The following is a 137,196-nucleotide window of genomic DNA, read 5'->3' on the forward strand; positions in this document are numbered from 1 at the left end:
AGAGGCGCTCTCTCAGTTTATAAATCGCCCCCCCCTCCCTCCTTGCTCCATTACCCCAACCCTAACCCCCCCTTGCAGAGATCTTGGCAGAGGCCATCTGACAGGCGAATCAAACTGAAGTGAGTGATGGGGAGGAGAGGGAGGAGAGGGAGGAGAGGGAGGAGAGGGAGGAGAGGGAGGCTCGGAGGGGTGGTGGAGGGAGTGAAGGATAACAATCAAAGGAATGAGGGAATACAAGTGTTTGGGTTTATGAGACAACCACAGTTGCCTGGGCCTTTGACAGCTGTTGATGTTATCAGTGACGCTTGGCTTTTATTGGCTGCAGGTTTTAGAAGGGGTGAGAGGGGGGATGGGGAGGAGAAACATCCCCGTGGTTGATAACATTTGGCTGAACTTTCAGATGTGAACCTCCCTCCTGACTCTTTTACAGTCAAGCCGATCACACAGAGAGAGACGAGTGTATGGGAAGACAAGTACAATATTATTGACTGGAGTGTTTCACATCTATTAGGAAGAGGACTGGGAGGGTGGTGGGGGGGGGATAGCTGTAGAAAGATGACAGGCCTCAAGATAATCAGGGGAAAATGAAGGCAGCAGAGTAACCCTTCACCAGAGGAAAAGCCAGCTCTGTGCGAGAGGTTGCCGTGCAAAATGGAAAACAAATACAAACCAACCGCCAAACAAGCGAGTGGCGGCCATTAGCTATGAACCCTCCAGCATGTGCTTTGAACTTTACTTTTGTTGCTAAGTCCTTAGAGTTAAGAATAACTGTCAGAATAACCGTCACATAATATATTCAAACAGCTGAAGTTTAAATATAACACATCATACCACTGTGCGATTACCCTGCTGTTTTAATTGGGGAGTTCTCTGTCTGCCGCTGAGGAGAATGTCATGACATTCTTTACTCAATACTCATAGACACATGGCCAATATGACAGCAGTAGCTCTATCTGTTGTGCTGAGACGTTTACTAGCAGTGAAACTACGCCAAGATGCAACAACTGATGAGACAACCCCTACAGTCTACCCCCTGTGGATCTATCCCTCGTTTGCAGTGTCCATCTGTGGACGGAACCATCCGGGCGCTCTGCACATTCCAGGTGTGTATGACTACATATGCCTATTCACCCCTGTTGTGTTTTGTGGTCTAATATGAATGAATCCCATTGTAATCCCCACACCTTTCACCAGCACAGAGATTACCATCCAAACACAGTAGCTGCATGGAGACAAAGCCACAAAACCAACGAATACTGTACGGTGATATGATACCACAGGATCCCTGAGAAAGGAAATCAATTATGATAAAACACGTTGACCCCGATGAAGATTAGTAAAAATAGGAGGGAAGTATAATACACATAATCCCTTTTTATTCCGTTTCCTTTACATTTTATTCATTGAATGCTAATTCTCCCTACGGTGCGGTAATGCTCACCATGGATAAGCTGTATGGTAATAGATTCGCTTCATACCAACTTCACACGCATAAATGTGTCAAAACTCCTCAGACACAGAACCCCCCCCCCCAACCCCCCCACCACCCTCCTCAGTCAGAGAAATGGCTCACTGGTCTTTACCCTCTGCAAGTTCTCTTTTAGCAGCATTAATTTCAACTTCAAATTTGAATTTGAGGTATTCAGGAATGAGAGCTAACAGCTGGAATTATGTTTGGTAATAATTGATGTGGTGTGGACTCCCTCAGTTCTCTGTAGAGGCTCTGGTCTAATTCATCTGGATGAATCCCATCAGAATTCTACCATCTTCATGTTCAAACCAGCTTCTAGCTTGTTGAACATTTCTGAAGGGAATATTTTCAAATTCATAGTTTCATTATCCAAAAACAAATTCTAACTCTGCTTCAAAGTTTCAAAGTTCCCACTCAAATTGGTTTCGAAAGGGATGTGCAGAGCTTCTGCCCACAAATCACACACTTCATCACGCGCTTGTTTATTTGTTGCCAGCTTGTTTCCAACAACAATATTTATCCCTTTGCTAATGCTTTTTTAAACGCCATACGTTCTCAGCCTAGACCATTTTCTCTCATTATTAAAGGAGGTAGATATCAAAGTTTTAGTAATCAGGGGAGGGGAGGGGAGGATGGGCGGTCATTAAATAGAAGAGCAATACATGTTGTTCCCCACTCTACTCTCCTTTTTAATGTGCCGGATGACAAATTACATCCCTGAGGTTTCTCTTGTTATTCTACAATTATGGTCCCAGTATTTCTGCACTACTTTTCATGAGGAGGGAGAGGGTTCAGAACGATCTGTTCTTCATTGTACATCTCTACATGGTGGCTAGCTCTCATCATTCTCTTACATGAGGGTTAATGAAGCTGTACAATGGGTCATATGGTCCTATGGCTCCTAGACCTAGAAATGATGTCAGGGGTCCAGATATCACCTAAACAACAATAGCATAATATCCACATCTCCATCTTGCTTGGAGTTATTCAAATGTCTTTTGTTTTCACGAAATGCCTTGAGGAACAATTGTTTTGTACAGTGAGGAGAGTTGCAGTGTTGCAAATGAGTTGTACCAGAGGGGAACAGGTGAAGCGAGAGGATTCACTCCGCCCAAAATCTGTCCGTGTGAGATAAGTCAATTTTTTGTATGGTCTATGAGAGAGTGTCGAATTACGTGAGGTTTATTTGATCAAATATACGTTTTGTAATGTTTAGACTGTTACAAATGTACTGACATAAGTACATTTAGTTGTGCCTGTTATTCACACGCATATCTTCCCTTCTCATTGGCTAGAATGGTCCCACCTGATCTCGCCTGCCTTCAAATCAGTGAGGATATGTATTTCCATTGATCGAGCGGTAACTCGGCTATCTTGTCGATATAATAGATCACCTTGGTTTGTACATGGATAAGGCCACGCATGTCGCCTTTAGATTCGCTCACGTAGACCTACCTCCAAGTCTCCTGCTCCCTCCCCTGTCTCAGCCTGTCATCGCACTGCAACACGTTACATCAAAACTGACAACTTTTCAAAACTCCTTCTCACGTCGCTACTATAACTCCAATAAAACAAATAAGCTATGCACGGAGGAATCTGTTTCTGTAATCGCTGGCCTGGACAATGGATGTCCCTGTGGATTTGCGTATGAGACAGAGATGAATTTCAACCTCTCAGACAGAAGAGCTGTGTTGAACAATACGGTGGAACGGAGAGGAGAAGAGACGAGGGCTCGTAGGGGGAGAAGGGGTCTGTTCGGGGTGATGTTAACTTATTGAGTGCCATGTGAAATTCCAAGAGCTCTCAAATAAGCAGCGATATGCAACCTGTTCCCAGTAATCCGTTCTGTCACAGGAGACATATGGAAGTCGGGAGAAAGAGAAGAGGGAGGAGGGTGCTGATGGGAAAATCCCATCGACAGACCATAAAAAGTCCATCTCTACTTTAGACTTTTACTCACAGGGCTATGCAGGTACGCTTAGGTATGGAATCATTTGCCCTCTTTCCCCCTGTAAACTCCAGTATCATGCAAAGGCTCTGATTAAAGTGGTATTAGGGACTAGTTTCCTCTGATTTGAGGGATTAGTATGCTGTACTACCAATCATGATTGTACAGGCCCTTTAGGCTACATGAGAGAAGGTACGATCTCAGGTTACAGTACGGGAATTATCAACGGTAACATTCAACATATGCAAATACAGAACTGTGCAAGTGCTTGTGGGTGTACATGTACAGTATGTGCTTCTATTCATCTGGGTTCAAATGTTTGATGATGTTATGTCACCACAAGAAATAGCAATTCATTCCTGTAATATTAGTTTTAGCCACAGCTTTAACATATTTGCCTCTCTTTTCTCTATCTGGCTTTCATAAAAATGTTCCCATTTGTAAGGCGCATGGATTCTACCTGACTATGTTACCACAGAAATACAGAGCAGCCCATTTACAGAATGAGAATCAAATATACTGAATCTGCAGAAATGTATTATGCACTTTATGATTTTGATAATATGTAACGCTTAAAAATGGCTAGCTTTTTTCCTAGCCTCTTCCAAATATAGAAGTGCTGTGTGTGTAAACATCCCCTTTGCTTTGAGGTTAGGAGGCTCTTTAACTTGGGAAGAGGGAAGGCGAGAGGGGAAAAAAAGAGGCACAAGCCCCCCCACCGCTCATTTTTGTAATTAGCTTCAGCCATGTCAGCCTTTTTTAATGAAACATTAAAAACGGGAGATCTCTTCAGTGAGTGAAGAGGGACAACAAGCACACCACAGCCGTGCATTCACGGTGTATGGGTTAGTGTCTGTGTGTGTGCGTGCGTGCGTGCGAGCGTCTTCGAGGGATTGCGTGCATGCTGAGTGAGTGTGTGAGTGTGTGTGGGTGGGTGGGTGTGTGTATGTGTGTTCCATCTTAAACAGCCCGCTAATCACACAAATTATTGCATCTAATTACTGCTTGGGCTCTAATTAATTCCTTCAGTATCACATCATTTAGTGCGCAGTCACACCACAGCACCTGTTTTCGGGAAATCTGGGCTGTTAATTTGTTTATAAAACAAACATAATTTGCATAAAAGGTCTTAATGAATGGTGTCGCCATTTGCCATGATGCTCGTAGTGTGTGCTGATGGTTGTGTTGACGGTCAGAGACTGGAGACCACCAAGTGATCCTATAGAAACGGTATCGTCTCTTCTGCCTCTCCCTAGTAGCGATTAATAAAATGATAACACTCAGGGCTAATTAACATGAGCATGCTGTGCTAATTACTGCGCTGTACAACAAGCGAGTTGTTGAACCCTTTAAAACAAAATCATGTCAGTTTGGGCTGCGACGCCGCCTTGCTCCATGTACAGATTGTTAAATGGGGAAGGAAGAGTTTCAAACTGGAGGCCTGAATAAGATCAATTAAAACAGTCCGATTTCACGAGACCATCATTAAAACGGTGGCATTGCGGTGTCTGAGTGTGTGTGTGTCTGTGTGTGTGCGTGTGTCTGGTTTTGTGTGTGTGTGTGTGTGTGTGTGTGTGTGTCTATATTTGTGTGTGCACGAGCATGATGTACGAGCGTGATGTACGCGTTTCTGTGTGGCGTGTTGCACAGGTGTGTGAGATGATCACAGGCACTACTCAAAGTAATGATTAGACGATGTGAATTGTTTGTTTGAACATTACGACTACAATACTGCTGCAACCACACAGACGCAGTTGGACACACAATACAGTATGTCTGGTTATATACTCTGCTGTAATGACCAAAGGATGTGGTGAACAGCGGGAGGGTTTATTCTGAGATCAATGTTTTCATCTTCCTGATTTCCTGGCCTTAATTCACACAATCCAAGTTTACTTGAAACAACCCAAAAAATGGACTTGCTCATCAGAATGATACATGCTTATCTGTAATGTACATTTGGGCTGTTTGAGAAGAAGCCTAACACTTTTTGATTTGTTATTGTACTGACTGTTGTTTCTTTGGACACTCTTCCCCCTACTGGTGTGGAACCATAATCAGCACACCGCCGTGATGTTCTATATGTTCTCAACTATATGCGCCACTGTGTTAATCTATAACTCATGTAAACATGCTTTGAAATGAATATTCTCACCAAGATACAACATATTCTGCTGGGCTGTATCTTCGGCCAGATTGCATTATGCACAAAACATAAATACTACTTTTGAATGTTGCTATATTCATGTTTCCCCTATTATCACATGCTAAACACACAGTATGTATGTGAGAACAATCACATTCCTCGACTATTTGTGAAATACTGTATAACAAATCAGGAATACTATTGTTTTTGGATCAGATTTAACCTCAAAACAATGCCATGCCACACCTTCAATTGAGGTGCTGTATGTATGTAGATAATGTAGTTTGTAGATATTGATCAATGTAGAGGCTCTCAGAGGGCTAAAAGTGTTTGATAAATCGGACCTAATCTTATCTTAACAGATACAGTATGAACATCCTTCAGAACAGTGACTGAACGCTACGAACGTCAGTTCGTCTGAAAGAAAGGTACTGATACCCCTCATATTTCACCTTGAACAAGCAAGAATGAACAAGCTCGATCCCTTCTCTTCAAACGTCTGCGAAGTCAAGCAAACGCGCTGCGAAAAAAAGGGCCATTGTGAAGGCTGAAGACGCGTACACTAAAGTGGTTTGATGAGAATTAGCCGTACGCGAGATGGAGATTTCTTGACATCGGTTATTAAGAATTAACGAGCCTTAATAATGTATGGGGCTTCCAAAGTTCTCCATTTTTTATATCCTCTCCATCCCAGTTCATTATTTGCAAGAAATCAAATGAAATTCTAAATAACGCCTTGGTGACGTCAGGTGCTGGGGCTGGTAGCGGTGTAATGGTGTAGAGGATGGGCTCAGTCCTCCACCATTCATCACTGTGTGTGTGTGTCTGACACTGTTCTATTGTCCTCCTGGAGGTCCTCAGCTGTGACCCACATAGAGAGAGGAGGACAAGGGAACAGACGCACTCTCTCTTCCTCTCTATTACACACACCCACATACACACCCACGCACCAAAAAAAAAAGACACACATACACATGCACACAAGCACTTCCAAGCACACACACACACACACAATATAGCCCGCTAGGCTACAAACACAAATCACATGAAGCCAATCAGCAGCAATTTCTCTCTCTCTCCCCTCTCTCACACACGTTCCTATTTTGTGTATTTATATATATACTGCGCTGGCTGCACACGTTTACATACAAACACATTGATAAACAGTTAGAAACATTCACACGTTTACCTTGAGTAAAGCTGCATGCTCCCGTGGATGCGTACAGAAACACACAGACAATCCCCTGTCTTTCTTTAAATAATTACCCCACTTGCAAACGTGATCCTTCATTCGGAGCCGAATACTATAGGTCTCCCCCTCGCTCTCATTAGAACACTCGGGTCCACAACAGAGCCGGGCTCTTCGAGAAATTATCAATTAAAAAGGAGAATCATTTGCATATGAGGAAGAGGAGATTTATGAGTGGAGCAGTGCATGCCGCTGTGTCTGCCTTAGCAATCCGGCGCCGCTCAGATTGTTTGTGACCCATCTTAAATCGTGGAGCCCAACGAAGACGAAGTGCTGTGTTGCTGTTAACGTCAGGAGTCTGAGGCCTGTGCAGGATTTATTAGGAATATTATCACAAGTTTTTGCTTTTAATATGTGCCAAGCTCCTCCGAGGAATGTTTGCTCACAGCAATTATGCTCCTCAATACATGCATTCCTATGCCTGGCGTATAATATATTAATAAATATAGGTGAGGAGAGGGGGAGAATTTGCGCCAGCGGTCGTGCCTATAAATCACCCTTTTTTTTATAAACACTGTCCCAGCACTCAAAGTAAAATAGGCCAACTGATCACAGCTGTCTTTTGTCAAAAACATAACTAATGCCCTTGATTTGGTGAAACAACAGTTTCATCATTAAATGTGTACCCTACAGTCAGGGTTTTAGCCTATGCTAATGTACTGCTGCCCTGGAAAATTGAATCGACCTCTCAAGGGCTCTGTGGAAAGAGAGAGAGAGAGAGAACCTTGTTCCTACACTGTTCTGGACTGCTATTTTACCGACAACACATAGCCACACACACTGACTGGACTGATTGTCCTTACCCAGCTCACACAGTTTCACATAAAGCAACAAAATAGAGTAGAATTCAATTGCCCTCCCTTAGTTCATCTTAGGAGTCTTTAAAACAAAGAGTTCTATATTTATGTCAGAAAAGAAAAAGAAAAGTTAATACGCTGTAATAATAAGCATGACTACATATCTTCCAATTTATCAATAACAGTATCATAAATAACATTTCTGAAGCCGAAAAGTAATTTATTGTTTAGAATAAAAAAAACGAACAAAAAATCCCAAACGATAGAAGGTTAACCATGTCAAAACCGTCATACTACTGTGCCACTACTGTACATACTGTAAGTGAGGAGAGGCCTTCACATGTCCACTGTTGATATTTCTTCAAAGAGGGTTCCCATGAGACTGACATGCTGAGCATCCAGTCATGCGGTAACACTGTCTCTCAACAACAAACATCTCGCACATTTGCTTTAGGATTGTGCATTAATAATGGAATGTTGAATGAATCAAAACACTTGACATTATGCCTCTTTAGTGGATGCCTTGAACCAACATGAATAACACATATATATATATATATATATATATGTATATGTGTGTGTTTTTTGTCCGTGTGTGTGTGCATGCTGTGTGTGTCCACAGTATCAGCGGGTGTGGGGGAGTGTGTGCTATGTGTGTCTGATGTGTGAGGTTGAGTAAGCCTTGACGTTGTGAATATGAGGAGCAGTGAAAATGGATCACCCTCCCAAAGGCTAAGTGGGATGGCTTGTTTAATATCCCCCAATTAGAGTACGATTTGAGAGATCAGCCGATGACTAGCCAGGCTCACACCACCTCCACAGAGGGCCTGTCACAGGGCGTCACAGTGCAAATGTATGCGCTCAATTACTGTTCTCAGGCCAAGCCACGGGGCCTAAATATAAAATGGCAGCTCTGAGGGCCTGGAAGATCCTGGAAGCCCATGGAAGCGGTCGAGGGAAAGGCGGATGGGTGAATGGGAATACCAAGAGACCCCCGGGTTGAAATATAACTGTGATCTCCATCTATTATATTTATCCAGGTTTACAGCTCGGTATAAAGCCATCCCTCTCTCCTCCCCTCTCCCTCTGTGCTGTGCCGCTCTGTGCCGTGTGCGGACTGGGGAGAGGGATCTTCTGTGACCTGTGGTGGTGTTGCGTTGCAGCGTGGGGCTGAGTGTAGCTCTCTCTCAGATTCAGGGGTGATAATAGGGGGATATGGAGCCTTAGATGCGACGCATAGTGCCTCTGTTCTAGCCACCGCCGGCTCCTCCTAATTGCTCTCAGAGGGGGAGAGAGGACCAGCCGCTCCTGTAAAAACTGCACAGATGTGCTTCCTCTGTCTCTCTTTCCCTCTCTCTCCCCTCTCTACCACCAGCCAGACATCAGTAGAGAGAGAGAGGGAGAGAGAGAGGGAGAGAGGGAGAGAGGGAGAGAGGGAGAGAGGGAGAGAGAGAGAGAGAGAGAGAGAGAGAGAGGGAGGCCCTTTATTAAAGCTAGTGCTAATTGAGATAGGAGCAAAATAATGGGGAATGACACTTTAATGAAGACATGCTACGTGCAGCCACTTCCTTTTGCCTCCCCTCTCTGCCAAAGAAAGAACACTTCTCCTGCTATATTGCAAAAGCAGAAATGATACGGAGGTACAGTATCCTCCGCTCGTAATGTGTTTTTGGTGGCGTGTCAAAAATGGAGAGGGAAGCGTTATTGTTCTCTGGTGTTAAAACGCAATTACACTTTCTCAGTTTGATTGCACACACTACAATTGGGTGTTTTCTGACACTCACTGTGGTCTTGTATTGGCTGTGTAACTTTTGTGTCTGTTTTCTTTGTAAGACCAGAGGGGAATTGAGAGTATGATCACGGGGTCCCTACATGGTTCAAATCTCACTTGGCAATGTTGGTATTGTTTTCTTGACAAAACGGTTTAAATCGAAAGTAGCGTCCTTATAGCTCCATGTAAATACATTCGCTATCTTACAAAGATGTGTGAAATAATAACGCATCCCTAAAATATGAGTATATAATACATGTACAACATCATCTAAAACCTCTGTAAACTGGATACAGTGCAGTATGTTACAAGCAGTATGCTGATTTCTAGTCTAAAAGGAATAGCGATGCTGTACTGGCCTGTGGTTCTCCCCATATAAATGTAATGTCCTGCAGATATTGAGGCTGTGAACTTACGAGCTGTACGATGAGGCCCTATCGACAGCAGCTCGCTACTGCCTCCCCTCCAACAGATGAATATGAAATAAAAGAGGGTATAAATATTTATGAAATGCATTATTCTTTGGCTGATATGAAGATGATTTCCCCCTGCCTGTCCCCGTTTCCCACACTTTTCAAAAGATATGTGATAAAAAAAAGACATGCCCAATCCTCCCTCTCTCTCACCTAGCAGTCCAGAACAGTGTAGGAACAAGTCTCTCTCTCTCTCTCTCTCTCTCTCTCTCTCTCTCTCTCTCTCTCTCTCTCTCTCTCTCTCTCTCTCTCTCAAGCATGGACAAGAGTGATCTTGGAATAGGTACTGTACATGTGTTTGCATTTGTACGTAGGTAGGTAGTGTCGTGAGGCTGTGTAGCTGTAGTCTCTGACCTGTCTCTATGGTGGGGTTCTGCAGATGCACCGTACCTGGTGAGTGGTACGAGAGCAAGATAGGGAAAGCCCATTAGCAGATTATATATACAGCACAATGAAGGACTCCTCCAACCTCTCTCACACGATCTGCTTTACAAACCAAAGCCAACCCAATGTCCACTCATCTAGGCTTTTAAAACACTTTAGCAGGAGGGGTAGCCATCGGGTATGTGGGTTGGATGAACGTATGCACTGTATAATATCGCTTTTCAAATGCATTTCATTATATCCTATCACAATGATCTTATATCAAAAATGCCATCAACGTGTTCTCTCATTGCGAGGATGGGTGTCTCATTTTAAAACATGTTTGGTCAGTACTGTCAGAATGCTTTTGAAATGTAGCATATCAATGTAGCCTGTCATGTCCGTCAGCAGAAATTGTAATATAACACAAACAATGTTGAAAGGGGGATGATGTTAGCTTACTTCGCTAGATAGGCATACATTGGTTGGAGAAAAAAGTACATTAGGTCTACTTACCACTAAGTTTAGCCAACTCTACAAAGTTTCTACTTGCAAAGTAACGTCATCAGTTAACGAGACATCGGTAAATGCGGCTTTCAGCTGCTTGACAGGCAGAGCCCACAAAGGATGGGAGATTTACTTAAACCACTCGTACCTGTCAGGTATAGTTCACTTTTCTTTTATATCACTCACAGGCTACCCTCACATATCTGAAATGACCTGATCAGTTGATGTTTACTGATCATGATAAGCATGCGGTATAACTCTGATGATACAGCTAAATGTGTGCAATTGCTTTGCATGTAATAATTGGACATTTGTAGTTCTGGTTATATTAAAATAATATAGGTATTATATATCAAGAGGTTATGATATTACAACTAAATAATTAACATTTATTTAACAATCACTTGAAAAATGGCACACAGTTGTCAATGGTTTTAGCTGAGCTGGGGGTCCCTTTGCCTCCCAGCAGGCAAGTTGAATGCTCTGCACCTTATTGTGATGTTTTATTGACAACGACCGATATCGTTAGCCGCTGATTTCTGAAGAGCTAAGTATAACATATTGGATACTGATACTGTAGCCGCCGTAATATAAAGGCAATGGCGGCCCAATGTTTATTAACCATTAAATTGATAAAACACTGACCACAAGTTCACACTACCATTAAGCCACTGGTTTCCCATTACACCATATATGAGCCATTGCACTGGGTGACTTTCAGCTTCTTAGAGGCTGTATTCACTATAGCCCAGAGTTTTGTGGGGTATAGTAGCTGGGACCCTAGGCTGATAGACTGGCCCAGCACTTATTGTAGAGGCCTGTGTTTCCTTGAAGAAAGGTCCTGTGTTCATTAGAGTTGGAGGTATAGCAGGGACTCTGGGGACGGCAGACAGCCCTCCTGCATTGATCAGTCAATTTGCCTCTGTGTGACCCCCAAGCATCACCCTCCTCCGCTTCAGGGACCAGCTCACTCAGACTAACCCCCTCTCTCTCTCCACGTGCATCCCCCTCTCCATCCCATCTCTCTATCCCTCCATCTGCTAACATTGTAACGTTCACATGGCTGCTCAGCAACTCCTCCTAGAGGCAGACCCTTAAACAAACATCTCCATATCTTTCTGTCTCTCTCTCATATGCTCTCTCTCTCTCTCTCTCTCTCTCTCTCTCTCTTTCTCTCTCTCTATTCCTGCAATACACTGTATGATGCCAGCCCACCTGCATACAATTGATGATAATGCCGTTGAAATAATTTATTACAACTTCACTAAGATGAGTATGAGCTGTGTTTTCTCAACATGCCTGGATGATACGGCCTGCTTCTCTGGAGATGACGACAGGCACAACTCTACTGTGTTTTTCTCTACTTCCTGAAATAGATACTTCCTCTCTCTAGGATGATTCTATACCCGATTTATTAAACCACACTGTGTGACTCCAATGTAAGGGAAGAAACTAGTGGAGGGCACTCATGGTGATCTTCACCTGTATTACACTGGTGGTTGTGTTGTGTCCTACCCCCCAAAAAACGCACCATGAACCCTAATGTTACAAGTGGCATACTAAATGTTTTTATCTGTGTTGTTTTTGGTGTGTCCACTCTAAGAAGCATTTTCTTACAGCCTTGTCCTGGACCTATAGTGCCTTTCCCTTCTGTTCCATGGTCCAGCAGCCCACCCCCACCACAGGGCCCTCCCCCTGGGAGAGGGACTGATGGACAGGAGGGTCTCAGATGACGGTGAGGACCCAGGGTCAGTATCAGTGCGGCTGGCGCCAATAGAGACAGACAGGCGCTGGGGCTGGGGCTGGAGCAGGCTGGGGCTGGAGCAGGCTGGGGCTGGAGCAGGGCTGCTTTGGCCCGTTGCCACACACACAGCCCAGTACGATTGATCGACAGCCATCATCAGCGTCTGTCTCCACTATCGATTAGCCAGCAGGATTATATACGCTCTCTTCTCTACCTGTATCTTTCTCTAATACTACCTCATTCTCCCTGTTCCCCCTCCAGGCCACAAACTGCACTCTGGGTTACCCTGTAATCCACACTAATGCCACATCTGTCTAATACTGCTACACAAAATGTCACCTGTCAGCCAGGTCTGGACCACAGGCTGTTATGGGTTTAGGGAGCATGTGTTCGTGCATGTACAGGCACACGCTCTAATGGACACACACACACACACACACACACTATGGCCATCAAGTGGCTGGTCAACTATCCCCTTCAGTGTGTGATGTGAACAGAATTGACTTCATACTGGTTGAGACTATGTGCAGAGAGAGAGCTACTCAGCTCCTCTCATTGGTCTGAGTGTGTTAGCCAGGAAACAAATGAATCTGATTGCAAATGTGGTGCAGAAAAATCATTAGGGCAGGAGTGTGGAACAATACAGATTAGGATGAAACAAGGCACATTAAAAAAACACCTTGGAACGAGAGTCTATCTAAAAACGTTAACGTGTAATAGTGAAGAACGTGTCAAAGTTTATAGACTGTAAGTAATTACCAAGGAGAGAAGAGAAGAAGAGATACGTCAAATTACTGAGCGGGTCATTAAACAAACAGCCATTCTGAAGTTTTTGATCTCAAGTTTACTGAAGGCAAAGTTTTGACTCAAATTCGCACACTAAAAGTCACCAGAGACACTCCGTCTTGATTACTTCTAAAATTGTCATACGCGTCGTTCTCGAGTAACGTTATAGAAAATAATGGGGTTGTATGCTTCAGAGAGATGGGGATGTTGACTTGTCCTCAGATGTGTTGGAAAGTGGCATCATGAGTAGAGATTACTCTGTGCCTATCCACTTCTCTACTGCCATGCAGAGCCATGCAGAGCCATGCAGAGCCATGCAGAGCCATGCAGAGCCATGCAGAGCCATGCAGAGCCATGCAGAGCCATGCAGAGCCATGCAGAGCCATGCAGAGCCATGCAGAGCAGCAAACCAATCTGAGTGAAAGAGGAAGAGGCCCAGTGAGGAATAGCTGAGCGGGTGTAATCTATAACAGTCCTGGGACTCAATGCTTTTAATCAGGGAGCAAATCGGCCTCATCTCTGGGCAGAATATTGAGAATGTTCATAGAGGCGCTCCTCCGTGCTTATACTTTGGGTGACAGTGCTGATCGACCTTAAAGCCCCTCTCAAAATGAGCCAGAGGCCCCATCCCTTTAAATAACCCTGGGCAAATACTAAATCCTTATGGTGTTCTCTCCTTCCTGATTTTACCTGCATTTTTGGAATTGCAAATCGACTTTGTAGTTGCATCGTTCAGCAGTTCTGGTATCCTTAGTGATGGATCATATTTATTCCCTTCCTTGAAGAACACAGTATATTCAAATGCAGAGTTCACATTCAGAGTGTAATGTCTTAGTTGTGTGTCTCGTGGGGTCGGTATAAATATGTACTGTATATATGGGTATGGTGATGGGTAAGCCTAATATTCCCACCCAGGTATTTGTGTGGTGTGGTGAGGGATTAGGAGGTAGTGGGAGTGAATGTGTGGCGAGACGGGAGACTCCTGGACGGGGAGCGTCCTCTGCTTTCTCCTCCGGGCGGCATGTGGCTTTGTGCTCCGACTAATCTGCCAGATTGTTGTCTCTCCCATAAAGCCACAGATAAGACATAGCTGCTGGGATTAGATTGCCGAGCCCCGGTTCTTGACACCAGCAAAACCAAAAACTGCCTCTGTTACACCCCTACTACCCCCCCACTACAACCCCCACCCTCAACCTGACCTCATCCCACTCGCCCCCAAGATACTGTATTTCATTTACCAGCAGCAGGGAATGTGGGCTTTTTCTTCTACTTCTTCTTTCTCCATTTCTTTTTTTCTTCTTCATCTTCTCATCAGGATTATAAAAGGGTCTTAAAAGTGTCTGTACATGCTACTCTTTCATATGCTTCTGGTTATTGCATTGGAAATTCAGGGCCCTCCGGAGCAATGTAAATCGTTCAGCAAATGTCTTTGAAAAAGTGTGTCTGGTGGAGGAAAGGGGGAGCGGGGGAAGAGATGGAGTAAAAAGAAAGGGCAGGGAAAATGACTTCTCTCTCTCTCTCTCTCTCTCTCTCTCTCTCTCTCTCTCTCTCTCTCTCTCTCTCTCTCTCTCTCTCTCTCTCTCTCTCTCTCTCTCTCTCTCTCTCTCTCTCTCTCTCTCTCTCTCTCTCTCTCTCTCTCTCTCTCTCTCTCTCTCTCTCTCTCTCTCTCTCTCTCTCTCTCTCTCTCTCTCTCTCTCTCTCTCTCTCTCTCTCTCTCTCTCTCTCTCTCTCTCTCTCTCTCTCTCTCTCTCTCTCTCTCTCTCTCTCAGATCATTAGAGAGTTTTAATTAAAGCTGCAGGATTAGTCCAGTTAGTGGCCTGAGTCACTCATCCTCACTCTCTTCCTCTCTCTCTCTCTCTCTCTCTCTACAGGTTGTGTAAAGAGTAGGGGAACGAGGATATGAACGGTTTCCTGTGTGTGTGTGTGTGTGTATGTACGAGTGTGTGCGTGTGTGTGTGTACGCAAGTACATGCGGGTGTGAGTGCGTGTATGACTCAGGTGAGGGTTCCTTGACGAGTGCTACATTAAAGCTTTCATTGAGGAGCAGTGAGATCAAAAGCCGTACACCCCCGTTGCCACTGATCTAAAGAAGCACGCTCCCTCTCCCTCTCCCTCTCCCCATCGACAGGGTCGAGCCCCTTACAAGGGAGGAAGAGACCAGTGGCTCCTACTCACACACCCTTCACACCCAGGCAGTGTTCATTTTGTCACCTATTTAAGATTTTGTTTTAAGTCTTTATGACGAAAATAGCTTTTAGTCTTTGTCCCATTTTAGTAATTACATCAGTCTTAGTTATCAGTCGACTAAAATCTCACAGTCATTTAAGTATTTTCTTTTGTTTTAATAAATAGTTCATACAAACGTTGAACTTAACTTCCATTCTGCACATAATAACTTCCACTCCCTTAACCTCTCTGGGCTTGGTGGCACCAAATCGTCCCACCTACGTAACAGCCAGTTGAATCCTGTGGCGCGATTTTCAAAACCTTTGAAATGCTATTACTTCAATTTCTCAAACATATGACTATTTTACAGCTATTTAAAGACAAGACTCTCGTTAATCTAACCACACTGTCCGATTTCAAAAAGGCTTTACAACGAAAGCAAAACATTAGATTATGTCAGCAGAGTACCCAGCCAGAAATAATCAGACACCCATTTTTCAAGCTAGCATATAATGTCACAAAAACCCAGAAGACAGCTAAATGCAGCACTAACCTTTGATGATCTTCATCAGATGACACACCTAGGACATTATGTTATACAATACATGCATGTCTGTTCAATCAAGTTCATATTTATATCAAAAAACAGCTTTTTACATTAGCATGTGACGTTCAGAAAAAGCATACCCCCCGCAAACTTCCGGGGAATTTACTAACAATTTACTAAATTACTCACGATAAACGTTCACAAAAAGCATAACAATTATTTTAAGAATTATAGATACAGAACTCCTCTATGCACTCGATATGTCCGATTTTAAAATAGCTTTTCGGATGAAGCACATTTTGCAATATTCTAAGTACATAGCCCAGCCATCACGGGCTAGCTATTTAGACACCCGGCAAGTTTAGCCTTCACCAAAATCACATTTACTATAAGAAAAATGGTCTTACCTTTCCTGTTCTTCGTCAGAATGCACTCCCAGGACTTCTACTTCAATAACAAATGTTGGTTTGGTCCCAAATAATCCATCGTTATGTTCCATCAGCGACGTTTTGTTCGTGCGTTCTAGACACTATCAGAAGGGTAAATCACGGTCGTGCGCATGGCGCATAACGTAACAAAAATATTCCATTACCGTACTTCGAAGCATGTCAACCGCTGTTTAAAATCAATTTTTATGCAATTTATCTCGTAGAAAAGCGATAATATTCCGACCGGGAATCTGCGTGTCTGTAAATAGAGGGAAAAACAGAAAGGCGGGGGCGGGCAGTGCTCGAGCCTAAGCCCTTTGTCCTCTGATAGACCACTTAGCAAAAGCTCTCGTGTGTTTCAGCCAGGGCTTTGAATTACGTCATTCAGGTTTTTCCCGGGCTCTGAGAGCCCATTGGAGACGTGGGAAGTGTCACGTAACAGCAGAGATCCTTAGATTTTGGAAGAGATGTCAAAGAAAGCAAATAAATGGTCAGACAGGCCACTTCCTGTAAAGGAATCTCTCAGGTTTTTGCCAGCCAAATGAGTTCTGTTATACTCACAGACACCATTCAAACAGTTTTAGAAACTTTAGGGTGTTTTCTATCCATATATAATAAGTATATGCATATTCTAGTTACTGGGTAGGATTAGTAACCAGATTAAATCGGGTACGTTTTTTATCCGGCCGTGTAAATACTGCCCCCTAGCCCCAACAGGTTTTAAAGCCAATTTATGCTTGATCTGAAAATGTAGTCCGGAGGCTCCATACGGAGGGTGTGAGGCAATTGCGGAGCCAAATCGTGCTCCGTACCGCATCGCCGTGCGCCTTCAAAATTGTTTTAACAATGTGGAGGACTCCGTATAGCTCCGTATAGCTTCGCAATGACATGATTGGTTAACGGTAGGTGGGGGCAGTACATGTGGTATTAACACAAACTCACTTCCATGACAACAAACATTAAGAACTTTGACGAAAGGCTATTAGAACAAGTTCACAAATAAACATCTTCATGATACCTCCTGTAGGGATTTGAAAGACACGCGAACGAGTTTGAACTCCTGGAAAGAGATCAGGAAGGTAACGGGGATAGATGCGGTAAAGAGGTAAATGGAATGCAGACCGTGGGGTACAGAAGGATGCTGGATTCAACAAATCCAAACTAACAAAGTGGATATTTGTCAAATCCGTCATGATTGATGTATTGTAACAAGCCCACAATGTGGTTACAAAAAAATCTGTTTTTGCTGCATTACATTTATAAGTTGTCCCTTTCCAGGATTATAAAAAGTGACTGCTAACTCCCATTCGTATAAGCTGGTAGCTTAGCTAGCATACAGAAATCGGTGGTGGTAGTCAAGGTAGTTAACTGTAATGCAGTTGATTGATGATGATAACATGAACATGTATTGGGGATGACAACCATACAGTCATTATACTCAGAATTTTAACCTCAACATAGTGCGAAATACACATTTAAACAAGCCATTTTAGTCACGTAATAGTTCATTCATTATTTCATCCCCCCCAAAAAAAGCACTTTTATGCTACCTCTAACTTCCATCACGTGCACATTCAGATAGCCTTGTCTAACTAGGCCTACTATTCCCTCGCATACCTTAGCTGGCAGCATTGATATTGTGGCAGATTGTAACCAATGCCATAAATAACGATATGCTATAAAGCCTTGGCTACAGGTTAAAGAATTTACAGCTCTGATTTTTCATTCATCGGGTAAATAACAGTGGTTTCCTTGAAACCAGGAGAATTTGAGTTTTCCCAGAAATGCCAGAAGTATTATTGTCCTCCTAATATTCAACAAATAGCATTAGGCTTTCTCATTGGAAAAAAGCAAGCGCAACGCGAATTTGCAGACACAGATGAATGTATAACACAGATGAATATATAACACAGATGAATGTATAACACAGATGAATATATAACAGTGCACATGGGAAAATAGAGCTTCTGATGAAATCAAAGCAAAAATAGCCTACATGAAAGTAAGAGAGAGAGTAAACATTATTGTTTCTAGTTTAGGTTAGTTACAAGTGAAGAGTCCTGGCTTCGCATCAGTTCAAAAGATTGACGAGTCACTGAAGAGTCCGTCTGGGAGCTGTGTAGGAAAGCCGCACAGACCAGCTCAATCAGATCGTGCAACTGGAAGATGTAAATTCTGCCAAAGAGAGGATTGCATTAATTGCAATTGCATTAACAGATGAAAAGGAGCTTCATGTCAAATTAAATGTCCATTAGTCTCACGTGGAATTCTCGTATCCTCAAATTTTTTGGGGGGACTCAAATGAAAAGTAATTTGTCATAGTTATGTATTTTTCAAGGGCATCTCGCCTCATTAATGTCATAGTTTTAGTCAGGAAAAATTATTTGTTGACAAGTATTTTTTTGTCATAGCTATTGTTGACGAAATGAACACTGCTCCCAGGCCATGTCGGTGTAGCCTGGGGTACAACCAGGAAGTGAGAAAAGGAGGACCACTAGTGTGATCTTTTGTTTGGACTTGTCAAATCGAATTATCATTACCAGTTTGTTCGTTGCATCCTGTATGTACAGGCAGTTGATGTTAGCTGTCCTGGTTGACTATCCTTAGTCCTAGTAAGGGGGAAGAGTTGGAAAAGCGGTAATCTCTAGTTATGCTGTTTAGCATTTAGGCCCTAGTTTTAGCTGCAGGAGAAACCCTATTGAGGGGATGAGCTTCCTTTTTATATATTTTTGTATCCTGAATTTTGCTGCTGTGGACAACTGTTTTTCAAGCCACGTCATGTTTGCTGAAATCCTGCATCTACAATAAATCAAGTACTATGTTTCTACAACCGTGGGTCCTCCTCATTCCCACCTATCACCTCCCTTGCCTACTCTGGGTCTGCTATTCTCCACATGGTGGTCACCAAACAGATAACTTCAAAGTCAGGAAAAAACTTCACTTGGCGCCTCATTCCGGAGTACATCTCCGATGGGATCTTATAATTCTATTTAATTAAACGTTTGTCCTGCTGTTTATATCCCAGCATCTAAAAGCAGGCTTCTAATAAGAGTACAATAGAATCACAAGGTGTGGCAGACAGACAGGCAAACCCAGATTGAAGTTTGGGGGCTATTGAGAAACTGTGCTTCTGTCTCTCTGTCTGTGTGTGGAGGCTGTCTAGAGGCAGCGGGAGTGTGGGTCTGACAGGACAGTGTGGCAGCGTTTGACGTGGCTGACAGGGCTGTCATAGCCCCATCACTGCCACGATGCCCGTCTTACTGCTCACAGTCCTGACCTCTGTGGATGGTCCCGGGGCCCCATCGGTCACGCCGTCCCTGTCTTTCCATAGACGCTCCTGACAGGAGACATGAGCTCTCAGCCGCTTGCACAGGCACCTGGGACACACCAGGGACCCGCCAGGTAGGGCCCGGGCTCTCTCCTCTCTCCCCCTCCACTGTCTCCTGGCTAGCAGCGCGGTAGAGAGGGAGGCGGGAGGAATAGAAAAGAGGGAAAAACAACATGACATTTAAAACACCACATCCCCAGTTTGAACAGAAGATAGGCAGATGGACCCTCTGGATGTTCCTGTTGTTGCCTAGTTTGGAGAGGGGATGTTGTGGAATGTATGATAAAAGTTTGGACAGGATGTGAACTATGTACATTTATGATACAGATGACGGAGCAGACGTTTGCTGTGAGAGTGATTGGATTAGTTGTGTGTGTGTTGTATGTATCTGCATGAGTGTGTTTTTAAATCGCACATTTGCACCGAGGATTTGAGAGTATTTAGTCTGCTTACGTGTCCACTCCCTGCAGAGTAGGGTGTACTGTATCTATGTCACTGGAATGAAAGCACAGAGCAAGTGCTCTATATACCTTAAAAATCTCTATGAGATCGGAGTCCCCCCGCAGGACAGTTTAGCTAATGTAGGCTAATGTGATTAGCATGAGGTTGTAATTAACAACAACAAAAAATCCCAGGGCATAGACATATCTGATATGGGCTGAAAGCTTAAATTCTTGTTAATCTAACTGCACTGTCCAACTTACAGTAGCTATTACAGTGAAATAATACCATGCTATTGTTTGAGGAGAGTCCACAATTATGAACTTGAAAATGTATTAATAAACCAACTAGGCACATTTGGCCAGTCTTGATACAACATTTTGAACAGATATGCAATGGTTCATTGGATCAGTCTAAAACGTTGCACATATACTGCTGCCCTCTAGTGGCCAAAATCTAAATTGCGCCTTGGCTGGAAAAATACATTATGGCCTTTCTCTTGCATTTCAAATATGATGGTAAAAAAAGTATAATATATATATATATATATATATAAATAATTACCAGATATAATGTGTTATATTCTCCAACATTAATTTCACATTTCCACAAACTTCCAAATGTTGCCTTTCAAATGGTATCAAGAATATGCATATCCTTGCTTCAGGTCCTGAGCTACAGGAAGTTAGATTTGGGTATGTCATTTTAGGCGAAAACTGGAAAAAAAAGGTCAGATCCTTAAGAGGTTTTAAACATGCTTTGAAACACTTAAAATTAAAAATAATCTCCACAAATACTAGTCACGCAGGTCAAGTGTGCTTCTATTGATCCGGGATAGAGAGATTTAACTAACACCCACTAATACTGACAAGCATATACAGTGTGCATTACAGAACAGACATTAAGTGGAGAAGGCAGCATTGTAGAAGACTAGAGGAGGTAATGAAGTCGACAGGATCATTAGCGAGCAATAACTGCCTTCCTCTCATGTGATGGGAATCAGGTAAGTCAAAGGCCTGCAGGCCCTGGTTTGGTTCAGCCAAACACACTACAGGACAAGCGTCGGCAGGACAGAACATTCCAGAGCAGATGACATGAGTGAATTATTCAGATTGTTATGGAACCTCAATCTCTTTCTCTATAAATCCCCTATCTGTCGGTCTGTCTCTGTCTGTCTGGTCCAGACCAAATCAGATGGAGAGATCAGAGGAGAGAGACACTGAATGACACCTGTTCGACCCGCTAGTAGAATCAATAGTAACATCACAGTAACATAGCACTGGCTTTATGTGGGCTACAGTGTGTGTAAGGTAGTTAGGTGGCAGTGAGGGGGTTAAGAGTCTGCCTTACACACACACCATGGCCAGGAGCTGTGTGTTTCTCTTTAAAATGGGCGACGCGCCATATGTGGGGTCATTAGTCTCTCCACTGTCCTTCACTTATAAAGGACAACGTGTCAATGAGCAAATTAACTAGTGTTTTCCCTGCTTTGTAAAAGGACCTTGCATTTTATGAAGTCTTTACTTTGTTTGTAATATATAGGGAGTGCAGACAAATCATAAATTACAACGCTATAAAAAAAAAGGAATTTAGTGCTAAATGGGTATTTCGTTTTTGTATTGCATAGCAAACAAATGGCACCCATTAACAGTACTTGCTATTGAAGCATGCACAGTATAGAATCAAAAATAGCTTTCTAGCTGTTACTCCGATGTGCACATTTAACACAGTAAAACATGTTAAACACCCATTAGGTTGAGGCCAGCCATCAGATTGAAACCCTCCAGAGTACAGTGGCTACAGTAAATTGCCAATTTGGGCTTTCTATATTTTGTTGTTGTTTTTCCTGTAATGGTGCAGGAGTCATTGTTTTGCTCTTGGTCCCAGCGTCTGATACTGTCAGAGCCTAGGATCCTGCTGCAGACTGCCTGGGGCCCGGGCCCTACAAGCCCAAGGAGTGTCACAACGTATGGATTGGCCCATTTATCATGTAATCTGGAGAGCGAATGGACGGGGCGCTATCAGCAATCTGGTATTGATCCCGGCAGGGCCCCTGCTATTGTTCATCTGTGGAGCCGGAGTGGCACACAGCATTAATGAAAGAAACTAAACAATGCATAGCAATCAGAGTCACATCTTTCTGAGAGGAAAAAGGAAGAGCGGAGAGGAAACAAGAAAAAATGATAACAAAGTTGAGACAGCAGGAGAAACTTTTTATTATATTTACTTTGGGAAGGTCTAAAGAAAACACATCTTTGTTCACCTGTTCATAACCGACCACTGTTCATAGCCGACCACTGTTCATAGTCGACTGAGACACTAAGAATCAGCATCAATAATTGATATCAATGCTGGATGTGACATACACTACATATACAAAAGTATATGGACGCACCTTCAAATTAGTGGATTTTTTTAATTATTATTTTACATTTTTATTTAACCTTTATTTAACTAGGCAAATCGGTTAAGAACAAATTCTTCTTTACAATGACTGGGTTTGGCTATTTCAGCCACACCCGTTGCTGACAGGTGTATAAAATTGAGCACACAGCCATGCAATCTCCACAGACAAATATTGGCAGTAGAATGGCCTTACTGAAGAGCTCAGTGACTTTTAACGTGGCACCGTCATAGGATGCCACCTTTCCAATAAGTCAGTTCCTCAAATTTCAACCAAACGGTAAGTGCTGTTATTGTGAAGTGGACACCTCTAGGAGCAACAACGGCTCAGCCACAAAGTGGTAGGCCACACAAGATCATAGAACGGGCCGGCCGAGTGCTGAAGCGCGTAGTGCGTAAAAATCATCTGTCCTCGGTTGCAACAATCACTGCTGAATTCCAAACTGCCTCTGGAAGCAACGTCAGCACAATAACTGTTCGTTGGGAGCTTCATGAAATGAGTTTCCATGACCGAATAGCCACACACAAGCCTAAGATCACCATGCGCAATGCCAAGCGTTGGCTAGAGTGGTGTAAAGCTCACCGCCATTGGACTCTGGAGCAGTGGAAATGCATTCTCTGGAGTGATGAATCACACTTTTGGCCGATGACATTCGAACGCTACCTGCCCCAATGCATAGTGCCAACTAAAGTTTGGTGGAGGAGGAATAATAGTCTGGGGCTGTTTTTCATGGGTGAAGCTAGGCCCCTTAGTTCCAGTGAAGGGAAATATTAATGCTACAGCATACAATGACATTCTAAACAATTCTGTGCTTCCAACTTTGTGGCAACAGTTTGGGGAAGGCCCTTCCTGTTTCAGCATCACAATGCCCCTGTGCACAAAGGAGGTCCATACAGAAATCGGTGTGGAAGATCGGTGTGGAAGAACTTGACTGGCCTGCACAGAGCTCTGACCTCAACCCCATCGAATGCCTTTGGGATGAATTGGAATGCAGACTGCGAGCCAGGCCTAATCACCAAACATCAGTGCCCGACCTCACTAAGTCCCCGCACCAACGTCTAGTGGAAAACCTTCCCAGAAGAGTGCAGTCTGTTATAGCAGCAAAGGGGGGACCAACTCCATATATATTAATGCCCATCATTTTGGAATGAGATGTTCGATGAGCAGGTGTCTACATACTTTTGGTAATTTAGTGTACTTTATAGCAGACTATAATATAAAAATATATGCCATTTAGCAGACGCTTTCTTTCCAAAGAGACCTACAGCCATGTGAATCGAACCCACTATCCCTATAGTAAGAGCAGCATCACCATGTGCAAATAGTGTTGCCAGATACAATAGAGATGCTTTAGATCAGTAGACACCAACTGGTCGATCAAGGTCGACTGGCCAATCTCCAAGGCATTTATAGTTGATTGTTTTTTTTACAGAAATGTTTGGCAATGATAAAGCCTTGCATTCCTATTTTTTTTATTCCTCTTGCGCATTTGGTGGTAGGTGCACCTGATTCAGGATGCCGGATAGCCAAAGTGTTCCGATTTTGAACCATTTCATGTGTTTGAAGGTACAGACTCTGGAGAGCAAATCAAGTGCACTATAGGCCTACCCCTGGCCAATCGGATGGCTCATATTACCATGTCTGCAGTAATGTAGCAGGCATAAAACAAAGCTACAGCAAAACCATGACTAGAGAGAAACTGTCAACAAATACAGCAAAGAGTGTCTGTTTTTATGAGTGAGTTCATGTTTAATCTCTACCGGATAGGTGTCCCTAGTTGTTGCTCAATATGCGATAATGTGAATAGAATGACGGTGTAAACAACAGCCAACCTTCCGGGACATAGACATACCTTATATGAGCAGAAAGCTTAAATTCTTGTTAGTCTAACTGCAGTGTCCAATTTACAGTAGCTATTACAGCCAAAAAAATCCATGCTATTGTTTGAGGATAGCGAACAACAACAAAACACTTTTATCATGGTAACTGGTTTGACACATTCACCTCTGAAGGTAAATAATGTACTTACATTCAGTAATCTTGCTCTGATTTGTCAACCTGAGGGTCCCAAAAATAAAATGTAGTGTAGTTTTGTTTGAAAAAAAAAATGTTTATATTCAAATGTAGGAACTGGGTTCTACAGTTTGACACCACTGCTGTCTCTGACTCCACACCCACCCCGCCTGGCCATCTAGATGTGTGAAGGTTAGTGTCTTTTCTGTAGGGAATCCATCATGTATGACATTCCTGGGAGTGTGTAAACTGAAATGTTTTATTACCATAGCATTTTTGTATGGTCTCTATAGTATGTACTTGAAAATGTATCAATTGACCAATTCGGCACATTTGTGCAAACTCCTGGCAGACAACATATTGTGTAGAGATCTAATTGTTCACTGGATCAGTCTGAAACTTTGCACACACAGCTGCCATCTTGTGGACAAGATCGAAATTACACATAGAATCCTTTCTCAACGCATGGCCTTTCTCTTGCATTTAAAAGATAAAAATAGAAAACTCATGTTTTTTTTGTTTGTAATATCTTTTACCACATCTAATGTGTTATATTCTCTTACATGAATTTCACATTTCCACAAACTTCAAAGTGTTTCCTTTCACAATCACCGTCTAAAAATATATTTTGGTTAGTTATTTTTACACTATAGTTCCAGTATAATATTGTGAAGCAGCATGTGCATCAAATAGTAACAGTAATACAGTATATAGTGCTGGACCTGAACATACACGGCCGGCAGTTGTTTCACCAGGTTGGTGTTTCTCTCAAAAGGCATCAGGTACAGTGGCTTGCAAAAGTATTCACCCCCCTTTGCATTTTTCTTATTTTGTTGCCTTACAACCTGGAAATAAAATAGATTTTTGGGGAGTTTGTATCATTTGATTTACACAACATGCATACCGCTTTGAAGATGCAAAATATGTTTTATTGTGAAACAAACAAGAAATAACACAAACTGAAAACTTGAGCGTGCATAACTATTCACCCCCCCCCCCCCAAAGTCAATACTTTGTAGAGCCTCCTTTAGCAGCAATTACAGCTGCAAGTATCTTGAGGTATATCTCTATAAGCTTGGCACATCTAGCCACTGGGATTTTTGCCCATTCTTCAAGGCAAAACTGCTTCAGCCCCTTCAAGTTGAATGGGTTCCGCTGGTGTACAGCAATCTTTAAGTCATACCACAAATTCTCAATTGGATTGAGGTCTGGACTTTGACTAGTTCATTCCAAGACATTTAAATTGTGTTGCTTTAGCAGTATACTTAGGGTCCCTATCCTGCTGGAAGGTGAACCTCCGTCCCAGTCTCAAATCTCTGGAAGACTAAAACAGGTTTCCCTCAAGAATCTCCCTGTATTTAGCGGCATCCATCATTCCTTAAATTCTGACCAGTTTCCCAGTCCCTGCCGATGAAAAACATCCCCACAGCATGATGCTGCCACCACCATGCTTCACTGTGGGGATGGTAGTCTTGGGGTGATGAGAGGTGTTGGGTTTGCGCAGGACATTACGTTTTCCTTGATGGCTAAACAGCTAAATTTTAGTCTCACCTGACCAGAGTACCTTCTTCCATATGTTTGGGGAGTCTCCCACATGCCTTTTGGTGAACACCAAACATGTTTGCTTATTTTTTTCTTTAAGCAATGGCTTTTTTCTGGCCTCTCTACCGTAAAGCCCAGCTCTGTGGACTGTACAGCTTAAAGTGGTCCTATGGACAGGTACTCAAATCTCCACTATGGAGTTTTGCAGCTCCTTCAGGGTTATCTTTGGTCTCTTTGTTGCCTCTCTGATTAATGTCCTCCTTGCCTGGTCCATGAGTTTTGGAGGGCAGCCCTCTTTTGGCAGGTTTGTTCTGGTGCCATATTCTTTACATTTTTTAATAATGGATTTAATAGTGCTCTGTGGGAAGTTTTTTAATATTTTTTTATAACCCAACCCTGATCTGTACTTCTCCACAACTTTGTCCCTGACCTGTTTGGAGAGCTCCTTGGTCTTCATGTTGCCGCTTGCTTGGTGGTGCCCCTTGCTTATTGGTGTTGCAGACTCTGGGGCTCTTTCAGAACAGGTGTATATTTACTGAGACCTATTATTTATAATGTGACACTTAAATAAAGTCCACCTGTGTGCAATCTAACTACTTTTGTGACTTATGAAGGTAAATGATTGCACCAGATCTTATTTAGGGGCTTCATAGCAAAGGGGGTGAATACATATGCACGCACCACTTTTCCGTTTTTTATTTTAGATAATTTTTTTAAACAAATTATTGTTTTCATTTCACTTCACCAATTTGGACTATTTTGTATATGTCCATTACATGAAATCCAAATAAAAAATATATTTAAATTACAAGTTGTAATGCAACAAAATAGGAAAAACGCCAAGGCGGATGAATACTTTTGCAAGGCACTGTAAATGTGTTTCATAGATACCTGGAGCCTCGTCAAAAGGCAGGTGATTGTCGGCAGTCTGATGGAAGCCACCTTGGCAAAGGTGTCATCGTTCTCCTCAATGGCCTACTTTTTCGGACAGCCGTATGTCATTCCTGGCCCTCCCCATTTTCACCACTGCCCACTCCTGCTGGTCGGTCAGCACACTGCCACGGCCACCACTATGGGGTCTTCAGTCAATTCTGAGGGTAGAACAGAGTATACTGTCAATAGATCATACTGTAACAATACTGTAACATGTTTTGTGAATTTACATGCATTACAATATGTAATTTACTGTAAATGTAATGGTAAAGCATAGTACATATCCTGCAGACTTGCCGGTTTTCTTGGCGAAATGTTCTCATGATCGAATTAACAGTTGATATTTTTAGATTGGGGTGAACTAATTTGGCAGCCTCCGCCATGGTAAGGCCTCTGTTTACCACATGGTCAACGACGATGGCCCGGACTTCATTAGACACAACAGTTCTCTGCTGTCTGTCTCTCTCTCTCTGATGTCCACCTCTTTGACGGGGCCCATGCCCAGCTCTTTGACCTCGTTGATGGGGCCCACACCCAGCTGTCTGACGGGCCCCTTGTCCACCAGCTCTTTGGTTTCTTCCTCTCCCTTGCTGTCTATCCTGCTCCATGTTGAAAGAAGTGTTCACATACACCCTTTTAAATGGTGACCAATTGTTGTTACCACTATGTGAAATGAATTAACAATAACGAGTAGTCATTATGTATGGTTATGTTTATACTTTACAAAACACACATTTTTTTCTGTAGTTCTCAAAATCCATATATAGTAGAGACACCAGTTTATAATCTATAGGTTTACCAAACGGTTAAGTGATTAACCATTAAGCGCAACGTTTTTAAATGTAATTTTTATTTAACAAGGCAAGTCAATTAAGAACAAATTCTTATTTATAATGACGGCCTACCCCGGCCAAACCCGGACGACGCTGGGCCAAATTGTGCGCCGCCCTATGGGACTTCCAATCACGGCCGGATGTGATACAGCCTAGATTCGTACCGGGACTATAGTGACGCCTCTTGCACTGATATGCAGTGCCTTAGACCACTGTGCCAATCGGGAGCCAAATGGTTATGGTCAAATGTATTTAAACAAATGAGAAGAAAATCACATGAAAAGTATTGTGAGAATTGCATTGTGAAAGGCAATGAAAGGTATTTCTAGATGAAACAGTGATTAGGTTTGGTAAAAAAGTTACTGTGTGATTGTGTGTTGGTCAATTGAAAATGTGCTTAAAGATATGAAAAACTTCTTTTTTGAATATATGTTTTGAGTTTTGTACTAAGAGTGTACTTTTATACTACATTTTTGCACATACTTGTGAAAATAGTACCAAAGCGATAAAAAAAGAATATGCGACTCTTTCTGTTCATAGGAGTAACACCATGAATTTGTGCATGAGGCAGAAATAATGCGGTGCGACAAGTTTCGCCACCAGCTGGAAGACGGTGTCCCTTTTTGGTGAGTGTCAGTGGAGGAAAGGGAGAGCAGAGGGGATGTTGAGAGGCAGACCCTCAGTCTGCTGCTCTCTCTCTCCGCTGAGGCTGACCTTCAGATGCAGGCACCATCGACCCAGTAAAGTAAAAATAAAATGCAAATAATTTAAATGTATGCTCACTCAGCTGTACCTCACAAGTAATGCAGCAACAACTTATCTATTACCGGTGTGATCATGTAGCCTACCTTAAATTTTGAAATATATATATTTTTACATTGTCTGAAAAACAAAGCATTGGCAGGGCAATTCATGCAAAGCCAATATGCGGCGATAATATATTGGGCCTATAGCCTACTGCACAAACTTCATTGCTACAATACTGTTTTTATTAGCTTAATGCTGCATAGGATTATGTCGTGTAAAAAAGTATATATGAGCGGTAGATCTCAGCTTGTATTTTGACTCAAAGTGATCTCGACTCAGAAAAGGTAGGTGACCACTGCTTTAGATATTCCAGATATATAAGCTGGTCAGACTAATGACCAGGATGACCGTCCAATTCACCTCCATATTCACCAACACAACATTAAAAACTATAATCATCAGTAATCCAGATATGGGAGTGGTAACCGGGAAAACACTATTACAGTCTTGTACCATCTGATCCTATATGGATGTCTCTAAGATCTGGGATGTTTTCCAGCTTTGTGTTTCCGGGCAGGCTTCAAGCAGGTAACTACTTTTTCTGTGGCTCATTGTCTGTCTGCCGCATTAAACCTGTGCCAGATGCTAAACCAGGCCCATAGGACCTCTTTCATCATCTGTCGCTCCTATCCTCTCCCCACTTCTCTCTTCTCTCACTGATAACCACATACAATATCAGCAATGAACATTTGCATTGTGACCTCTACTGCCTTTTTGACAGTACAGGATTCACACACTGCGGACAATAGGTCTGTACTCTACTGTCTCACAATCATTCGCAAAGAGGTCCCATAGAGACACAGCACCACAAAACACTTTAGCTAGACAGGCATTCACAGTACAATCTCTGTGGTATTTTATAGTGTGGTCAACCAGGATTCACAACACGGTCACTTGTCTACACTGCTCTCACCCAGCGACAGTGAGCCCTCTCTGGATTTTCCCCTGGCGTTGAGGTGGTCATGAGACTGAGGTAGTTGTCACACTAACTGAAGGCCAGTGATGAAAGAGAGGCATTTTGTCTCTCTTCTCTCATAAAACAGTGTGATTGCCCATAGCATCACCATCTGCTAGCCACTGGGAGGTGAAACAGTAAATACTCTGGTGAGTTGAGTGAGTGCTGTGTGTGTGTGCATGTGTATGTGTGTGTGTGTGCACGTGTGAGATTACGAGTAAATTATACAAAATGGTTCTATGCATGCATGTCGTGTGGGATGAGGCTCATAGCTCTACCAGGGTACTTCCTGTGCCAGCCTCCTCTCCTCTTTCTGCCTGTCTGCCTGTCTGTCTCCCACCACATGTAATCGGCTCAGTGTTATCTCCCTGCCTGACTTGGACAGGCATCTCAGTGACAGCAGAGTGAGCGTGACCCCTGGGGTGCCCGGAGGTGACGAGGGATCCAGGAAAGAGGCTGCCTGCTTGAGAGGCAGCAGCCAGTAGATAAAGCTCTCATGTGGAGTCAGTGTCATGTAATTCCCCTTTAATACAGTCAAGGTGGATTCTAGCAAGCCTAGATCCATCCAACCCTCATGAGACCCCCTGTCACTATCCAAAAAGAGCTCAGAGCTGACACAGCCACCGAGTCACTAGCTAACACACCTACCTCCAGTGTGTGGGTGTGTGCGTGCGTGCTGTGCGTGAGTGTCATCATCCACAAGTTCAGTAGGAGCTACAATAACAAGCCTACAACCATACAGGCCTATATTTAGACAACCTCACTACCGAACAGAGCAAACAAAGGGATAAAAACAATAGTGCTTGCATCTCTCTGTATATGAGGGTTGTCTGATGTGCTACGCATGTGCGTTTGTGTTTGTTAAGGCAGAACAGTACAGTGTGCGTATATGTTGCTCACAAGTACCTGGATATTACTGCAGCACATATATCATACATTAATAATCATTCCTGACAATCTTCCCGCATCAGACGAGTCCCCCTGGCCCAGAGATATTACATCTGGCCGCCTCATTTATCTTCCTGCACAGGGTCCCATAGTGGTCAGCACGCTGGCAGCGCAGCATGCCCCACGCTGCCCGTTTCATTATGAACACATCATAAACGGCACTGACACACCATGGAGCTCAGGGGGGCCTGTCGGACTGGCTCCCACGGTCCCCACAGGCCCCTACTATCTCTGGCCCGGGTGTGCCTCGACGGCGGGGGCCCGAACCAGACATCAATCTGCCTCTTTTACTGCAGAGGAGAGACCGAGACCAGGGGAGGACTGGCTCCTCAGGAACATACATTAATGAACTGGACAGTTCTCAGTGTGTTCTCTCAGAGAGATAGTGGGATATGCACAGAGAAGTCTCAGATGGATTCCATCATGCTTCTCATGAACCATTAGTCTTTCATTACAAGCTATGAAAACAAATAAAATGTGTGGCTACCCACTGGGCACCCACTGGTTGAGTTGCCGTTGTTTCCACGTCATTTCAATGAAATTACACTGAACCAACGTGGAATAGTTATTTAATTGACAAATGTGTCCGGTGTGTATGTGAATCATGCAGAGATGTACTCAGGCCTCAAATGATCTCTCTAAACCAGTGATGTTTACTACTCTGTTTAAAAAAAACATAAAGAAAACAAAAGGATTCTGAGGCTAACAGACTTTGATCACGCAGACAGAAAATTACTTTCAACCCGCTGTAGTTATTACAAAGTCAAGCGGACTTCTGTGGTCATTGCAAAATCATGCTGACCACGGCGGTCATCTCACAGAATGTCCAGCCTGGTCTGCAGACAATGGGGGGGGGGGGGGGGGGGGGGCATCGGAGTATCAGGGCCCATGCTGGGGAGCCATTTCTTCTCTCATCAGTCCCACTCGCAATCCAGAGGACTTGATTTGAATCCCACATCAGTTCCCATTGTCTGCTCCATCCGTATCACTTAACACAGCGTCCATTTCCCCATGCCTACCTCCACACCCCCACGCTTTGATGCCCCTCTCACACTGATTAGTCTCTTCTGCATCCTCCCAAAGCCTTAGGCTTTACATACACACACACACACACAGACAGACACACACACACAAAATCCACAATGCGGCGATCATATCGTGGGGAAAGTTTACTACTTTACCTCATGCAAAACAGCAAAACAACCAGCGTTTTCCCCTGCCGGGTCATTATTTTCATATCCTCTTATCATTTGCATATAGACAGTCTCCACAAATACCTTTAGTCACAATAGCGTGCTGTTCTCAATTTGCCACTATATTGGAATCTACACAAACAGGGAGGGAGCAGTCGTGACTAGGTTTTTGACCTCCAAAACTTCCGTACTTGTGTCTCATGAATTCCTCAGATCACACAGGGGCCAGTCAAGGTGAATGAGAATTACCCAGAGCACCTTGCCAGAAACCTTGGGCTGACATGAATGCCCTATGCTGCCTCTGGAAGTGTGTGTGGGACTGTGCGTGTGTCCCTTAAATGTAATAGTGTATTTGAAAATCTGCTACACAAAGCACATTCTAAAACTATGGCTTGTCCATTTAAGCAAACACTTGACTGGGCACCTGCAGGTCAGGGGAGAAGGCTTTTTAAAATACACCACTGACCCACTCTCTCTCTCTCTAGGTGTCGGGGGTGGACAGAGGGGGGTGGAAGCATCTGAAGGTTGACCCGGATTCCTTTGGCTCTTGTTTATTTTCTATTTCTGGATTTATTAGGTGTTCAAAAATGATGAATGTGACATTGGGCGAAATAGGATGAACTTTTTAATCATACGGTAATACTAAAACTTGGCCGGTATAAAAGAAATTACACATCGTAGATTTGAAACAGCGTATTCACGGCCAACTGTGGGATTGGTCCAGGGACACTGTCTCAAGCAATGTTCTTGTCCCGTACGAACCGAGTTCCAGGACCAATACACTGTGCCAGTGACGAGCAGTCAGGGTAGGCAGGGTTAGTCTTGTAAACTTGACCCTAGGCAACGGTAGCTAGGGTCTGGTTTCAATGATGGACTCTTTTGGCATAGAGGAACTATGTCACTGCCTACAATACTAACTTCAGCGCTTGAACAAAATAGTAGCTGGCAAGATGGAGATCACAGAGGTTATTTTTAATGAGTGCATTTCACTAGTGGCTAGTTTGCATCAACTACCTTCACTAAAACAAAAAGAGGCAGTTTTCGAGACTAAGACAGGAGCTGGGAGCTTCAAGAGGACAAGTACATTAGAGTGTCTAGTTTGAGAAACAGACGCCTCACAAGTCCTCAACTGGCAGCTTCATTAAATGGTACCCGCAAAACACCAGTCTCAACGTCAACAGTGAAGAGGTGACTCCAGGATGCTGGCCTTCTAGGCAGAGTTCAGACTGGCCAATAAAAATAAAATATTAAGATAGCAAAAGAACAGACACTGGACAGAGGAACTCTGCCTAGAAGATCAGGATCCCGGAGTCACCTCTTCACTGTTGACGTTGAGACTGGTGTTTTGCGGGTACCATTTAATGAAGCTGCCAGTTGAGGACTTGTGAGGCATCTGTTTCTCAAACTAGACACTCTAATGTACTTGTCCTCTTGCTCAGTTGTGCACCGGGGCCTCCCACTCCTCTTTCTATTCTGGTTAGAGCCAGTTTGCGCTGTTCTGTGAAGGGAGTAGTACACAGCGTTGTATGAGATCTTCAGTTTCTTGGCAATTTCTCACATGGAATAGCCTTCATTTCTCAGAACAAGAATAGACAGACAAGTTTCAGAAGAAAGGTCTTTGTTTCTGGCCATTTTGAGCCTGTAATCAAACCCACAAATGCTGATGCTCCAGATACTCAACTAGTCTAAAGAACGCCAGTTTTATTGATTCTTTAATTAGAACAACATTTTTCAGCTGTGCTAACATAATTGCAAAAGGGTTTTCTAATGATCAATTTGCCTTTTAAAATTGTCAACTTGGATTAGCTAACACAACATGCCATTGGAACACAGGAGGGATGGTTGCTGATAATGGGCTTCTGTACACCTATGTAGACATTCCATTAAAAATCTGTAATTTCCAGCTACAATAGTCATTTTGTCACGATCACTGTCTTCAAACTCCCTGTCATAAATGAGCCAAGGCGCAGCGTGCATGTAATTCCACATCTTTAATGGAAGTGAAACCTTACACAAAAAAACAGGTAAACAGAAATCAAACGTGATGCAACTGTGGCGCACACAAACACTCACAGAAAATAATAATTACCCACAAACACAGGTGGGAAAACGGCTGCCTAAGTATGATCCCCAATCAGAGACAACGATAAACAGCTGCCTCTGATTGGGAACCATACTAGGCCAACAAAGAAATAGAAACATAGATATGCCCACCCAAGTCACACCCTGACCTGACCAAATAGAGAATTAAAAAAAGGCTCTCTAAGGTCAGGGCGTGACACATTTACAACATTAACAATGTCTATGTTATTTTAATGTACAAAAAATATGCTTTTCTTTCATAAACAAGGACATTTCTAAGTGACCCCAAAATTACGGTAGTGTATGAGTGTGTAATAATATTGTTTGCGCGCATTGGAACAATTGTAAATCCATTGTGAAAGGCTATGAAGTTTTCTTTGCGAATTATTCAGATGTCAATATATTGATAGTTTAGTGTCACCTATCAGTTGGTACTGTGGATGCTACATCGGTCTATTGCTGAACTTTGATCAGTGTGTCATTTTGTAGAATGAAATTAAAATATGTCGCCATCGGAGGCTATCGCTTGTATATCTTGTCTACATTGGTATTTACATTTGATGAAAATAGTTTGTACATTTCGGTTCATAGCGTCTGTCACTGGTTGGTGGAGCCATCTATGGTGAACTTGGGCTTCACAAACGTTTATTTGATTTATTTTTGTAAATCTGGCTTTGATAATAGCCAGCGCTTACCCAGCCACCGACCTCACATCACTGGACTAGGCTACAGGTACTGTAATGGCAATGGTTGATCAGTACATACTAGCATGTCCAACTGTCCCACAAGATTGGCAGAGGAGTGTCTCACAGAAGACAAGCTTTTTTCTCCTCACATCTGAAGAGAGAGACACAGAGAGGGAGCTTAAGAGGTGTGTGTTGGAGTACAGAACACCAAAGACCTGAACGGTGTTTGTTATGCTTACCTTGTTTCTCTTGCATTGTCAACAACTTTGTTATTTGTATTTTCATGTTCCCTGTTCCCTTTTTATCTTCTAAAATCTGCCATCGGATAACAATGCTCCGGTATCAAAGAGACACGGGCGCTTACAAACGGCTTCGAGTGTAGCGCGGGGTGGGTTCGTTTGGGAAACGTCGGGCGCGTGGATGACAGCTGCACGTTCCACCATGCTAATCATGTAGAATCGTACCTCACTCGTCATTCATTAGAACGGCAGACACACCTGGCCTTGAAAGGCAGCCATTACTGCAAATGCTCTCCATCTAATCTACAAAGCCTTTGTAGAAGTCAAAAAAATACTACAACACAACAAAGGAAAATCAGTCCACAAGACGGACACTGTACACGATACACTACAAATGATATATCAAATATTCAGTTACACAGAATATACCTAACAGTGCCTCGTGTTAATTGTCAGTTTACATGTGTCATGGGGTGACTTAGTCTTTTTCTTCACTAGCAACCACACTGTCACAGGATAAACCGTCTTTTTGAAAGAGGAAGAGCATATATCAGTTCCATTCCCCTGAAAAACGGGCAAAAGGAAAGACAAAGCATTAAAGGTCTTGGGCACAGTGCGGGGATGCAAGCATGAGGGAGCTGAAAAGTAACTATCACATTGGCAGATAAATTCTACACACAATTATTCATCCTGGGCCCATGACATGTAGATTAATGAGTTTGATAACCCAGGGCTTTCCAAATAACTAGATCCCATTCTGTTGTGCCACTCCCTCCAACGGCTCCTTGCACCCTCACACTAAAAACAGTGCGTTGGTATGCCGACAGAAAGAAACAAATCGATTGGAGCTTAGCAGCGGTCATCAGCAGCAGGGTGGTGTCAGGGTCGTTACGGCTCTGCGAATGGCTTCTCTCACAGAGTCGGTCTGTCTGTGTGTGTGTGTGGGGGGGGGGCACTGTTGGGAGCAGGATGTGTGTGAGTGTGTGTGTTGGTGTGTTCCTTAGTGTATTTGGGGGTGGGGGAAGGCTGTGAGGGTTCAATTAGCCTATCCCTGGACGGTGATAATGAATGAACGGAGATGTTTCACAGATGTTCTTCAGAGGGGATGCCGACCTATGGAAGAGACAGGTTTATCCAGGGGATAGCGAGTGGCTGGGGGTCACAAATAGCTAAATAGAATATTACAACAACAAGACTAAACCATACATAGTCGTGAATGAATATAGTGGTTAGAAAACAATGGTTCATCGCAACAACAACAGCCACCAGAGTCAGTCATGGTGTGGTTACGGAATCTAAGATAAAGAATGAGTGTAAGTGTTAAAGGGGCAATCTGCAATTTCAACATCCACTTTTGGACTTCTAAATGAATGATGTGTACCCATGGATGCTTGAAGTATATGACTTCTAAATGCCTCATGAGCTTAGTTCAACTGTTGTACCCCATCAGAACCAAAATCATACGCTTGTTTGACTCCAATGTTTGTAAGAGTGAGTCTCAAAACATGGTTAAAACCATCCTTTTTAAAAAAAAAATGTTTTACATTTATTTAACCTGTTGGGGATAGGGGGCAGTATTTTCACGGCCGGATAAAAAACGTACCCGATTTAAACTGGTTACTACTCTTGCCCAGAAGCGAGAATATGCATATAATTAGAAGATTTGGATAGAAAACACTCTAAAGTTTCTAAAACGGTTTGAATGGTGTCTGTGAGTATAACAGAACTCATATGGCAGGCAAAAACCTGAGAAGATTCCATGCAGGAAGTGGCCTGTCTGACAATTTGTAGTCCTTCTGTTGCATCTCTATCGAAATTACAGCATCTGTGCTGTTACGTGACACTTTCTAAGACTTCCATTGGCTCTCTAAAGCATTCAGAAAGCGGAATGACGTGTCTCCTGTCTCTGGGCAAAGTACAGCAGCAGAGTTTGTAAGTGGCCTGCCTGGGGACAGTGAGTCTGGAGATGCGCGTTCACGAGACTTCGCCATTTTTTTCTTTCACTCTTTGAATGAATACAACGTTGTCTGGTTGGAATATTATCGCTATTTTACGAGAAAAATAGCATAAAAATTGATTTTAAACAGCATTTGACATGCTTCTAAGTACGATAATGGAATATTTTGAATTTTTTTGTCACGAAATGCGCTCGCGCGATAGTGACCTGAACGCACGAACAAAACGGAGGTATTTGGATATAACTATGGATTATTTGGAACCAAAACTATTTGTTGTTGAAGTAGAAGTCCTGGGAGTGCATTCTGACGAAGAACAGCAAAGGTATTCCAATTTTGCTAATAGTAATTCTGAGTTTAGGTTGCCCCAAACTTGGTGGGTGTCAAATTAGCTAGCCGTGATGGCCGAGCTATGTACTCAGAATATTGCAAAATGTGCTTTCACCAAAAAGCTATTTTAAAATCTGACATAGCGTTTGCATAAAGGAGGTCTTTATTTATAATTCTTAAAATAATTGTTATGTATTTTGTCAACGTTTATCATGAGTAATTTAGTAAATTCACCGGAAGTTTTCAGTGGGTATGCTAGTTCTGAACATCACATGCTAATGTAAAAAGCTGGTTAGTGCAGCATTTAGCTGTGGTTTTGGTTTTTGTGACATATATGCTTGCTTTGAAAATGGCTGTGTGATCATTTTTGGCTGGGTACTCTCCTGACATAATCTAATGTTTTGCTTTCACTGTAAAGCCTTTTTGAAATTGGATAACGTTGTTGGATTAACGAGAGTCTTATCTTTCAAATGGTGTAAAATAGTCATATGTTTGAGAAATTGAAGTTATAGCATTTTTGAGGTATTTGTATTTCGCGTCACGCGATTCCACTGGCGGTTGAATAGAGTGGGACGCTAACGTCCCACTTAGCCCATAGAAGTTAACCAGGTTGGCTAGTTGAGAACAAGTTCTCATTTACAATATAGCAATTGAACACTGGAATGGTAGATGTGCAGAAGATGAATGTGCAAGTAGAGATACAGGGGTGCAAAGGAGCAAGATAAATAAATACAGTATGGGGATGAGGTAGTTGGATGGGATGTTTACAGATGGGCTATGTACAGGTGCAGTGATCTGTGAGCGGCTCTGACAGCTGGTGCTTAAAGCTAGTGAGGGAGATATGAGTCTCTAGCTTCAGTGATTTTTGCAGTTCGTTCCAGTCATTGGCAGCAGAGAACTGGAAGAAAAGGCGGCCAAAGGAAGAATTGGCTTTGGGGGTGACCAGTGAGATATACCTGCTGGAGCGTGTGCTATGGGTGGGTGCTGCTATGGTGACCAGTGAGCTGAGATAAGGCGGGGCTTTACTTAGCAGAGACTTGTAGATGATCTGGAGACAGTGGGTATAGCGACGAGTATGAAGCGAGGGCCAGCCAACGAGAGCATACAGGTCGCAGTGGTGGGTAGTATATGGGGCTTTGGTGAGAAAACGGATGGCACTGTGATAGACTGCATCCAATTTGTAGAGATCTTCTGTTGAATCGGACAATTAATCTTGATGGTTGTACAGTCGTCTCAAATAAAACTGTGAAAGACCTCGGCGTTACTCTGGACCCTGATCTCTCTTTTGACGGACATATCAAGACTGTTTCAAGGACAGCTTTTTTCCATCTACGTAACATTGCAAAAATCAGAAATTTTCTGTCAAAAAATTATGCAGAAAAATGTAGCCATGCTTTTGTTACTTCTAGGTTAGACTACTGCAATGCTCTACCTTCCGGCTACCCGGATAAAGCACTAAATAAACTTCAGTTAGTGCTAAATACGGCTGCTAGAATCCTGACTAGATCCCAAAAATGTTATCATATTACTCCAGTGCTAGCCTCCCTACACTGGCTTCCTGTTAAGGCAAGGGCTGATTTCAAGGTTTTACTGCTAACCTACAAAGCATTACATGGGCTTGCTCCTACCTATCTTTCCAATTTGGTCCTGCCGTACATACCTATACGTACGCTACGGTCACAAGATGCAGGCCTCCTAATTGTCCCTAGAATTTCTAAGCAAACGGCTGGAGGTAGGGTTTTCTCCTATAGAGCTCCATTTTTATGGAATGGTCTGCCTACCCATGTGAGAGACGCAGACTCAGTCTCAACCTTTAAGTCTTTACTGAAGACTTATCTCTTCAGTAGGTCCTATTATTAAGTATAGTCTGGCCCAGGAGTGTGAAGGTGAACGGAAAGGCTGGAGCAACGAACCGCCCTTGCAGTCTCTGCCTTGCCGGTTCCCCTCTCTCCACTGGGATTCTCTGCCTCTAACCCTATTACAGGGGCTGAGTCACTGGCGTACTGGTGTTCTTCCATGCCGTCCATGGGAGGGGTGCGTCACTTGAGTGGGCTGAGTCACTGACGTGGTCTTCCTGTCTGGGTTGGCGCCCCCCCCCCCCTTGGGTTGTGCCGTGGCGGAGATCTTTGTGGGCTATACTCGGCCTTGTCTCAGGATGGTAAGTTGGTGGTTGAAGATATCCCTCTAGTGTGTGGGGGCTGTGCTTTGGCAAAATGGGTGGGGTTATATCCTGCCTGTTTGGCCCTGTCTGGGGGTATCATCGGATGGGACCACAGTGTCTCCTGACCCCTCATGTCTCAGCCTCCAGTATTTATGCTGCAGTAGTTTGTGTCGGGGGGCTAGGGTCAGTCTGTTATATTTGGAGTATTTCTCCTGTCTTATCCGGTGTACCTGTGTGAATAAGTATGCTCTCTCTAATTCTCTCTTTCTCTCTCTCAGAGGACCTGAGCCCTAGGACCATGCCTCAGGACTACCTGGCATGATGACTCCTTGCTGTCCCCAGTCCACCTGGCCGTGCTGCTGCTCCAGTTTCAACTGTTCTGCCTGTGGCTATGTAACCCTGACCTGTTCACTGGATGTGCTACCTGTCCCAGACCTGCTGTTTGCAACTCTCTAGAGACAGCAGGAGCGGTAGAGATACTCTCAATGATCGGCTATGAAAAGCCAACTGACATTTACTCCTGAGGTGCTGACTTGTTGCACCCTCGACAACTACTGTGATTATTATTATTATTTGACCATGCTGGTCATTTATGAACATTTGAACATCTTGGCCATGTTCTGCTATAATCTCCACCCGGCACAGCCAGAAGAGGACTGGGCTATATAAATTAATTTGATTTGATTTGATTTAGAGTGTTGGAGGTTATTTTGTAAATGACATCGCCGAAGTCGAGGATCGGTAGGATGGTCCGTTTTACGAGGGAATGTTTGGCAGCATGAGTGAAGGATGCTTTGTTGCGAAATAGGAAGCCAATTCTAGATTTAATTTTGGATTGGAGATACTTAATGTGAGTCTGGAAGGAGAGTTTACAGTTTAACCAGACACCTAGGTATTTGTGGTTGTCCACATATTCTAAGTCAGAACTGTCCAGAGTAGTGATGCTGGACGGGCGGGCAGCAATCGGTTGAAGAGCATGCATTTAGTTTTACTTGCATTTAAGAGCAGTTGGAGGCCACGGAAGGAGAGTTGTATGGCATTGAAGCTCGTCTGGAGGTTAGTTAACACAGCGTCCAAAGAAGGGCCAGAGGTATACAGAATGGTGTCATCTGCATAGAGGTGGATCAGAGAATCACCAGCAGCAAGAGTGACATCATTGATGTATACAGATAAGAGATATTCGGCCCGAGAATTGAACCCTGTGGCACCCCCATAGAGACTGCCAGAGGTCCGGACAACAGGCCCTCCGATTTGACACACTGAACTCTATCAGAGAAGTAGTTGGTGAACGAGGCAAGGCAATCATTTGAGAAACCAAGTCTCTTGAGTCTGCCGATAAGAATGTGGTGATTGACAGAGTCTAAAGCCTTGGCCAGGTCGATGAATACGGCTGCACAGTAATGTCTCTTCTCGATGGCGGTTATGATATCGTTTAAGACCTTGAGCATGGCTGAGGTGCACCCATGACCAGCTCTGAAACCAGATTGCATAGAGGAGAAGGTACGGTGGGATTCGAAATGGTCGGTAATCTGTTTCTTAACTTGGCTTTCGAAGACCTTAGAAAGGCAGGGTAGGATAGATATAGGTCTGTAGCAGTTTGGGTCTAGAGTGTCTCCCCCTTTGAAGAGGGGGATGGCCGTGGCAGCTTTCCAATCTTTGGTAATCTCAGACGATACGAAAGAGAGGTTGAACAGGCTAGTAATAGGGGTTGCAACAATTACTGCAGATCATTTTAGAAAGAGAGGGTCCAGATTGTCTAGCCCGGCTGATTTGTAGGGGTCCAGATTTTGCAGCTCTTTCATAACATCAGCTATCTACCTTTTGATGTCATGGATGGTCAGTCCTTGCATCTAGAGCTCTGTCCATTAATTTCATAGTGGTTACATTTATCCAGCCCCATCCCTCAGCTTTTTACCGAAACAGTGGCGGGCAAAATGCATTGTTATTGTTTCAACAGCAAATTGGCCCATTTAAAGGAGATTGTGAGTGAAATAATCAGTCAGTAGCTAGATACATTAATTCTGCAGAGTCAGGCCCTGACCCAGCCATGTTGTCCTCGTGTGAGATGAGCTGTGATGAGAGAGCGATATCTGGCTCATCCAGCCGTCAAGGCGTGGGTCTCGATCCGCTCCTCTTATGTATTAAAAATGTCTCTGTGATCGGCACCCCCCACTGTGGCATTGTCAACCTATTTACATAATTTCCCACTCTTTCAATGGTCTGTCTGCCCAAACCAAACCACACTCCTGCACTTTGGGGCTGAAGCCTCAAAGTAAGCATTATTGTGTTATCCACTGTGGTCAGGTGAGAGGCTTGCTTTGACCTCATCTAGTCCTAGAGCCAGGAAACAAAAGTTGTGGGGCCAGAGATTTCTGTATCTGTCTAACTGGATCAGAAAGTAGGTAAGGTTTTGTGACTTTGTGAAGTCCATGCAAAACTGCATTGCAGTGATGGATATACGCTTCGGGAAAAAAAGGGTTCCAAAGGGGTTCTTCGGCTGTCCCCATAGGAGAACCATTTATGGTTCCAGGTAGAACCCTCTGTGAAAAGGGTTCTACATGGAACCCAAAAGGGTTCTACCTGGAACCAAAAAGGGTTCTTCAAAGGGTTCTCCTATGGGGACAACCAAAGAACAATTTTAGGTTCTAGATAGCACCTTTTTTCTAAGAATGTAGGACATAGAACAAATGATAATGTAATTTAACATGTGCGATAGGCACACTAAAACCACATTATTGTACTGTTCAGTTGGATTAGTTTTGATGGAAAAATAAAGCTTGAAGTTTTACTAATCCACATCCCATTTTCTCAGAGACAGAGCCACAGGGCAGCCCACCTCGACAGACAGACAGACAGACAGACAGACAGACAGACAGACAGACAGACAGACAGACAGACAGACAGACAGACAGACAGACAGACAGACAGATCAGACAGATCAGACAGATCAGACAGACAGACAGACAGACCAGACAGACCAGACTGAGCTGCTGCTGTGGAGTGGTTTGTTCTCTCAGCATTGTTCTGTTCCGTTGCTCTGCTCTGTTCATTCATCACACAGGCCTGCAGATATTGAGAGGCCTTCCCGTCTCAGAGTCGGCTGCTGTCAATGATCCCCACCTTTGTTTGTAATTGTCTCTAAGCGATCTCTACCCCTCTCACTTCCTCTCTCTCTCTCCTTCTCCTCCTCTCTCGGTGTGTGCTCCACTGGTCTGTAGCGCTTCTCACCACTCCTGGGACAAAAGTCAATGGATCTTGGAGCTCGTGTCAACGAAACTCTCCAAGCTTCTGATAAATATTTACACTTCAGAGTGATGAGTCTGGAGCAGTATTTGCTTGACTTCAGACTGATCGTTTTCTCATTCGAATGCAATCAATGTGGTGTATCAATTTGATAAGAAAATAAAATTGGTAACCAGAGTGCCCTTTGTGCTAATGCAGTAGAAACAGAACACACAGAACACACAGAACAGACACACACACACACACACACACACACACACACACACACACAGACACACACACACACACACACACTTCAACAGTAAAGTGCAGTCTCATTACCCTGAAAGGCAGACATCCTGAATAAAATGGAGTTCCATTAATATTTATGCCTGTAAAGTGCCTTCATAATCAGACAGAGAGATGTCATATGGCGTAGTGTGGGTGGATGTGTGTCACCCACACAAACGCGTATACGGAGGTAGAGCAGATAAAAGCAGACACACACATATACACACTCTCCATGTCCAAATCCTTCAGACTAATGTAAAGTGCAGGGCAGTGTCCCAATGTAATGCACCAATGGTCATTTTGTTGGGTTTTCCATTAAACTGTAGGTACAAATGATTTCCTCTTATAATCAGGACAGGAATACAACAAACTCTCTCCTCCCTACCAACATGGTACATGACTAGACTATCCGCTGGCAACTAAGCAGTAGATTTCTAGCTGTTTCGCAAGTCTGCAATCTGTATCCCACTTACGAAAAGGCTGTGTTGACGTCCAAGATGACCAAAAAAAGAATGGCAAAAGCTGGACACACACTACAGGCACACACTGACCCTGACATATTGATGGGGGTGATAGAGGCACGTCCAGGTCCCAACTTGAGGCCCGTAGCAATCACAGGGAGAGAGCCAGGTCGAAGGCAGAGAGAATAAATAAAGCATGCTGATGTTTCAAAAATGCTCCTGCTGAGAAATACAACGCTTCGAAGTGTGCCTGTCCGCGGGAAAAAAAAGTGAAATAAGGGGGAAGGCGCTTCAGCCGTGAAACAAAATGATTTGAGCACGTCCAGCTGGGCTGAAGTAGAGAGATGTCCAAGGAGAAGTGAATTCATCTGTGCCTGGCCTGCTTTCACCAGGACGCTCTGAGTCTGCATGGCGTTCCACAGAGAGAACACGCATACTGTACTTTACTCTGCACTGAGCTGACACGGGCCCTCCAACCACAGGGCAGCACCAAGACTCTGGCACAGAGTAGCATACTGTACATACAATCGGAAGAATTGCCCTCCTTTTCTCCTTCCCTTAATCCCATCCAAGTCTCTGTATTCTGTCTGTAATTATTACTGTACGGGCTCTGCCAAACAATGCCATTCCTGCAGTCTGGCCCTCAAGCACAGATGAGAATCAACGGGTTTAGAATCACATGGCTTAGCTTGTTCTTTGCCATGCTACTCAGAGTCAATACAGAAAAACATGGCGTCCACAGCGATCACCTTCGTGCAAACTTTTCAATATCAACAAAAAGCAGACGGACAGAGAGACATAGAGAGACATAGAGAGAGAGAGAGAGAGCGCGCAAGAGAGAGCGAGAGAGGACTGGAGTGTGTTCCAGTACAGATGTCACTTCTTATAACGCGGGCAGCATGGTACTAGGGTGGGCTGTCATTGTGCGGAGCAGAGACAGGTATCCCAGTTAAAACGGGACAAGGCATTTTAAAAAGCAGGTGCCCTTCAGAAAAGATGTAGCCGCTAAACGTCTTGTGAAAAATCCTGTAAATATTATATCGCCTGGCTGTCATACAAAAGCGAAACCATAACGAAGCATGAAGGAAATATAATTTCCTATTCATGTGACAGCATTAGCCCCTTTCATAAGCAAACTGAAATATTTATCTATAAAATGTTCAATATCTTCACTGGTAATCTAAAAGAAAAGAACAAACAAATATATAATAATAGCACAGAGATAAGATTTAATGTGGAGGTCAAGTCTGGTTGGTTGGTTTTTATTGCTTGTTATTAAATCTTGGCAAAACAATTATTTTTTCTCTTTTGTTAGTAACACAAAAAAATTAAAACACTGCCCCTGGGCTGTGGGGCTTTACAGTAATGATTAAAAAAGGGAAATTGTGATACACAAGCTATTAGACAAAGCCATAATCAAATTCATTCATTTTATTCATTCGGAGGCTGACAGGTTTTCTTAAAGTGACACAAGCCTTAAGCAGGCACCTAGTCATACTGGGCTCAGTATGCACACTCTAAAGCAGGTTGTGTTGTTTTTGGTTGGAATTATTTTGTTCTAATATCCTTGGTGGTTTACATTTCACATACGTCATATATGGAGTGGATCTCTGTTGTATTAACAAATCTGTCCATTGCTGAAAGCATTGCATTGTTGTCCCACAACATCATACCATGTTCGCTAACATGCATTACACATGGACAAAAACAGACTGGGCTGCGTTACACATCACACACACACACACACACACACACATCCGAGGGGGAGGAGGATGAAGGGGTAGCCCTTGAAACGGATGAAACATTTCAAATAGAAATGACCACAATCAATTCTGAAACACTGCACAAAATTAATTAGAGTTCTGCATCGGAGGCCTGTGTGGGGATCCTGTCCGGTTGGCCCCATTTGTCTCCTGCCTCCTGCGATATGCCAGAGAAGGCTGTGGAACAAGCCGGCCCTGCCCTCACCCTGCCAGCCCCTCACCCCGCCATCATCGGCCCTGCCGCACAAATGATTAACTCCAAATTATTCAAATGATCTCACAACAGCCACGACAGGACACACGGCGGAGCGGGAGGAGAGAGGGAAAGAGAGGGAAACAGAGGGAGGGGTGGAGGGGTAGATTTATAACCATTCATCAATATCAACAGTGACGAGCGTCGATGGGCCGTGCACACACACACACACACACACACACACAATCCCATGGCCTCGTCTCTCTTCTAACTCCACATTTCCTCCACAATACAAAGTTCTGTCCTCACCTCTTCTCTTGTAAATAATTTTACAGCAATATCATCAACACTATCGATCCATCTTGCCATCTTCACAGTTTGTACTTAGTCTATCCAATGGACAGGGATATTCATCTAAAAACATGTTCTCGTCTTTTTTTGGCTTCTCCCGTCTTGCTCCTTCTTTCATAAAGTGCAATATATGGATTCATGTACAGTGTATTGCAGTGCAGGACATTCCCCCTGCTATGATATGCACACATACTGTACTCCATGACATGCAAGTGGAGAGGTTTATTAACTGAATTCTCTAGAAGCTGACTCTGCTTTCATTCACCGCTTTTGGTCTGTCACTAGAAATCCAGCACTTAAAACACTGAAATACTTGAAGTTCTTGTCAAAACCACAGTCTTTTTAGAAAATGTGTAATACTAAGACGCAATTAAATCAAAAGGCTTTTCGCAGCCTTAGAACTTCAAGACGATGTTAACTTTTGGACAAAAGGGCTCGTATTGCTGTGGATGGGGGATACATCCCCGCTGTCAGAAACCAAGGGTTAATGTATCACGATTAGCACTCATGGGCCCTGATCTGATATATTTTTAATTAACGGTACCCCATTCAAGCGCTTGAAGGAACAAAAAAAAGAGAAACTTTTGACAGCTCTAATTAATGAGCGTGCGAAACATGGAAGCTGATCTCACGGAAGACGTTGGCTTCATTAGACAAGCCAGTCTGGAGGACATCAAACGGGCCAGAATGGCCTGTCTGATCCCTTCTTTTATTCCCCCTCAGAGTGGCGGCTGGGAGAGGGAGAGAGATGGAGAGAGGGGCGAAAAGTAAGAGGAAGAGAGTGCAGGGACAAAGCGAAGGCGAGGCTGCCACATCACAACAGGAGAGATGAATGACTTCTTACCTCTGGACACAAGGCCTTAATGAAACCTCCAGGGGCTAAACAATGGCATCTTGCAGATATACAGACACACGAAACAGACATTCTGCGCATCCACAAACCCTCGTGCATAGGCACATTTCTCTCTCTCTCTCTCTCTCTCTCTCTCTCTCTCTCAAAGAGGGCAAACAGAGAGTATTCTAGGCCAGGCATACATGGAATACCGGCACTCCAATGGAGACCACGGCTACCTACAGTAAAGCGGGTCAAAAAGACATAGCTCTCTCTATTAGCTACCAACTCCATCAGGTCCTTACCACCCAAAACCTACTCCAAAACATACAATATAACCAATTGAATTATGTTCCCATTTTAATTCCTCCATATATTATGGCATATAAGCGAAGGGCTTGTGAAATCCCATCACCTCTCCCGTGTCAGGCGCCTGGGGACAAAACTCCAAAAGGCGTCTACTATCGCTTGTGCAGCCAGCTCATGAGGCCGTGATAAAGCCAGAGCCGGGGACACAAACAGAGACATCAATCTTCACTGATCAGGAGCAGATAGAGAGAGAGAGAGAGAGGACTGAAAATGGAGAAACAAATTGGATGTCAATACAGAGGCCTAGGACCAGGGCCCTGGCTGGGCAATGTCCACCATCAGGTCACGCACTGAACCCCCCCCCCCCCCCCCCCCCGTGTGCATGTGAGAGAGAGTCTTTTAGTTTGTTTGTATCAAAAGGGGACATTCCGAGTTGCCCGCTTAAAAAACAAAGAAGACATTGTTTTCTTGTTTGCTGATAAAATGTACAAAATATTGCTAACTATCCTGGAAAAAGTTGCATTGATCCGTTGCATTGATCCGTCAAATCTCCATCAATAGAAGTCTTACAGTATGTGAAGATTGAAATCCTGACCGTCAAAATTCTTCTATCAAAACTCACATCCTAAATGTTTACCGACGCTGCTTACACATGAACAACTGACAGTGTCTTAGCCATCTTTACCCTACACAACTAACGGATTGTTAGTGGTGGAGAAAAGTTCAATGTTGTTCAGAGTTCTTCTCCAAACTTCTTGATCTACCCAGGTTGCGGTTCAGCCAAATCAGTCCAAGTTATTTACTGGCATGTGTGACATTTCTGTGGCATGCTGCTTAGGGGCCTTCCTCTAGCCATCCCTCTCTCTAATTCTCCCAATTAATGCATAAAGGCAAGCTCGGGTTATCATTTCCTCTCTCCTTCCCTCCATCCCTCACTCCACCCCTCTCCATCACTCTCAATGTGAGGGGATAGGCTCAGCTTATCGGTCCTCTCTGTGCTCTTATGAATATGCAAACGCTTCTTAGCCACACGCCAGCCTAACGTTATGGTTACAGTGCATAAAAAAGCACTTCTTGTTTGGCGGCAAAGTTACAGAAGAGATAGAAAGGGATGCTGTGTATGAATACTGTTAACGTTCCATCAACCTTTGTGGTTATTTCTGACCTTGTAATTATAGAAGTTGGTCCAGGTTGTTCCCTCCCTGTTGTTTGTGGTTATGGTCACTCCCATGCCCCATCTGTCATTGTTAAAGAGGAGTTGACCATAGAGAGCCCTTGGATTCACTATAGTGGTTTAGGTCAGGGTGTGACTAGGGGGGTGTTCTAGAATGTGCATTTCTATGTTGGTGGATTTGTATGGTTCCCAATTAGAGGCAGATGGTAATCGTTGCCTCTAATTGGGGATCATATTTAGGAAGCCCTGTCTCCCACCTGCTTTGTGGGATATTGTTTGTGTTAGTGTGTTTGGGCACTACGTCTTCACGTTCTTTGTAAGTTTTGTGGTTTTGTTTCTAGTTTCACTTTGGACTAAAAAGATGTGGAACTCAATGCACGCTGCACCTTGGTCCGCTCATTTTGAAGTTTGTGACAGAATATCCCACCAAACCAGGACCAAGCAGCGTCCCCAAAAGGGAAAGGAGTTTTGGACATGGGAAGAAGTGATGGGTGGATGCAAAACCCTTCCTTGGCGGCAGACGGAAGGTAATAATGGAGGACAGCGATGACACCAGGGTTCGCGGCCACAGAAAGCCCAAGGACAACCCCAATAAAAAAAATTGGGGGGGGGGCACAAGGGGTGGCCGGTCAAGCCTAGGCAAGAGCCAGAGACCGTCAGGGGGGCAATGGAAAAGTTGGGAGAGAGAGAGATGAGAGAGATGTTGTGCAAGTGTGTTCTGCTCAACATTTGACCAGAAGATCCGGTTAGCAGTCTGGTGAAACCTGTGCCGGCTCCACATATCAGATCTCCAGTGCGCCTCCCCAGCCCGGTACGTCATGTGCCGGTTCCCTGCATTCGCCCTAAAGAGCCAGAGACCGTCAGGGAGGCGATGGAGAAGTTGGGAGAGAGAGAGAGGCGAGAGATGTTGTGCAAGTGTGTTTTGCTCAACATTCGACCAGAGGATCTGGTTAGCAGTCTGGTGAAACCTGTGCCGACTCCACACATCTGGACTACAGTGCACCTCCCCAGTCCGGTACGTCCTGTGCCTCCTCCCCGCACTCTCCCTGAAGTGCATGTCACCAGTCCGGTGCAACCTGTACTGGCTCCACGCACTAGGCCTCCAGTGCGCATTCACAGTCCAGAGCTTCCGGCGACGGTCCACAGTCCGGAACCTCCAGCGACGCTCAAGCAGCCACCGACACTAGTCACCCCCCCATTTGGTTTCAGGTTTTGCGGCCGGAGTCCGCATCTTTGGGGGGGGGGGGGTGTACTGTCACGCCCTGACCATAGAGAGCCCTTGGATTCTCTATAGTGGTTTAGGTCAGGGTGTGACTAGGGGGGTGTTCTAGAATGTGTATTTCTATGTTGGTGGTTTTGTATGGTTCCCAATTAGAGGCAGCTGGTAATCGTTGCCTCTAATTGGGGATCATATTTAGGAAGCCCTATCTCCCACCTGCTTTGTGAGATATTGTTTGTGTTAGTGTGTTTGGGCACTACGTCTTCACGTTCTTTGTAAGTTTTGTGGTTTTGTTTCTAGTTTCACTTTGTATTAAAAAGATGTGGAACTCAATGCACAATGCACCTTGGTCCGCTCATTTTGAAGTTTGTGACAGTTGCACTCAATGTGTCTCTATCACTGAGAGCATGGTATACAGGCGAGGGAAATAAACAAGGACCCATCACTGATCATATAGCCTTACTAAAGGATCCATGCCTTTAGTGGGAAATAGGGTCTGCGAAGAGCCTGATACTGTTTCTCACTCTATAAAAATATAAATGTTTTTCTCTATTATGGAGACACTGACTTTTATTTTTGTTGGAGTTCATCAGTTTATGAGCTGCTGCCACAACAAAGTGCCATTAGATGGGAAGCTACAGGGGTAAGGGTAACGGATGACTGACAAGGAAAGGCCTGCACCGGGATGGAGCAAGCGACACGACTTTAACCATTTATAATCTGCACCTCAACATCAAGGGGAAACCTTTTATTATTGACAGCCCAGACGCAGGATGTCAAATGTTTACCATTGCTTTCAAGTGCTACATCTGAAGGTTCTTTTATTTCCTTTTTTTCCCTCTCCCAGAAGACAATTTTTTTCCTGCACTGCACATTGAAGGCCTCTCTTACCATGTGATCACTGATTAAAGTCCCTTAAGTGTCACCTGCCTGCCAACTCCGCCACTGTTTACATTGGAGCAAGGATGCCAAATTAGGCTCCACTAACACGGTTTCACAGGGTAGAGAGAGAGAGTGAGAGCGACAGCGAGAGAGAGAAACACACAAGGCTCCACAAGTGAAGAACAGAGTTCTACTCCTTTTGGGTAGAAGCTTCCCGGGTGATTTTTATCCAATCTGAAAATCTATCATGCGGAAACGTCTTGGACGTCAACAAATATCACGTCAAATAGAGTAACAAATGTAATATAGTGTTTTACTGTGCTTTCATTTGAGAAAGAGTAATAATACATGTTTTTTTTCCACTTCTGGTTTGATCAGTAGAACGGAGGAGGGGAGAATGCAGTGGCTTTGTTTCTGTGTGCGCGTGTGGGCAGACGAGCATTGGGCTTGACAAATGAGAAACAAAAACATGCATTGTGCCTGCTTTATTTATACCACTTGTACATTGACGACACGTCGATCCGGATTCTCAGTTCAAAGGGTCATGAGCAAACGAAGCCTGAAGAGAATCATACATTTGATTTGTCATGCTTTGTGGAGCAGTTTTTTATCCTTTTTAAATGAGTAAAGAAAACATCGGTGTGAGACCGTTTTTGTGCCAGAATCAGGCATAAACTAAGAACGAATCTAAATGGAGGATGGATTCAACCATCAAGTATGAGGAGCATGTTCTGACAAGGGTGAGCTGCTTCAGTTGTGGTTAACAGCACCATCTGTAGGAACATTGAGGAAGTTCCACTACGAAACTGCAATTCAACGCCCTATCAAATCACTAGTCTGCCTGTTCTTATAGTCATGGACCATGTAAATCTACTGCTTAAATTAAGAAGTTATGCTTGGTCCTTATCCATACAAATAGGTGTCAATTATTTTCAAGTTTTGTCACAGAATGGTCAAACGTGACAGTATTTTAGAAACGGAGACCTCTCAGCATAGGGCGAATATACTGATGTTACACTATTGTGCCATAATAAGGTCACACGGTTCTCTGACACCTGATCGAGGTTCTTCACACATCCCATCATCACCTTCCCAATCTCCCGCTCTGGCCCTGTGCTCTAATTATCCTGTTGGCCCTGGTACACGAGCGGCCCATGAGGGAGAGCGATGGGGGGGGAGCATTAACTGCAGGGATCATGCCAGTCACATCAGCATATGTGTCAGTAAAGCTGACACACATGCCACTTTGCTGCTCCACTGTTACAGGTGAGCACAGCCTCGTGTCACATCCTTAGATCTGTAGCCCCAGGTAAGGGCCCCCCTCTCTAATCCTATCACCCACGCACACCCTCAGATGTACATGTACAAATGTTTATTATGCACAAAATAAAACACACAGACACACACCGCTGACATGCTAAAACGGACCAGTCTGTTCTGTGGGAGTAAAAACAAAAGGGTGCGGGTGAATGTTGTCCTGTTTTCATGACAGACCTAAAATGAACAAGAGCAAATGTATTCTCAATGAAGTTCCAACAATGCTCAGCCGCCTATCCGTTCACCCCAATTAAATGTGAGCTTTTAGATGCCCTTTAGAAAGACCACCTTTCTCATGACAAATTAAACATTACTATTAAAGATAAAGATTGAAATAAAATACAAATAAACTTTTTTTTTTTTTTTTTTTCCAAGTCAGCAATAATAATCCCAAACCTAATTACAGACAGTGCAGATATTCCAGACTGATTTGCTCCAGCCAATTAATTTATATTATTTTCTGGATGACATTCAGAGCTGCACCCTTTTGCCTTTCTTTCACACACACAGATTTCCCACAGCTTCCTCACCATTCGCAGCTCTCAATGCTTCCTGAGCTCTGAACCAGCGACACACAATCAAACTCAGCTGTAATATATAATTGTATCCTTCTTTTAAACTTGTCACTCGCCTTGAAACATAAAGCTGTGACCTTGACCCCCACCTATAGTTTCTGATATGTGTGCTGTGTGTTGATATGAGATATGAAATATATATTGAATTTCTCTACACTCCAATGCTGGACACAAGCACACGCTCTCTCACACCATTATTGGATTCCTTAAATCACTGACATCAGTAGCCATGTTTGGATGAAACACACAATCGCCCCCACCTTACTCCTGAGTTAGTCACACGAGGCAACCTCAGTATTCCCACCGCTGACGACGACTTCTTCTTCTTCGGCCTATTTCTACCCAGTGATGACCACAGGCCTTTAGTCCTGCAGTAAAACTTAAGAGGATAATAGTTTCGCACCGGCTTTAATTAAACGCTAATCAAAATGAAGGCCCATGGTTAGGCTGTGGCCTACATTTTGTACATCTTACAGTGTAATGACATACAGCTACTTTAGAGTCCATGAGTGGCTTCCTTCATTCAAACGTCAAATACACCCAACTGTATCTGCATCGGGCCAGGCAGTGATCAGAGGTACTAGTGGCTTTACTCCAAGAGCTCAAGGTCACAAGTTCATATAGGGTTCAGATAAGGGTCAGGTCACCGCTGTGGTCCCCTTCGTGTCCCTCTACCTAATTCTATGAGTTAAAAGCAGAGCGGCTGGAGGGGACTTTATCCAGACTAATGGACTCTTTAGGCAATGGGGTCACGCCGCCATATCTTAGTGCATTCTGAACACTGAGAGCAACATCACTCTTTCAGGTCCCCATAAAACCACACCAACGTCTGTCCCTGTCCACTTGTCCACTTAGCATGCGTCACAGCACTCATATATAAAAGACTATAAGTACAACAACATAAAGTACAAGATGTATGGTTGTTTTAGTAAGAACACATATCAAAGAAATGTAAATAAGTTCACCCTCCAATGTCTAAAATGGTTTACATACTATACAATTCCAATTTACCTATCTTCATTAGCTCAAGACCGTTATGCACAACCATGATTTCATATTGTAGCTGTTCTGTCTCTGAATACTTGACCTGAAATATAATAGAGAAACAGTAGATAGAAAGTGTACTCTATGCACAAGGTGTTGTTGGAGGAGCGTGGCACTGGTTGCATACCGACACACAGCTGGTTGTTATTGAGCAGACCAGCGTGTAGGCTACACGGTGAATGAGAAGGACTGTGTGTGAAGTGTGTGTTTGCAGATGAGGCGTTCTCGTTAGATGAGGTGCGGGCACTCGGTTTGTTTATTTCAAAGAGGAGACGCAAAGCGAATTATGCGCTGTATGGCAATATCAACGTGGCACGTGAGCAGCAGTCTTTCCTTAGTCATTAAGACACATTAACAGTGATTTCAGGAGGCTGACGTACGCGGCCATCTCCTTTCCAGCTCAAATGGGAATGGATACAATGACATTACTGCCTCCTCGAGACATCCACAGCAGAGAAGAGAAAAAAAAAATCATAGCGGAAACAGGATTGTTTTTTCTTCATCAGCAGATAACAGCATTGCAGCATGACAAACTTGAAACTCTGCTTTTTGCCCTGGGCCAAGTTAATTGCATTAATTTTCTCTGACAATTTCACAAAAAAAGTCAAGACAGAGAGGGGGAAAAAAAGGAACGACACTGAGTGTGTGTTTGTTACAGAAGTGCCCCTGTCATTTTTCAGCAATGATGAAATTAGTACAAAGTGTTCTCTCTGGATATAATCAATCATTACTTTCACGCGGTGCCACCGAATACAGCTGAAACCATATTTCCCCCCACTTGAGGACAAATGCTTCTTGATTGTGTGGCACACTTGTCTATAAATGTATCTCAGTGCAGCTCCCTGCAGTATTAGGTTAGAATTTTTTCAGAGTAAACATCTGTTTCTGAGACAGACAAACTGCTGTGCCTCTTGACCGGAAAAGAGCAACGCCTGTTAAGATAGAGCAGAGCTGTGGTGCCTGTAGCAAAGTGTTACCACTGGACTGGGACACATGTAGAACTACTAGTGAACATTGACAATGTGTCAGTTTCGATGACCCCCATCTATAAAATCAAAATCCTATGCAAAGATTAGGTCTAATGTTTCAAATAGTGTATGCCAGATTCAAAATGTTTTCTGTCTCGGAGTCTTAAAGTAATACTGTCACGTCCTGACCAGTGAAAAGGGTCATTTGCCATAGTAGAATGGTCAGGGCGTGGCAGGGGGGTTGTTTTGTGTGTTTTGGGGTTTTTTGGTTCCAGGGGAATTTGTTCTAGTTTTCTATTTCTATGTTTCGTTTTCAATGTTTGGCCGAGTATGGTTTCCAATCAGAGGCAGGTGTCTTTCGTTGTCTCTGATTGGAAGCCATACTTAGGCAGCCTGTTTTCCTTTGGGTTTTGTGGGTGGTTATTTTCCGTTTAGTTATTGTACCTGACGGAACTGTTGGTCGTTTGTTATTTTGTAAAGTGTTTCTCATTAAAGTATCAAGAATGAGCACTATTCACGCTGCGCCTTGGTCTGTTCAATACGACGCCTGTGACAAATACAAAATAAAATGTACAGTACTCATATTGGTACTCATAAGAAAAGCAGACAGTAGGCTACTGTGTTCAGTGTTTTAAAACAACAAAGCCCCCGTCAGCTTTATCATGGCTTTCCTGGGTCCTTTAAGATGGTGATGGAGCCATTGGTGGAACATGGTGCCCTGCTGTGATTTGTAAGGGTATTTTGACTCTCATTTCCCCAAGCCACGAATGCGGTCGGTCGCTGGGCCTTGTCTCTAGTGCATACTGTCCAGGCCTACCAGAGGAAAATCTCTTCCCAATCCCATTACAGCCATTTCCCATTTGGAATGATGGGACAAGCCACAACAGAAATCAAATATTTATCATGTTGTGTTAACCCCCACCCACCCCCATATACACACTAACACCCCCATCGCTCCATGTGTTGGCTAGTTTCTGCACTGAATTAATTATCCTATTAGGCCGTAGCTCAGGTGTTTTGTTGTTTGGCTGGGTTTACACACACACACACACACACACACACACACACACACAACGTTAAAAGCACATATATATACACACACACACACACACACACACACACACACACACACACACACACACACACACACACACACACGACTGCATGTGGCTTTTGATATTACCACCAAAAGTGAATCTGTCGTAGATCGGTCTGCTCTACTGAACTGTGGTTGTGTGACACACTACATGTTAACATTGTCCGGCTAAATAGTGTGTTTTAACCTCTACTCACATGTGCATGAGTCAACAGACTACATAAACTCGGCAAAAAAAGAAACGTCCTCTCACTGTCAACTGCGTTTATTTTCAGCAAACTTAACATGTGTAAATATTTGTATGAACATAAGATTCAACAACTGAGACATAAACTGAACAAGGCATCTGCAAGTTCCCAGACATTTCTGGGGGGAATGGCCCTAGCTCTCACCCGCCGATCCAACAGGTCCCAGACGTGCTCCATGGGATTGAGATCCGGGCTCTTCGATGGCCATGGCAGAACACTGACATTCCTGTCTTGCAGGAAATCATGCACAGAGCGAGCAGTATTGCTGGTGGCAGTGTCATGCTGGAGGGTCATGTCAGGATGAGCCTGCAGGAGAAGGGTACCACATGAGGGAGGAGGATGTCTTCCCTGTAACGCACAGCGTTGAGATTGTCATTGTAGGCAACAAGCTCAGTCCGATGATGCTGTGACACACCGCCCCAGACCATGACGGACCCGCCACCTCCAAATCGATCCCGCTCCAGAGTACAGGCCTTAGCGTAACGCTCATTCCTTTGACGATAAACGCAAATCCGACCATCACCCCTGGTGAGACAAAACCGCGACTCGTCAGTGAAGAGCACTTTTTGTCAGTCCTGTCTGGTCCAGCGACGGTTGGTTTGTGCCCATAAGCGACATTGTTGCCGATGATGTCTGGTGAGGACCTGCCTTACAACGGGCCTACAAGCCCTCAGTCCAGCCTCTCACAGCCTATTGCGGACAGTCTGAGCACTGATGGAGGGATTGTGCATTCCTGGTGTAACTCGGGCAATTGTTGTTGCCATCCTGTACTTGTCCCGCAGGTGTGATGTTCGGATGTACCGATCCTGTGCAGGTGTTGTTACACGTGGTCTGCCACTGCGAGGACAATCAGCTGTCCGTCCTGTCTCCCTGTAGCGCTGTCTTAGGCGTCTCACAGTACGGACATTGCAATTTATTGCCCTGGCCACATCTGCAGTCCTCATGCCTCCTTGCATCTTTCTTTTGGTGTTTTTCAGAGTCAGTAGAAAGGCCTCTTTAGTGTTCTAAGTTTTCAGAACTGTGACCTTAATTGCTACCATCTGTAAGCTGTTAGTGTCTTAACGACAGTTCCACAGGTGCATGTTCATTAATTGTTTATGGTTCATTGAACAATCATGGGAAACAGACCCTTTACAATGAAGATCTGTGAAGTTATTTGGATTTTTACAATGTATCTTTGAAAGACAGGGTCCTGAAAAAGGGACGTTTCTTTTTTTAGTTTATTTCAGTACATGAGATTAAACACCATGTTGGGATGAGCCAGGAAGTAACACAATTGTTGTTTCTCATAACAGTATCTACATCTAATTTTCACTACCTTCCCAGAACACAGTGTGTGTGTGTAGAGAACAGACTGCTTGTCGCAGAACAAAGCTACGTGTCTCCCTCTCTCCCTAGGCCTGTCCCCCTGTTCAGACACTTCCCCAAAGCTAACACAAACTACAAGGGGGAAAGTTTGGATTCTCTACTTCTTAAATGCATCTGAATTTCTATTGGATTTCTCAGAGGGAAGACATTTTTCCTCCTCTGGAGCTGTTGTCTGTGGTGAAGAGTGGGGAAAGAGCTGCACGGTATGGATGTTTGGATGTACACACACTCCTCAGGAATTGCTCGGTTTTATTTTAAATGACCAACCAAAAGATGTATATTTTCCTAATACAGTGACATACTGAGATAGTGTGGATGTTACCAGATAGGGAGGACTTACCATCCTCTGCCGTTCCATGTTCTTATCATTGCAATACATACCAGGAAACACCCCATACTAATAATCAATGAAACAGTGCTTATGTGAGATCCCAACAGTTTTGGCACAAAGTTTTCATGGAGGCAGGTCAAACTAATGTCCTTGTAGGCAAAACAGATGCTGAATTGTCCAATTATCTCACACAAAGGAATGTAAGTTGATTCCTAATGTTCCAGAAATAAATCTGATGTTCAATCCCTATTCCTGAACTAGTTGGGTAGTTGAGTGTTAGGCCCAGTACATTCAGACTGGTGATAATGGTGCTGGGTGATGCAGTTTTACCTCAGGAATCTTCCACTGTGTCTCAATCCCTTCCTTTTAAAAAGGCAAAGGAAATTAGCAGCGATGAAAAACAGTGATTGAAAAATAAAATGTATCTCCTGCTGTTGAGCACAAAATAAAGGCGCATCGTTGGGGTGTCTGCTGACCATAATCAGTGAGATGTTAAAGGCAGATTTATAGAGGTAAATATTTTGACTCCTTGACTTCAGAGATAATTCCAGCTTTACGGGCTAGTATTTCCACACATTATTTTCTTACATTAGGTGAATACAGCACTTAAAACTCCACAATTTAATTATTTGCACCAGTCTAATAAACAAACTTTATAGCAACCATAAATCAGTCAAACAAAAAACACACAGAAAGCTGTTAATCTTACATATTCTATCATAAACCGCAATCTATAAAAAATATGTGTTTTATATGAAAATGTGCTCAGCTGAATACCTTAAGTAAATGTAATACAGGTTTCTAACATCGTGTATAAATCTTGGTTGCTGCATGTTGTTAATTTGATACATTAGGCAATAATTTGCTATAAATAAATGTTTATTAGCTGGCCGATCCTTTCCCGAGTGCTAATGATATCAATTTAAGAAGATCCTTAGGAAGATTTCAATTAGCACAACTTTCCACAGCCGCACACTACTTAGTTGGTCAAACAAAACCAATCTATTCACTGCACCATAATCTTTACATTGGCTTTCCTCTCTTTCCTCTTCTTCTGTAAGCATCCAAAAATACTGCTAGACAGCAGCAGGGAGAGAGAATAGCCTACTGTTTCTTTAGAGGCGTTTTAGTTGCTTACGGAATAGGTAGGTATTTCCTAAAGTAATTCTGAAAGTAAAATGCTTAATACATGAACACAATCAGTGTTTCTGATCAATTCCCCTCATATTCCAGGGAAATTTCTCACCTGTTGGCAACTGTCTGTAATTTGCTACTAATCAGTTTAATTCGAACCTACTAAACCGATAAGTTAAACATTAGCCGTAGCCACAGACTCTTTCCCTAGTAATCAATGACATATGACAAATGGAAGCTGCAAAGCATGACGTCCACAAATGTGGATAACTACCTGAGGCACAAATCCTGCCATTTATTCACTTATTCATTCATTCACTTAATTTTATTCAACTAGTCATAGATCAATAAGTAATTAATTTCACTGGCTAAAGGAAAATTGTTCTATGGCGACCAATCGAAGGGTAATGTCTTTCTGTTTGAAAACTTCAGATATGAATCAGGGTGAGGTAGATAGGAGGGACATACAATGCATGGTATATGAATATTGCCATATTACTAAACATGCACAAAACATTAAATTGTTTTAAATAGTAGATATAATACACATTTTTGGTGGGTTCTGTGTGTGCATGTGTGTATGAGAGCATGTACTGTGAGTGAGTTTCTGCAGTTCAATATTCCTAGTATCTTTGGAAGGTCAAACATTTTAATCTTGAGATAAAGCACTGCGTATATCCAGTCATAGACAGACATGAGACCACAATACCTATTCATTCAAACAAACAACACACACAGTGATCCTCATGCCAGCATTATTGTCCCTGTCTCCTTCATGGCCAGGCACTCCTCTCCTCTCATTCTAAATGTGTCTCCATTACAAATAGTGGCAGACTGGGGAATGAGGAGGACCCTTTTAACCGCTCGGAGATAAAGCTCTTATAACCATCCTAGCCATTTCCAATGAGGACCTCTATAATGTAATGTACTCATTAGCATAACACAATAAGAGTGGAGCTTCGGCTATTTTGGCAATCATGGGGTTCCATGGCTCCCTATGTGAAATGGTAACCAATATACCAGCAACAGGGTTAAGAATTGTACCCAGATTGTGTCCGTTGTCATGGATGGGTTACATAATGTCCCAATTGAACATCGCTGTATGAATGGCATTCTTCTGCATACAACCATGGTGTGGTGGTTAAGTAAAATGAAGCAATTACAAAATTATGCAAGCTGTACGCTTCTGCTCATATTCTTGTAAGTATTCATTTTGCAGTGAAAGTGTTCTGCAGTGGTATTTCCTCCAAGTGAAACAGTGCTGAGAGATTCGTTAAGGCAACCACGGAATGAGAAATCACAGCGGAGAGGTGGGAAATCGGATCAGAGATCACACATAAGCCAAAGGCTCTCTAGAAAAGGATTCCAAAAGCAGCTGCGTGCGAGCCACAGAAATGTTTCTACGGCGAGGATATATTTTAGGGAAAACGGGTGTGAAATATATGAACACGGGCCGACGTTTTGTTTGTTCTCCCCAGCAAAATGGAGGACATAGATCGTCCCTTATTGCCTAAAGACCCACAATGCAATTCTAGCCCTTCGGTGGTCACTTAGGGAGCGTGTTGCAGGAGTCACATGGTCAGATGGATCGCATCAATTTGCCACAAAACAATATAGCCTCTCCTCCCCCCTTGTTGTCCTCCCGTGCCCCACATATATGATATGTGGGAAGTGAGAACACAGCCAAATAATGTACGGCCGCCCATGGCCGTGCACTCAAATGGTGCTCCGTAAACAGAGGTGATAAATGAATGCGTGTCAAAGGTCACAATGTCCTGATGCTTGCCAGAGTTCCAGTGGTGCAAGGCTTCTAGCACCACTCACTGGACAGAGTGGGAACAGCAGTTTGGCTACATCAAAGACGAATGCATGTCCTGACTGATGGAGGAATGACAGATGGGGAGAGAGGAACAACACCTCTCATATAAAAAGTGATGTCAGCACTGATTTGTGTGGTGTGATGGTGATGGTGATGATGCAGGAGTCCTGGTAACACGAAGAGGAATTTGAGAAGTAATGTGGAATGTGGTTTGAGTGATAGGATGTTAATGTCAGCGGTGGTGTGACTGAGAGCTGCTCTAGCACGTTGTGGCATCATCAGACAGGGTTTGGATCACACAGTCCTCTGGGGCTTCTCCTCGTCACTCTTAAAAATAAACACTGACAACGATCATACACACTCAGACAGACACACAGGCACGCGCATGCACACACACACACACACACGTTAAAACATAGACAAGCAACCGCACAAAAACAAGCATTTACGTAGAAAACACACACACACATAACCATCAAATATGAGCTTTTTGTCTTTGTCTGCACTCAATAAGTTTCACACATATTGACTCATCAACTCATCAACGGTGTTGTCAAAACATATCGCAGTGCTGTACATCTTTCTCTGTATTTCTCTCTCCCCATTTCTACCACTCCCTGAGCCCTCCAGGTGAAGAATAAACTTCTGAAATAATAGCTTAAACTGAGGTATTACTTTAATACTTCCATAGAAATAACCTGATTCCAACATTTTCAAAGGAGCAGGCTCCCTTGCCCGAGGCTACAGCGTGATGTGTGAGCGAAGTGTATGGTTTGTCACTTCAGATTAGAGAGCAGGCTCTGTGTGCCTTTGAATGAGAGGCAGCTGTGGTAATAGGAGGTGTAGATATTAGAGTTAATAAAATCATGTGGAAGAAGATGTATATGCAACTTGACCAAGTACAGCAGCGGCGGGAAAAGGCGTACCAGAGGGGGCTGGTGGGAGGAGCTGTAGGAGGACTGGCATGGAATAAATGGAATTTATCAGACACATCAAACATATGGATGCCACATGTTTGAATCTGTTCCATTTATTCCATTATATTGAGCCCATCCTCCTATAGCTCCTCCCACCAGCCTCCTCTGAGGTGTACATTAGCCTGTCCCACTGCAGCACCGGATAGAACCTGCCCCCCCCCTTCTAATGCCCCCCCCCCTTTCACTGTCAGATTGATATGAATAATAAGCAGCCCATAGCATACCTTTATTTAGTTAATATAAAGGGGTTAGATGGACTGTGTAACTCACACATGGAGAGGGGTTGTTATGGTGGTGGAGCACAGACGGCTGTGTGTGTAAGCTACCAAATTAACCACCAACCAGCAGCTACATGTAGGTAAACATCATGCGTGGACAGTAAATCTTGGTGGGTATTGGTTAAGTCTGACTTGCTGGAGTCAAATCTTGAGTCCAGCAAACCTATGTAGCCATAGGTTTAGACGACAGTAAACATACTGTAGCAACTCACCACCACACTAAACCAAGGAAGCCCTCAAATAATACCATTTTCGCTCTACAAACAAAGTCATACAGTGGACAAATCACCACCATAAACAGTGTATGATAAAAGCCTGGACATGTAATTAAAACAATAAATCCAGCCAAGGCATTACTGGACCAACTCACGTCCTCTCTCCTCAGCCCTGTATGAACGCCTCTCTCTAGTGACCACCAGCACTATGCTCAGCCCAGTACACGGCAAGACACTACATCACTGGATTGGCTGGACCCTGAGACTAGGCCTTCGTCTGCAGCATGCGAAACCCCACACACTCAGATGGTTTCATCCATATTTTATCAGAAGCTCAAGGGAAATAGATATACACTGAATGAACACCACATCAGGTAATCCCGACGTGACCATGCTATCCAATCCCTGGACAGCAGAGCCACGCATTTTTACCAGGGTTGGGGTCAATACCATTTCAATTCCAGTCAAATCAGGAAGTACACTGAAATTCCAATTCCTATTCTCTTCAATGCTTTCCAATGAAAAACATTTGGAATTGAATTAGGTTTACTTTCTGAATTGACTGGAAATGTAATTGAATTGACCCCAACCCTGATTATTACATAGACGAAAACCTAATCGTCCCTTGTTTGTCAATAATGTTGAATACAAGGTTTTCGTCTAAGTCATAATGTGTGGCCCTGCTGTCCAGGGATCGGATAGCAGGGTCACATCAGGACTACACATCAGGGTACACAGACCCATGTGACATAGACTGGGTTCACTCACCCTATGGATGGCTCGTTGCTGCAGTGGTTCCACTGCGCTATTCAAAAACTCACCCAACAGCATGGTGACCCAAGCCCTTGACCAGCAACTTCGGGTGTCCACAGTCCTTCTCCACGGCCACTCTGTTTATTGATAGTATTGCAGTTAATAACAAATCCATTTAATGTTTCCCTCTTATTTCCTCATTTTAAAATCGAGATGATTTTTGTCTCATATTTGAAATGGAATAACGTTTATCATATAGCATGTTCTGGTATTTTTTTATTTTATTTTTTTACATTTTTTTAGTCGACACTCTTATCCAGAGCGACTTACAGTAGTGAATGCATACATTTCAGAATGTTTTTTTTTCTTCTCCGTACTGGTCCCCCATGGGAATCGAACCCACAACCCTGGCGTTGCAAACACCATGCTCTACCAACTGAGCCACAGGGAAGACCGATGTGGTATCACATCGATATGGGATTGGCCTATTTTTTCATGTGCAAATATATATGTGACAGTGGTGTACATGTGTAGCTAGCTCTCGAGAACCCAAAGGGAGTATACCCAGCCCTTGAGTTCTCAATTGAACGTACGGACCACAGCTGGATCAATGAACTGCAATCCCGATGCATTGTTTTAACATTTAGAAACTGCATTAATCCTCGGCTAGCAATACAGTTTTGGAAACCTTTGGAACTTAACTTTTATATAAGCTTGAAAGAATCTTTCAGAAACAACATATACATTTACTGAGCGCAGTTTAGCAAAGGTACCTGGCTGTATTCACAAAACACCTCGGCTACGACACCCTCTCACTTTGCCTAATAAATCAGACTTTGATACAGATTCTTGGTACACAGTCTGAAACGAAGCACTGCAAAACTGTGGACATTTTCCTTACAAGCCAGAATGTATAAAAAAACATATTTGAACTTCGTCTGTGCGGTTGGTCCTTTAGCAGCTCGAAGTTGAAATTTCTATCACCTGGCACATGCACAAAACCATGACAAACCTGTTAGTATGCCTGCATGGCGTGCATGTACGTCTTGCGCACGTGCCTTCAGTCATAAGCAAACACATCTTGATTGCCACACACATAGACCTGTGTTTTAACCCTTCTGCTTTGCTGGAAAAAAAGTATGTCATTGTGGTATGAGTCAGATTGACCCACACAGTTTAAACACACTCAAAGAATCAAGTAAAAACAGCCCAAAACTTAATTTTGTCTCATCAGACTTTTCAGAAAGAAGAAATACAAGAACATTTGATTTCAAAAACTCTATATTTAAACTATTTGTTGAACATATTTCCTTTCTCACAAACAAGCGTTTTCTGTTTGGAGCTCATTTTTGCATGTCTGTGTCAGAGATCTGCTGCTCTCGCACTGAGAAGGAAAGCTCCTTTTCACCCAAACATAATTATAAAAGTGCAACCAGAACCAGTCAAAACAAAATACATCAAAGCCACGTGTTTATTTTGGACCTGTGCAAATATCTATACACAGGAAAGCTTCCGGGTTAAAATGACCCACAACATCATGTTTGTATACAAAATCTACACAGACATTCCACAACACATCAGTATGTCCACATTTTGAAGTTAGGTTCATGACCCTAAATGAGGAGAAGTAATTTAATGTCATGGAGAAAAAGAGAGGTTAACTAGTATTTTAGACAACTCTACAGTAGAAATATCCACTTTCCTGTGGATATTTTGTCAAAAATGTTGACCAGCTGAAGGACCAAGACCACGGACAATCGGCAGAGTAAGTTCAAATATAATTGTATTCAACATTTGTGACAGACAAGGAACGTTTAGGTTTTTTGTAAATGTGCATGGTGTTGCCTACACAATTGAAGGCTTTGCCACGTTTAATGACTACCTCTCACCTTGCCCTTGTATTTCCATTGGACCATTCCATTCCACATTTCCGGTTGAATCACGTGATTCTCCTAAACTGGGTAGTGTATTTTTTTAATAAATAAATATGAAAGTTATTAAATATGAAAGTTAAGTTCCAAATGTTGCCAAAACTGTATTGTGTGCGAGGCGTAGTAGCCCATTTGCGTTTCGACAGAGCATTTGGGCAGGGTCGGAGCGTCTGGCCATTCCCCTCAGTCCAATAATGGTTCAATGGAATTGGAGTCATGAGTAAGAATAACTTTGCATGGAAAGCCGTTTTAACATTACATTAATTACATTTTTTATATCAATTAATTTTTTTGTTTCAATAACTGAGTTTTGAAATGTTTATATCGATAATAGATTTTATTTTAATGAATAATTCAAATATTTTGTATCAAAATAGTTTGGTATGAAATGTCAAATTATTGATATTGAAAATTAAATTTTTGAGAAAAAATATACAATTATTGATATTGATAATTAAACTTTTTATATCAATAATTGTCGAATGACGGATATATTAGCCTATATTTAGCATTATTAAGACTGAAAACAAATCAGCTTCAAGAGCCTTATGTGTCAATTAAGTATTTAAACTATTATAAGGAAGTGGCGGGCCGCCATGTTGCTCACCTGTGACTTCCTGTCAGTGGGAGAACCTGTCAGGAGCATGCAAATGTGATCCCGCCCTCATGAAAGTCATTATGGTATAGTTGTTTATATAAAAAATTATAATTATTTATATAGATCATTTAATTTGATATAAAACTGTGTAGCCTACCTTTACAAGTATGAATTGAAGACATTCAGCAGGTCTTGGAGGACAGTGAAAATTGATAATTGTTAAAAGTAAAATCAAGACGTTTGCGTTTCAGCCCTAGGATTTCAGTCATCTTCCTCTTTTTTTGTGTTTCGTGGCGGTGTGCAAACAATGTCAAGGTGGTCAAGTTATACAGAGAGATTCATGAAGGAGGTTTTTATATATTTTAATGGCCTACCCAAAGTCGGTCCTGGGTGCACGTTTTTGTTTTTGCCATAGCACTACACAGCTGATTAAAATATTCAACGCTTGACGTGCAGCAAGGGCGGCCCACACGACCGACTTTAGGAAACCCTGGGTTAAGGACCAATAACCAATCACAATGGGAATACAAACAAAACATTATGCGATTGGTAAATTAATTGGTAAATCTGACCTATTGGCATGCACGCAATTGAACAAGCTTTTCAATGTCATTTAAAATGCAGCAGATGGCAGCATTTTATCATGCTAACACCTTTGAGCGCCATACAATTACAGATTTACACAAACTAGTGGGATGAATGGTGAATAGAAGTTGAAGGGCAAGTTTTAAATGTTAAATATATTTGGGAGAGAAATGAAGGTCACTATGCACGACATAGCACATTGAACATAAACTCCTCAGTGACAGAGCTGCACCTGCGCTTTACCTCCCTTTGATATGCGTTTACATGTGCTTAATTGCATTATACTAAGTCATATTACTTGTGAATTTACACATATTACACACTCAAACAATTCTGTCAGCAACTGTTCAATGGATTTGTTTTGGGGGGGGGGGGTCTCTGGTTCCACCCGATGGTTCTGTCTCAAAATACGGATTCCATGTTGGCCACCTGACCGGTTCGGTTTGAGTCACGTGATCCGTTCTCCATCCTCGCCATTTTGCAGTGGGAGAGACAGAGGCCACTTTTTACTGCTAAAGGATAAAGCACAGTTTTTTATTTTTATGGTTTGAGGCCGAAGATCATTCAGAATTGCCGGATCAGTAAGTACTTAGCTAACCGACACATAAAAGTCGCATGACCCGTTGCCATTTATTAAACGGGAAGCCAATTAAATAGCTAGATGTCTTTTACAGTGTGTGTGTGTGAGAGAGACTCGTGTGCTAGCTTAGCTTCAAGTGGTTGGCTTGTTGTCATGTACAGTGCATGTCCTGTCCCTTTTTCCAGATAAAGAATGTATACCTCTAGCGTTGGACTCCCATGTTATCGACACACACACCTACGCGATTATTGTGGCTATGTTACCCGGCATTTAGCCATCTATACGGTTTTCCAGATCATTATTTTGCTTTCGTCAACCATCCACGCCTCGGTGTATGAAATGTTATTTTTAGCCGGTTATGTCAGGGCAGTCCCCCTAGTCATGCACACATATCGATATCCCTGTTCAACTAGTTAGCTAGCTACTAAGCCAAACGGGTGGGTATAATTTGTGGGTATAATTTGTGGAACGTTCCGACAGGAATCTGTTCCAGAAACGTCGTGAAGTTGAACTAGTTGACGAATAGGCATCAACTCACCACATAGCTTATTCTTAATGTTTGTCCATGGGCAACCAGAGTGAGGACAGACATTTTTTGGAATAAACGTAGTGAGTGAAAAAAACGTATTTAAATAGCCCACTCCATACCCGGTGTCATATTCTGCCGCTATACAACTTTGTATGAGTTGTTTGTTGACAACCTTGTTATTTACGAAGTTTTAGAAAGTTCAGGGATATTTAGACGTAGGCTATAACTTAAAAGCAGAACCCAAAGAGAAGGGAACCTGATTGTGGTCAGAAAGGGGAAAGTGTGGTACCAATTGCAGACTTAATGTGCTTAACCACAGGAAATTCTTCCTCTAATGTGGCACTGGTAAATAATCATTCATCCTTATTAAAATATCATTGATCTGCTTGACTGAATTACCACAGTGTTTTCTATCAAAACATCATTATTGGATTAAGGAATAGTAAAACTAAATTAGGACTTTGATTGGGACTTTCAAAGTTCAGTACTGTACTCTGTGTGTACTCTGTGACCCCTGCTATGTTTTGAACTCTTGCCCCAGCTAGGTCATGAACCTAGTAACACAACTGGTTTCTTTCTCAGTGTTGGCCTAAATAGATTTTGTCAACATTTGTTTGTGTGTGTCTAAGATGGAAAGAGAGTAATACGATATTTGTAAGAGACATTAAGAGTTTACTAGCCGGGATCATATTCCTGTGCTATGCATGCCAAGCTGATTGTGGTAGTTTAACAGGCTTGTTTTTGCTTCCTCCAGGCATGGAGGACAGCAGTGGAGTTGCCATCCTGCTCCCCCTCTCTAGAGGCCAACAGGAGACTGTCTTCATCCCTGAAAGGGTGGGAACGCCCCCAGGTACCCTGATGGAGCCTAGGGATGATGACCAGAGGCAGCAGCAGGCCGCAGACTCCCTCATCGAGGTGATCGAGAAGCTCCGCAAGATCGTGGAGAAGCGCCCGCGTCGATGTACCCTGGCTGGGAAGAAGAGAGCCCTCATGTCCTGTGCCTCCATCAGAGTCCCAGAGATCAGGGAGGGCAGTGGTGGGTCCTCCCCCTGCAAGAGAGTCCGGGAGTTGGAGGAAGAGGTGAAAGAGGAGATCAAGCCAGACAACAGTGCCCCCGTTGGCAGCGGTAGGACCATCACCTGTTACCAGTGCAGCCTGTGTCGGTTCCTGTCCCCGACCTTGAGCCTACTGAAGGAGCACCTGCGGCAGCACGATGAGCAGCACAGTGACCTCATCCTCATGTGTTCTGAGTGTCACTTCACCTCCAGCCACCAGGAGGAGCTAGAGGCCCACGTCAGGCTCCACTTTGACGGCAGCAACTCTAACAAGAACCCTATATCCAGCCAGCAGGCCAGCGAGGGGAATGAGGACTTAGGGTTAGGGATGGGGGGTAGTGTGGAGGAGGCTGTGTTCAAAACCGCCATGGACTATGCTGAGGAGATCCCTGCTAAGAAGAAGTGGTACAGCTATGAGGAGTCTGGGATGTACCGCTGCCTGATCTGCAGCTATGTGTGTGGACAGCAGCGAATGCTAAAGACCCATGCATGGAAGCACGCAGGTCTGGTGGACTGCTCTTACCCGATCTTTGAGGACGAGGCAGTGGCACCATCCAGGCAAGAAGCGCCAGTACCTCCTGTAGTTCCTCCTGCAGAGGAAGCCATAGTGGTCCTCAACCCGGTCCCAGAGAACTCCCAGAACCTCAACAAGATGTCCACCTTCCAGATCGACCTCTGTGCCCCTGTGGCGGAGTGTGGGAATGAGGCCAGGACAGAACCAATCACAGAGGAGAGCCAAGTGGAGAGGCTATCTAAAGACTCTGTCACTGAGGAGCCAGTGTTGGAGGTACAGGTGACCACGGAGGTGGAAGTTGTGCAGGACTGTCATCATATTACAAGCACAACAGACAGCCTCCTGTCGTCAGCCCAGAAGATCATCAGCTGCAGTCCCAACAGTGCCGGCCATGTCAACGTCATAGTGGAGCGACTGCCATGCGCAGAGGAACCCGTGGCCACCCAGCCCCTCCCCCTTAGCCCCAGCCCAGAGGTGGGCAGAGACGAGAGCCTGCTGGCTGCAAAGGAGGCGGGCCATGTGGAGAACCAGCCAATGTTTGCTTACAAGGATGAGCAGCAGGAGGTGGTGATTGGCTGGAGCAACAGCGAGAGGCAGCAGACCACCACGGACCCTCCACGTGACGAGAACGCTCCCCCAGCCCGCAGGAGGACCCACTCTGAGTCTCTGAGGCTACACTCCCTGGCTGCTGAAGCCCTGGTGGCCATGCCTATGAGGACCGCGGAGCACATCAGGAGCATCGTGAGCCAATGCTCCCAGAGCCCTGACACGGGCCAGAGGCTCCTGGAGATGGCCACGGTTGCAGCAGTTGCAGCCGACAGAGCCCCTGCAGTGGTAGAGGAGCTGGCAGGCGTGGGCAGCATGGGGTCAGCACTGGTAGACCTGGAGCTGCAGGGGTCCAGAGAGGACGGGCTGGCCGAGGGCCCCGCCAAGGCTGGCATCAGCCTGTCCCTGCTGACGGTCATAGAGAGGCTGAAGGAGCGCTCGGACCAGAACGCCTCAGACGAGGACATCCTGAAGGAGCTCCAGGACAACGCCCAGAGCCAGCACGCTGGGGAGGTCAGCGACTGTGGAGGGGGGGACCCGGGTAACCCTGGTGGGGGTCTGGTGGACTACGTCCCTGGCAGCGAGAGGCCCTACCGCTGTCGCCTTTGTCGCTACAGCAGTGGGAACAAGGGCTACATCAAGCAGCACCTGCGAGTACACCGCCAGAGACAGCCCTACCAGTGTCCCATCTGTGAACACATCGCCCTGGACAGCAAAGATCTAGAGGGCCACATGATCAACCACTGCAAGACCAGGGTGTACCACTGCAAGCAGTGTACTGAGGCCTTCTATTACAAAGTGAGTAGAAGGACTGAAGAGAGCAGAATTAGGACAGACTGTGTGCCTCAATGTCCCTGGGCAGGAATGTATTATTGAAGTGGCTCCTCCTCTAGGAGAGAATATTGCTCTTGAGTTTTTGTTTCTCCATGACCCAAATTACAGTCATTTAAGATGAACTGATTGTTGAAGTGAGAGTTGAGATGGACGTTTGTCTCGTTGGTGCAGTAGAAGAAGTTGATTTCATTACTTTCACGAGACACCTCGTCCATTTCTGCAGACGTCATTAAGTCCGTCATAACATTCTGTGGGTTTTTTCGGACTCCGTAGATATCAGAGATCATTTTTCAGAGAGGGGAGGGTAGCCTGTGTGGGTTTTTTTTTCCAGCCCCAGAAGATATCGTAAAGTTTTTATTTTTTACTGTTGGTTTTATTACTGACCCTTTCCACAGAGTCAGCTGAGGAACCACATTAGAGACCAGCACGGTTTGGGCGACACCAACGCAACACTAACCCCTGTCACTGAAACCACGGCAACCATGGAGGAATCTGAAAAGATGACAAATGACGGTGAGGAATTTGTCAAATGTATTTTTCAATGGATAGAAGTGGCGGGCGCTCGACCAACGTGAGTCGAGGTGCAACCCCAAAAAATGTTTTATTCATTGAAAAGTTAAAAGGGCAACGCTCGCTCACCATAAAAAATGCATTTTATTTAGGCGACTATTAAAAGCTTGATGTTTCAGCCTTCATCAATGGCCTTCATCAGAACCGTCAAGCCTTTAATAAAAAATCTTGAATAAAATCATGTTTTTAATGGTGAGCGTTGCGCCAAGTGTGTTTTTCAACTTGACCAAACACGATCTGTCTTTTTACTCTAAATCAAAGACTGTTTCTCACTTGGTATCCTCTCCACTACCCGTTTTGATCGTTTAATCTTATTGGCACCTCATCCTTTGTCCACAATATTTAATGAGTGTACTTTTTTTCCCCCTTCTCTCCAGATTCCATCAGTTCGCAGAAGGTGTACAAATGTGACGTGTGTGATTACAGCAGCTCCACGTACGTTGGAGTTCGGAACCACCGAAGGATCCATAACTCTGACAAGCCTTACAGGTTGGTGCTGGGTGTCTACTGTCTGTGTGTTGTTATAATGTCAATAGGATTCATCGTGATTGCGATCTGGATTCCTTTGGACTTGACATTCAAGTAAATTTGCCAGTGGCACACCAGGCCAGTGCCAACTAAAAGCTACTGGCCTGAATTGGGGGGGAAGAATACTGGCCTGGGTCAAGATCTCACAGGATAGTGGATGATGCTTGCATAATTCCAATATCAGGTGATTTTTTTATCTTTCATTTGTGGCAAGCTAGCCTATAATAATCCACCCTCCATACACAAATAATACAATTCTAACTTCCAAACAATATCATGTTCACATTGCACAATAATTTTTTCCTTGAAAACAATCAATCTCAAAAAGGTTGTTATTGTTAGCCATTCTGAACAGTCAGCAGTCTACAGTTGTAAAATCAGTTTCATATTTTACTTGATACCGTTTTTGTTTTTCCGGGTTTCTGAATTTGTTCAGGTTTTCACTCTCAAGATCACACTTTTTGAAAATAGAAAAAACAAACAACAATTGGATGTTCCATTTTCAACAATGATTAAACCAGGTCTGGTAAATATTTTTGGGGAGGGTGTAGTTGCCCTTTTTTTCAATTGTGCATCTAGCAAGAGACCATTGTTTGCCTAGTGGTATTTCTGTACTGTACAATGTAGGCCTCCAGTGTAGCCTGCACGTGATGGCCCTCCCGATTTGATACTAATCATGATGATATCATTCTGCCAGGTAGGCCTACTTTGCAGTCACCATTTTAATTGGGAAGGTTTGTTTTCTTCTCCTCATTCAAACAGCCCATGATGACTGGATTCAACCAAGACTTCAAACCTTGTTAGCATACCCATTGCTGCCTAAGTTAGCAGTCGCAGGTAGATATAAGTAGAAACATCTTACCTACCTACCCTACCGGCGTCGTTCTTCTGTGAGGTGCTCCACGCGACAACCAGTTGAGAGCTGCGTGCTCTTGCTGTCCGACAGATGATACCGCTCTAACTAGATTAGGTTCATTTTAGTTTTCCAGTAATTCACCTCTTTCCATGTTACCGATGACGTAATCCTGTTGCTTCCTCAAATCCATTAACCAAGACACTGCTTCTCAGTGCAAGAGGCGTCACTGCACTACCTGGTTCGAATCCAGGCTGCGTCACATCCGGCTGTGATTGGGAGTCCCATATGGCGGCGCACAATTGGCCCAGCTTCGTCCGGGGTAGGCTGTCATTGTAAATAAGAATTTGTTCTTAACTGACTTGCCTAGTTAAATAAAATAAAAAAATAGAATCTAGATGTTATGATACAGATCTCCAGCAAGGGGCAGTGAGTGTTAGGTAAAGATCAACCTTGGCTGCAGTCTACAGCTGGAGTATTTCTCTCAACGCAGCACCCATGTAAGCGGATCGGCCGTGTTCTGTGTACACACATGCTCTCTCGAGGCGGCGTCTGATGTCTGAGTGGGGGGGATCTTATTCTCTAAGGCCACACGCATCTAGTTTGTTTTCATTTTTCCCCACTATAGACCCTCAATAGAGCCCTTTCATGCGGGGGAGTGCAGTCTTTCTACTCTTGTGCTTTAGTATCCTTGACTCACTTCAAACCACTCCACAGGGAAGCACACGCCTTTTAACTAAGACCATCTTATCCATTTGAGCCACACGGTGTATCGCATCTCTGAACATTGTGCTGCCAGCTACACTTTCAGCTTAGCCTCGAAACAAAATAGCCGTCAAGACAACACTATGGCCCTCCAGGCTTTTCCTGCTGTACCAGCCAAAACAGAATAGTAAACGGAGCATAAACAGCCAAGCACAACATGAACTGTCAAACAACTGGTCCTGTACAGAGATATTCCCTCTAACTCTGGCCCACTCTCTGGTACCGTAGGTGCTGCAGCTGTGACTTTGCCACGACCAACATGAACAGCCTGAAGAGCCACATGAGGAGACATCCCCAGGAGCACCAGGCTGTCCAGCTACTGGAGCAGTACAGGTGAGGACCGGTCAGGGTTCAGCTTCTGGAGCAGTACAGGTGAGGACCGGGTTAGGGTTCAGCTTCTGGAGCAGTACAGGTGAGGACCGGGTCAGGGTTCAGCTTCTGGAGCAGTACAGGTGAGGACCGGGTTAGGGTTCAGCTTCTGGAGCAGTACAGGTGAGGACCGGGTCAGGGTTCAGCTTCTGGAGCAGTACAGGTGAGGACCGGGTCAGGGGTTCAAGGTCAGAGAGGGGAGACCTGAGCAGGGGAGTGGGAGAGGTAGAGAAAGTAGGCCTATGTGCTTCGAAAGAGTCTGGGGATGGAGGAAAAAGCTGAAGTGTAAGAAGAACCCATCTCATCGACCATCAGAAAGGACTCCTAATGAACTCTCCTTTTAGTGTCGATATGGAGGATGTCTGGGTATATAGAGTTGGCTGGAGCATGACGTAGAGCAGTACAGATAAGCAGTATCAGAGCATGTGTGCCACTAGGTCTCTCCCTGAGGAGTCTTTAGTGCAGCTGATCCCTTTTGATATGATGGAGTTGAGGGGATTAGTGGACCCCAAGCAGCATATTAAATCAGCTGCTTCTGCTACAGACTTGATCCCTTTCTTTTCTCTCTTCCTCCCCCTCCCTCTTTCCCCCTTTTGTTTTTCAGGTGTTCACTGTGTGGCTATGTGTGCAGTCACCCGCCGTCCCTCAAGTCTCACATGTGGAAGCACGCTGGCGATCAGAACTACAACTACGAGCAGGTGAACAAGGCCATCAACGAGGCCATCTCCCAGAGCGTCCGGTGAGTAGGGGGTGATGGGGGTTGGAGTTTTAACGGTCTGCCTTTACCATCTGTAAAGCTTCTAGTCAGACTGAAGCCTGTGTTGGGGTCCCAGTGAACCGGGATGTGTAGGGTCACGTCTCTGTCTTGATGGTGAGCCTGCTCTCTCTCTCTCTGGCTGTAGTTCCCCCAGTGCCCCGCAGAAGGTTTCAGCAGTGATGGAGGCAGTGGCAGAACAGTCTGGTGTGGTGCAGGGTGGGAAGAAAAAGGAGAGGGTCTTTGTGGACCCAACCCCCCTAGCAGAGGTCCCTATGGACAGTGTGGTTGGCGGTGGCTCAGGGCCAACAACGGAGCTCATCCAGTGGTCCTCCAGAGAGCAGGCCCCGCAGAGCGACACCCCCCAGCACAGCCCCCAAGGGAAGGAGGGGGTCCAGTCCCGGGCCGGCATGGAGTATTGTGTGCTGCTGTTCTGCTGCTGTATCTGTGGCTTTGAGTCTACCAGCAAGGAGAGACTGATGGAGCACATGAAGGAACATGAGGGAGACATCATCAGCATCATCCTGAACAAGGAGCAGCAGCAGGGAGCAGCCCAACCAGCAGAGGGCAACACAGCACAGTGAGACAGCATTTACCCCCCCACCCCTCACCTTACCCCAACAGAGAACCAGGAACCTACCCCCTCACTCACACTGAGTCTGATTTAAACAGGGAAGTACTGTACCGTGTATCTTGTTTTCTGGTTCTTAATTTTATGTACTTAACAGAAGGTTACAAAAAGTGTATCAGTTGGAGCTCAGACATACAGGAAATTGGAGAACTCCAATTTCAAGGCGTTGCAGTAAAATGTCATACCTGAACAAGTTCAGACACATTTAATACCTCAGAAAACAGACATTTTCAAATGGAGCTCAGTCCATTCTGCTCAGCAAACATATTGACCACATGGCAGCTTTTGTATTAAAATACTGTAATATAATTTCATATATTTAATCCTTCACATTTATAGTTTATCTGTGGCACCTGCACTAGGCTATACAGAGATGCCATCTACTTGCATGTTGTGTTCATCATAGCTATATTCAAAATGGGTTAATGCAACCTGGTCTCAGAGCATTTCGTATTATTCTGTACATAAATCTGAGACATGCGATATTTTGCAAATTTGTAACGGCTAATGTTAGCCACCTAGCTAGAATTCGTAGCATTGCATACGTTTAGCAAATTCATAACATGTTGTACGTTTTGCAAATTCGTAACATATAAATTGTAGTTCTTAACATATCATTACGAAATGGATGATTGACTTCCACAAATGAATACATACCATACGAAATGTAACATATCATACTAATTTGAGTGTCCTGGATTTACGTTTCCGATGTTACGTCTAGTCTATGAGACCAGGCTGGTTAATAATATGTATCAATGTAGGCCTATGCATGTTGGTTTCCGTTATGTCGAAGCAAAGGAGAAGCCTTATTTTATTTAATTCACTGTTTGATTCTATTTTGACCTATTGGCCCTCTGGTACGTTTATGGTAATGGTGGGTCACTTGGGGGTGGTTTCGTAAATCTGTAGCATAGATAGGCTGGTAACAAGTTGTTGTTTTCACCAACATTCACCACGGCGTCAAGGCTTCTTGAGGCAGAAATAGGTTAGGGAGGAATTTCTACGGTATGATCAGTCAATTGTGGTGCATATTAGACCCAGGTGTTATGGTGGCGAGATGGTAAGTGGACAATCATTGAACTTTGATTGCAGCCAACACCCAACAGTGTTTAGCTTAGGCTACTTGTAGTTACTTTAGTGAACGTATTACTGTTCTGATTACGATAATCATTTCTAGATTCATGTTTTAGCTAAATAATTGCCAAGTTGATCACTTGATTATGTTAAGCAGTTTCCAAAGTTTCTCCATATAGGCCTAGCACTTGTAGATAATGGATGGCTGGAGTGATTGACATCCTAGCCCAGAGCAGTGTGCTAGTAAACTTAACCTATTAATGAACCTGCTATTCCTATCTCTGTGTGCTGTATTGACCAATAGCGGAGGGTGACATATGACCAGCTTTTCAAGTGATAGGCCTATAGGCTACTGTAGACTGACGAATAGGTGTTTTCCTGTTTGACTACCTCTGCTAAAGTATTTCCAAACTTCACTCACCGTTCCATTTAGTTTCGCACTAAACATGCTTGGTATGCAGAGTGGTGACCTGGAAATAATTTCCATGCCCTTACTGTTTTTATGTAGACAGATAGGTGTAGGAAATGATTATCAAATTAAATATCCATAATTCATGGGATTTCTGGATTGCATTTGTGTAGCTCAACGTATCAAATAAATGAAATGATTATCTTCGGCACGCTGAAATTCTCATTATAATGGCAGATTATTCTCACGTTAATTTACAATTCAAAGTACTAATGTCAGCAAGACCGTGACAGTCTACATTTTAAACCACACTTCATTCCCCCGCCCCAATTGACACAGTTTGCATTTTAATGAGTGGTTCAGTGAATTAAAGCAAGAGACAACCAGGGAGAACCTCATGCTGATCATTCTGCTACGTATAATCTATCAGGGTTTATGACAGCGGCTTCGTGGGATTCTATTAGTGGACGTACTGTAGTGCAGCGTCTTACTGTATCTTTCTGAGAGCCTAATAATCTACTTACCTTGGCAGACCACACAGTGAGGAAGGGAACTGATTATGGGCCTAAGTGAATTCATTGGTGGTTTTGGGTCAGATGTGCAAATAGTTTTGGATAGATCTGACATCGTATTTCTTGTGGGAAAGCTTCAGGTTATTTTAATGTTCATTTTTACCCGTGCAGAGTTGGCTAAATTTCATTTGTGAAGCCATTTTTTTTATTTTCTTTCAGGAGAGCTTTTGTTTGTTTGTTTGTTTGTTCAATATTTACATTGTCACATGTAGGAACTTGATGCCTTAGATCCAGGACTAAATCTGTTCGTTTTATGAGCGTTGAGTGTGAAAAACACATCAGCGTTGCAGTTAACACTGAAATTGGTGCGCCTGGCACCTACTACCAGACGCCGTTCTTAGGCACTTAAATATTTTGTCTTGCCCAATCACCCTCTGAATGGCACACGTACACAATCCATGACTAAATTGTGCTAATACATTTGTTCGGTAGTTTATGTCCAGTCTGCTGGCGAAATTGCATACTCAATTAGATATACTACTCTGCTTATTCATCTCTTATACTACTTGTTATTCGTCTATTTGATTTGGAAATGTTCGATTTCAGACGGTGATGCATCCATGTGAGTCTACCACTCTGGCTTTCATTTCAGAAATTAGGCGATGAACTGACGTGAGAACCTGGATGGGAGGGAAAAGTGACATCTGATGTGGATGATTTTGACATGTTTGTTTGACTTAACCAACCCTTATCCCCAGGACCCTACTCATTCAACTACAGGGTGCCATGTGTGATGGGTAACCCTCAATAGATTGTGCATTTTCAAAGACATTTTAATGTGCTATTTTTGCTCATTCTGTCAACGTTTGTGCCTTTTTTTGATTTAAGTCTCTGAGTCTCTCTTGTAGTCATTCGCTAGCTATTTGTTATAGGCTATGTCTGCCCGTGGGTGGTGTTGTGCCCATTCCCATCTGTTCAGAATGATATTCCAAGGAGGTCATGGGTGTTATTCAGTCAAAGCTGAATAGCCTCTGTAACGCCACGCCTTGCTCTGATTGGAGCAACGTTATTTCCACATTTCAATAAAATGACATTGAACCAACGTGGAATAGATGTTGAATTGACGTCAGTGCCCAGTGGAATGGGTCTGTACATAATTAGTTGAAATACTGTAGTATTGCAAACTGACATTTTTTTTATAATCTATTTTTTAAATATATTGTAAAGAAAAAAACACTAAGTCCATGTTTTTTTGATGTTGAAATAAATACATTTGCTAAAATGTTGGAAAAAGGGTGGGCTTTTTAATTGGCTATAATGTATTTGCGGGGAGTGTTTTTATTTTTTTTACACTGAGCTGCATGCATTTCAAACCAAAGGAGAGAAGGTGATATCTCTCACTTTTACACTGTTAACGCTGTTCAGTGCTTAACTTGTTTCAAGTTCACTGTGTATTTGCGCCGTAGGCCCCAGAACGATGCTTGCTATCTATTTATTTTGTGCATCATAGATCGTATTATGTCAGAACTTTGCCAATGTATTTTTGTAATAAATACTTTGAGGATGAACTGTGGTTGTTTTTCTATTGAACAAGTGTATAGGTCATTCCATATGAATTTTGTTAATCACTTTCTGACTGCACCCCTTTTGATTTGAACGAAACCTTCCATACATGTTCGCCCATCGTAGAAGTGGTCAGAAAGTGTTGGACCTGAATACCAAAACATTCAGGAGTTAAAGGTCCTAAGAGTTGAACATTTTGCATAGCCCCACCCTACCATGAGACAGTCATGTGTTCATTACTGAAAAATATAAACGGTTGAGTTTGATATCATTTGAAAGTTTACAAACAAGGTTGTCAAACAATTGTATTTTTTGAAAACGTTTTTAGTAAAATTGTCATATTTTAACCTTTATGCATTTTTAGTTAATTGTTAATAAACTTCAAAAAATGTGTGTTCATATGCACAGTGTACAAAATATTAGGAACACCATAATATTAAGTTGCACCACTTTTTGTCCTCAGAACACCCTCAATTTGTCAGGGCATGGACTCTACGAAGTGTCAATAGAGTTCCACAGGGATGCTGGCACATGTTGACTCCCAATGCTTCCCACAGTTGTCAAGTTGGCTGGATGTCCCTTGGAAACCTTAGCCTTATGAGCTCAGTTCAACTGTCCTACCCCATCAGAACCCAAAATATAAGCTTGTTAAACTCCATCCTTTTTTAAACAATGTAATTGAAAACAAACACGGTTGAAACGATACTTTTGACACAATGGAATTTCAGTCTCTGCAAATCAAATTTTATTTGTCACAAACAAATGGTTAGCAGATGTTAATGCGAGTGTAGTGAAATGCTTGTGCTTCTAGTTCCGACAATGCAGTAATATCCAACGAGTAATCTAACAATTTCACAACAATTACCTTATACACACAAGTGTAAAGGAATGAATAAGAATATGTACATAAAAAAATATATGAATGAGTGGTGGTATAGAACGGCATAGGGAAGATGCAGTAGATGGTATAGAGTACAGTATATACATATGAGATGAGTAATGTAGGATATGTAAACATATAAAAGTGGCATTGTTGAAAGTGGCTAGTGATACATTTATTACATACATTTTTCCATTATTAAAGTGGCTGGAGTTGAGTCAGTATGTTGGCAGCAGCAACTCAATGTTAGTGATGGCTGTTTAACAGTCTGATGGCCTTGAGATAGAAGCTGTTTTTCAGTCTCTCGGTCCCTGCTTTGATGCACCTGTACTGACCTCGCCTTCTGGATGGTAGCGGGGTGAACAGGCAGTGGCTCGGGTGGTTGTTGTCCTTGATGATCTTTTTGGCCTTCCTGTGACATCAGGTGGTGTAGGTGTCCTGGAGGGCAGGTAGTTTGCCCCCGGCAATGTGTTGTGCAGACCTCACTACCCTCTGGAGAGCCTTACGGTTATGGGCGGAGCAGTTGCCGTACCAGGCGGTGATACAGCCCGACAGGATGCTCTCGATTGTGCATCTGTAAAAGTTTGTGAGTGTTTTAGGTGACAAGCCACATTTCTTCAGCCTCTTGAGGTTGAAGAGGCGCTGCTGCGCCTTCTTCACCACGCTGTCTGTGTGGTTGGACAATTTCAGTTTGTCCGTGATGTGTACTGCGAGGAACTTAAAACTTTACACCTTCTCCACTGTTGTCCCGTCAATGTGGATAGGGGAGTGCTCCCTCTGCTGTTTCCTGAAGTCCACGATCATCTCCTTTGTTTTGTTGACGTTGAGTGTGAGGTTATTTTCCTGACACCACACTCCGAGGGCCCTCACCTCCTCCCTGTAGGCCGTCTCGTCGTTGTTGGTAGTCAAGCCTACCACTGTAGTGTCGTCTGCAAACATGATGATTGAGTTGGAGGCGTGCATGGCCACGCAGTCGTGGGTGAACAGGGAGTACAGGAGAGGGCTGAGAACGCACCCTTGTGGTGACCCAGTGTTGAGGATCAGTGGGGTGGAGATGTTGTTACCAACCCTCACCACCTGGGGGCGGCCCGTCAGGAAGTCCAGGACCCAGTTGGACAGGGTGGGGTCGAGACCCAGGGTCTCGAGCTTGATGACGAGTTTGGAGGGTACTATGGTGTTAAATGCTGAGCTGTAGTCGATGAACAGCATTCTCACATAGGTATTCCTCTTGTCCAGATGGGTTAGGGCAGTGTGATTGCGATTGCGTCGTCTGTGGACCAATGGGGGCGGTAAGCAAATTGGAGTGGGTCGAGGGTGTCAGGTAGGGTGGAGGTGATATGGTCCTTGACTAGTCTCTCAAAGCACTTCATGATGACGGAAGTGAGTGCTACGGGCCGATAGTCATTTAGCTCAGTTACCTTAGCTTTCTTGGGAATAGGAACAATGGTGGCCCTCTTGAAGCATGTGGGGACAGTAGACTGGGATAAGGATTGATTGAATATGTCCGTAAACACACCAGCCAGCTGGTCTGCGCATGCTCTGAAGACGCGGCTGGAGATGCCGTCTGGGCCTGCAGCCTTGCGAGGGTTGACACGTTTAAATGTTTTGCTCACGTCGGCTGCAGTGAAGGAGAGCCCACAGGTTTTGGTAGCGGGCCGTGTCAGTGGCACTGTATTGTCCTCAAAGCGAGCAAATAAGTTTTTTAGTCTGTCTGGGAGCAGACATCCTGATCTGCCTCCATAGCTCTGAATTTGAGAGTGGCTCCATTTCTCTAGCCCCATTCCACAGCTTTTTACCAAAACAGGGGCAGGGTGTCGCATTGTTATTGTTTCTACTGCAGATTGTCTTTTTAAATTCTACCACAGAGGCAACATGTTAGATTAGGACATCCATCAACATGGGTGGTCCCCATCTCATAGCAGTAACACTAGTTTTGCACTACAGAGGGAAGAAGCAAGCTGACTGTATTGCAAGGTGCTAAAAGTGTTATTGTCAGGTTCACATTTAGGCTAATTCAGTCCTAGGCTCACAGACAGTGTGGGGGTATCCAGACAATATTAAAATGTAGATGAGCATAGCAAATTGATCTGGAATTGAACTCAATATGGTAAGGGAAGTTTTCTTTTCATATGGTTGTGCTTCTCCCCTCTAAAGTGCTGTAACCCCGGGCTGCTAGTGTAGTGATAAGCAGAGGATGGATTCTCCTCATTGGGAATCAGAATGTCTGCTTCTATAATCCCTTCATTTTACATGAAACCCTGACCGCCTCTCAGAGCAGCTAAGAAAAAATAATTTCACCAACTCACTCGTTTACAAGATCAAGCTTTTACCTAAACCTTTAATGGGCCCCGTGAAAGTGGAGATCAAGACAAAATTGAAAAAAATTAAGAAAAGAAGGACTCTGGACTCACACTCAATTCAAGTGACTTTTAGGCCTTTACAGTTTAGATCCCAAGCTCTAAAACCCCTCTTTTGTGTTCAAGTAAGTAAAAAGAATAAATCACAGAGAATGTTCTATCCCATGGCTTAAGAATTCCAATAGGGTCTTCTGGGAAAGATGAAGGTTTAACTTTTATAGGCCAAGGCCTTTCACTCGCAGTCTTACTTCTTGAACTTCCCAGAGATGGCATGAGTGAGTTGGGGAATTGAGAGAAGAGGGAGCAAGGGAGAGAGTGTGCAACCTACTTTTCCTTTGTGCTTATCAAGAACGAAACCAAGACAAACAAGCACCTTCCATGAAAAAAAGGATAGCCATTAAACATTTACGCCTTTCTTCCCACATAATCCTGTGCTCCTACAAGCGGCAAGCCAATTTATTTTCTTAAATCTCTTTGATAATCTTCAGCCCTTTCATGTCAGCAGCTGCACTTTCTATTTTTCCCATCTGGATGCCCAGAGAGTTCTCTCTTGTCCTCTACAATGTCTGATATCTCAAAGAAATTCTATGGGGTCTCCATACAATGTAATGATTCAATTTGGACTTGTTTACTCTCCGTCTTGGAGTGACATAACTTGATCTTTAATAATGTATATGGCACAATAAAATATGGAGTGGTCATTATTTCAGATCGATGTAGTGAATATTGGGTAATGTAAGTATGAGATGTATTCTAATGGGGACTTTCAGGCTATGCGCTGTCCTGGGGTTTATGGGTAATTCATTTCCACCAATGGGGATGTATTCATTATAAGTATGATAAAGCTGACATGCAATTGAATGAGCTATTTTCATAAGGAACTGGTACAGTATTTAATAATAACTACCCAACAATATACAATACAAAAAATATATCAATATCAAGCCGAAAAACTTGCCCTTTGCAACCAACAAATCAATGTATAAAAAGAATTGTGACAAAGTGTGTGTGTGTGTGTGTAGGTGTGTACGTGCGTGCTTGTGTTCTCTGCATAATTCTGACATTAAAGCACCTACAATAAAAACACATGCTCTCCCTGTAAAAATAAATAATTCAATAATATGATATTAGGGATTCATTGCACTATTCGTAAATAATTAGTATCAGCATATACCTCACAAATATAAACATACATGTATTTGCTGCTATTATCATCACCTGTTATCTGTACAATATTAACACATACAATACAAGTCAAAACTTTGGACACACCTACTCATTCTAGGGTTTTTCTTTATTTTGACTCTTTTCTACATTGTAGAATAATAGTGAAGATGTCAACAATATGAAATAACACATGGAATCATGTAGATACCAAAAAAGTGTTAAACAAATCAAAATATATTTGATATTTGAGATTCTTCAAAGTAGCCACCCTTTGCCTTGGTGACAGCTTTGCACACTTTATGCATTCACTCAACCAGTTTGATGAGGTAGTCACCTGGAATGCATTTCAATTAACAGGTGTGCCGCCTTGTTAAAAGTTAATTTGTGGAATTTCTTTCCCTCTTAATGCGTTTGAGCCAATCAGTTGTGTTGTGACAAGGTAGGGGTGGTATACAGAAGATAGCCCTATTTGGTAAAAGACCAAGTCCATTTTATGGCAAGAACAGCTCAAATAAGCAAAGAGAAACGACAGTCCATCATTACTTTAAGACATGAAGGTCAGTCAATACGGAACATTTCAAGAACTTTGAAAGTTTTTTCAAGTGTAGTTGTAAAAACCATGTGCTATGATGAAACTGGCTCTCATGAGGAATCAAGCCTTCATGGTCGAATTGCTGCAAAGAAACCACTACTAGAGGACACCAATAATAAGAAGAGACTTGCTTGGACCAAGAAACATGAGCAACGGACATTAGACCAGTGGAAATCTGTCCTTTGGTGTGATGAGTCCAAATGTGAGATTTTTGGTTCCAACCGCCGTGCCTTTGTGAGATGCAGAGTAGGTGAATGGATGATCTCCGCATGTGTGGTTCCCACCGTGAAGCATGGAGGAGGAGGTGTGATGGTGTGGGGGTGCTTTGCTGGTGACACTGTCAGTGATTTAGAATTCAAGGCACACTTAACCAAAATGGCTACTATAGCATTCTGCAGCGATACGCTATCCCATCTGGTTTACACTTAATGTGACTATCATTTGTTTTTCAACAAGACAATGACCCAACACCTCCAGGCTTTGTAAGGGCTATTTGACCAAGAAGGAGAGTGGAGTGCTGCATCAGATGACCTGGCCTCCACAATCAACCGACCTCAACCAAGTTGAGATGGTTTGGGATGAGTTGGACCGCCGAGTGAAGGAAAAGCAGCCAACAAGTGCTCAGCATATGTGGGAACTCCTTCAAGACTGTTGAAAAAGCATTCCAGTGTAAGCTGGTTGAGAGAATACCAAGCGTGTGCAAAGCTGTCATCAAGGCAGAGGGTTGCTACTTTGAAGAATTTCAAATATAAAATATATTTTGATTGTTTAGTGGTGGTGGTACTTAGGCTACATTCTGGATGTAAGATGTATACAAACTGTTTACAATTGTGTGAGTTGCTGGCTTTTTTTAATTGATGTTGACATTCAGGTTAATAATGTGTGTTCTGTGTATCGATTTTGTAGGACCAGAATTATACATATTCATTTATTTATTCATTTATACATAAAAAAGTTGCAGTTTTTCGTCTCTGCATATTAACCAAATATTTTTCCCCCTTTGTTTCAAGTTTCTCTCGTTGCTTCAAGCCTGTATTCGACTAAACTAGAGACTCTACGCATGTATCGAGTGTCCGTGGGAGGGAGAGAGTAGACACCTTTGGACATCCGATAAGGGATTGCAAGCACAGTCGACGGTGAGGCTTAAATGTATGAACAAGTGTAATCAAATCATTTTTGTTGCTATCAAAAGCGAAATTCAGTATCGAGCGAGCATGAAACCGATGCTGATGCTGTCCATTCGAAGAGACCGAGATTAGCGAGTGATGGGATCTGAAATTTCATGACATTCTAGCAGCGGTGTGAGTAGGAAATGCCGCTGCAACCCAGGCCTGTGTGAATGAATGAAAACAGCGAATGAATGAAAAGCACGAGACAATTGTGTAGTTTGTTTTGCGGTTTTTCATGGGTTACCACAGTTTTTTTTTTGTGTTTATGTGTTTTTCTTTTTGCAAAATTGTAACGGTAGCATAGGATGATGGAGACGCGACACACTTTCGATAGATGACATTTGATGACATCGGGGGACACGTTGATTTGCAGTCCGACCCATGGGGTAACGGTGTAAACATTGCTGTTTGCTGTTCAAATTAAGGCAATAGCATCTATACAATGACACATGATAAATATGAGAGATGCTTTGCATTATACTCCAGGTGTCCATAATGATTACAATGTCATAGCCTATGTAGGATGGGATATCATTGGACAATAGCCTACTGAAGGAGGCAAGGAGCCACATCGCAGAATCACACTTTTTGATGTTGTTTTAACTGGTCTTTTTTTTTATTGTGTGTGAATGGATGGTTCCTTAGCATGTTAGGCATTTAAATGTACGTTCTAATCTCTCTCTCTCTCTCTGTGTGTGGTGTAAATGTACGTTCACTTACTGTGTACCTATGTGTGTCCTCTTGTGTGCCTTTCTTTGTTTGCTGAAATCCATACTTTAAAAAAAATGTTAATCAAATACAACTACAGCCTGTTTCCTTGTTGAGATTCAATTTGCAGATGTGCATCCGTGCCGAGTTGCCATCTTAGAGCAACAGCAATGAGGAAACAGTCTGATTGTGTTTGATTAACGTTTTATTAAAAAGTATGGATTTCAGCAAAGGCATTCAACAACAGGATAAACATAGGTACACGGTAAGGGTTTAAGAATTAAACATGTTTACGTATCAGCGCATAGTTAATCGAAGGAGTCAGAGATTCATAAAAAAAAAAAAATGTAGTCTGCTCTCAACTCCGTGGAGGAGTTCAGGTACTTGGCTGTGTGTGTACGTCCCTATCTTGTGTGGAAGACTAATAGCTGCCCCTCCTTTTTTTCAGTGAGCCACCATGACTGCCCTTAGGCAGAGGAAGGGCAGCAAAGGAAGTAAGGAGCCTGGTCCAGAAGTCCTGAACCAGAGGTTCAACCCTTCAGCAGAGCCTTTAGAGAGGTCTTCAGATGGTTAGTGTCATCCTCAGTGTTTACATTTTGCTGATGGAGCCATCCAACCGGTACCTTTTGCGTCTCCCATCCATTTGAATGTTGTCAAGGAGGGTGGTCACATGTGTTTTGCGAAGCAGAGGTTCACTGGTTTGAGACCAGTATGGGGCAGTCGGACAGTGGAGGAAGCTAAGCTGTTAGCAGCACAATAATCCCAGTTACATATACACATAATATAGAAATGAGGACTTGACACAATTGCTTTTGTTTCTTATAACCCATACATAACTTTATTGCTGAAATACTATCTTGCCATTTGTTCTCATCGTTTCTCTATGTTGAATGCATGCTTCATAGTTTACATTGTAACAGTCACTGGTATAATTTAACTCCATCTAACTTTAATTTAACCGTGATGATCAACAAACAGTAAAAGGTCTAATATAATGTCTTGTTTTCCGCCGTGTCGCTGTAGTTACGGGCACCATGTCTGCACAGCATGGATGCCGGCTGTGTTCTGGTAAAGGAGGTCAAAGCGGAATTCCGAAACTGAAGTATGGTTCCAGAGAGTCGTTGGGAAATGCCACCCCTCTAGTCACTGCGGGGGAACTCTTTTCCCTTGACGTGTTAAAATAGCAATAGCAAAGTACCTTTCATTCATTGATTTTGTGTACTGCTGAAATAACTTTATGTATTTAAAATCTGATCAGTACGTTTTAAACTTTATATCATGACGATGTGTATTTAAAATGAATGTTTTGCGAACCTCCCTTCAGGTAGAGAATGGCACTGGCTACTCCCCATATATTCTCTCTGTCCCTTCTTGTCACTTAAGTTATGTACATCCTGTTCCTGCACCTTAGATCAGTTTTTTTGAGTTGAGACTTTAGGACAGTTGAGACTTTGAGACTTAATTTATCCAGTTTGTCTATTTTAAAGCACTTTGGTTTATTTTCTCTAGTCATCATTTGAAATGGTTGAAATCATTGAAAAATAAAACCCTTACATTGTTTGCACCCTCTCAGTGTCTCTCGTTGCCTCCTAGGTCATCCCTAACATGGTGGCAGTGGTGGGACGACCAGTAGAAGGCACTGAGTAGAGGTAGTTTAGCTTAGACACATTTTTTTCTCTTTTTGTTTTTGACAAAACAAGAGAACTTAACCATGGGACCGAAAGGGACAAAGACAAACCAGGACCGGCACCACCTCTCCATGTGGAAGGTGTGGCCAAAGACGGGGGTGAGTGAGGAGAGCCCATACCAGACAATCCAGGTGGGACCTCATTGGAGGAGTTGACCCTCCTGTTCAGATGTGCGACATCAGGCTCGACCGGAAGGCCGATCGACAGGCGCAAAGGTGGAAAGCATTGCAGCACCAATTCGGGCTTCTGCAGCTGGAGGAATTGAGCAGGATGACCCCTGTCCCTGACCAGGCACTAGGTGGCTCTTCTGAGGTCGACGGCAGGGATACTGGCCTAGGAGCTGCAAGCTCCCTCCCTGGTGGCCCTCTGGGCCCTGATGACCTTAACCCCGATCAGACTGACCAGTATCTTTCCCCATCTGACCCTAATTCAAGTCCACATACAGGTCCAAGAGTCCAGGTTAAAGCAGTTAAATGACAATTATCGAACCACTTTCGAGAGATTTACAATACTATGTCAGTGGCCAAAAGCAGACAGGGCAATCAGATTGATCACATTGCTTATTGGTAAGGCTAGGAGTGCTTATGTTCACATGGACATTACTGAGTCACTAGTCTATGCTAAAGTTAAAGAAGGCTGTCCTAGCATAGTACAGTATCAACCCAGAGACCTACGGACAGCGTTTTCGCTCCCTGGAGGTAGAGCCAGAGGAGACGTCCAAGGAGCTCTATGTCCTTTTGAAGGACTTTTATGGGAAGCGGGTGCCGCCCGCTAACAAGACTGACGCAAGTAGGAAAGACTATTATCCTTGAACAGCACCTCCGCATGCTGGTGCCGGAGCTGTCTGTGTGGACCAGGGAGCATGACACGGCAACCACTGCTGAATCTGCAGCCCATGCTGACACCTTTGTGGTTGCCTTTGTGGTTGTGGTTGCCGAGACCAACCCTGGAGTTATGCCAAGTGGCAAGCAGCCAAAGAACTCAGGGGTCAACAAACACCGTACTTCCAGAACCTAAAGACTACTCCAGCCATAGGCAAGCCTATCACTCCCGGGGATAGTCATTTTAGTCAAGGCCCTATCTCTAGGCCCCCAGGCAGAGCTCCCATTTGTTACCAGTGTGATCAGGAAGGTCATACTAAGCTCTTGTGCCCCTGGAACAATGCCAAAGTAGCCCATGTGTGTTGTGCCAAGGCCAAAGGTCATTGAGCAGGGTGAGAATCCAGGCTGTCAGGGCACTGGTAGACACCGACAGAATGCAGACTGGTGCAGAATAAGTTGGTTTCCTACCCACATGTGGGACCAAGACCCTAAAGTTGCTATCCGGTATTTCCATGGTGATGAGAAACATTACCCCACAGCAGAGGTCTTCTTGAAATTGCAGGGGCAGTCTTATCTTCTCTTATCTTTCTTTTCAATAAAATATATATTGATGTTAGTTTGGATTAGGTTCTGCCTGTTTGGAAATGTTAAATTGTCAGTACATTGTCCATTCCTTGATTTCGCATGAATGACCTTTTACCCCATGACACAACACATCTGTTTGGTGAGCAGACTTACTGTAGTGTTTTCCCCTGGAACTTATTTTTTTAATGGGGCAGTCATCAGTTGCTACATCCATTTTGGGATTTATAAATTATTAATGATATGTGCCCATTTGATTCTTAAAAAATACAACTTATGAATGCCTCATGAGTTTAGTTCAACAGCCGTACCCCGTCAGAACCCAATATATACCATTTTTTTTAATGTGATACAGTGACTATGAACAAACACTATATAACCTCAAACATGGTTAAAACTTTAATGGATGGTCAGTCCTTGCATCCATAACTTTGAGAGTGGTTACATTTCTCCAGCTCCATCCATCGGCTTTCTACTGAAACGGGCGGAGAGGTCACTTTGTTATTGTTTCTACAGCTTATTTCTGTTTTCAATGGCATCTGAAAGCAAACGTAGTTTATTCAATATTAGATGATTATGCTAAACCAGAGCTATACAGTTGAAGTCGGAAGTTTACATACACTTAGTTTGGAGTCATTAAAACTAGTTTTTCAACCACTCCACAAATTTCTTGTTAACAAACTATAATGTTGGCAAGTTGGTTAGGACATCTACTTTGTGCATGACACAAGTAATATTTCCAACAACTGTTTACAGACAGATTATTTCACTTATAATTCACTGTATCACAATTCCAGTGGGTCAGGAGTTTACATACACTAAGTTGACTGTGCCTATAAACAACTTGGAAAATTCCAGAAAATGATGTCATGGCTTTAGAAGCTTCTGATAGGCTAATTGACATCATTTGAGTCAATCGGAGGTGTACCTGTGGATGTATTTTAGTGCCTCTTTGCTTGACATCATAGTGCCTCTTTGCTTGACATCATAGGAAAATAAAAATAAATCAGCCAAGACCTCAGAAAAAAAGAGCAATTTCCAAACACCTGAAGGTACTACCTTAATTTGTATAAACAATAGTACGCAAGTATAAACACCATGGGACCACGCAGCCGTCATACCACTCAGGAAGGAGACGTGTTCTGTCTCCTAGAGATGAACGTACTTTGCTGCAACAAGTGCAAATCAATCCCAGAACAACAGCAAAGGACCTTGTGAAGATGCTGGAGGAAACAGGTACAAAAGTATCTATATCCACAGTAAAACGAGTCCTATATCAACATAACCTGAAAGGCCGCTCAGCAAGGAAGAAGCCATTGCTCCAAAACTGCCATAAAAAAGCCAGACTACGGTTTGCAACTGCAACTGGTCTGGTGAAACAAAAATAGAACTGACCATCGTTATGTTTGGAGGAAAAAGGGGGAGGCTTGCAAGCCGAAGAACACCATCCCAACCATGAAGCACGGGGGTGGCAGCATTATGTTGTGGGAGTGCGTTGCTGTAGGAGGGACTGGTGCACTTCACAAAATAGATGGCATCATGAGGCAGGAAAATTATGTGGATATATTGAAGAAACATCTCAAGACATCAGTCAGGAAGTTAAAGCTTGGTCGCAAATGGGTCTTCCAAATGGACAATGACCCCAAGCATACTTCCAAAGTTGTGGCAAAATGGATTAAGGACAACAAAGTCAAGGTATTGGAGTGGCCATCACAAAGCCCTGACCTCAATTCTATAGAAAATTTGTGGGCAGAACTGAAAAAGTGTGTGCGAGCAAGGAGGCCTACAAACCTGACTCAGTTCCACCTGCTCTGTCAGGAGGAATGGGCCAAACTTATTGTGGGAAGCTTGTGGAAGGCTACCCAAAACGTTTGACCCAATTTAAACAATTTAAAGGCAATGCTACCAAATACTAATTGAGTGTATTTAAACTTCTGACCCACTGGGAATGTGATGAAATAAATAATTCTCTCTACTAATATTCTGACATTTCACATTCTAATAATAAAGTGGTGATCCTAACTGACCTAAGACAGGGAATTTTTACTAGGATTAAATGTCAGGAATTGTTAAACTGAGTATAAATGTATTTAGCTAAGGCGTATGTAAACTTCCGACTTCAACTGTATACAGTAGGGATGCACGATATATCGGTGAGCATATCAGAAATGGCAGATATTAGCTAAAAATGCCAACGTCGGCATTGGCCCGATGTCTAGTTTAACGGCGATGTGCAAAACCGAAGTCAAAGCTGACGTGCATACCTGTATAACATAGTTAGATGACGTAAAAAAATACAGCGCTACAGAGAACAAAAGCAGAAAAATACTAAGCGCACACTTCCAACAACTAAACAAGTTCAAGTCGAGCAGTCATTTGAAAGAGTAAGAACATTTCAGCGAGACAACTGACAACGCCAAGATAATGGATTTCATTGCCCTTGACAATCAACCGTTCTATGTCGTGGATGATGTTGGTTTTTGCCGACTGGTCGGGCACCGGTACACACTACCAAGTAGGTGCTATTTTTCAGATGTTGCCCTACCCAAGTTGCACAGTATTGTTGAAGCACATCCATGAGCTACTTGCTATGGGCGTCACTGATATTAGCTTCACGATTGACATTTGGACCAGCGATGTCAGCCCCATGAGCATGCTGAGTCTGACAGCACAGTGGGTCAATGAGGATTTTGAACTGAGGAAAGCCGAATTGCATGCTCAAGAATGTGCTGGTTCTCACACCGCTGCTGCCATTTCAATGGCATTTGAAAACATGTTTGAAACATGAACACACTCCTAGCACCATTCGAACAACTGGCTCGAGAAATAAGCTAGTCAACTGCGCCTGCAGCAGACGTGATACCCTCTGTCATGGCATTGAAACGCCTGCTCAACAAAACTGCCCACACAGACCGTGGGGTTAAAACGTACAAAAGTATTTGAGCCTGTGAACAAGCTATTCATGGCATTCTCTCTGAGCCGTTTTACTGTGTCGCTACTTCGATGCAGACAAGAAACAGGGTTTACGGGAAATGTTATACACGGCTGGACAAGATGAAAACGGACACAAGTGACAGTGCGCACTGAGGAGGAGCGGCCACGGACCGACATAGCTGAAACCTCACTGCTTGACATGTATGATAAAATCCTGGTTGAGAATGAAACGACTGAACAAATGAACAACGAAACAGCACAGCAAGTAAGTGAAAGAAATAGGTTTTGATTATGTTTTACTGGTAATGGGGACATACGTAAATGCCAACAAAATAACTTTTTGGTCAGTGTGGTGTGTGTGTAACCTTTATTGAACTAGGCAAGTCAGTTAAAAACAAATTCTTATTTACAATGACTGCCTACCCTGGCCAAACCCGGACAACGCTGGGCCAATTGTGCGCCGTCCTATGGGACTCCCAATCACGGCCAGATGTGATACAGCCTGGATTCGAACCAGGGTCTGTAGTGATGCCTCTTGTACTGAGATGCAGTGCCTTAGAATGCTGTGTGTGTGTGTGTGTGTGTGTGTGTGTGTGTGTGTGTGTGTGTGTGTGTGTGTGTGTGTGTGAAATATTTAACTACTGGAATGCTTAAAAGGCCGCATTTTTTTAATATATCGGTAATCGTTTTTTTTTGTTGCAAGGAAAATATCGGTATCGGCCAAAAATGGCATATCTAATATACATTATATAGAGAGAGTTAAGCCAATGCAGTTGAACGTTCTGAGAGCGCCACTTTCTCCTCCATAGCCATTGCTACGTGATGCTTCCGCGTTGTACTGTTTATTTCTGATAGTTTTCAAAACCTATGAAGATGTCTAGTGAAAGCAGATATGCAATTTGTTGACACTACAACAGAAGACTTGGATACGCATCCCGAATGCTAATCAATAAAAACGTATTGTGTTGTTACATCACCAACATTTCAAGAATTAAGTTCTATATGGACACTAACATGGCGGCCGCTCTAAAACCTGGCTTAACTCTATACACTGAGTATAACAAACATTCCTAGTATTGAGTTGCGCCCCCCACCCCCCCTTTTTGCCCTCAGAACAGCCTCAATTCGTTGGGACATGGACTCTACAAGGTGTCCGAAAGCGTTCCACAGGGATGCTGGCCCATATTGACTCCAATGATTCCCACTATCATGACTGTCCATGAGAATAAAATGGCGCCGGAAGAAATGGCAGCAGTTTTACGGGCGTCCAACCAATTTTGCTATTATGTGCTTTTTTTGCGTTATTTGTAACTTATTTTGTACATAATGTTTCTGCAACTGTATCTTATGGCAAAAAAAAGCTTCTGGATATCAGGACAGCGATCACTCACCTCGGATTAGACAAAGATTTTTTCTACAACAAGACATTCTCCAAATACCCCACAGGGCCGACATCCCTGTTATTTGCAAGAGGAAGCGACGCAGGTACAGAGGACAAAGAGCCGGATGCCTTGTCAGGACCCGGAGAAGGCGACCGGGAAAGCTGCCATTACCATCAATAATTCTTGCCAACGTACAATCATTGGACAATAAATTATACGAGGTACGATCACGAATATCCTACCAACGGGACATCAAAAACTGTAATATCCTATGTTTCACAGAATCGTGGCTGAATGACGACATGGATATTCAGCTAGAGTGATAAACGCTGCACTGGCAAGATAGAACAGCACACTCCTGTAAGACGAGGGGGGGCGGTCTGTGCATATTTGTAAACAACAGCTGGTGCGCAAAATCTAAGGAAGTCTCTAGTTTTGCTCGCCTGGAGTAGAGTATATTGTGATAAATTACAGGCCACACTACTTGCCTAGAGAGTTTTCAGCTATACTTTTCGTGGCTGTTTATTTACCACCACAGACAGATGCTGGCACTAAGACCGCACTCCATCAGCTGTATAAGGAAATAAGCAAACAGGAAACCACTCACCCAGAGGCGGCGCTCCTAGTGGCCGGAGACTAATGCAGGGAAACTTAAATCAGTTCTACCAAATTTCTATCAACATGTTAAATGTGCAACCAGAGGGAAAACAATTCTAGATCACCTGTACTCCACACACAGAGACGCGTACAATGCTCTCCCTCGCCCTCCATTTAGTAAATTTGACCACAACTTTATCCTCCTGATTCCTGCTTACAAGCAAAAATTAAAGCAGGAAGCACCAGTGACTCGGTCTATAAAAAAGTGGTCAGATGAAGCAGATGCTAAACTACAGGATTGTTTTGCTATCATAGACTGGAACATGTTCCGGGATTCTTCCGATGGCATTGAGGAGTACACCACCTCAGTCACTGGCTTTATCTATAAGTGCATTGAGGACGTCGTCCCCACAGTGACTGTACGTACATACCCCAACCAGAAGCCATGGATTACAGGCAACATTCGCACTGAGCTAAAGGATAGAGCTGCGGCTTTCAAGGTGCGGGACTCTAACCCGGAAGCTTACAAGAAATCCTGCTATGCCCTGCGATGAACCATCAAACAGGCAAAGCATCAATACAGGGCTAAGATTGAATCATACTACACCAGCTCCGATGCTCATCTTATGTGGCAGGGCTTGCAAACGATTACAGACTACAAAGGGAAGCACAGCTACGAGCTGCCCAGTGACACCAGCCTACCAGATGAGCTAAATCACTTCTATGCTCGCTTCGAGGCAAGCAACACTGAGGCATGCGTGAGAGCATCAGCTGTTCCGGACAACTGTGTGAACACGCTCTCCGTAACCGATGTGAGTAAGATCTTTAAACAGGTCAACATACACAAGGCTGTGGGGCCAGACGGATTACCAGGACGTGTGCTCCGGGCATGTGCTGACCAACTGGCAGGTGTCTTCACTGACATTTTCAACATGTCCCTGATTTGAGTCTGTAATACCAACATGTTTCAAGCAGACCACCATAGTCCTTGTGCCCAAGAACACAAAGGCAACCTGCCTAAATGACTACAGACCCGTAGCACTCACGTCCGTAGCCATGAAGTGTTTTAAACGGTCGTTAATGGCTCACATCAACACCATTATCCCAGAAACCCTAGACCCACTCTAATTTGCATACCGCCCAAACAGATCCACAGATGATGCAATCTCTGTTGCACTCCACACTGCCCTTTCCCACCTGGACAAAAGGAACACTTATGTGAGAATGCTATTCATTAACTACAGCTCAGCGTTCAACACCATAGTACCATCAAAGCTCATGACTAAGCTAAGGATCCTGGGACTAAACACCTCCCTCTGCAACTGGATCCTGGACTTCCTGACGGGCCGCCCCCAGGTGGTGAGGGTAGGTAGCAACACATCTGCCATGCTGATCCCCAACACTGGAGCTCCCCAGGGGTGTGTGCTCAGTCCCCTCCTGTACTCTCTGTTCACCCACGACTGCATGGCCAGGCACGACTCCCAACACCATCATTACGTTTGCAGACGACACAACAGTGGTAAGTCTGATCACCGACAATGACGAGACAGCCTATAGGGAGGAGGTCAGAGACCTGGCCGGGTGGTGCCAGAATAACAACCTATCCCTCAACGTAACCAAGACTAAGGAGATGATTGTGGACTACAGGAAACTGAGGACCGAGCACGCCCCCATTCTACAGGGCTGTAGTGGAGCAGGTTGAGAGCTTCAAGTTCCTTGGTGTCCACATCAACAAAAAACTAGAATGGTCCAAACAGACCAAGACAGTCGTGAAGAGGGCACGACAAAGCCTATTCCCCCTCAGGAAACAAAAGATTTGGCATGGGTCCTTAGATCCTCAAAAGGTTCTACAGCTGCAACATCGAGAGCATCCTGACTGGTTGCGTCACTGCCTGGTACGGCAATTGCTCGGCCTCTGACTGCAAGGCACTACAGAGGGTAGTGCGTACGGCCCAGTACATCACTGGGGCTAAGCTGCCTGCCATCCAGGACCTCTACACCAGGCGGTGTCAGAGGAAGGCCCTAAAAATTGTCACAGACCCCAGCCACCCCAGTCATAGACTGTTCTCTCTACTACCGTATGGCAAGCGGTACCGGAGTGCCAAGTCTAGGACAAAAAGGCTTCTCAACAGTTTTTACCTCCAAGCCATAAGACTCCTGAACAGGTAATCAAATGGCTACCCGGACTATTTGCATTGTGTGCCCCCCCCAACCCCTCTTTTTACGCTGCTGCTACTCTCTGTTTATCATATATGCATAGTCGCTTTAACTATACATTCATGTACATACTACCTCAATTGGGCCGACCAACCAGTGCTCCCGCACATTGGCTAACCAGGCTATCTGCATTGTGTCCCACCACCCGCCAACCCTCTTTTACGCTACTGCTACTCTCTGTTCATCATATATGCATAGTCACTTTAACCATATCTATATGTACATACTACCTCAATCAGCCTGACTAACCGGTGTCTGTATGTAGCCTCGCTACTTTTATAGCCTCACTACTGTATATAGCCTGTCTTTTTACTAATTTATTTCTTTACTTACCTATTGTTCGCCTAACACCTTTTTTGCACTATTGGTTAGAGCCTGTAAGTAAGCATTTCACTGTAAGGTCTACACCTGTTGTATTCGGTGCACGTGACAAATAAACTTTGATTTGAATCAGAATGAGGTTTGCAATGAATAACTTCAACCAGACCCCCTTTCACCCCCAGAGGGGGGGGAGAAAAGAACTAGTGGTGATTAACAATTCACGTCCTACTCTAAGTGAGAGTGGTTTCTAAATGTACCAATGTTAAGTGTCTCTGTCTCTCTCTGCCCCCCCTCTCCATCTCTTTTGTCGCCAGCAGCCACGTTGTTGTCATTCCGCTAGGGACCTGTTTTTAACGTATTAAGTGTGTATGTTTATCATGTTATTAATTAGCTAGTAAATAAATGAAACCAATTTGTTTAGTACTGACATCAGGCTAAACAAATTGGGTTTTTGCAGATGCAAGGAGGTTACCACTGTTCAGAATGATATGAGGTTATGATTAATAAGTTGACTGTTTATAGATGTGATAGGTAAAGACCTTTTTAGAGTTTAACTCTTTAAAGGACCGCTCTCGTGGTTCCCCAGATCCTAATGAGTTAATTGTTACATGACTCATTTAATTGGGTAACAATTCAACTCGGTTAATTAGGTAAATTACAGTCTTCAGATTGTTGTTAAAGTCAAGTCACAACACCACAGTTGTGTCAAGTTGGCTGGGTGGTTGATCATTCTAGATACACACAGGAAACTGTTGTGCGTGAAACCTAGCAGCGCTGCAGTTCCTGACACACCTGTACGCCTGGCACCTACTACCAAAGGCTCATACGTTTATTGTCTTGCCCATTCACCCTCTGAATGACACACACACAGTGGCAAGACAAAGTATGTGAACCCTTTAGAATTACCTGGATTTCTGCATAGATTGATCATAAAATGTGATCTGATCTTCATCTAAGTCACAACAATAGTCAAACACAGTGTGCTTAAACTAATAACACACAAACGACTTATCATTTTTCATGTCTTTATTGAACACATCGTGTAAACATTCACAGTGCAGGTTGGAAAAAGTATGTGAACCCTTGGATTTAATAACAGGTTGACCCTCCTTTGGCAGCAATAACCTCAACCAAACATTTTCTCTAGATGCGTATCAGACCTGCACAACGGTCAGGAGGAATTTTGGACCATTCCTCTTTACAAAACTGTTTCAGTTCCACAATATTCTTGGGATGTCTGGTGTGAACCGCTCTCTTGAGCGTCTCAATTGGGTTGAGGTCAGGACTGACTTGGCCACTCTAGAAAGCGTATTTTCTTCTGTTCAAGCCTTTCTGTTCTTGATTTACTTCTGTCTTTTGTCCTGTTGCATCACCTAACTTCTGTTGAGCTTCAATTGGCAGACAGCCTTACATTCTCCTGCAAAATGTCTTGAGAATTAATTTTCCATCAATGATAACAAGCTGTCCAGGCCCTGAGGCAGCAAAGCAGCCCCAAACCATGATGCTCCCTCCACCATAGTTTACAGTTGGAATGATGTTGGTGTGCTGTGCCTTTTTTTTTCTCCACACATCGTATTGTGTGTTCCTTCCAAACAACACAACTTTAGTTTCATCTGTCCACAGAATATTTTGCCAGTAGCACTATGGAACATTCAGGTGCTTTTTTGCAGACTTCAGACGTGCAGAAATGTTTTTTTTTTGGACAGCAGTGGCTTCTTCCATGGTGTCCTCCCATGAACCCCATTCTTGTTTAGTGTTTTACGTATTGTAGACTCGTCAACAGAGATGTTAGCATCTTCCAGAGATTTCTGTAAGTCTTTAGCTGACACAATAGAATTCTTCTTAACCTCATCGAGCATTCTGAAGGGGGGCTCTTGCAGTCATCTTTGCAGGACGGCCACTCCTAAGGAGAGTAGCGACAGTGCTGAAATTTCTCCATTTATAGACAACTTGTCTTACCGTGGCCTGACTTTTAGAGATACTTTTGTTACCCTTTCCAGCTTTATGCGAGGCAACAATTCTGAATCTTAGGTCTTCTGAGATCTTTTTTGTTCGAGGCATGGTTCACATCAGGCAATGCTTCTTGTGGATAGCAAACTCAAATTTTGTGAGTGTTGTTTATGGGGCAGGGCAGCTCTAACCAAAATCTCCAATCTTGTCTCATTGATTCGACTCCAGGTTAGTTGACTCCTGACTCCAATTAGGTTTTGGAGAAGTCATTAGCCTAGGGGTTCACATACTTTTTCCAACCTACACTGTGAATGTTTAAATGATGTATTCAATATAGACAAGAAATGAGTTTAAGCACACTGTGTTTGTCTATTGTTGTGACTTAAAATTTGATCTGATCTTCATCTATGTCAAATTTATGCAGAAATCCAGGCAATTCCAAAGGTTTCACATACTTTTTCTTGCCACTGTACAATCCATGTCTCAATTGTCTCAAGGCTTACAAATCCTTCTTTAACCTGTCTCCTCCCCTTCATCTACACTGATTTTTAAGTGGATTTAACAAGTGACAACAATAAGTGATCATAGCTTTCAGCTGGATTCACCTGGTCAGTCTATGTCATGGAAAGAGCAGGTGTTTTTAATGTTTGTATACTCAGTGAATATGTCTCTATAGCCTAATAGGCTCATGTGGTTCAGTTCCTTGTGCTTAACTACAGACATTTATTTGGATGTGCCTGCTGCTTATGTTTTAGACTGCTGTCTACTTGATCTTGCTTATTGATATTACACTGAACAAAAATATGAAACGCAACATGTAAAGTGTTGGTTTCATGAGCTGAAATAAAATATCCCAGAAATGTTCCATTGGCACAAAAAGCTTATTTCTCTGAAATTTTGCGCTCATTTTTTTACGGCCCTGTTAGTGAGCATTTCTTCCTTGCCAAGATATGCCACACCTGTCAGGTGGATGGATTATAAAGAAGCTGATTAAACAGCATGATCATTACACAGGTGCATCTTGTGCTGGGGACAATAAAAAGGCACTCTAAAATGTGCAGTTTTGTCTGTCACACAACACAATGCCACAGATGTCTCCATGTTTTGAGGGAGCGTGCAATTGGCATGCTGACTGCAGGAATGTCCCCCAAAGCTGTTTCCAGATAATTGAATGTTATTTTCTCTACCATAAGCAGCCTCTGAGTGTGGTGCAGGAGCTGATATTCAGGGTGAGCCGGGAGACTGCCATCCTATTGCCTACATCAGTTGTTCTCGAGAGAGAGAGGCTCTGTTTTTGACAGTGGAGAAGAAGTGTCTGGCAGTCAAGTTGGCTCTGGATTCGTTTAGTTTCCATCTCCTTGGAGTTCTCATTGGAGACGGACCACCAGGTGGATGGACAGGATGAAGGACTCGAATGCCCTCATCACCCACTGGTACCTTTCCGTGCAGCCCTACAGGTTCACAATCAGCCAAGTCCCTGGCAAGGACAATGCCACGGCTGATTTCCTTCCCCCGGTGGCCCGACAGCTGGAGGGGGAGTGTGTGAAGGCCGCACCGAGGACAGCGCAGTTAAAACCCCCCGCCGAACAGATATCCTTCATAATTTATGCACGTTAACACTCACTTTACGCTATACACGTGGTGATACACATAATATAGAAATGAGGACGTGACACATTGCCTTTGTTTCTTATAACCCATACATAACTTCATTGCAGAAATGCGATCTTGCCATTTATTATCATTGTTTCTCTGTTGAATGCATGTTTCATAGTTTACATTGTCACTGGTGTAATTTCACTCCGTCTAACTTTTATCAGTTAACCAGCATCATTATCAACAAACAGTAAAGGTTCTATATAATGTCATGTTTATCTCCGTGTCTCTGTGGTTACCGGCTCCATGTCTGCGCATCATGGATGCCGCTTGTGTTCTGGTAAAGGAGGTCCAAGCTGAATTTTGATACTCAAGTATATTTCTGGTGAGGCGTTGGGAAATGCCACCCCTCTATTCATTGCGGGGGAACTTTTTTCCCTTGACGTGTTAAAATAGCAAAGTACCTTTTCATTCATTGATTTTGTGTACTGCTAATGCTAAAATAACTTTATGTATTTAAAATTTGATCAGTACATTCACACTTAATATCATGACGATGTGTATTTAAAATGAATGTTTTGCGAACCCCCCTTCAGGTAGAGAATAGCACTGGCTACTCCCCATATATTCTCTCTGTCCCTTCTCGTCAGTTGATTTATGTATGTTCTGTTCCTGCACCTTTTTTTTAAGTTGACATTTTTCATTTCAATTAATTTATCAATTTTGTCTTTTAAAACACTTTGGTTTATTTTCTCTAGTCATAATTTGTATTTAGCAAATTTGATAAATAAAACACCTACATTGTATGCACCCTATCTCAGTATCTCTTGTTGCCTCCTCGGTCATCCCTAACACCCTGTTAGGCATGGTGTCACATTGGTCAACGTAACCTGCATACATACGAGAACCTTGTTTAGACAAAGTTGTATCGGCTATCAGTGGAGACATTTAATATTGTTTTGTGTTATGTTACTCTCTCTTCAGGCGTATGGACATGGAGGACAGTGCTATGGGTTGCCATAGGTTGGATTGTGGGAATTAGTCTTGGCATGCTGTGCTGCATCTATGTGGCTACGCTCCACGAAAATGACCTGTGGTTTTCCAACATTAAGGTGAGAATCCCCAAAGATTACCCCAAAGATGGCCTCACTGTATGACCGTTGCTACTTGACTGTCCTGCACCCCACGTTGGAGTTCACGTTGGAAATCATATAGTCAAGTTGTTAGCAATAAGGAATTTGGTTTAGAAAGGAAGAGATCTTGATGAAGTGTAACTTATATGATAAATTATGAGTTATGATCTTTGTCCTTCGTTGGATTTCCTAATGTCATAAACACCTCATGCTGAAACAGACAGATGGATTCTCTCCCTGTCTTTCAAATCAGATAGATTTTTCACACCTTTTATAACCAAAGTCATGAAATTCAAGCAAACGTTTGTTACCAAATCCAACCTGAGCCAGTGAAAGAACCTTCCAGAACAGTATAAAAGAACATGTGATTCTGCCCAAAGATAGTATGTCACATTCAGTCTGGCGTGAAGTGCCTTTCCTGTGGTCTGGGACGTCATTAGATGGACCACATGTTGAGCTTATTGTCAGGCCTCCCTCCTCAATAATTCCCGGGCGTTGATTTTGTCATGAGCAGTGGTATTCAACAGGTTTTCCACCACGGTGCTCTCTTCTCCCAGTGCTGTGTTTTCTCTTTGAGAGTCCAGGTGTATACCTCCCACACAAATGCACAGCCCGTCTCAGCTCACACACGCATCCAAGCTGTGAATAATTTGCCAGTGTGCCATGGAAATCAAAGCGCACACCTAATTGAGCTAACCTGCGTGGATGCGCATATTTGATTCTACTCGGTTTCTTGTCTTTGTGTTGTTTTCCAGTTCTCTGCCTCTGTCTATCTGTGAAGGTAGAGAAGGTAGACAGATGTTCTCATTTATAATATATACGGGTCACTTTACAGAGCTGGCAGCAGCGACTCCCCTGTATTCAAACTCCGTGTGTTTATTTAACACAGTGTTCAAGAGGATGACGTCACTGCACATTGTGAGCCTAGCACTTTCCCAGAAAGTGTGTGTGTGTGAAGCCTGATGCCTGTTAATGCTATTCTAGTTGTGGCTTTCTATTAAATCCACACGGTGGAAAAAGCAACAACATTGAACAGCCTAGACGACAGTGGTATCCTATGACTACCGGGACTACCTCATATGAGTCATGCTTTGTTCTGACGTCGGGTAGAGATGACCGGGACCGGGATAAACAATGCGATAAAGACGTTATCCACTTTTTTTCCTCTCCTTATGTTTCATCAGCTTTCCCCAGGAACAATGCCTCTTGTCTGAATCAGGGTTTAGTGGGGACTAAAACATGCTGATTTATTCATTTCCATTTCTTGGTGCCAGTGGAGTCACTGGTGATTGTTTGTTGCAGTTAATTCATTGTGACTTCAGAGGGCTGCATGGGAGAATGCCGGCCATGTCTGCTTTGTTTGGGAGTCTGCTCGTTTTGAAAGAGACCGACTTTAATGATTCCATATGGTTTTTAAGCACAGTCCACATGTTGGGTCAGTTTTGGCTCAGCGTTGACTGAATGTTACGGTAGCGTTTCTGAAATGCAGGCATATCACTTAGTTATTTCCTGTTGGACATGGCTGTTCAGAGAGGCAGCTGCGTCCAGGCCTACTAAATTCATCACGTGTGAAGTCATGTCGGTGACAGTTATAGCACCTACCGGAGCTTATTTCAGTCCACTTCTCTCTCTCACTCTGCTTTTAGAAATATTTAAGCGGTCTGACAAACGGTGTCAACATTTTCCAAATGGTGTTCCAGGCTTTTTGTCTATGGCTTTTTCCTTTCTCTCTCTTTTTTATAGATGTGCCGAGAGGTCACCAGTTGTGGGTTGATTCGCCGTCCCTATCCGGCAATTTCAGTTGTCTTCCAGATCACGGACCGAGCTGGTTCTTCTGACGTGTTTGCTGCAGATTTGTTTTACTTTTAAAGGCTTTTTAATGACCTTGTAAAACTAATCTGATTGCTTTCTTTTATTTTTTTTGAATCAACTGGTTATTAGACAGATTGGGCAGTTAAAAAGAACGACTGGGGGGAAAAAAAACAGAGTGAGTGGCCTGTTTTTCTCAGACTGTTTGCTGGACCGTGAGAGGAGTGAGCTTGGGAGTAAACCTTGGTCACACGGAGAGGTTCTTATCGGGACTCCACCTGGGTACTTTCTCATCAGTGGGTGACTGCTGGATGTTGGAGACAAGACGTGCATGAGAAACCCCGCATCCAGACATGGAAATACGCAAGAGAGGACTGAGCAAGCTGGAGAGTTACTGGGGCATCTCTCAAGATGATGTGTCTGCTGAAAGTTGTGGTGAAGCAAGAGGGGGTTTAAGGGTCAGTGAAAGGGAAGACTCTGGGAGAGATTCCCAGAATTGGTACCGTCTGAGCATTCCACCTCTGTGGCCTTGGCAGACTGTTGTCATAGCAGCAGGGTTGGTATTGGCTGTGCTGACTGGGCTGGCTCATGCCTGGTGTGTTTACTCCATACATGAGAACCTGCTGTGGTTTTCTCACCTCAAGGTAAGCTGTACTCTGCTGATGTCATCAACCCTGACAGGGAGCCCGGTACACCCCTTTTATATAATGGGATGATTTTGCCTTTTCTGAAAAGTACTTGCAATACAGGTTAACTTTCTTTAAAATATTAAACTGTTGAATTAATGGTGATTGGCAAGATAATCTTTGTTAATCCAGAACGAAAAAATTGTGAAATGTGGTTAGACACTCGATTTGGTCAGATATTCGACTGCGGTACCATTTATTTAAGTGATAATGCCAGAAAAGCCGGTGCATGGAAGATATATTGGCACGGGTGTTGGCCCCAGACGAAGTCGAATGCTGGCAAACGGTGCCAATATATCCCCCAAACACCGACTCCAAGGGCATTATTACTTTTATACAACGGGTTACCAACATATTCAAATAATCATTTTACATATTTTCATAATTTTTTTTATTTCGATGAATTTATTCATACTATTTCATCCTTCCACAAGATATAGTCCCGACACAAATCTAGGGTTGCTACCCGAGCCTGCTGGTTGTTTGTTCTATCGGTTCGGTTGCCATACTGGCTGGCAACGTTCTGATCCTTTGCATGCTAGCTAGCAAACTACGGCAAATTTACAGTCAAGTCAAACCGTGTAGCTATAATAACAGCAAAGTAGCTGCATTTTTGTTAGTTTAAGCTGTTTTCTAGTAACATTTATTTGGATATATCCATAACATGGAGCTAATGATGTTTGATTTCAGCTGGCAAAGAAAATGTGCTCTCTCTTCAGGACACTGTTGTTCAGAGGAGCTAGCAAACAACACAGCTAACACAATCACTCTATTGATAGTTCTTTGTATATATCCATAATCATGATGCCGATTCATGATTTCGACTGTCTGGGGGGGAAAAGCTCCCTGCCTGTCTCTTTTAATTTATTTTATTTAACTTTTATTTAACTAGGCTGTCTCATGTCTGTCATCCCGACTCCCAGTATTTTCATTACTATGTGACCGCTGGAGATTGTTTCAACGTTCAAATTCAATGTTGCAAATGTTGGAGGGGCTGCATTGTGGTTACATGTTTTTCTTTTTTGAATTCTGTGCGGTTCTAAAGAGGCGTAATCTCTTTTATATTCTTTCCGTGTGCATCCATTTGCAGGCCTCATACTGTCTGTCATTACCCACAGGACATCAGTAATGTTGCGTATCCAGCACGATGTCTCGGGGAAGGACATTATATTTCACTTCCTCATTCTTAACCACACATTTTTACTGCACCTGTCTATTATAGTCAAAATGTTTATGGCCCAGACGGTATTAACGGCTGTACATTCATTGACATTTCTTCTGTAAAGTTTTGCCATATACAGTGCATTCGGAAAGTATTCAGATCCCTTGACTTTAAATGTGATATTTCAGTTTTTTATTTTCTATACATTTGCCGAAAATTCTAAAAACCTGTTTTTGTTTTGTCATTATGGGGTATTATGTTTAGATTGATGGGGGGGGGGGGGGATTTAATCCATTTTAGAATAAGGCTGTAACATAACAAAATGTGGGAAAAGTCCAGGGGCCTGAATACTTTCCAAATGTACTGTACCGGTTGTTCATATGTAGAACTCATCTTTTGTTTTTTATATTGTTTCATGTTTTGTAAATGTATTTCCATCTCTACTTATATTTCAGGAAGTTGAGCGTGAAATCTCCTTTCGGACAGAATGTGGCCTGTACTACTCGTACTATAAACAGATGTTGAGAGCTCCCTCCATACAGCAAGGTACGGTACGATGACCGTTACTCCCTGCACGCCACAGTAGATATAGGCTCGCCCCCCCCCTACTCCCATATACCCCTCAGATTATTCTACTGGTCATCTCAGGGGAAAGAACACAGAGGCCACTGAGAATCATAACCTTTTATGGTCACAAGTGCTCGTTCAGAACTCAATGCCCTGGAAATGAGCCCATTGACTTTTCGAACATTTCCTTTGCTCTGAAACTGGACAGTCGTCTTTTCGCCCCCATCAAATGAATTCCCCCTGTTTTAATTATGCAGCGTTTGCTGAAATAGAGGTCCTTAAATAGCGAGACAGAGGGCATTGGCATTCCCCTCGGTCCACATGTCTGTCTGGTCCCTTCATCATTACGCAATGGGAGAGGTATTTGACCATTGGTTTGTTATGTAACCACGGTAACAACGCTAGTTAAAAAGGGAGACGATGGAAGAAAAAAAAATGGCATTGTAAGTGACCTTAGTCATACTTCAATCTTTTAACAGGACCTCTCAGGATGGGGTGCTGTTGTATTTCTGCATGGGCGTAGCTCAGTCATTTTGGCCTGGCTCTAATCACAGGCATACTCAAAAGTTGTGATGACATTGCCGGGGCTGGAGTGAAACCTCAGATCTTTATTGCTATTTTCCAGGTACTGTTTGCTGAAACCAAACGTAATTCAATAACGCTCTTGCCCAGCAGACCGGAAACACGATCGCACTTTGTTTACATGACTCCATCTGCCCGAGTTAGAGTGATCTTATCCCTGCATTATGACTCAGCAGAGTTTTATGTAAGATCCCAAATGCGGCATTAGTATCTCAGACCCTATAACTCCGGAGAAGTTAGAGCCCATTTGTTTTTGAATGAGTTGCTGTATTAGACTACATACTGAAAGTGGACCAGTCACAGAAAGTTTCAAGTAACTGTCCAGTGAAAATCTCTCTTTTTAAAAGTTACAGACCTTTTAAAAAAATGCTTGTTATTTCCTGGTGAAGGATGATGACATCCTTCTGAGGAGGATGAGCTGGCCAATCAGTAGTCTACTTGCATTCATATTTTGAATGACTGGTTTACACCTACACCATAGAGTAGTGAGGAGGAGGAGCTCCGCTGGCCGTTCGTGTCCCAAGTCATTTAGCCATTCATTGTAGCCATTGGCACTCTGTAGAGTTGCGATTTTCCTCTAGTTTTCTTGTGTCAATTATCTTGTGACATTCCTGGATTCCTCATTGTACTAATAAAGTCAGATTTAATCAACAAATACGATAGTCATTTTAGAAAAGGTGAAGGGTACAAGACCGTATACATATATGGCTGTGTTGGCAAAATCACTACATATCCCATCGAGCCAAGCGGGGAGAGGTTGCCCATTGTCACGGTTCCAAGACCAGTCAGAAACGTCCAGCTAACCCTACGCCAATGATGCCAGTGGATCTCAAAACTGAACTTGGATCCGTGCTAAGTAGCGATGATATCCTTCGCCGCCATTGTTTTCCAACACAACAGGTAGATCAAACCAGTCATGACTATTCAACAAGACAATAAATCAGTTTCAAGTTTCTTTCCAGCGAATTTCTTAGGTACATGATTGTACGTATAACTAGCAAAGAAGTTTTGGCAATGAGGACAGAAACTAGTAGCGTACTTCAGCTAGTTTAGCCGGGGAAAACGAGCCCGGGACAGGATATACTGTAGCCGGGCGCACATGTACACTAGGCTAATTCAGGGCACAGATTGTAGTTTTTATGCCCTGATATCAGGAGCTGGCGGCCAAAAGGACCGCAGAGCAACTCTGAGACTGAAACGAATACATCAGATGACAAATATTTAAGGAGAGCGAATCGATATACAATCCCGAAATCAGCTGTCACTGTCAACAGTGAAACAACGCTTCAGATGATGTTTGATTGAACCTGAATCCAGAAAATGAATGGTGACGTCACTTCCAGACACGTTCGAGTCCTCCTCACCACTTGTTCTGTTGTTGGTGTACACCTATACCATTCCAACACAGAAAAGCTGCCTTTTAACATACTTAAGTACAGTTTTTTTGGGGGGGAGGGGAGAACTATTTCACTTCTATTGTAATTAATTATAGGTCATCATTCATAGAAATCTGGAAACACTGGACAGTTACTTTAAGAAAGAACCTTATTTCTGTCTGTATGTGATCAGGTCTTTCAGAGCTCATCAGTGATAATGCCACTGAATCCAAGAGAACCATCAACCTCCTGCGACGCATGAACATCTATCAGGAAGTGTTCCTAGGTGTTCTCTATAGGATTCTACCCATACAGGTAACACAGAGACCACGTCTACTAACAAGGCATTTCAAATAATAATGGAGACGATTGATGAGATGATGGTGTGTGTGTGTGTGTGTTATTTCAGGCCTACCTGGAGCCAGTGTATTTCTATATCTACACCGTGTTTTCTCTCCAAGCGGTGTATGTTATAGCCCTATTCATCACCAGCTGGCTGCTCAGTGGTTCCTGGCTAGCAGGGGCTCTCACTGGAGTCTGGTACATCCTCAACAGGTATACATCTCACCATGCACACCCAACTAATGATTCACTGAAAGGCTAGACGTGTTAGCCTGGTCCCAGATCTGTTAGTGCTTTTGCCTACTCCGTTGTCATTCTCAGGCGAAACATGACTCAAGTCCATAAGGAGTTGGCAAGAGAGCAGAAACAGACTGGCTCACAGTTTCTACAATTATAGCTACTGGACAAACTTGATGTCCTACAGCAAGCTGTCACAAGGCCAATCCTAAAATGCCCACTTCGACCTAAGATCTGAATGGACAATTTAAATGGTGGTGGTCTGTGATTGTGTTCCAGAGTGGACACCACGCGGGTGGAGTTCACCGTCTCTCTCAGGGAGAACTGGTCCCTGCCCTTCTTCGCTCTCCAGATAGCTGCCATCACTTGCTACCTGAGGCCTCACCTCAAACCCATCCAGCAGGTAGACACTCACCTAGCAGAGGACACCATCATCTCCTCTGTTCTCTACACACACACACACACACACACATACAATTACACCAGAATAGGAGAATGAAGAGAAAATCTGTGGAAATAGACTGACTCACTATCAAATGAAGTATCTTATAAGTTGTTTTGAGGTCAAGTGGTTGGATATAATGGGATCTGTGTTGTCCGTCCACTCCTTTCCTGTGAGCAGAAGGTGGTGTTGTGGCTGATGTTCCTGGCCACGTTGTGTTTCTGCCTCACCTGGCAGTTTAATCAGTTCATCCTGCTGGTTCAGGCTCTCATCATCTTCACCCTGGATTGTCTGGACCTCATCTCCACAGAACAGGTCTGTGACATCATTCCTCTCTCAGCATGCACATCACCATCACAGCATTCGGATATATATATGTGTGTGTGTGTGTGTGTGTGTGTGTGTTGTATTATTTTGTTCCTGGGCCGAGATTCAATCCCTTTCCCAACAATGCAGAGTTAAAAAGTTTTTAAAAAGAAGTATATACAAGGAGTTCTGGTACCGAGTCAATGTGCAGGGGTACAAGGTAATTGAAGTAATATGTACATGTGGATTGGGGTAAAAGTGACTAGGCAATCAGGATAGATAAAAAACAGAGTAACAGCAGTGTGTGTGGCGTCAGTGTGTGTACGTGTGTTGGAGTGTCAGTGTAACGTGTGGGTAGAGTCCATTGAGTGTGCATAGAGCCAGTGCAAGAGATTCAGTGCCCCAAAAAAAGGGTGACAATGCAAATAGTCCAGGTGGCCATTTGATGAACTGTTCAGCAGTGTTATGGCTTGGGGGTAGAAGCTGTTCAGGAGCTTTTTGGTCCCAGACTTGGTGCTCCGGTACCGCTTGCCGTGCGGTAGTTAGAGAGAACAGTCTATGACTTGGGTGCCTGGAGTCTTCGACAATTCTTAGGGCCTTCCTCTGACACCGCCTGGTACACAGGTCCTGGATGGCTGGGAGCTCGGCCTCAGTGACGTACAGGGTCGTACGCACTACCCTCTGTAGCACCGTACGGTCTGATGCCAAGCAGTTGCCTTACCAAGCGGTGATGCAGCCAGTCGAGATGCTCTCATGGTGCAGCTGTAGAACCTTTTGAGGATCTGAGGGCCCATGCCAAATCTTTGAGGCAATGGCTAGGGTTGAGGCAGGGTACGGATTTTGTAGCTCAGTTGGTAGAACAGGGTGCTCGTAATGCCAGGGTAGTGAGTTCTATTCCCGGGACCACCCATACGTAAAATGTATGCACACAGGACTGTTAGTCGCTTTGGATAAAGTCGTCTGCTAAATGGCATATGTTATTACCGATTCCTCTCTCCAGGTGACCTGCCTGTACCTAGTCCAGGTAAGCAGCCTGCTGTCCGTGTGGCTGCTGCAGTTCTGTAACTCCATGATCCTGGGCTCTCTGGCTCTCAGCTTCATTGTGGCCGCTCTCTTTGTCAAGCACTTCCAGGTGAGACCAAACACATACCATATGTTCCTCTTAAAACCCCAGGGATTTGACTGGTTTATTTTACAGTCTTGATATACAGTAAGTGCAACATCAGTGGTCATGATACACTGATATACTGTTTGTATTTTTGAAAGCTCTTTGTCTTTTTGCCTTGTGTTCCGTGGAGAGAGGGCTGAAGACCGGCGGTCTCGCAGCGCGGCTGGGGAAGCTGCTCCTTCACACCGTCCTCGTCCTTGCGCTAACGTTCACTATTAATTATTTAGCCAAGGTGAGCCCTGAGACTTGTACTACATCCTCCTCCTCCCCCCCTCCTCCTGTCACCAGGAATGAATAACAAGTCATCTATGTGTGTTATGAGCTGTGGAGAAGCCAGGAGAAAGGCACACAGGAGTCAGGAGGACATCGTGAAAACATTTACAGTACCAGTCAAAAGTTTGGAGACACCTACTCATTCCAGGGTTTTTCTTTTCTTTTTACTATTTTCTACATTGTAGAATAATAGTGAAGACATCAAAACTATGACATAAACATATGGAATCATGTAGTAACAAAAGTTTTAAACAAATCAAAATCTATTTTAGATTTTAGATTCTTCAAAGTAGCCACCCTTTGGGCTACCGAGTGGCGCAGAGGTCTAAGGTACTGTATCTCAGTGCAAGAGATGCCACTACAGTCCCTGGTTCGAATCCAGGCTGTATCACATCCTGCAGTGATTGGGAGTCCCATAGGGCGGCGCATAGTTGGCCCAGCATCGTCCGGGTTTGGCCGTGGTAGGCCGTCATTGTAGATATGAATTTGTGATTAACCGACTTGCCTAGTTAAATAAAGGTTAAATAAATAAATGTGTACACTTGGCATTCTCTCAACCAGCTTCACCTGGAATGCTTTTCCAACAGTCTTGAAGGAGTTCCCGCATATGCTGAGCACTTGTTGGCTGATTTTCCTTCACTCTGCGGTCCAACTCATTCCAAACCATCTCAATTGAGTTGAGGTCAGGTGATTGTGGAGGCCAGGTCATCTGATGCAGCACTCCATCGCTCTCAATTAGCCCTTACACAGCCTGGATTCATAAATTCAAAAAGCAATTCGACCATGAAGGCCTGATTCACGCAGTCTCCACTGAACATTTGATATTGAGATGTATCTGTTACTTGAACTCGCTGAAGCATTTATTTGGGCTGAAATTTCTGAGGCTGGTAACTTTAATGAACTTATCCTCTGTAGCAGAGATAACACTGGGTCTTCCTTTCCTGTGGCGGTCCTCATGAGAGCCAGTTTCATTATAGCACTTGACTGTTTTTGCAATTACACTTGAAGAGACGTTCTTGAAATTGTCTGGATAGACTGACCTTCATGTCGTAAAGTAATGATGGACTGTCGTTTCTCTTTGCTTATTTGAGATGTTCTTGCCATAATATGGACTTGGTCTTTTACCAAAGAGAGCTATCTTCTGTATACCACCCCAACCTTGTCACAACACAACTGATTGGCTCAAATGCATTAAGAAGGAAGGAAATTCCACAAATTAACTTTTAACGAGGCACACCTGTTAATTGAAATGCATTCCAGGGGACTAGCTCATGAAGCTGGTTGAGAGAATGCCAAGATTGTGCAAAGCTGTCATCAAGGCAAAGGGTGGCTACTTTGAAGAATATCAAATATATTTTGATTTGTTATTTTACATTTTTCGATGTCTTCACTATTATTCTACAATGTACTTAATAGTACAAATAAAGAAAAACCCTTGAATGAGGAGGTGTCCAAACTTTTGACCGGTACTGTATTTCCAGCTGTTTCAAAATATAGCATATAACTGAAATGTACATGGGAATAACTATGCATCTGTAATGTACTTGATGTTAACTTGCCTCTAAGGAATGTTGTTTTTAAAGGTCTGGCTGTTTCATGTTGACTCAGACATGCATAACCTGACCTTATCTCTTTTCCTTGTGTATCTTCATGTTTGTACAGCAAGCGTTGCAGCTCCGATCTGATGAACACATCTTTAAATTCATAAAGTCCAAATTTGGCTTGGGCCCTACGAGGTAGTATACACTTCATCGTGTTTTAATTATTCACTACCTGACACTTAGTGTAGAATCCTGAGATGATAAAACCCCTTTCATTGATCGCATATTAAATGTAATTTATACACACAGAGGAAATGTGCTGTAGTATTTCAGATTAAGTATACAGCAAACTGAAGGAAACAACTGCTATGTCAATACTCAAAGCCAGTGTTACAAGAGCCTGCCAACATCTCTCTCTCTCTCTCTTTCTCTCTCTCTCTGTGTGTGTGTGTCTCTCTCTCTGTGTGTGTGTCTCTCTCTCTCTGTGTGTCTCTCTCTCTCTGTGTGTGTCTCTCTCTCTCTGTGTGTCTTTCTCTCTCTCTGTGTGTCTTTCTCTCTCTGTGTGTCTTTCTCTCTCTCTGTGTGTCTTTCTCTCTCTCTGTGTGTCTCTCTCTCTCTCTCTCTGTCTCTCTTTCTCTCTGTGTCTCTCTTTCTCTCTGTCTCTCTCTCTCTGTGTGTGTGTCTCTCTCTGTGTCTGTCTGTCTGTCTGTCTGTCTGTCTGTCTGTCTGTCTGTCTGTCTGTCTGTCTGTCTTCGTGTGTCTTTCTCTCTCTCAGAGATTTTGATGCCAGTCTGTACCTATGTGAGGAAGCCTTTGGGCTGCTTCCCTTGGACACGTTTGACCGCTTGGCTGGCACTCTGCTGGCATACCCTTACCTCGTCACCCTGATTGTGCTCCTGGTGATGCTGGCGCTGGTAACACTGGCCAACCTCTGGTAAGTTGGATATCCTCCTGTGGCTGTGGACTGAGAATGACGTTCGGACACAGCCCACACACATATGCTTGAGTCATGCCCCGGACATAACGGGTCCCCGGCTTCCGAACGCCATCAGCCTTAATGCCATGTGAATATTACAACGCTTATCCACATTTTTATTGTGTTGTCACTTATTTTCTTCATTCTGTTTCCTTAAATTCCTTCACCATCTGTCATGCCGAGGCCTGTCTTATCCGGCTTCAAAACACTGAGATGGAGTAGAGTTAAAGAGGTTGCTTGTTGGTCGCCCACACATCTATCACGTCATTATTCTTTTTAATTAGTGATTCATTCATTCTTCTTTTAATCATTAGTAAAGAGGATCTCCTTTTTGTGTTTGTATATGCTTTATTTAGACAGTTTAGCTACCGACGGGGAGGTAGATGAAGAGGAGACACCGTAGGAAGGTTGAACACCACACAGGTGTTGAACCCCCGCCTCTAGGGTCGTAGTACAGTATGTACTTAGAGCCCACTTTACTACTCGACCACAGTCTTTGCGCACGTAATAATGATTTAGCCACTCGTATGCCACTGCTGTCAGTTAGATCCGTAATTCTCCAGCTGTGTGGAGACCTAATAGAACGTATTGAGGTAGTGGGTGGCAGGCGGCATCACAACAATCCTCTGAGTCCTCTCCCTAAGGCCCTGTGAGTATCTGAGCATGTCACGTCTCACTGTGTGGTTCTGTTCCTGTTTGATGAGAGAGAGAGAGAGAGAGAGAGAATCCTGCTCCAATCCTTTTGTCCTGTTCTCATTCCAGTTATCAGAACCCAGTCTGGACCCTCAGGCACTCAACCCTCCCACAAGCTAATCATTACAGGCTCATTTCAGATACACCAGTTAACCTTTTGGAGGAGAGCGAAAGACAAACTGAATAATCTGCCTAATGTCTCCAGCCCTCGCCTTTATGTATTATGCATCAATGTTATTCTCAGTGATTCTTCAGCGGTCGGGCGGCCGCAGAAAGGCCGAGGCGAGGCGCGGCCGATCTGTATGCGGGCAGATGTCGCCTACAATCTGTTACACACCGTCTTCTTCGGCCTCCTGGCGCTCGGCACCATGAGGTGAGCTCCGCTGCTTGTTCAAGATGATATCTCTCCCGACAGGTCTGGAATTATGCTGAATATACAACATCTACTTTCTTTATCTCTCTCTCTCTCTCCTTCTTCTTTCTGTTTAATCTGCCCATCTGTCCTCTGTCTGAGTGGCCCTCCCCAGGTCTTTCGGGGTTTTTTCTCTCCACTCTTGCTCTTTCCTTATCTGTCAAATGTTTTGATTACGCACCGTTTCCAATTTGTGATGTTTATTTTGCTGCCCCATAATATGAGGAGAACACTGCTGATAATATCCTTTTAATGCAAAGTACATTTTTGCGCAGTTAAGAAAATAAGTTTAAATAAGGTTGTTCTGCTCTTTTAAAGACACTGTTCTTCTCTCTCCAGAATGAAATATCTATGGACTGGCCATATGTGTGCCTTTGCTGCCTATGGCGTGTGTGGCAAGGAGCTGTGGTCCCTCTGCCTTAACATGATTCACTGTAACACTAAAACAAAGGTAAAGGCAACAGCTCCGATCCCTAAGGTTTCTTTTAACAGAAGAATGAGCACAGTACCGGTTAACAGCTTCTGCATTCCACCATGAGATGGTCCCAGTCCTACACTGAGCCAGTACGAACACGTTGGAATGGTTGCTCGCTTATACTGTGCTGAGCAGTTACAACCTTATCCAGTAGGTGGCAGTATGGTAACAACCAACGACCACCAACATGCCTGTACAGAGAAAGGAAATATCATAACAGATTGTAATGTTCACCCTGGTAATTTTCTCTCTCGTTTTGCAGCTGAGGCTGATCAGGTACACGCTTCCACTTGTCATTCTGTGTTTTCTATATCACAAGGTGAGACATTTGCCTTGCTATTTCATCACAATTTGCAGTACAATATTTTCTCACCCACAGAAATTGCAGTAACAGTGAACTGAAATGGAGTTAAAAATGGAAGCGGCAACTGGCCGGTGACTAGTGTGTTAAGGACTTTGGCTCTCTCTATCAACTGCACAGAGACATAGGCAGTCATCGGGATGTGTGAATGGATGTGTTTGGTTTATATGGAAGTGATTAATGTGAGCTGATGTGTTTCTGTGGAGTTTTGTTATTTAGAGTCTTTTTCTCCATGCTGTTTCTCTGTAGTTCTGGCCCAAACTGATGACGGAATTATCAGAACTGAGAGAATTCTACGACCCTGACACTGTTGAGCTGATGACCTGGATTAGGTAAAACCCGATGTATTTCTGCTTGAATGTGCGCACATACGCAGACGTACATGCACACGTGCGTAGATGTCAAACGACCGCAAATCAGGTTAGCTTTGTTCCACAGATCAAGTTCCGCCATCGTTGCCTGTGACTGCATGTGTTTATGTGAAATGTAGATTTGGTGAGCTGTGGCGCATGAATAAGTAATGGAGGTCTGGAGAGGACCCAGCTGTTGGCAGCGGTTCAGCCCGTGGCCCCGGGCCCCTGTGGAAGGGTTTTTATCAAGCCAATCAGTCCTGATGTGATCAAGAGATGGAGGTGAATTTGGCGTGGCTCCTTGGCTCTGAGAGAGACTGACTTGGGAGGACAGACCTTAAAAAGACTGTGTGAAATAACACAGTCTCTCTGCCTCCAGAGAAAATCCAATTTGCTCGGAGGATTAGCGTGTCGAGTTACCTTCACTGGTGCTGGCGCATTAAGCCTCTTGCCGTGCGCTAATTACATTTAACATGAAAGAGTTAAGCAGTGATCGTGTTTCATGAGACTTGGGCATAGCAAAGCTGATCTTGTTTGTAGATTATCACAAATTCAGAGGGAATGTGAACAAAACAAAAAAAAACGGGGAAATATATTTCTGTCTCATTCACAGTATTTACATGAAGTACTTATTGGTTTGTTATGGTAATCTTGCCGAATGTACTTGAACATACCGTGTATCCATGGGCGCTTTTTAAATAAATACATTGTAATAAATCTGAGGAGTTCAGGAGATTTAATCAAGAGACATTAAGGAGAGAAGAAGAAGCAACACAAACGTACAGCTCCAGAATACTGATGTACTCCTGCTGAAACATCAATACATTCGTGGGCATCGCGGTTTGTCTAGCAGCTCTTCTGGCAGCCTGGACTTCCTTGATGAAACTGGTTTGCCGACTGTTTCTTTTTCAGTTAAAGCTGAGTCTGTAATCGTGAGTCCCTCCAGCTTCCTCTTGCTAAATGCACATTCAGAAGTCAGTGGTAGGTAGCTCGCCATTGTGTGTGAATACGCTTGATAAGTTCTCTCTCTTGACTTTGCTGGCTCCACGCTTGATGGTGCCCTTTAAGTTGTGCTGGTGCCTTGTCATTACGGTCTTGGGCAGCGTTGTGAGGCACCGTCATCACAGACACCCTTATCATTTAGAGCATTGGCTGCCATGCAATTAATTTCCCCTCTTTTGTTCCGTGGTTAATATTGTCACGCCATCCTTTGATTCTGGAAAGCTGAGTTATTTCAAAATGTTGCCTTGTTTTTGAATAATGAAGACAAATGATGCTTTTGTTTTCCCAGGGAAACTTCTGTAGCTGTAAGAGCGGCTGTAATTTCGGTTCACTACTGGAACAAAGAGGACGTTTTCATGCTGTAAACTGTGGATTTCTTCATGTTTTTTCACACTCTCATATCCTCCACTTTCATCTCCTTGCTAATTGTCGTTCTGTCAGCTTGACTTTTCTCTTCCTTATAATTTGTCAAAATTAGAAGTTTTCCCCTTATTATACATAGTCTCCAGAGTATGTCAGTAGCAGTAAGTAAAACTCTGTCTATCCTCGTATGAACCACAGTTATTCCCCTCCTCAGGCTATTATCGATAGAAAGCTTGTAACTTCGCCCACTGTGAAATTGCTTATAATGAAATTTTTGCCAACCCTCCCTCTCTCAAACGATCAGTCAGTCAATCAATCAATCATCACCCTCCACTCAGTCTCTGAACTCTGTGGCAATTGAATTGGCCATTATAGTGGCTGGTTGGTGTAACAGCCGATATCTGTGGTGATCCATCTCTTCTAGCTGGGAGCAGAGCAGTCAGATAGGATGAGCGGAGCTGTAGGATCTTAGGAGGGACGTGACAGGCCCATCTCTGTTTCTATCTCCATCTCTGCCGTACCTGAGCTCCCTACAAATCCCAGCCGTTAGCACCTCAGTGCTGTTAGCATCCTCCTCCCTCCCGTACCTGCCTGTCTTGGACTCGTGCTGTGTAGACGTTACTAGGCTATCCTCCTCCAGTCTCTGATTGGTAGACACTGAAACTTTCCACCTATCTGTTCTCTTTCTCTCTCTGCCGGCAGCACTACCACTTTAATGTGTGCATCAACAGGTGTACAATGCTGTTAATTTACTGCATGACATAGTCCCACCTCTGCATGTAGCAGAAGTAACGCACAGGCACATTCATGCATACCAATTTCACGCTTAATCACCATCTGTGTCCTCCCCACTATTAACACCATTAATACGTTTTTGTAATGTCACCGGGGCGGCAGGCATTTAGATACCAGAATATACATATGAAATAGAAATCAGCTGAGGTCTGAGGAATCCCACTTGAATATGCAGTAATTAAACGCACACTCCCCCAGAGAGGAGGAAGTGACCCGGAAGAGCATGTCAGCCAGAGGTCAGCCCCATCACCTCATCACACACAGCCCAGGGTGGCTGGCGATTAGCCCCGCAAGCTGCTGATGCTCCTAGCGGGGGCGTCCCATCTCTCCCCCCACAGCCCAGAGGGAGTCAGCGGTCTCAACCTATTCCCTCTTTTTCCGTAATGGGGATTTGAACGGCAAATCAACATGAGGAATGGAGGAAATAATAGCTGCTGTGAAAGAGGCTCTGCTATGATCTCTTACCGAGTTACAGTGATTTGATTTCCTTTTCTAATATAGATAATACAATGGCTCTTCCGCCAGGGAATGAAACTGAAATAATTTAATTTGGGGAATTAAACTGAAATAATTCAATTCTACCTGTGTGTGTGTGTTTGAGCAAACAACCTTTTTCTTATGCTCTTTTGTGCTGTTCTCGACTGCCTACTTGATTTGTGAAATACCTGAACAGCAGCTCGACAGGTGGTTCTCAACCAACTATGCACACACTGTGCTGCTTGTTTCTGCCTGAAATTACCTGATTTCTCAGTTGTTACCAACAATTACCACCAATATAATTATTACTGTAAATTGGTGCCGTGAGTGGAAACGTGCACTCTCTCTCCACACGAGTGTATCCATGCAATCAGACTTGCCGGAGAGTGTACACAGCTCAGATTGTAAACATAACGATTGTTCTGTTCTCAGTGTTGTGGCTTGTGTTAGATGAACAAAAAATGCCCCCGAGTTGTGTAGCTGGTTAGAGGGGCTCTCAGGCGTGTGCAGTCACTGTGTCGATGAGCGGAGATCAGTGTTAGGCCAAGGTTGGGCTGTGGTAAGGTTGGGCTGTGGTAACAACAAGGCTCTACTTAGAGTCAGGCTCTCTGGGCTGTTCTAATGTCAAACATTCCACACCGGCTTAGTCCTTCCTGTGAGTCCTCCCTCACCACCTCTCTAGAAACGTCTTGAGAAAGATTCCTTTGCGAAAGATAAACATGCTTTATTTGTCCGAGGTCAATGATATGTTCCGAGCAGCCTTAGAAGGCTGTCCTTTCACAAGCCTTAGAATCTCTCCTTGAAGTTGTTCCTCCGCAAAACTTTAATAATAAAAAAAATATTGGTGTCATTGTAGCTGTGAAGAAGAAAGGAAAGGTCTTTCACATCTGCAAAGGTTATTGTAAAAGGACTTGATGGCACTGAGTAAAGAATACCTGCAGTGTCCAAGTACAGACATCAAAATGGTACTAGCCTGCTACTGAGTCACGAGAAACCAACCGCCAATCCCATTTTGATAAATGCACAAATGCAGCGGCTCTACAGCATGTTAACATCTTCTGCCCAGGTTTGAGAAGCGGCTGTAGCATGCCGACGGGGGATCTTCTGTGGTGGATCATGCTCGCACGCGGCATGGCCCTCTGTGTAGCGTACAGCAGTATAAACGCCGATATCTTCTTCCTTGTCTTCCAGCTCAAAGACCCCCAAGAAAGCGGTGTTTGCTGGCAGCATGCAGCTGCTGGCTGGGATCAAACTGTGCACAGGGAGAGTCCTGACTAACCACCCACACTATGAAGACCGAGCTCTGAGAGAGAGGACCAGACAGGTAAAACAAACCCTTTTATCCTTATCCTACTTCTATACTTAAAAAAGTGTATGTCTACACAAGACCTGACCTGAGAGGAGAGTAATACAGAGAAAACGGTTCACCTGTAAATATGTGATGACCAGGGTTGGGGGTCAATTCCATTTTAAAGTCAGTCCAACCAGGGAATTAAACTGTCCACGTGGAAAAGAAAAGGGCCGTGTTCAAATCGTCTCCACAATTGTAACGGAACTCAGAAGGCATGACCCTCACTCGGGTGACGATGCTATCAAGGAGAGGACACCACTTCCGTATACCTGTGCTGTGATATTAGCATGGAGGGGACGTCAACCGCGGCGGGGGGAAATGGAGTCCCATAAGCCTCAGCGTGAGAGCATGCCATCAGTCACTTATATTTCCTGTCTGGCTTTCCCCTCAGTTTAACAGAAGCGTGCGACTTTATCAGCCAGACAACGCCATGTTTTCATCTCACCCAGGGATGGCAAGTAGCATTTGTCAGATGCATAGATGAATTGTAGTGGTGTGAACCGTCGCTAAAGCTCGTTAGACAGTGCAGCGCGTGGGGCTAGGTGAGGGGGAGGCAGGCAGACAGGAGAGGAGATGGTGCACGGCTGCTGGATGGTTGGGTACAGAGCGTTCTGCCACTCTGTGGGTGGTGCTCTACGGCGTGTGATTCTGTGTCGTGCGGCGGTGCGGGGCCTCACAAAGCTCTGCAGGCAGAACTCTGACTAATGAAGCTCTGCAGCTGTGGGAGGGAGAAGCGAGGGAGGGCTCGCTCCTCAGGTTCGGGGGCTCTGGCTCTGCCTGGGGGACGTGAGCGGAATGCTCCCTCCACACCACCCTGCTGCGCGTCTGTCTGCCACTCAGCGTCACAGAGGGGTCAGCCCCCAGCACCAGCACGGCCCACTGTTAACTCTCATCACAAGGTCTCTCATAGCCAACTCTCTATCAATAAGTCATGCCTGCCTGTGTGTGTGTGTGTGTGTCTATCTGAGCCCTGTGTTGTACTGTGTTGTCCTCCATGTTTACGTGTGTGTGTGTGTGTGTGTGTGTGTGTGTATTGTCCCCTGGGTGTGTTTCTCTCCTCCTGGTCGTTTCAGGTGTATCAGATCTACGCCCATCAATCCCCAGAGGAGGTCCACGGGATCCTGCGCACGGCGGGGGCTGATTTCGTGGTGATGGAGGACAGCATCTGCTACGAGAGGAGGCATGGCCGGGGCTGCAGGCTCCGAGACCTGCTGGATCTGGCCAACGGACATGTAGGTGTCGTTTCTGGCAGGGTTTGGGATTCTGCGATGTGATGCCAGCTATTTCACGAATGTATGACTGCACGTGTGTGCATGTACACGCGTGAGTGTTTTTGATGTGCGTTTGTTTGGTTAAAATCTACTTTTTTTCAGAGAGCTGATAGGAGAAATATTGATTGGACCTCTTCAGTATGAGAGAAATGGAGGGGAGGGATAGATTCTTCAGGTGTTTGTGAGAGTGAGATTGGGATGGGGAGGGTTGTTTTGGGTGTGCGTGTGTTTGCATGTGCTCTCTCTAAATCACATGTTGTCTGTCAGCCTCTGTCAATCATAGACACATCAAAGTATGATTGCTTTGAAAGGGCTCAATTACAGGCAGCATCGGGTCTGGAGATTCACCCTCCTCTGATCTGCGTATCACCGCTGGTTGGAAGATGTATTTTCTCTCCTCCCGCTTTTGATGCTAAGAATAAATGAGTCACTGGTTATTTGGGTTTCTGGAGGCATGCTTGCCTTGCGTACCGACTCATCCTTCCCGAGTGGTGAATGTGGGGTTAGTAATGTTTCACTGCATGTGAACCCCATGTCCACATCATGCTCAACTCAGAAATCTTTATTGAGAGAATAACAAAAACTGATTTTTTTGGGGGGGGTCAATTATTGAATTCCCTGGATCCTTGTGGTACAAATCTAACTCAAGGGTACTATTTGAATGCATCTAATATTGAACGCATCTAATCTGTTTTTGGATTAGATCATGGATGGCCCTGGGGACAACGACCCAGACTTGGTCCACGCCTCCCACCCTCGCTTCTGTGAGTCCGTCAAGACAGACGGCCCTGCCTACACAGCCCTCTTCACCCGCGTGTTCCAAAACAAGACCTTCCACGTCTACAAGCTGAGGAGGGGCAAGAAGAGAGCCAAGGGCGACAGAGAGCCGGTGGCCATGGAGGATAAAACCCATTAATAAGACCCTGGGTTACCCCATAAACAACCCCCGCCCACCCATATCCAGCAGCCTGCCCAGTCTCCGACTCAGCCTCCTGCTCCCTGCCATGTTGATAACCTGATGACTGCTCTGTGCTCCCTGCTCTCTGGTCTACTCGACTTCATCTGGAACCATGGCTGCACCCTCCCGCCCGCCACTCTCCCTCCCTCCATCCCTCCCTGCGCCACGGCAGCCCGAGGCAGGTAATCACGGCCGGCTGACACGGCGCTGATTTGAACAGCGTCTGATTGTGGCAGGCGAGCAGATGAGCACATGCATATCAAACCAGGGCTTTGTGTCAGGAAGCTCATGTTTAAACAGGAGAGGGAAATGACGGCACATCACAACAACATTCACGGCTCTCTCTCGCGTTCACCCGGACTAAAGGGAGAGCAGAGAAGAAAGAGGAGAGGAGAGGGACCTTTGAGAGGGAGCTGATTGAAAGCTAGAGCAGTGGGGGTAATTATTGCGAAGGCCAGTCTGGTCTCTTTGGTGGCTGGGTCTGCAGCCTGACTGCACAGCTGCACCCTGTTCCATTTCCTTGTTTTTAAACCGTGCCATGTCTCGTCTCCACTTGTTAATGAGGACTCCTCTTTTGATACTCTCTCACAGAAACACAAAGTTCTGCATAAGTTGTCAGTTGTGGTGGCTCAAGGGGAAGTGGCATTCTCATTGTAATGCATAACAGTCCTATCACTGAAGAGTATTTGCTTGTTCATTCCGTTGCATTGAAATTGGATGTTTAATTTAGGAGTTGGCTAATAAAAGAATGCACGAGGGAGAAGTAATTTCAGTATGTTTGCCTAATAAGTGCATACTAATGTAATGTTTTAGAGCATTGACATTCTTAATTTTCATATTTATTAATAATTCAGTTTAGATGCATTGGTCATTTAAACCGACAGTATTTTTTTAAATGAGCAAACGCTAGAGCACATAATTTATTAACTCTGTGTATTCGCTCACAACTCAACACCACAGAATCATATAGTATTATGTAGAAGGACAGCATTGTGGGTAAACCATGACCACTGGTCAATGTTGAATTAGGTGAACGATTAACATATTCATGGCAACTGGTCTATGTAGGACTGGCTAACATACAGTGGGCATCAGAAGTATTCACCGCCTTGGATTTTTTTCACGTTGGTGGGTTACAAAGTGGAATTGAAGTAGATTTAATTGTCATTTTCCTGTCATGGATTTACACAAAATACTCAATAATGTCAAAGTGAAAAGAATTGAAATAATAGAATGTATACAGATTAATAAGAATTTAATGACTAAAATAAAGTTGTTGCATATAAGTATTCACCCCCTTTGTTTAGGCATGCCTAAATTAGTTCAGGAGTAACATTTTGGCTTAACAAATCACAAGTTACATGTGAAATAATAGGGGTTGACATTATTTTTTAATGACTTCCCCTTCCTCTGTCCCTCAGTCAAGAATTGAATTTCAAGCACAGATTCAACTACAAAGACAAGAGGGGTGTACAACGAAGCAAGCTACAGTAGATCTACTCAGAGTTTTCTAAAGCCAGCCAGCTTCAGTTGCTTTCCCCTTCCAGCTCAGGCTTCATCCGTACCACGACGGGGGATATTGCTTGTCCGTCTACCAAACTCTAGCAGGCTTGAAACTGCGTGTGCCTGTTGCACGTGGCTAGTCAAACACCAAACTTTTCATTGAGACAATGCTGAAACATCAACCCATGGGAAAGTCGGTGCCATACTTTCATTTGTGCCAAAATCAAAATGGAAGGATCTAGCAAATTCAGCGGGCTTTCGTGTGAAATAGACTTTTTGAAGTGCTGTCTTTTTATTACTTTGGTGTGGTTATCAACACACGTAACTTTTCCCCCACTCCTATTGATAAAATAATTGTATTAGGTCATATAAATGTTTCACTGTGGGTGAAGTTTCAAATGCATTTGTCATTACTAAATGTGCAATGTGATTAGTGTGACCATGTTAAAATACCTATTTGGATAGTCCCATCTGTAGATGCTCTACAGACGGTCATACTGTCAATATGCCATTAAGGTCAAACTATCTGTTGATAAGTAACTGTGGTTAGGGTTATGTTACGGTTAGGGTTATGTTACGGTTAGGGTTAGTAGATAGTTAGTGGAAATTTTACAGATGCTTTACACACTACCCACCCAAAACACGGCAAAGGAATACACATTTTGGCCTAAATGCAAGCCTTATGTTTGAGGAAAATCCAACACAACACATCACTGAATAACTGTATCCTTATTTTCATCATGGCAGGGGCATGCTTGACATCGGCAAAGACTGGGGAGTTTTTCAGGATAAAAAGAAATGAGACAGAGCTAAGCACAGGCAAAATTCTGGAGGACAACCTGCTTCAGTCTGCTTTCCACCAGACACTGGTAGAGGAATTCACCTTTCAGCAGCACCTAACCTACAACACAAGGTCGAATCTACACTGGAGTTGCTTACCAAGAAGACAGTGAATGTTCTTGAGTGGCCAAGTTAGTTTTGGCTTAAATCTGCTTGAAAATCTATGGTAGGACTTTAAAAATGCTGTCTAGCCATGATCACCAACATCTTGACAGAGCTTGAATGATTTACTGTAGAAAATAATCATTTACAAAAATCGAGGTGTGCAGAGCTCTGAGATACTTACCCCAAGAAGACTCACAGCTGTAATACTTATCTAATCAAGGTATAAAAGAAAAAAATGTAATTAATCTAAACAATATATACAGTTGAAGTCGTAAGTTTACATACACCTTAGCCAAATACATTTAAACTCAGTTTTTCACAATTCCTGACATTTAATCCTAGTAAAAATTCCCTGTCTTAGGTCAGTTAGGATCACCACTTTATTTTAAGAATGTGAAATGTCAGAATAATAGTACAGAGAGTGATTTATTTCAGCTTTTATTTCTTTCATCACATTCCCAGTGGGTCAGGCGTTTATATACACTCAATTGGTATTTGGTAGCATTGCCTTTAAATTGTTTCACTTGGGTCAAACGTTTCGGGTAGCCTTCCACAAGCTTCCCACAATAAGTTGGATGAATTTTAGCCCATTCCTCCTGACAGAGCTGGTGTAACTGAGTCAGGTTTGTAGGCCTCCTTGCTCACACTATTTTGTGAAGTGCACCAGTCCCTCCTGTAGCAAAGCACCCCCACAACATGATGCTGCCACCCCCGTGCTTCACTGTTGGGATGGTGTTCTTCGGCTTGCAAGCCTCCCCCTTTTTCCTCCAAACATAACGATGGTCATTATGGCCAAACAGTTCTATTTTCTTTTCATCAGACTAGAGGACATTTCTCCAAAATGTACGATATTTGTCCACATGTGCAGTTGCAAACCATAGTCTGGCTTTTTTATGGCAGTTTTGGAGCAGTGGCTTCTTCCTTGCTGAGCGGCCTTTCAGGTTATGTCTATATAGGACTCGTTTTACTGTGGATAAAGAAATGTTGTACTGGTTTCCTTCAGCATCTTCACAAGGTCCTTTGCTGTTGTTCTGGGATTGATTTGCACTTGTCGCACCAAAGTACATTCATCTCTAGGAGACAGAACGCGTCTCCTTCCTGAGCGGTATTGACGGCTGTGTGGTCCCATGGTGTTTATACTTGAGTAATATTATTTGTACAGATGAACGTGGTACCTTCAGGCGTTTGGAAATTGCTCCCAAGGATGAACTAGACTTGTGGTGGTCTACAATGTTTTTTCTTAGGTCTTGGCTGATTTCTTTTGATTTTCCCATAATGTCAACCAAAGAGGCACTGAGTTTGAAGGTAGGCCTTGAAATACATCCACAGGTACACCTCCAATTGACTCAAATTATGTCAATTAGCCTATCAGAAGTTTCTAAAGTCATGACATTTTCTGGAATTTTCCATGCTCTGTAATTATAAGTGAAATAACCTGTCTGTAAACAATTGTTGGAGAAATGACTTGTGTCATGCACAAATTAGATGTCCTAACAGACTTGTTGTTAACAAGAAATGTGTGGAGTGGTTTAAAAACTAGTTTAATGACTCCAACCTAAGTGTATGTGAACTTCAACTGTGTGTGTGTGTGTGTGTGTGTGTGTGTGTGTGTGTGTGTGTGTGTGTGTGTGTGTGTGTGTGTGTGTGTGTGTGTGTGTGTGTGTGTATATATATATTGACATTAGAGTATTTTGTGTAGATAAAAAAAAATTATACATTTGAATCCCACTTTGTAACACAATAAAATGTGAAGAATTCCAAGGGGGTGAATACTTATGATATGCACTGTAGTCTAAATCCTGATGTAAACAAATTCAGACTTAACAGGGAATGATTCAATGCTGTAAATAGTTAATATGTGTTATTTTATTGCATATTGGCAATGTGGATTGCATCATGGTATTATTTAAATATTTACTTTAGAGTATGAAAGTGCCTACAAAGTTGTCTATTTCATCTCTGTGTTGATGTAAAATATGTCTGTTATTGAACCTAACAGTTGCTTGTAGTGCTGAAAAAGGAAATAAAACATTTTACACGTCATTTTCATAGTTGTATTTTGCATGATTTAAGCTAAATGTCAACTTGAGAGACTTTACAGGGCAAAATCTTACAGGGGGTTTAAATATCAAATAGGCATCATTTTGGGGATTGAATGCAGACTGATTACATGAACGTTTCCAATATTCTGTCGACCGCATCAGATTTTGTACCATCTGGAAATGATTCAAAGTCATGATGACAATTTTCTATGGCCCAGTCTTCATTACTTAACACTGTTTAATCTAAAAGACACCCCTCTGCTAATCTGGTGTTTGTGGCATTTCCTTTCCTATTGTTCTGTGTCTGTCTGTTCACCCAGTAAATGGGTTGGTCCTGTTTGACGTGCCGGTGGAGAAATTGCACTAGTTGGTGTGGCATATCATGTTTTATGTTGTTTCATCTTCCTTGTGAATGCAGTTTGCCATTGATCAGTGTTCCATTTTCTCTTCGAAAAGGACTTTTGTTTTCTCTGTTGCTTTGCATGAAAAAAATGTTTTTTCACATGTGGTATTCTGCTGTCATCATTTGTCCATTCTTTTGATGTTCACACCAAGAAATTCATTGCAAGACAGAATCTCCATCATTGCATTTATTCGAAGTCCAAAAACAAGGTATCTTGCTTTCCTAGTTCTGTATACCATAAACCAGGCATCATCGACTACATTCAGCTGCGGGATGGTTTTTTTTCTTCTTGAGTGGATGGTCAGGGGGCAGGAACATAATGACAAATAATTTGTAAATTGCAAATTGACCGCAAGAAGCCCAAACAGATATATTTCAAACCTTGCTTACATTTGTATACAATCACAGACTCTATTATGCGTGGGGATACTTGGGAACAGATTTCCAAAATGTAAATAATTTGGAGCTGATTTCCTGGTGTTTTTACTTTTTTTTAATAAAAACAATGACATTTTTACTCAGAAAACTTGGAGCACAAAAATAAAACCACACACCATTTGGGGAACCCTGCCATCAACTCACATCATGCTGTATGCAAACAATCAGGAAAATCACTGACTCAAATAAATTAATCTTTATTGAGAAAAAAGACTGATGCAAATACAAAACACCAAGATATCTATATTCAAAGCCGGTCATGATAATGATAAAAAAAAAAGATAAGTTCACTTTTTCTTAAAGAAGCAGTACGTGATCCATAGTTCTTCCATTTACACATTAAAAAAGCAATGACTATCTTCCTATATACAAATGAGGTAAAAACATAACATTCCACAATATGTTTGTATCCATTAGACAATGTTGAAGCCATTTATGATACAAATTAAAGTAGAATCTCTTCTCTCCAACCCAGAGAGAAATCCTGTGAATCCCAAACACAATCTTCACATTTTAATCATTAGTATTTTTACTATCTCCTCTATAAGCCAGGTTCCTGGCCAACCGTGCTCGGAGGATGAATCAAAACTCCATCCCTTGAGGAGCTTTTGATGTCTATGAAAAAAGCATTGCATTGCGGCAGCGTTCTGTTCCCTCACCTCCCTATCCTATTTTAAACTCACGTTGTTGCTGCCTTCAGAAAATTGGCACGTTTGAAATCCATAATCAGAATGTCGACTTCTCAATCGACTTTTAAAACTCCCATGATCTTTTGGTTTACAGCATGACAGCGCCGCCATCAACTCCCATTAGGATTAGTGTTCTGATGTGTTTTTAACACACTCCTACCCTTTACTGTTGTGCCGTCACGCTCAACATGCAGCGTCTCTGCACTGATTTTTTTTTTAAAACTAAATCAAAATAATGAGAAGGGTGTGCTGATGCTACCTCGAAATACATGAAATACAACATTGGTGTTAAGTCTATCGCAGAGGAAGGTAACATTACTTCTTATTTATTCCATTTGCTGTGCAACAAACCATTTCCAAAACCCTTTCCTGTCTCCTCTACTCCCCATGGAGCCTCACAGCTCCTCACACAAGCGCATTTAACTCAGAGTCCCGGAGGTGCTTTGAATCAGCACAAACTCTCCCTCCTTTCCACTCTTCCTCCCTTCTGCATTCTTTGGCTAATTTCACCTCCACTCTGCACTCCTCTCTCAAAGCAGAGGTGAACAACACAAATGCAGTGAACGCTGGCTTCTGAAGGGTTTTTAGTTTGGGCAGATTGGTCCTGGTTTATATGATAGGGGGGAACTGTTTGTGGGGGCATCATCCTCCAGCTTTGGGGAAGATAAATAGCTGAACCCCACTGGGTGAGATCCTTAGTGTGAATACCCATGTAGCTGGATCATTTCCCTTGGATCGTTCAATCTGCTGGGCTCATACTGTTTACTGTGAACGCCCCCACCACCTCTTTAACACAACTGGTAAACACTCCCTTCCAGACATATATCAGTGAACACAGTCAACTACAGCTGCCTCCACGATCACAACGCCATGGCAACAACAGCGAAGGTCAGAGGGTGTCCACTGTCAATTCTATAGGAGGCTTTGGCGCGACCCTCTCTGCACTTTTTTCACCTTGGACCGATGAATGTGTCATTTGTATTCATAGCATGGCCCTCTGCCGCAATGGTGGTGTTCAGAATGTTTGGTATTCCTGAGAAAGAAGGTTAAAGCTGAGAAACAGAAAAGGCCCTTTCCTCAGCTCCTCTGTCCTTTCTATTCTTCTCTCCAGCTTGATTTCTGAGCTCTCTTCCTCCGGTGAATATTAATGAATGGAGGGGAGAGTGAAGTGAATAGAAAACCAAATCAAGGAAGGAGAAGTTTAGGTATAACACACGAGCACAACTGTTGACTGTTGACTGCACACCCAGCAAAGAGATTTTGGAAAGAGAGCCCACTGGAAGGCCACAGAAAAGATCTTCCTGTATCAAATGTCTAAGCAGTTTTTAAAACACTGATGTAACACAGACATAGAGAACAGAATATGGTATATCAAGGGCCAAGAGGTGTGAGGCAATCCTCGCAATTCATTTCACTGACAAATATAATAACATTTTCACCCGAATCATTGTCAACCGCAAGCCACTACAATAGGTCTGTGTGCCATGCTCGGTAAGTGCCATAATTAATCTGTCCATGTCATTGATTGGCAGCTCCCATTATCCGGTGAACAGTGAGTCTCATCTATAGGCCTGGTTAGGTTAACATCAGTCCCAGCCTCAGCCTCGCTCTAGGCCCGTTTAGAGAAAAAACCCTGTGGAGAATAAGTCACTCCCAGAGAGGAGAGAGGCCAAGCTCTCCATCAGTCTCTCTCTCCTTCCTGAACTTCTCTCTCTCCTCCTATGCTTCCAATTAGTTTACTGTAGCTCTGTAGTTTCCTGCTGTTTGGTGGTCTCTGCAGCATGGTAGCTTGGTCTGTCTCCCTCAGCGTTCAGAGGTCGCTGGCCTCGGTCTTCTCGTAGAGGGCTTTGAGTTTCTCGAAACGTGGGCCCCAATCCTTCAGGGAGTCTTGGCCCCTAGCCGTGTCCTCCTCCAGCCCGGCTGAGCTGAAGGAGCTGAGGGACCCGGCCAGCGAGCCTCCCCCCTCCGTGGAGAACACCTGCAGGGAGTCGAAGGGGGCCGACTCTGGGGCCTGGTCAGCGTCCCGGATGATCTCACACAGGTAGCGGGCCAGGTCCTGGCTGGAGAATGACAGGCTCTTTCTGGCCAGCAGGAGGGGCCTGCTCTGGCCCTGGGCGGGGGTCCTGGTGGGGGGCACGTCCCTTCGCAGGGTGGTGGTGAAGGAGGAAGGGGCGGTGCTGGCGCTCAACCTGCTAAGAGTGTCCTGGGGCTGGGGATGTTGGTGCTGGGTGTGGGGGTGGTGATGTTGGTGGATGGCCCTGGAGCGGCTGTACTGGACAGACTGGGCCGGACTGGGCTGGAGAGACTTCTGTAGCTCGGCCATATCATATGCATTCTACACACACACACACACACACACACACACACACACAGAGGGAGAGAGGATGGAACGTCAAAATAGAGAATGGAAAGGAGGAAGAAATGGACAGATGGAGCAATAGAGAGTATTTTCCTATTTTATTAGGATCCCCATTAGCTGTTGCCAAGGCAGCAGCTTCTCTTCCCGGGATTCAAACAGAAGTGAAACATCACATCATAGAACGGGATGGTGAGTGAGGAGAAAAAGAGCAGAGCTTCCTCTGCATATGCTCTACCTGTCTACATTTACACTCTGTCTTCATTCTCTCCCTTAGTGAACAAAATCCAGATTCATTCTCTGCTAGTGGAGAGGTGACAGACCGTATTAGCCGAATACACTAAGTAATCTGAGGGAATGTGAAGGGGGCGAGGGGAGTATTTCACTTCAACAGAGCACGGGGAAATATTGGACGAGGGCTAGAGAACATCCATTTTTATATAACACATAATCACTTCAACATTCATATGATTCAGGCGAGACTGATTCACCCTCGTTACCACGGCAGCGCTTCACTCTGGAGAGATGGAAGCCCGGGCCCTGGAGGAAAAGAGGATGGAGGAATGGTAGAGTGGAGGAGTAAATGACACACGGGTGGGTGTGCTCTGTAATTGATTACCTCAAATAAAATGTTATTTGTCACATGCTCCGAATATAACAGGTGTAGACCTTACCGTGAAATGCTTACTCACAAGCTCTTAACCAACAATGCAGTTCAAGAAATAGAGTTAAGAAAATATTTATTGAATTAACTAAAGTAAAACATTTTTATAAAATCAAAAAGTAACACAAGAAAATGACATAACAATAACAAGGCCATATACAGGGGGTGCCGGTACCAAGTCAATGTTCATGGGTACAGGTTAGTCGAGGTCATTTCTAAAGTGACTATGCATAGATAAACAGTGAGTACCAGCAGTGTAAAAACGGGGGGGGGGGTTCAATGTAAATAGTCCGGTGGCCATTTGATTAATTGTTCAACAGTCTTATGGCTTGGGGGTAGAAGCCATTAAGGAGCTTTTTGGTCCTAGACTTGACGCTATATAGGTCCTGAATGTCAGAAAACTTGGCTCCAGTGATGTACTGGGCCGCATGCCCTACCCTCTGAAGCGCCTTACGGTCAGATGCCGAGCAGTTGCCATACCAAGCAGTGATGCAACCGCTCAGGATGCTCTCGATGGTGCAGCTGTAGAACGTTTTGAAGATCTGTGGACCCATGACAAATCTTTTCAGTCTCCTGAGGAGGAAAAGGTGTTGTCGTGCCCTCTTAATGACTGTCTTGGTGTGTTTGGACCATGATAGTTTGATGGTGATGTGGACACCAAGGAACATGAAACTCTCGACCCCCTCCACTTCAGGCCCGTCGATGTTAATGGGGGCCTATTCGGCCCTCCTTTTCCTATAGTCCACGATCAGCTCTTTTGTCTTGCTCACATTGAGGGAGAGGTTGTTGTCCTGGCACCACACTGCCAGGTCTCTGACCTCCTCCCTGTAGGCTGTCTCATCGTTTTTGAGGATCAAGCCTACCACTGTTGTGTCGTCAGCAAACTTAATGCTGGTGTTGGAGTCATGTTTGGCCACACAGTCGTGGGTGAACAGGGAGTACAGGAGGGGACTAAGCACGCACCCCTGAGGGGCCCCAGTGTTGAGGATCTGCGTGGCAGATGTGTGTTGCCTACCCTTACCACCTGGGGGCGGCCTGTCAGCAAGTCCAGGATCCAGTTGCAGAGGGAGGTGTTTAGTCCCAGGGTCCTTAGCTTAGAGATCAGCTTTGTGGGCACTATGGTGTTGAACGCTGAGCTGGAGGCAATGAACAGCATTCTCACATAGGTGTTCCTTTTGTCCAGGTGGGAAAGGGCAGTGTGGAGAAAAGTGTACAAAGCCTGTGTGCTGCTGCAGCTCTCACATCTAAAGATCCACCAGAGGACCTCTTAAAGGATTTCAGCATCACTAAGCATCTGATAATCACGTTATGTGTCATCGTGTGTAAGGAGTTCATGAATATACAAACACTCCACTAGTTTCTTTTTAGTTGGAGTAGGAGGTGAACCAGAGTGAGAAGGTGTTACAATGCCATGGTGGGGAAGAGGAGTGTGCTTGAGCTAGTGTGGTACCCATAATGCCTAGCCTTGAATCCAACCGGAATTGTTTCACTCCACAGATTCAGTCTGGAACTGCCTTCATTGAAACCGTTTGTGACAAGGGACAACAAGGCACTGTATCACATTGTGTGTAAGTGTGTAAGAGACATAGATGTGTTAGCTCTTACCTGGTCCTCCTCTCCTCCTCCTTCCTCATCGTAGTTGAGCACGTTCTCTCTGATGTCCTCCCAGCCGTCATGGTGAGCTGACACGTGGTAAACACCCTCCTTTAGGCCCTTGTAGCTGCGCCAGCGGGTGTACAGGAAGATGCCCAGCAGCAGCACTAGGGGGTGCCGGAGAGCACAGGAGGAAGAGACAGACGCACACAGAGAGAGAGAGAGAGAGAGAGAGAGAGAGAGAGTGTTCCTGGTTCAGTTTGATTAGAAGTGACTGCGTGAACCGTTTCCAAGGCGTTGATTTGACATTGCATTATCAGCATGATGGCTGTGCTGAGAGGTCTGACAGGTGGACTGCTGGCTGACTGCTGGGACAGCTACTCAATAAGGGCTCTCTCTGCAGAGTTGCAAGTGGTGTTCTCAAAATCAATCCTCCCCTATAGACTGCTGTGACCTTTAGAGTATATTATCTACCCATACAGTTCTTCTCCATAAATCTCTCTATACTGTACCCCTCCCTCCCCCTTCCGTCACACCTTATTTGACTCAACCTCTCTGCTTTGCTCATTCCTCAGATTTCTTCAAATTCATTTTCGCTATCTTTCTCTCCCTCTCAATTGCCCTTATTTGTTTTTGTTCTATCTGTTGATTGTTGCGTGCTCACCTATCATTCGTTTGATAAGGTGTCACTTAGCAAGGGGACCAGGGCGACAGGCTGAAACAGATCGAATTGAAATCTCCCAATTATCAGGGCAATCTCTGAGTGAACTCTCCCTCTTCAGAAGTTTGGTATTGGTGTACCCAGCCAGAAACAAGCTGCAAAAAAAAAATCTATATCAATTTACGAACACAATGTTCACCCTTCTCGCACACGTGTCACAAGCAAATCAAGTGGCTTTTTAGAGGGCTTTGTGGCGCTGGGTCTATTGCACAGGAATAGGCAATCCCATGTCTGTCTGTTACTCTATTACTCCTGTGAAATGTTGCAATTGTCTTCAGACAAGAAGACATGTTCATCTAGGTGAGAGTGAGGTTTTAAAAAAGTCTCAGAGATTGACACGTTTCTTGTTCTTAGGTGTGGGAATAGGCTGTATATCAAGTTGTGTGATATCTCAAGACCACTGTCTCTAGCTCTGAAACACAGTGTTTGTGTATGCGGGTCTGTCATCACTCGGATTGAGAGTGTTGTGTGACTAAGAGAAAGGTTTCTCTGAAGTTAGTTCAGGTCAGCTCTCATAGAGACTTCCCTATTTGGGTTGTGTGTCTTCAAAGGCCCTCTCCGATTTAGAGATGTGTGTCTGTTCTCTCCAGGAGAGGAACTGTTGCTCTGATTACCAAGCAGAGGAGGTCTGAGTGGCTGGCTAGCTGCAGTCTGCCTCCACGCCTTTTTCCCTCTCTCCTCCCCTCATCCTCTCTCCTCCTCTCGTATCAGAACCCTACCAAAGTCTGCACTATCGATTGCATCACCCAACTAACGACCTCACACAAGCTTCTCCGTAACCCTAAGATAGACAACATGCATCCCAATGTCTAACACGCACCACCATCTAATACCAGGTTATGGAATATCACTAAATATGATTTATTCTGTCTGTACCACACTCATTAAAAAAAAATCATTGAGACACTGTAACTGGCATGTGCATCATGCTGAGTCCTGTGATGCATTCATAAAAAATAAAAAAAAGTAATCTCACTGGAGAATGTTTGTTTTTCTGCACCACTTGGGGACTTTTTGAGTGGGAAAAAAAGTAGCAATTTACTAGTCAGGAAATATCTAATTATAAGACAAGTGTATAATTCCACCAGGAGCAAGGCATAGTGTTTTGCATACCGGATGGCAAAATACTGAAACAGTTACATTTCTGATTTCAGCACTAATGCCTATTGTGTAATGATAGCTAGATTCTGTATACAGTAATGCATGAGGACAGTATATACTGTAGACTTTTCTTAGCTCAGACCCATATGAACGTGGATAAAGGAAGAAAAGCCTGTTTCCCTTCCTCCTCTGTTACACCATAGTGAGAGCATCCCCGTAGCGAGGGCATGGCACGATGAGAATCTCAAAATAAATCAATCCTAGCCAATAATGAGCAGGCTCAAGGCCATCAAACTATAATGCTGTTTGCTGCAGCGAGCCTGCTCTCGCTCCATCCATTCCTCATTCTATTACTAAGTGTCTGTGTCTTTCCATTTCTCTCTTCCTTTCTCTCCCTCTCTCCCTTGTACCCCTAATCCCTTTCGCTGTCTTTCGGTGTCTGTGTACCTCTCCCTCCCTGCCGTCCCTCCTTTCTCTGTCATTCTCTCTCACTGTATTTCTGTCCTCTCTCATTGACTCTCTCTCTCTGTCATTCTCTCTCACTGTATTTCTGTCCTCTCTCATTGACTCTCTCTGTCATTCTCTCTCACTGTATTTCTGTCCTCTCTCATTGACTCTTTCTCTGTCATTCTCTCTCACTGTATTTCTGTCCTCTCTCATTGACTCTCTCTGTCATTCTCTCTCACTGTATTTCTGTCCTCTCTCATTGAGTCTTTCTCTGTCATTCTCTCTCACTGTATTTCTGTCCTCTCTCATTGACTCTCTCTCTCTGTCATTGTCTCTCACTGTATTTCTGTCATCTCTCATTGACTCTCTCTCTGTCATTCTCTCTCACTGTATTTCTGTCCTCTCTCATTGACTCTCTGTCATTCTCTCTCACTGTATTTCTGTCCTCTCTCATTGACTCTCTGTCATTCTCTCTCACTGTATTTCTGTCCTCTCTCATTGACTCTCTGTCATTCTCTCTCACTGTATTTCTGTCCTCTCTCATTGACTCTCTCTGTCATTCTCTCTCACTGTATTTCTGTCCTCTCTCATTGACTCTCTGTCATTCTCTCTCACTGTATTTCTGTCCTCTCTCATTGACTCTCTGTCATTCTCTCTCACTGTATTTCTGTCCTCTCTCATTGACTCTCTCTGTCATTCTCTCTCACTGTATTTCTGTCGTCTCTCATTGACTCTCTGTCATTCTCTCTCACTGTATTTCTGTCCTCTCTCATTGACTCTCTCTGTCATTCTCTCTCACTGTATTTCTGTCCTCTCTCATTGACTCTCTCTGTCATTCTCTCTCACTGTATTTCTGTCCTCTCTCATTGACTCTTTCTCTGTCATTCTCTCTCACTGTATTTCTGTCCTCTCTCATTGACTCTCTCTCTCTGTCATTGTCTCTCACTGTATTTCTGTCATCTCTCATTGACTCTCTCTCTGTCATTCTCTCTCACTGTATTTCTGTCCTCTCTCATTGACTCTTTCTCTGTCATTCTCTCTCACTGTATTTCTGTCCTCTCTCATTGACTCTCTCTGTCATTCTCTCTCACTGTATTTCTGTCCTCTCTCATTGACTCTCTCTGTCATTCTCTCTCACTGTATTTCTGTCCTCTCTCATTGACTCTTTTTCTGCTCCACTTTATGCTCATCTCATACCTCTATTGGTTCCAGGTTATCACTCACTGGCTAAATGGTTTGCCATATAACCCTCATTCCATCCCTAGCAAAGAGCTAGCTGAGACTCCAAACCCACCTTGAAGACCCCTCAAAAAGGTTTTCAAATGTTTCTTTCCCCCCCCAAAGGATAACCCTTTTGGGTTCCACATAGAACCCTTTTTGGTTCCAAGTACAACCCTTTTGAGCTCCATGTAGAACACTTGGTGGAAAGGGTTCTACATGGAAGCCAAATGGGTTCTTCAAAGGGTTCTCCTGTGGGGACAGCCAAATACCCTTCAAGGTTCTGGATAGTCACTGTAAGACGCCACACTGTGAATAGCAACAGGTCCAGAGACACCTTCAAAAGGCTCCAGCCAACATTGCCGTCTAACAGCTGTGGCATTTGTGCCTGTCACCGTGGAAACTAATCCGGATACAGGCAGGACAACAAAGAGGAGACATAAAAGAGGGATATCTTAAAGAGTTGTATTCCTCTCTCTGACTCAGACTACTTTTTCAACCCCACCTCACAACAGACTCAGACTTTAGGATGAAAAGCTAAACTAATCTGGAACCGTGTGCAGGACAGAAGGGATTAGGCCAAGCCTACACCCGCGCCCGCCCGCACACACACACACACACACACACACACACACACACACACACACACACACACACACACACACACACACACACACACACACACACACACACACACACACACACACACACACACACACACACACACACACACACACACACACACACACACACGTGAATACATACACACCCACTGAGAAGTCAGACTGAACATTCTGACTTCCCAGTCCCAGTGTGTGTGTGTGTGTGTGTGTGTGTGTGTGTGTGCGTGCGTGTGTGTGTATTTGGCGGACGTCAGTGATCCAGAATTATCAGTCAACACCTTGAAACAGTGGAGAACCAAGCTGTTCCATTCCTTTCACCATGAATGTTCAGTGTGTAGCCTCACCTGCCAGATTTACAGTCTCTTAGAACCTGTTGTTACACACACAGCTGGTAGCCAACACTCAGTACCAGTGTAGTTAGCAACCTAAACATTCTCTCTGTAGCCATATAGCTTAATGATGGATAATGGAGATTGTATCTTGTTAGAGATCAATACATTTTACATTTAGTCAATAACAGGTTTACTGTGAATTATTGGACTAACGATGTAGGATATGCAAACCTCAATCAACCAGCAGTTCAGTAACAAAGTAGGAAGAAGACACAACATAAACATTACTGATTAAAGACAAAGAAACCTAAAGAACAAAGGTTGAATCAGAACAATGGAAATGAGAGAGAAAGACGAGGACAGGAGTATGGAAAACAAATGATGAAGACAAAGGGTTTTGAGAATAGTGTTTAAATATGATTCAAATATCTTAGGGCACAGGGCTTTACATAGTGATAAAAGGATGCTTGTAATTCACAAGTCAATTCAAAAGTACATGGAATAGCATCCCTCTACTCTAACATTCGTCCGCTGAGTAAAATACACTCACAAATTTTTTTTTAGAAAAGGGATTCAGGTAGCAGTTGGTGATGCGACTTGCTATATGATTTCATTTAACAAAATGTATCGAGAAGTACATCAATCTCTACTTCAGATAAGACGCCCGTGTGCGTTGTATTGTGTGGATTGCCCTGCCCATTGCCTTTCTAGTGTCGTGATTTGAGCTGCAATTTGGTTTAATAACCATGAATAGGATGATGTGTGTGAGGCCTCTCCGTATCTCCCTCTCTGTCAGACCCAGCGGTAGGTTCATTCAGAGTTCTGACTCACTGTGTTTTTATAAGGAGCCCTGGCCGCGAGGAGAGGAGGCTGTAAGACACTGCTCGTCAATTCACTTCCACATCGGCAACCCTGAGAGTTTTCACGGACACACCATCCCCCAAACACAGCCTGGTATCACATGGCCCAAGCAGTCCAGCTCCATGGCTAGCTAGGTTCTTCTCACGGACGGAGAGGATAGGCTGGCAACCACAGTCTGGTACCCAATCAGGTACCACTACTATTAAAGAGGGATTTATTCTGTACATTCCATCATGTAGCTCGTTCTTTCCGTAAATTCCTACTTCTGTACATTGTGGACTCTGTGCCTTTTGCATTGGTCTCTTGTCATTGAGGTCAGTGGACAACCTTGAAACATCTGCAGACTAACAGACCATACTCATGCAGTAGATGACGTCGTTCTACTGTAATCGTTGACACGCGCCCATAACGAGCCCTCTGGCACAGTGGTGTAAAGCCAGAGCATAAGCTCCTGTAGTCATAGGTTAGAGCCCGCTGGATGGCTAAGGGACATACTGAGACATACAAACAAACATAGCCAGAGGAGAGGCTGCAAGTCTGCAAAAAACAAGGCATTATTGCCTATTCGCATTAGGGGAATAGCACAAATATCAGGAGGTGTCTGGAGAGATGTCCTCTCTGCCCCTCAAGATAAGGCACCTTGGCAGCACACAACCCGGTGCACTACACCTGATATTATCTCTGTGGGTCTATGGGCCTAAACAGATCATTTAGGGCTACACACTCATCTTTATTTATAGATTGATCATTGATCTAACAAGCAAGGACCCTTTAACTGAGTCTGTAGCACCACCCTCCTACAAAGGAACACCTACCGCAGTCAAAAGGCACAGCTTATTCCCAACAAAAAAATCACTTTGCTTTTAGTCTACGGCAGCAAAACTGAACATTGGGTAATTTTCACGGATGCAATTTGTCCCTCTCAAATACAGTTCTGGCAAGCTTTACTGAGATCTATTTTTTCGGACAAGGAGAGCAGGCCTCCTGCTATTTCCTTACAGGTGTAGCTAGCTGAGAACATGTGAGAGTGGGGATGTTCCTTCTGCATCCAGCGGAGGAGGGAGGTGGGTGAGAGGAGGAATTGGAGTGGGTGAGGAGGTGGAGGCGTATAGCGTTCGCATCATACCATAAACCTATTAACCGTTAAAAAAAGGAAGCTTCAAAACGAGATGCTTTTTGTTCGGCTTAATGTCAAGAGAGTCAGAGCCCTTTACACTCCCAGTTATTCAACTGCTTGGATTCACTCCAAACAAACTGGATTGAATGCAACTGGGAAGAAAACCTCTCTTTCGATACTTAAGTTGCTGTGAGTGAAATGCTTGGCTGATTGAAATTCTATCCAAAGCCATAGTGCATTGATCTCAATTTCTTTGGGCTTCGGTAAACAGCACATTGTGCGCCTACAAATCAAGTAATTAACACGTAAAAAGCAACAGTGGCTGTGGATGATCAAGGTCATGTTGCCTTTAAAATTAAGCAAAGGTACGAGAGGGGAAATTATCATTTGAGTTTAGCAATAGTTTTTGGTCTGCCTTGAGCGACGGCTAGAAGTTGAACGCTCGATGAGGATAGAGGACAGGACAGCCAGACACGTTCAGCGCATGTCTGCTATGGTGTGTGGTCATCCACGCCCCCTCCCAAAATGGCTGCTGTGCCATTTCTTCACCTTGCATTACTTGACATAGATCCAGAAAAACTAGATGTGTAAATCTAGTAAGTCCAGAACTGGCATAGTCCTTGGCTGACACTAGATTGACCAAAAGGCACGTATCAAGGTGGACTACTGAGTACTGGTCAAAGGTCAAAGGGACTCATTATCACTGCCTGTTATAACTAGAGTATAAGCTGGACCTTGCTACCATAGCATGGTCCATACGCTCCCCAAACACTGTCACTGTTTGACTCAGGCATTTCTACTAGA

General features: G+C 43.7%; 3 protein-coding genes across 11 annotated transcripts in view; 2 read left to right on the plus strand and 1 right to left on the minus strand.

The window, feature by feature from the left end:
• Positions 1–65,639: 65,639 nt before the first annotated feature.
• On the plus strand, positions 65,640–77,275 carry LOC115202939 (zinc finger protein 507). The gene is made up of 7 exons (XM_029767128.1): positions 65,640–65,762; positions 67,045–69,203; positions 69,635–69,752; positions 70,187–70,298; positions 72,184–72,288; positions 72,929–73,063; positions 73,227–77,275. Exons 2-7 carry the CDS (start codon positions 67,047–67,049, stop codon positions 73,660–73,662), a joined length of 3,063 nt encoding a protein of 1,020 aa, XP_029622988.1. The 5' UTR covers positions 65,640–65,762; positions 67,045–67,046; the 3' UTR covers positions 73,663–77,275.
• Positions 77,276–83,310: 6,035 nt separating this feature from the next.
• Positions 83,311–121,667, plus strand: LOC115202940 (probable C-mannosyltransferase DPY19L3). Of its 9 annotated transcripts, none has more exons than XM_029767131.1 (19): positions 83,311–83,402; positions 84,592–84,712; positions 99,216–99,343; positions 103,477–103,567; positions 105,740–105,861; positions 105,956–106,101; positions 106,405–106,528; positions 106,748–106,882; positions 107,874–108,005; positions 108,172–108,273; positions 109,977–110,050; positions 110,631–110,789; positions 111,769–111,897; positions 112,276–112,387; positions 112,674–112,730; positions 113,022–113,104; positions 116,951–117,083; positions 118,184–118,342; positions 119,085–120,622. In XM_029767131.1, the coding sequence occupies exons 2-19, from the start codon at positions 84,601–84,603 to the stop codon at positions 119,295–119,297; spliced, it is 2,211 nt and encodes a 736-aa protein (XP_029622991.1). In that variant the 5' UTR covers positions 83,311–83,402; positions 84,592–84,600; the 3' UTR covers positions 119,298–120,622. The 9 variants fall into 9 exon arrangements, 8 of the variants coding, with proteins under 8 accessions (XP_029622991.1, XP_029622993.1, XP_029622992.1 ...); XM_029767133.1 differs by having other exon boundaries at positions 83,325–83,415; XM_029767132.1 differs by having other exon boundaries at positions 83,327–83,567.
• Positions 121,668–124,710: 3,043 nt separating this feature from the next.
• Positions 124,711–137,196, minus strand: part of LOC115202941 (neural-cadherin-like) — a 202,342-nt gene continuing 189,856 nt past the window's right edge. Inside the window, 2 exon segments of the mRNA XM_029767138.1 lie at positions 124,711–127,694; positions 129,985–130,139. Of these exon segments, the coding sequence (XP_029622998.1) occupies positions 127,170–127,694; positions 129,985–130,139 (680 nt within the window). The 3' untranslated portion in view covers positions 124,711–127,169.

Source organism: Salmo trutta, chromosome 12 (genome assembly GCF_901001165.1).
Source record: "Salmo trutta chromosome 12, fSalTru1.1, whole genome shotgun sequence".
NCBI classification, from domain to species: domain Eukaryota; kingdom Metazoa; phylum Chordata; class Actinopteri; order Salmoniformes; family Salmonidae; genus Salmo; species Salmo trutta.

What these genes read in the sequence shown, in the direction of transcription:
- LOC115202940 (XM_029767129.1), top strand. Translation starts at nt 101,527, where the DNA reads ATGGAAATACGCAAGAGAGGACTGAGCAAGCTGGAGAGTTACTGGGGC. An exon ending in AGCTCCCTCCATACAGCAAG is followed by an intron (nt 103,568 to 105,739) that starts GTACGGTACGAT and finishes GTATGTGATCAG; the next exon opens with GTCTTTCAGAGCTCATCAGT. An exon ending in TCTTTGTCAAGCACTTCCAG is followed by an intron (nt 108,006 to 108,171) that starts GTGAGACCAAAC and finishes TGTTCCGTGGAG; the next exon opens with AGAGGGCTGAAGACCGGCGG.
- LOC115202939 (XM_029767128.1), top strand. Translation starts at nt 67,047, where the DNA reads ATGGAGGACAGCAGTGGAGTTGCCATCCTGCTCCCCCTCTCTAGAGGC. An exon ending in AACTCTGACAAGCCTTACAG is followed by an intron (nt 70,299 to 72,183) that starts GTTGGTGCTGGG and finishes CTGGTACCGTAG; the next exon opens with GTGCTGCAGCTGTGACTTTG. An exon ending in CAGCTACTGGAGCAGTACAG is followed by an intron (nt 72,289 to 72,928) that starts GTGAGGACCGGT and finishes TTTGTTTTTCAG; the next exon opens with GTGTTCACTGTGTGGCTATG.